This window comes from Bufo gargarizans, chromosome 6 (assembly GCF_014858855.1).
Source record: "Bufo gargarizans isolate SCDJY-AF-19 chromosome 6, ASM1485885v1, whole genome shotgun sequence".
In the NCBI taxonomy this organism is placed as follows: domain Eukaryota; kingdom Metazoa; phylum Chordata; class Amphibia; order Anura; family Bufonidae; genus Bufo; species Bufo gargarizans.
This window is the reverse complement of record NC_058085.1, coordinates 115,987,551-116,131,729: the sequence shown is the minus strand read 5'-3', so window position 1 is coordinate 116,131,729 and position 144,179 is coordinate 115,987,551. Positions and strand designations below refer to the sequence as shown.

Below are 144,179 nucleotides of genomic sequence, written 5' to 3'. Positions count from 1 at the left end.
CAGTGCGGCGTCCCGGCACAGGCGTGCGATGACATCATCACGCACGCCTGCGCCGGGATTTCACTACCGCATAGGCCTCAGGCCTACAAGGCCTGAAGCCTATGGCGGTGATCGGCAACGGGACAGGGAGCTATGCGCTCCCGTGCCCCGCCGCAGTATGTGGGCGTTCGGGTCAGCGTTGGGCCCCCCAGCTGGGCCCGGGGCTGCCGACCCGAACGTCCCTATTGTAATCCGCCACTAGCAAGGGGCGCAAGTCAAAGGGGGGAGCTGGTCACACTGGCGATGCAGGGGGGAGGCAATGGGTCAATTGACGCCCCCCCCCCCTGAGAATATAATAAAGGTCAGGGCGGAGAGCGGATCAGGGGAGAGCAGCGCTTCTATTGTGGAAGCGCTCATCTCCATAGTAATCTGTATCGCGTCCTCAGGACAGCGATACAGATGGCTGTGCTGCGGCGGGGCAGGGGAGGGAGAGGCGTCTCCCTTCCCTGTTCCTCTGACAGGCTGCCGGCCTTGTGCCGGCAGCCTATCAAAGGCTGGTGCAGGCGGCGCGATTACGTCATCACGCCACCTGAGCCGTACAGCGCGGGACACAGGCCAGAAGAGGCCTGCATCGCATTGCTGACATGGAGATAAGTATAAGTGTTTATTTTTTTTATACGGGACAATACTTGTGGCACATGATTGGGGGGGGGGGGGCATTGAGAGGCACTTCTTACTGGCACATTATTGGGGGGCATCTATGGGGGCACTTCCTACTGGCACATTATTGGGGGGCATCTATGAGGGCACTTCTTTCTGGCACATTATTGGGAGTATCCATGGGGCACTTACTGACACATTATTGGGGGGCACTATGGGAGCTTCTACTGACGCCACAAAGAAGGGGTATTTTATATGGGGGGCTCTGTGTGGTACTACTATTATCAGGGGGTTTATCGGTTTCTGCAGTATAATATTGGGGAGAACAGCGGCACAGTATTGGGGGTAGTAGGATGATTTGTCCAGAAGATGGGAGGATGATGGAAAAGTAGTAAACTAAGATTTTTATTTTGTCAAACTGCAGAGACGAAAAATGGCTGAAAAATGATGGTTTGGTCTCAAAGTCTGAAAGGAGAAGATAAGGAAGAGGGAAGGAACATCTACATCAAAGGAGACGTCACTGGATGTAAGAGGTATGTGTAAACTAACTGAAAAGGAAAGTGACCAAACTGAGATCTGTGGAGACTTTAAAGAGGACCTTTCATGGGTCCCAATATTGCAAGATGACCAGAACCAGAAGAACTTTCACTCGGTGAATCAAGAGATTGCAGCTGAATAATGCCTTCCACCCGAACATCTCCAAGTCTTTCTCCAGAGCATGAGATACAGTATTGGATTGTGGCACAGTTCTCTGTCTCTTGAAGACCTCTGAACAAGGGTCCAGTTGGATCCTCTAGAGCAGGCATGTCCAAACTGCGGCCCCCCAGCTGTTGCAAAACTACAACTCTCAGCATGCCATAATAGCTGTAAGCTATCCAGGCATGCTGGGAGTTGTAGTTTTGGAACAGCTGGAGGGCCGCAGTTTGGACATGCCTGCTCTAGAGCCTCACAAGAGTGTCAGGGCGGATATCTAGTCTCTTCTGTGGCGTCATCTGGGTTTTTCCTCTGCTCTATAGTGAACATACCTATGACAGAAGAAAATACCAGGCGCTCTTGGGGAATTTCTCCCCTCACAGTGCAGTTAATTGTCCTACACCAGCACCAATACCTTTGACCCATGAGTAGAGAAAGGTATTGGGCTGGCCTTCATATCACAGGACCCCTCGTTATCCTAACACTGGTGTTAGAACACCCTACCTTCAGAGGATTGCGTCCTCTGCTTCACATCCATCTGTACCAACAGATAAGGATGGCCACCCTAAGAAGTTAGGATATCTGAGGGGAGCTGTGGATGAAGCACCATCTTGTAATTGATGGCACTGTATCCCTGTCCACTCATGTGTGCTAAAGCTGATTTCCCCCTGTCATCCTATCTTGCGGAGGCCAGCAGAATCCATGGCATAAGTCATGCCCTGGCTCTTCAGGACTCCACAACACAAAAACACAGTCCACACTATGCTGCCAATCACTCTGTGTCCAATTCCAATCAGAGCTGTGTTACCTAATCGGACTAGAATTAAGTGTGCAGCACAACATTACACCAATGTTGTCTGTCAGCCCCAGTCCCCAGTATAACACAGCCCTACCGAAAACCTTGAACAAAACAGTGCTACCTGTATCGATCAGAAACCCTGGTTTGCAAATCGTGACATCCCACTAGACCGTGTTCCAATGTCACCCGTTCCGCAAGCCCACTATTTTCTCGATCCACACAGCTTTACTGCTGAGAGGTAACCCCTTTATGACCAAGCTGACTAGACCCCACTGCACAATTTGTTACCTGGCTACTACTGTACACATTGCAATTATTTGCACAAGGGCAATTCCTTGCAATGTGTCCCTTGTTCCCACACCTGAAGCACCTGACCTGGCTTCCTGTCCTTTGTGTTTTGCAGTGCTTCGCTATATGACCTAAGCCACCACATGCAAAACATCTAATGATTACCCTGTATGGCTTAGGTCCGTCTACACTGTCACCGTGCTCCCATCTCCTAAATTGTTCCATCCTCAGGGTTGCACTCTTCACAACAGTTCTTTTTCCCAAAGTCAGGGAAAAATCTATGTTAGTCTGGACAGGTTTGGTCTGATGATTTGACCGGACAGGGCAAAGTTTTGGGAGATTCCGACCCTGACTTTACGGAAATAGAAAGGGCCGGCACCAAATTGGTGATGACCTCTTGCATGCCAGTCATTAGCTGGGACCTTACAGCAACCTCAGCCTTCAATTTGGCTACTGTCACCTCAGTAGAGGCAGCCCGCTCCTTGAAGGCCTTGACCTCAGCATAAGAGTGAGTCAACTTAGCCTCAATTTCCTCCTTCTGCCTCTGCAGCTCTACTAACCATGACTTTATCCTAGCCACCTGCGCATTTCGGTCAACGGTAGACTGTACATTCTCCTCCAGCTGTGCCCTGGTTGGAATTACTGGCACACCTAAGTGTTGCAGTGTGGAGAAGTCTATACTCACTTTTTGCTGAGAGGCCATCTTCTTTTGGTGCTGTACTTTCTTGTCCTTAGTTGCTGCATGGAGAAGGTCCTCTAATATCAGCCTTCTCCCGACCAGCCGGACTTCTTCTGTTCAGCTCCAACGGTGATGGTCCTCTCTTCAGTGACGTATGTGACGGCTTCTCTCCAGTGTTCAGTGGGCATGCAAGGCAATCAGGGCCGGTGCAAGGATGTTTGCCAACACAAGCGAAGCTACATTTTGCCCCCCCCCCCCTTCGCAGCTCACCTGGCCCTGGCCCCGTCTGCAGCAGCTGGACCCGGCCCCGTCTGCAGCAGATCTCCTCTGTGTGGTCTTGGTATCTTCTCTCTGCTTCAGACAATCGCTGGTTTGAGGACTGTATGTTTCGCCCTATAAGACGCACTGGCCCATAAGACACACCTAGGTTTTAGAGGAGGATAATAAGAAAAAAAATATTTTCCAAAACACCTCAGGTCAGACCACCAATCAGACCCCCAATGTTAATCAGACCTCAGATCAGACCCCAAATGCCTCAGATCAGCACCCCATGTCAGCCATCATGCCCCCATGTCAGCCATTAGCCCCCCATTTCAGCCATCATGCCCCCATGTAAGCCATCATGCCCCTATGTCAGCCATTAGCATCCCAGGTCAGCCATCATGCCCCCATGTCAGCCATTAGCCCCCCATGTCAGCCATTCATGCCCCCATATGTCACGGACGGTGTACAGAAAACAAGACAAAGCAACATGCATATATGACTCACTGGATCCAAAGCTAAGGAACCAAAAGGGAGACCCCTGCAACAAGACCTGGCACTTTCCCTGGCTGCTCAGCCTATGCAAAGATCCCAAAGGTGGAAGGTTGCATATCCACGTACCTCGACTATATAACCCCTGAACACCCTACAATAGTGAGGGGACACGACCACCGGCTCCCTACCCCAGACACGGAGTGATTCAGGGTCACCTGGGATCCAGCAAACAGAAAATAACAGATAAATGTACAGCACTTAACTTTGTAGCAGACTGGGAAACAGGATCAGCATGCACACACACTCCAGGAAGAAGTATAAGCCGCCCAGTAATGCATTATAGGGCGGAATTTAAAGGGATGCAATCAGTCCAACTACATGACAGCTGAGAGAGGCTAACGAGATGAGGAACTGACCATCACAACAAAGAAAACTCAAGGAGGAGGTTCTGAAAGGCTTCTGTCAGAGCTTCTCAGCTGTCTGGTTGTGACAGTACCCCTCCCTCTACGAGTGGACTCCGGACACTCAGAGCCCACCTTCTCAGGATGGGACCTATGGAAAGCCCTGATGAGACGAGAGGCCTTAATGTCCGTCACTGGGACCCACATCCTCTCCTCAGGACCATAACCCTCCAAATGAACAAGGTACTGGAGAGAACCGCGGACAAGCCGAGAATCCACAATCCTAGAGACCTGAAATTCAAGATTCCCATCAACCATAATCGGAGGAGGAGGCAAAGGCGAGGGTACAATGGGTTGAACATAAGGTTTCAATAAGGACTTATGAAAAACATTATGGATCTTCCAAGTCTGAGGAAGATCAAGACGTAGGCAACAGGATTGATGACAGACAGGATTTTGTAAGGCCCAATAAACCTAGGACCCAACTTCCAGGAGGGAACCTTCAATTTGATATTCTTGGTAGACAACCACACCAGATCACCAACATTCAGGTCCGGACCAAGCACACGTCTCTTATCTGCCACACGCTTATATCTCTCACTCATGCTCTTTAGATTATCCTGAATCTTTTGCCAAATAGATGACAAAGACGAGGAGAATCTGTCCTCATCAGGTAAACCAGAAGACCCCTCTCCCGAGAAAGTCCCAAACTGCGGATGAAACCCATATGCACCAAAAAATGGTGACTTATCAGAGGACTCCTGACGACGGTTATTTAAAACAAACTCAGCAAGGGACAAAAAAGAACACCAATCCTCCTGATTCTCCGCCACAAAACAGCGCAGATATGTCTCCAGATTCTGATTGACGCGCTCCGTCTGGCCATTCGACTGCGGGTGGAAAGCAGAAGAGAATGACAACCGAACCCCCAAGCAAGAACAGAAAGCCTTCCAGAATCTGGAAACAAACTGCGTGCCCCTATCAGAGACTATGTCTGAAGGAATACCGTGCAATTTGACAATGTGATCAATAAATGCCTGCGCCAGCGTCTTAGCATTGGGCAAACCAGGAAAAGGGATGAAATGCACTATTTTGCTAAAACGGTCCACCACCACCAGAATCACAGTCTTCCCCAAGAAACGAGGCAGGTCCGTTATGAAGTCCATGGACAGATGTGTCCAAGGACGGGAAGGAATGGGTAAGGGAAGGAGAGGACCTGACGGCCGTGAATGAGGGACTTTGGCACGAGCGCAAGTCTCGCAGGCTGCCACAAAACCCTCAACCGACTTACGAAGCGCAGGCCACCAGAATCTCCGAGCGATGAGATCCAGTGTGGCTCTTGCCCCCGGGTGCCCAGCCAGGACCGTATCGTGGAGTTCCTTAAAAATCTTGTGTCTTAAAGCGAGAGGCAAAAACAACCTCCGAGGAGGACAAAGATCAGGAGCCTCTGACTGGGCTGCCTGCACCTCTGCCTCCAATTCAGAAAAAAGAGCAGAGACCACCACACCTTTGGCCAAAATGGGACGCGGGTCTTCAAAATTCCCGCCTCCCGGAAAACAACGTGACAGGGCATCTGCCTTCACATTCTTAACCCCAGGGCGGAACGTGACAACAAAATTAAATCTTGAAAAGAACAAAGACCATCTGGCCTGTCTCGGGTTCAGACGCTTGGCTGACTCCAAGTAGGCCAGATTTTTATGGTCAGTAAACACGGTAATAGGGTGTCTGGCTCCCTCTAGCCAATGGCGCCATTCCTTAAAAGCCAACTTGATGGCCAACAATTCCCTATCTCCCACATCGTAATTTCTCTCTGCGGAGGAGAGTTTTTTTGAGAAAAAGGCACACAGTCGCCATTTGGCAGGAGAGGAACCCTGAGACAAGACCGCACCCACACCCACCTCAGAAGCATCAACCTCAACTATGAAGGGTAAGGAAATATCAGGTTGCACCAAGATGGGAGCGGAAGCAAAACTCTCCTTGATATTAAAAAAAGCCTTACGCGCCTCTACCGACCAAGAAGAAAAATCTACCCCCTTTCTGGTCATATCAGTGAGTGGTTTAACAATAGAGGAATAATTCAAAATAAACTTCCTGTAATAATTGGCAAAGCCCAAAAAACGCATCAGCGCCTTCTGATTCTCAGGAAGCTCCCACTCAAGCACAGCGCGGACCTTCTCGGGGTCCATGCGAAAACCAGAAGCGGAGAGAAGAAACCCCAGAAATTGAATTTCTAGAACCGCAAACACACATTTTTCCAGTTTCGCATATAATTTATTCTCCCGCAGAATGAGCAAGACCTGACGTAAATGAGTTTTGAAATCAGGAGAAAAAATCTAAATGTCATCCAAATACACTAATACAAATTTTCCCATCAAATGATAAAAAATGCTGTTCACAAAATGCTGAAAAGCGGCTGGGGCATTCATCAAACCAAAAGGCATAACCAAATTTTCAAAATGGCCCTCAGGGGTATTGAAGGCCGTCTTCCATTCGTCTCCTTCTCTGACCCTGACCAGGTTGTATGCCCCTCTTAGATCTAATTTGGAAAATACTTTAGCCCCAACAACCTGGTTAAACAGGTCCGGGATCAGAGGAAGCGGATAAGGGTCACGAATAGTGATACTGTTCAGCTCCCTGAAATCCAGACAAGGTCTTAAAGAACCATCTTTTTTCTTAACAAAGAAAAAAACTGTGGCAACAGGTGACTTCGAGGGTCGTATGTGTCCTTTTCTCAGACTCTCAGGGATATAAGCACGCATAGCGATCCTTTCAGGTTGGGAAAGATTGTATAAACGAGATTTAGGCAGCTTGGCGCCTGGGATGAGATTAATAGGGCAATCATACTCCCTGTGCGGGGGAAAATCCTGAACTCCACTCTCAGAGAAGACATCCGAAAATCCAGAGAGAAAAGATGGTACAGTCTTAGTAGCAACCTCAGAAACAGATGTCGTGAGGCAATTCTCTCTGCAAAAGTCACTCCAACCATTTATTTGCCTCGCTTGCCAATCAATGGTGGGATTATGTTTAGTGAGCCAAGGTAGCCCCAACACTAGAGGAGTAAGCAAACCGCTAAGGACGAAACATGACACATCCTCAACATGAGCATCACTCACAATTAAACGGATATTGTGAACTATGCCCTTTAATGATTTCTGAGAAAGTGGAGCGGAATCAATAGCAAAAACAGGAATATCCTTTCCCAAAGTGCACACCTGGAAACCATGAGTTATTGCAAAAATAGATTATCAATGAGATTGACCGCTGCTCCACTATCCACAAAAATCTCACAAAAAATGCTCTTGCTCTCTAGCGCCACCCTAGCAGGCAGGACAAAACGGGAACTACAAGCAAACGGAAAACCTTCAATTTCCGCCTCAACCCTGCCAATAGTAACAGACGGAACATTTTTAAAGATTTTTTCCTCTTTGTTTCTTTATTACTCCCAGAGAACTGCCTGAATCTCCTAGAGGGACAAACATTTGCCAAATGATTTATACCTCCACAACAAAAACAAACCCTCCCATGCGGGCTGAATCTTCTATTGTCAGAAGCAATCAACCCCAGCTGCATGGGCTCCTGCTCAGAAGGGGCTGACAGCGACTGAGACCCCTGCGCACAGAATGGGACCGCTGCACTGTCCTGGGACTGAGTATGACAGGAAGGAGAGATCTCTCCTCTCTCTCTAAGACGCCTGTCAATACGAACGGCCTGAGACATAGCAGAGTCCAAGAAAATAGGCCTTTCATGAAAGGCAAATGCATCTTTCAATCCCTCTGAAAGACCATGGCAAAATTGACTTCGGAGTGCAGCATCATTCCAACCAGTATCAGCTGCCCATCTCCGAAATTCTGAGCAGTATATCTCTGCGGATTGTTTACCCTGGCATAATAGACGTAGTCTAGACTCAGCCAGAGCAATACGATCCGGATCATCATATATCTGACCCAGGGCTAAAAAGAATTCATCCACTGAACGGAGGGGCTGTGCCCCCTCCGGCAGCGAAAAGGCCCAGGACTGAGCGTTACCCCTGAGCAGCGATATAATGATCCCCACCCTCCGTTCCTCATCACCAGAGGAATGGGGAAGAAGGCGAAAATGGAGTTTGCAAGCCTCTCTAAAACGCACAAAATTCTCACTACCCCTGGAAAACGTATCCGGGAGCGAGATCTTAGGCTCAGAACAAACTCCATGAACGCCAGCTGAACCGGTCACTTGAAGCTGAGAAAAAATCCTGCGGAGATCAGCTACCTCCAATGAAAGACCCTGAAGGCGTTCAGCCAAAAGTGAAACCGGATCCATGCTTGAGACGGTTTTGGCGGCTTATAATGTCACGGACGGTGTACAGAAAACAAGACAAAGCAACATGCATATATGACTCACTGGATCCAAAGCTAAGGAACCAAAAGGGAGACCCCTGCAACAAGACCTGGCACTTTCCCTGGCTGCTCAGCCTATGCAAAGATCCCAAAGGTGGAAGGTTGCATATCCACGTACCTCGACTATATAACCCCTGAACACCCTACAATAGTGAAGGGACACGACCACCGGCTCCCTACACCAGACACGGAGGGAGTCAGGGTCACCTGGGATCCAGCAAACAGGATCAGCATGCACACACACTCCAGGAAGAAGTATAAGCCGCCCAGTAATGCATTATGGGGCGGAATTTAAAGGGATGCAATCAGTCCAACTACATGACAGCTGAGAGAGGCTAACGAGATGAGGAACTGACCATCACAACAAAGAAAACTCAAGGAGGAGGTTCTGAAAGGCTTCTGTCAGAGCTTCTCAGCTGTCTGGTTGTGATACCATATAAGCCATCATGCCCCCATGTCAGCCATCATGTCCCCATATCAGCTGTTAGCCCCTCATGTCAGCCATCATGCCCCCCATTTCAGCTATCATGCCCCCATGTCAGCCATTAGCCCCCCATGTCAGCCATCATGCCCCCATGTCAGCCATCATGCCCCCATGTAAGCCCTCATGCCCCCATGTCAGCTATCATGCCCCTATGTCAGCCATCATGCCCCCATATCAGCCGTTAGCCCCTCATGTCAGCCATCATGCCCCTATGTCAGCCATTAGCATCCCAGGTGAGCCATCAGCCCCCCATGTCAGCCATCATGCCCCCATGTCACTTTTCTCCCCCTCCATGTCAAATCACCCCCCTATGTCACATCAGCCCTCCATGTTACATTTCTCCCCCTCCATGTTACATTTCTCCCCCTCCATGTTACATTTCTCCCCCTCCATGTTACATTTCTCCCCCATGTCACATTTCTCCCCCTCCATGTCAAATCACCCCCCTATGTCACATCAGCCCTCCATGTTACATTTCTCCCCCTCCATGTTACATTTCTCCCCCTCAATGTCACATTTCTCCCCCCATGTCACATTTCTCCTCCTCCATGGCACATCACCCCCTCCTTTTTGCATCACCCCCATGACCCATATTGTGTCACACTTCTCCCCCCCATTCATGGCACACCATCCCCACCCCATGGCACATTTCTCCCCCTCCATGGCACTGCCACTGGCACTCACCTACCACTCCTGCTGTTTCCCGCTGCCGCGAGCCACACCAGTCACACCCCCTGACCGGCCGTGCTCACTCACGTGCTGCTCTGTGAGTGAGCTGCCGCCGGGGCCACACACGCACGTAGCGCAGCTGCGCAGGCTGGGGCAGGCGCCCACCGACACTGTGGTAAAGTGAATTGATTTATTTTTTTAAAAATTGACATTTTTTTTCCACCCACCCCTTCTCTGCGCTGGGTGCGCCCTAAGGCAGCCTCTTGGTCTGCCTTATGGTAGCACCGGGCCTGAAGGCAAACAGAAAATCGTTATAACACAAAAATCTGAAAGATTTTAGATTCTCTGCTGTAGATTTTGCCCTGTGTTTGGTTCGCCAATGTTAAAGGAAATATTAATTATTGATTTTTTGTGTCCATCTCAATCTAATATTTAAAGCTGAGTATATGTGTGTGTGTGTGTGTGTGTGTATGTCCGCTAAAGGAATCAGCACCGTTGCAATCACGAAATTTGGCACACAGGTACATCAGGTGTCCGGGAAGGTTTTAGAGCAGGTCTCAGCTCTCTAGGACGTACCGTTCCTGAGATATTCCCCAAAAAAGCATTAGCCAATAGAAGCATGGTCACATGACCCGTATCAGCCAATAGAGGCTCTCAGGTTCTTCAGCCTTCACATACAGTTTTACTCCAGGTTTCCATAAGAACCCAGCAATTTATCTTCACTGCTGTAGGAGAGCTTTAAAGGAAATCTGTCACCAGGATAATCGCTATTGCAGTAAAGCCATGGCCTAATAGCACTTGGTACCTTATTTCAAGATGTGCCTTTGTTCCAGCAATAGATGTTTTTATCCTCTGAAAATCCAGTTTATTTGATATGCAAATGAGCCAGTTAGGTGCCCAGAGGGGCGTCACTCTTGCAGGAAGGAGCCCAGACACGCCCCCTACCACAATGTGTCCACCCTCAAAAGACAAACGTAAAACCCTGCCCCCTGTCCCGCTAGGCCACGCCCCTGATTCAGTTAGGTCACACCCCCCCAACGTCTTAGCCGACAGGGATTAAAAAAATGAAGTTAAAGGAATTCTGTCACCAGGTTTGGGGCTATAGAGATACGGACATGCACGGCTAGATCGCCGCTAGCATGTCTGCAATATATGTGTCCTATAGGGCTGTGTGGTTTTAATTTCTTTATAAAAGGATTTTATAGATATGTAAATTAGTGTTGAATGTGTCCAAGGGGCTGTACGAATCTTACTTGTGCCCAGCCACGCCCGCCTGTGAAGGAGCCCAGCGCCGCCTAGGTCTCCTCCTTTCATCAACGATAGATAGCCGTAATCTCGCGATGCGCAAGCTTGCACATGGGCAGTGCCGGTATAGTGTTCCTTCCCTGTGCTGGCATCAGCCTCAGGGAAAGAACTGCGCATCGCGAGATTACGGCTATCTATTGTTGATGAAAGGAGGAGACATAGGCGGTGCTGGGCTCCTTCACAGGCGGGCGTGGCTGGGCACGGCTGGGCTCCAGGAAGGTTAGTACAGCCCCATGGACACATACAAGACTCATTTAAAACCACACAGCCCTATAGGACACATATATTGCGGACATGCTAGCGGCGATCTAGCAGCTCTATAGCCCCAAACCTGGTGACAGAATCCCTTTAAAAATCAACTTCTGTCAGCTGCAGGGGTGGGAGGGAGGGTGACTTTCTCCCTGCAGCTCATGCTCAGACAGCAGCACTGAGTGAGCTGTTCAAAAGGACATCTTTGTATCCATCCAGGCCCTACGCCAGATAGAGGACAGGGAGTCTAAAAGCCGGACTGTCCGGCCTAAACCTGTACCTATGGCCACCTTAGGGGCAGGCTGCTGTGGAGGTCACAGTTAAGGGGACGGTCTGCTATGAAGGTCAGTGTTAAGGGGCGGCGTGCTGTAAAGACCACTGTTAAAGGGGCAGTGTTAAGGGGTGGGGGGCTGTGGAGGTCACTGTTAAGGTGGCAGGTGCTGTAGATGTCACTGTTATAGTGAATACTGTCGATATCTTTTAACGACACACACAAAGATTAAATGAAATAGATGAAATATACGTGAGTGAAGCCGGGTCCTTCAGCTAGTAATTAATATTTATAAATAGGTGTGAGTCGTCTAGTGATGACTCCGCCTATTTATACCTTAACTAAAGTAACTCTGTTGCACTTACACTTTCCCTGAACTACATGCGTTTTGCTTCTGCTACTACGGCGGCGACTACTAAAAACACTATACACTGTATTATGAATAATAAAGTATTTATTACACAATAGCAGCATTAGTATACAGTCTAATGATACGCTATATGTATATATATTTATAATCATTGATCTCTAAATATATATACATATAGCGTATTATTAGACTGTATACTAATGCTGCTATTGTGTAATAAATACTTTATTATTCATAATACAGTGTATAGTGTTTTTAGTAGTCGCCGCCGTAGTAGCAGAAGCAAAATGCATGTAGTTCAGGGAAAGTGTAAGGCCTCTTTCACACGGGCGTCATGTTTTTTGCCCGGATAAGAGGCGGGTGCGTTGCGGGAAAATGCGAGATTTTTCCGCGCGAGTGCAAAACATTGTCATGCGTTTTGCACTCGCGTGAGAAAAATCGCGCATGTTTGGTACCCAGACCCGAACTTCTTCACAGAAGTTCGGGCTTGGGATTGATGTTCTGAAGATTGTATTATTTTCCCTTATAACATGGTTATAAGGGAAAATAATAGCATTCTGAATACAGAATGCTTAGTATAATAGTGCTGGAAGGGTTAAAAATAATAAAAAAAAGTTAACTCACCTTCTCCTCTTGTTCGCGTAGATGCCGGTCTGTTCTTTAGCTGTGGGCTGAATGACCTGAGGTGACGTCAGATCACATGCTCCAATCACATGGTCCATCACCATGGTGATGGAGCATGTGATCTGACATCACCACAGGTCCTTCAGCCCACAGCTAAAGAACAGACCGGCATCTACGCGAACAAGAGGAGAAGGTGAGTTAACTTTTTTATTATTTTTAACCCCTCCAGCACTATTATACTAAGCATTCTGTATTCAGAATGCTATTATTTTCCCTTATAACCATGTTATAAGGGAAAATAATACAGTGAATAGACTGTCACCTAGAACCCATGCGTGAAAATCGCACCGCATCCGCACCTGTTCGCCGATGCATGCGATTTTCACGCAACCCCATTCATTTCTATAGGGCCTGCGTTACGTGAAAAACGCACAAAGAGGAGCATGCTGCGATTTTCACGCAACGCACAAGTGATGCGTGAAAATCACCGCTCGTGTGCACAGTCCCATAGAAATGAATGGGTCAGGATTCAGTGCGGGTGCAATGCGTTCACCACACGCATCGCACCCGCACGGAAAACTCGCCCGTGTGAAAGGGGCCTAAGTGCAACAGAGTTACTTTAGTTAAGGTATAAATAGGCGGAGTCATCACTAGACAACTCACGCCTATTTATGAATATTAATTATTGAGATTAACACAAAATATCAAGAATTTATATTTCCTTTAACACCCCCATAATAATGTTCAGGAACCCTCGTGCAGCTATGTAAATGGTAAAACAACAACACAAAAACAGGTAATGAAATGGTTAAACATAACACATGTCAAACGTGTTTTTGATCTAATATCTAGAGAGTTAGCACAGCTTTAGGGCTCGTTCACACGACCGTTGGTGTCCCGTGCACGTGCTGTGAACCACAAATTGCGGTCTGAAATGAACGGGCACCGTCCATGGGGCAGACACGCGGGGATCGCAGACCCAGTCACTTGAATGGGTCCGCGATCCATCCGTTCCGCAAAAAGATAGAGCAAGTTCTATCTTTTTGCGGTGTGGAGACACAGAACGAAACCCCATAAAGCACTCCATAGTGCTTCCGTAGTGTTCCGTTCTGTGCTTCCATTCCGCATCTCCAGATTTGCAGACCCATTGAAATGAATAGCTCCGCATCCATGATGCGGAATGACAACGGAACGGTGCCCGTGTATTGCGGATCTGCAAATGCGGTCCGCAATACGGGAACGGGACACCAACGGTCATGTGAACGAGCCCTTAAACTGCACTAGAAACCCTCTAGCTGAACTATGTGTGAACGAGGCCTCGGGGCTGTTTGTGTTACGTAACATTCTCGTGGTCTGTGTAACACCAACAAAGAAGTCAATTCTGGGGCTATAACCTATTTTTCATATAGATCAGAAGAAAGTGTCTCTCCCAAACAAGTTTAATGAGATCTCTCTGCTGTCTGCCTCTTCTCACTCTCTCCGAGAATAACATGTAATTTACACAGCGAGATATCACCTCTGACTAAAATACTTACACCCCTGGGAGACAGCCAAGCCAGTGCTGAGCGCGACATACAACGTGCGGCTTCTCTGGAACAATGCCACGTACATACACTGTGAGCGGAGAGTGTATGGGCCACAGAACTGGATTCCCAGGGCATCATTTTATTACATTTTGAAAGTTAAAGTTGTGAGGCCACATGCACATGGTGCATATCACGTGTGGATTTTCCGTGCAGATTTTTGTGTGCAAAATCCGCAGTGTAATACAGTACCAGCTAAGTAGAGGAGACTCTCAGACCCTCATGTACACAGTGCAGACATTTCACACCCAGAAATTAACCTGCGGTGTGAATTTCGGAATCCTCTGCATGTTCATTGTTTGTACGGATTTTCAGTGCAGATTTCACCCCTTTCAATGCAGAGGGTAAGATCTGGGGTAAAACTGCATCAAAATGCGCAACACAATTCACAATGAACACATACGGATTTTGGCATTGAAACAGTGAAATCTGCTTGGAAATCTGCTGTGTTCATAGAACATGATGTGCATGAGGCTGCTGACTAGGGGTGAGCGGATCGCGCTTCGGATCCAAGATCTGAAGTCGATTTGTTCTCAAACTTTGTTTTAATGCTGTATGGAGACCTGTCTACGTACAGTATTAAAATGTATGTGCTTCGCGGAGGGAAAAACATTAAGTCTGAATTCACGCAAGACTTCGGTGATGACCTTCGGGCTTCGATTCTACAACTTTAAAACATTTTTAAAACAGGAATCCAAAGTCAGCTTTGGTACCGAGGTACCAGCTGGTACAGAAGCCGACTTCAGATTCGGATTTTGCCTCCATGGAGCATATACATTTTAATAGTGTACAGAGACAAGAAGTTAAGGAACAAATCAACTTTGGATCTTGGATCCGAAACTCGATTCGCTCACCCCTACTGCTGATCTGCGGTTAAAACTGTATAAAAAAAATACATCAGAACATGTTTTTTTCACGGTTAGTTTTTTCTTACATGGACATGTGCAAAGGACACCTCTCCCTAGGGCCCTCTATATAACGCGTCCCAGGTGTAGGAAATGCTGAGTGGTATGTTGCGGCCTAAAATGTCTCTTTATGTGTCACGGTGCTCCTACCTGAATACGGCTGGACCCCAGGCTTTGGCTCCGAAGCAATAAATAAAGGGAATAATTGAGGGATTAAGGAAGAACTTAAGTCCAGACCTTGAGATGAAGTTCAATTGCAGCTTTACTTGGGTAAACGTTTTTCCAAAATAGATTTCAGACTTTATCTTGGTTCCAGCAGGCTTTAGCATAAAACTGGCAGGCAAACTCCACTCTGCTATATCTGTTTCTCTCTGATTCTGCTGTACTGACAGGCTGGCTGTATAACTCAGCTTCTTCTGTATGCTGCACTTTACTTTGTAGTCTGACTCTAGGTTATGCCAGGAAACTTTCCTCCTGGCTCCTGAGGCTTCAAGCTTTGGCCTCCATGGCCAGCAGGGCTCAAGGTGCTCTGGCTGGAGTGGACATGTCCAGCAGAGACATGCCCCTGCACACCTTTCTCCTAGAGGGGGTAAACTAGACTGACTAACTGGTGCCCACCCTTCCTGCAGAAAGTAGGACTCGCCCACCTCTCCCCAGAGGGAGGGGGGGGGGCTTAGAATGGAATGGAAGGTTCCATTCTATCTAAGTATAGCTCTGCCGGGTTTGCTTCCACCTGCTGGTGAACCAGGTGTATTACATGAACAGTGACATAGGATAAGAAATGCACAGTGTAGAGGACTGGAATAAATGACATGAGGTTAGACCAATAAAGACAGTAGCAAGGTGTAGAAGTGGTAACACCACTCTGGGGTGTTACATATGTATTTCATTTACACGTTTTGCCTGTAAAAACCGCAACTGTATAGAAAACTGTGGCAAAAGTACATGTGTATCTTTTCTGATGTTATTTTTTTATGTCGTTTTATCTGAATGTTGATGTGCTGTTAAAACCACATCAAAAATGGTTTTTAGGTGCGAATCAGTGCTGAAAACTGGGTCGAATCTGTGCTGAAACTGCCTCCTATTGTTTTGAACGGCGGCCGTGCCGCAGTTCATGCAGCTGCGGGTTACTGACATGCGGTTTGTAAGACCGCAGCTAGAATGCACAGGTCCATTCTTGGGGCGGTTACCACATGGACCCCTCGCCTAGTGAGGGCCTGCTTGCGGTTTAGCTTTATTTAATGGAGCTAAACCTAGAGAGGCTACGCATGAAAACCCACAGCAGAAACCAAAATCCTCCGTGTGAGCCTAATCTTACAGGAGACGCAAATCTCATCCACATAATTCAACCTATGGTGCAGATATAAAATCCACAGCATGTCAATTTATAGTGCAGATTTCCCCTCTGCAGTGCAGCATGTATGCTGTCTCGTCAGATAAGGTACTGGACCCAACTACCGTGCAGCATTAGACCCTGGGTCCTGTGCTTTATATCAGCAACCTCCGGCACTCCAGCTGTTGTGAAGCTACAACTCCCAGCATGTGCAGAGACCTCTGCTGTTCACTAAGGGTGGGTACACTGCTCTGGTCCCTCTGGTCATTGCGTCTGCGTGTAAGGGATCAGCCCTTAGGCTGAGTTCACACGGGCGAGATTTCCGCGCGGGTGCAATGCAGTAGGTGAACGCATTGCACCTGCACTGAATCCTGACCCATTCATTTCAATGGGGCTGTGCACATGAGCATTTTTTTTCATGCATCACTTCTGCAATGCTTTAAAATCGCAGCATGTTCTATATTCTGCGTTTTTCACGCAGCCCTGGCTCCATAGAAGTGAATGGGGCTGCGTTAATAACGCATTGCATCTGCAAGCAAGTGCGGATGCAATGCGTTTTTCACTGATGGTTGCTAGGAGATGTTGTTTGTAAACCTTCAGTTTTTTATCACGCGCGTGAAAAACGCATCAAAACGCATTGCACCCGCGCGGAAAAAACTGAACAACTAAACGCAATTGCAGCCAAAACTGACTGAACTTGCATGCAAAATGGTGCGAGTTTAACTGAACGCACCCTGAACGCATCCGGACCTAATCTGTCACGCTCGTGTGAACTCAGCCTTACAGAAAGGAACATTTTAGCCCTGAGTAGTGTGTGTGGAGGGAATCAGGGGGACAAAGCTGCAACAATGTGGTCTTTACATGGCTCCAGTGCGGCAATAAGCGTTAGGGGATGTTCACACAACGCTGATCTTCTGCGCAGTTTTGGTGCCGTTTTCGGCCTGTTTTTTTTTCAGCTTCCTTTCAATTGGAGAATCTGTGCTGATTCAGATCATGCTGCTTCTTTTTTCTACGTGTTTTTTTTACGCCTCTGAATATAAATTTCACACCAGAACACATTGCAGGGATGAACAATCCTCAGCCCCATAGGATAACATGGGGCAAGTCTTGACGTTGCGAATTTTGTGGCGGAAAATTCCGGCGTGTGTGAAACCACCCTTATGGTTGCAACAATCTTTAAGAGTCACCAGGATTAGTGGTTACAGTCATTCTATGAGGGCACAGGCGTATGGTGGGTTTACAGTGCCAGATCGTCAGGCAGATTATCGGGAAGGAATGTTACTACGAACGCTCGCCCCCAATAATCTGGCCATGTTACGCTACCCGCACACGGGTGCAGGTTTACAAACAGAGAATCTGCACTGATTTACATGCGGATTTCTGTGCGTTTCTGCACCAACAAACACATGTGCTACTTGCCGTTATTTGTGTGGATTTGATACGGTTTTGCCACAGATCTCACCCTTGCATTTCAAAGGGTGGAACCTGCACACAGGGACCTGCACACACACAAAAAAAAAAATTGCACAAAGAATTGACACACTACGGATTTCAAAATCCACACGGCAGGTCAATTTCCGCATTGAAGATAAAAGTAAAGTGTACATGAGATTTGTCTAATTTCGGACACTTTGCTTGTACTGTATTATGCTGTGTTTTTTTCCAAACAAGAATGATCAGCGTACAAAAAACATGCATACGATCTTCTACCCAGAAACACTGGGGGAGATTTCTAAAAACTGGTGTGAGGTAAAACTGGCTTAGTTGCCCATAGCAACCAATCAGATTCCACCTTTCATTTTCCAAAGAAGCTCTGAAAAATGAAAGGTGGAATCTGATTGGTTGCTATGGGCAGCTAAGTCAGTTTTCCTTGGTGCACCTATCTCTAGAACCTTGGTGAACCTATCTCTCCGCAAAGTGAAGGAGAGTGTGCGGCCGCCCTTCATTAATTTCTAGGGGGCTGGCGAAAATTGCTAAGCACTGGCTATTTCCGCCAGCCCCATAGAAGTGAATAGAGCAGTGGCCATGCTTGCCCTGTGCGCTTCCTATTTGTTTCTAAGGGACTTCTGAAGCCGAGTGTGCTGCTCGGCTGTCTTCGGCGCTCCAAAAGAAATAAATGTCCGCTCTCCTCCACTTTGCAGGCCCTGTTCTAGAGTTAGGTGCCGACCCACACTTATCAGACACGGATGGCATGTCCTAGCGGTATGCCACCAATGTGTGAGATGGGCCAGCCTCTTTAATTGGTTCCGGAATGACCATTGTAAGTTGAAACCATTGGAACATGAGTCCATAACTCTATGGAAAGCTAGTAACTGGTTCCCAAACCCCAAATTATCATCTGAAGATAAAAGAAAATGAAGATTCAAGAAACATAAGCAGATAACTAAGACAGATAAAGCAAGTCCTTACATATACCAGCCAGAAATAGATGCTGATAGCCAGGGGCGTTGCTAGGTTAAAACATTCGGGGCTTGGGCCTCTGATGTTTTGTCCCAGGCCCCAAATGTACTGCCTGCCAGATAGATACAACTGTATTGCCATCCTCAGGACAGCGATACAATTGAATCTAATGCCCTGCAAGAGCTGAAGGACCTGTGATACCGGCAGCACCGACCCTTTGCCCTCACGAGTGTTGTGCTTGCGTATGCACAACACCAAAAGGTGGCACGTTTTGTTCCCAAAATACCTGTCAAATTCATACTACCCTATGAGCGCCTTTCCTTTTTTTGCCACACAAGCAGCCTTTAATCAGGTAATCTGTTGTGACATCATAACTAGTGTCAGTCAGGGATGCTGCTGTGATGTCACAACCAGTGTCAGGAAAGCTGCTGTGACATCATAACCAGTGTCAGTCAGGGAAGCTGTTGTGACATCACAACCAGTGTCAGTCAGAAAAGCTGCTGTGACATCATAACCAGTGTCAGAGAAGCTGCTGTGACATCATAACCAGTGTCAGGGAAGCTGCTGTTGTTCTGGTTCTGACAAAGCTGTCAGTTCAGTTGATGTACTGCTCCAAATCAATTAAGATACGTGCACGGAGAGATCAGACAGACAACTCACTACATGGAGTTAAAAAGGATCTCTGGTTTATTTCTAAGAAAACAGACAATACATAGTTTTCACGAGAGGAGGGAGTGAGGGGGGGTGAAAGATAAAGTATATATTTTCTATTGGCTATGAACTCTCTACTTTTCTGTAACCTTGACGGCCAGAGGAAATTCCTCCTCACTCCCCCCCCCTTGTTCCTGGGTGAAACTGTTACTTCTTTCTTTGTAACTGCTTGCTTGAGCTGAACGGAAACCACAAAGAAACACATGATAAAAACACAAAGTAAGATTCTAGTTTATAGGTGTTGGCAGAATGCCTGGCCGCCATCTTAGCTCAACAAGCAAGTATCCATTTTGTATCAATAGTCCATAACAGTCCCCCCTTGGAGACTTGATTGTAGACTTTCCCTTCGCCTAGCGAATCCCCTGGGCATACCATTCGTATCCTCTTCACCCGCAGTGGCGACAACCTACCCCTTATAGGTAGGCTCCCGGTTGCTCGGACTTGTGGTAATACCCTGGGATTCATCTCACCCTATCTCAGCCAGGCATCATTGTGAGGAGGGGGAGCTGTGTTGAACGATGTTTCCTTCTGTCCTTCCTCATCGTAGAGGAGCATAATAGGTCGTTCATCAGTTTTCTTCATTCTTTTTGAAAAGCGGGTCACACAAATAAGAACGAGCTTAATCACTACATATATCACCAATATTATTAGGGCTACCTGCAATATTACCTGGACAATTCCCATGAGCCAACCCCCAATACCTTTGAACCAGTTATTGGGGTTAAGGGAAGAGAAGGTATCAGACCACCATGTATCTTTATCAGCTTTATGTGCATCCAGCCATTTATCTCTTAAATCCGCCATTTTCTCTATACCCACCTTAACTTGCAAATTACCCTGCGGGTCTATGTAATGGCAACAAGAGGGTCCCACAACCTGGCACATACCTCCATCTTTAGCTGTAACATAGTCTAGAACTAATGTGTGTTGGTTGGTGACAATGATTAACTGGTTTTGCACAATGTTTGAGGTATTCATAAGTCTCATCTCTTCCCATATTTGGTCATCCAGGTAGTCTGTTGCTACTACCAGATGATCCCACATCTGCACTATCATGGGATATATGAAGATGGAACTAACAATTTTGTTGGTAATGCTCGTCTCTACTACATGTGGCTTGCCATTTGGTCTGGGTGTGTTATCTTTGGCCCTACGATACAAGGTGTGTTTAGGTACTGCATTTATGTCAATTTCAGAGTGTGGTCCTATAAAGGTGGCAGGAGTAAGCCTGGCGATGGTGCACAGTCCTGTGACATTCTGGGATAACCATTTGTACACTTTGTGTCCACAAACTAAGTATATGTCGTCTGGAACTGCTACTGCTGTGCCATTGAATAATCGGGTAATTAGTTTGGCTAATTGTGTCCCTTTCACCAACTCATATCCTTTTGACTGACTTTCGGTGTCGTTAGCTAATATACCTGTCCGGAGATCCTGTACAGTACGGTTGTTACAGGGCAGATCCTTTCCGTTCTCAGCATCTACACCAATACACTGCACGTGGCTGTCTGTTTTTGAATCATTGCAACCTGAGTGTATGTGTTGACTAAATGTCATACCTTTGGTTTGTACTTGGAGACAATAACAGTGTGTCCAGCTAGGAAAACATGTGACATTAGCCCAGTGTCCTATTCATTACCCAGTGGTGTGAACACTGCTGATATGCCCACTGTCAAAGTCATGATCAGTATGTGAATCCTCGTGGCTTATTGTTCCAGGGTCGTCGGGACAGCCTTTACTCTTTTACAATGTGAGGCATGGATCCAGGTAAGCCTCCCTTCGAGTTTCACAGAGGTCGGGGTAGTCAGCAACACCTGGTACGGCCCCTCGTATCGTGGTTCGAGGGTGTTTCTGACGTGTTTCTTTACCACCACCCACTCTCCAGGTTTGAGATTGTGAATTCCCTCTAGGGAGTCAGGATCTGGAATGGAAGAGAAAACTTGTGCACGTATGTTAGACAATTGTTTACTCAGGGCAATCACATATTTAGCAACAGATTCATAATGCATTTGCAATTGCTGTGGGAAGTACTGTCCCATCCTAAACAAAATTTGGTGTGGAGGCCTAGGGGTGTGTCTAACTGAAAATAGTGCTATTGGCAGGCATTGTACCCAACTGAGCCCTGTCTCCCCAGTCATTTTCAGCATCTTGGACTTCAGTAGCACGTTCAGTCGTTTGACTTTGTCGCTGCTTTGGGGTCTGTAGGGTGTGTGATAGGCTAAGTGTGACCCTACCATCTTCCAGACTTCTTGGGTTAATCTAGCAGTGAATGCTGGGCCCTGATCACTCTCAATGACCTCAGGTACTCCGAACCTACAGACAAGCTCCTGCATCAGTTTTTTTGCAGTAGTGGTTGCTGTCTGGTTTCGGACGGGGTAGGCTTCTGGCCACCCAGAGAACAAGTCTATCACTACTAGCACATATTGAAACCCTTGGTACATTGGCATCTGGATGTGGTCAATTTGAATCCGTTGGAACGGGTACTGGGCTTTGGGGAGACATTTGGTTGGTGTAGGCTCAGGTCTTCCCGGGTTGCACTGCGCACAGATGAGGCAAGACTGAGTATGCCTCACCAGGACAGGGGTTATACCTGGGGCCATTGTCTATTAGTTCTTTCATGATGGTCTTAGATTGATGGGTGGGCCCATGAGCTATTGAAGCTATCAGAGGATAGAGAGCTTTGGGCAGAGATGCTCTCCTTCCTTGGGTCCACAGTCCAGATTCTTTCTCTTCTTGGGCTGACTCTTTTAGCCAATCCAATTTTTCTTGTGGCGTGTACCTGTTTCTGTATTTGTTTCAGGAGGTCCCATGTGATTTCTTCTTGTTCCAGGTCTTCCTGTGTTATCATAATCTGGTCTGACTGGACTCTTTCCTCTTTCACTGCTGCTTCCTTCGCAGCTTGGTCAGCTAGGGCCTTTCCTCTGGCTTCAGAGGTGTCAGCTCGAGTGTGCCTGTAGATCAATAAAATCTTCAGATTCTCCAGTATACTCCCCCCTTGGAAGAGGAAGGAGTGCAGCAGGATTGAGGATGTGGCACCTCTGAATGGTGACATTATCTGGCAGAAGCAAACTACACTGAAGCCGGAGGTGGCGCTGTGCAGTGAGGTGTTCAGGTTGAGTCTGCTGGAGGATGGCAGAAATGTCATGGGGAGCCAGAATAGTGAGGGGATGACCCAGCACAACGTCAGATGTGACGTTTAGAAGAGAGCTGGCAGCATGGATAGCGCTGACACAGGAAGGGGCTTCTCTGGCTACTGGGTCCAGTCTCTTTGTATGGTAGGACTTTGGGGTCCTACAGGGTCACAGTGACTGGTGGGACATTGAGGTATCCAATATCCTGGGGTCCTCTGGCCCAGAGAGTATTGGGGATGAGGTGCAAAATGGTTTGCAGCGAATCCCCTTGCTCATATAAATCAGTGCAGAATTTTATTGTCAGACATCCGGCAGCCGTGGGTGTCACATAATTTGAGTGAAAACCACAAAGACCAAGAAGCGAGACAGTTTCTTATCAGAAAGAGGAGCTTAAACTAACACAGCAGAAACTAACATTTCTGTGAAAAAAAAAAAGGTGGGGGTCAACTGATCCCCCGCAGCTGTCCTGCAGTGTGGTGAAATGATCTGCTCATTTAGCTTTTGTCCATTTCTGTAGTTGTTCTAGAAAGAATTCTCCAGACTCATGATCCCGGGGGTCAAAGTTAGCACCTTTAAGTTCAGGGATGTGGATTTGATCCATTATCAGTGTGGAGTATTCACCTGTCTTGTTTTCCACTATACTTTGCAGGTCCGACCATGTGCACCCATAGGTTTGATGCACTTGGGACAGTGTCCTGAAAAAGGGCATGGGATGGGTCTCAGGGTCAGGCAGTAAATTCACTATGGTGAATAACTGTTGTGGGGTGAAAGACACATATTTTGGTGGTCCCTGAGGCCGGTTAAGTGCTAGGGCTTCTTTCAGTGTCTCAAGGTTTCCCTGCTCAATTTTCTGTAAGTTCTTTTGTAACTCTGTAATCTGACCCTGCAGTATTTGATCTTGTGAACGTCGTGATGGGCGCACGGTCATGGGTACAGTCCACTGTGGTGCCAGGGGTAAAGTTGGCGGATCCCCGTAGTCTGTCGGGGTACCCCGCGAAGGAGTCTGCATATTACCCGGTGCATTTTGTATGCCCATTGTGGATTCTGCAGCACCGTCTGCATCCCCCTGTTCTGCTTCATCAGGTTGCCCCCTACCATTATAGGAGTAAGGGTGGCAGGTGAGTGGGGTAGCATGAATGTACCGTCCGGGTTTATCATCGGGTACAAGGTAGTAGGAAGGGGCAAGGGTGACATAGGAGTGACGGGGGGGGTCTGGACCGAATGATATTAAAGGTCCGTTCATGGGCGTTGCCTGGGGACAAGATGGCGCTGTAGCTAACACGGGAAGTGATGGGACGTGCCGGGGAGTAGTTACCAAGGTGTGGTTTTGTGGGTGGGGAACCCCACAGGGAAGGCACGTATCACGGGAGGAGGGATTCTGTTGACCGCATGTTTTGCAGGTCCACCCACCTGCTTTCTTCCCGGCGCCATTATAGGGTGGTGGCTAGTCATGTATCAATGCAACACCAGGCTTACAGAAATATCTGTCTTTTCTCATCAAAATTTAGTTCCCCCCGGTCTGTTCAAATTCTTTACTACAGTCCAACCACACACGGACCATGTCTGTCAATTTATCATCTTCTAACTTCCCTCTCTTCTCGTTTAACAACACTTGCCAGGTGGCACTACATAGGATGCCTCCTTTACAGACACCTTTAACTCTTCTCCAACTTACTTAATCCTTTTATGAAACGTTTGCCTCTCCTGTCCGCCACGTACTGTTCAGGTGAACAGTAACCCTTCGGGACACTTTCCTCATTTCCCATTATCTCTCGTACCTACTGAAGCCGCCTAAAGACCTCTGCATAGAGTAATCACTGGACGTGAAGACCTTTGAGTCCCGGTCAGCACACTCTGGGCTACCGCGAACCGCTCTCCACCCATCTGTGATCGTCCCCTTTATGGAGATTCGAGTCAGACACCGGGCTGAACTCCGATACAGGAACACAGGAGAACTCCGTGTCTCAGTCAATGATACTTGTCAACAGGGTCTTCACAACTTATAGGCACAACACAGTACATCAAGACTTTAAGAAAACATATGGGGTTCTTACTTTCATGCCCTCGAGGACGTCCCAGACTGCTTCCGCACCCCTCCCTCAGACGAACACCAAGAGGCTACACCAGGGGACACTTTATAGGCAAGATGACTCAATTTTCCTACCTCATATCACGGGTTGCGACCCCGGTGTCCGTTAGTGCGCCTCTCCTCGTCTGGTCTCTGGGGGTACGGGAACAGAGGGTCCAATCCTCGAGCCCCACGATTGGCGCCAAAATTGTTCTGGTTCTGACAAAGCTGTCAGTTCAGTTGATGTACTGCTCCAAATCAATTAAGATACGTGCACGGAGAGATCAGACAGACAACTCACTACATGGAGTTAAAAAGGATCTCTGGTTTATTTCTAAGAAAACAGACAATACATAGTTTTCACGAGAGGAGGGAGTGAGGGGGGGTGAAAGATAAAGTATATATTTTCTATTGGCTATGAACTCTCTACTTTTCTGTAACCTTGACGGCCAGAGGAAATTCCTCCTCACTCCCCCCCCCTTGTTCCTGGGTGAAACTGTTACTTCTTTCTTTGTAACTGCTTGCTTGAGCTGAACGGAAACCACAAAGAAACACATGATAAAAACACAAAGTAAGATTCTAGTTTATAGGTGTTGGCAGAATGCCTGGCCGCCATCTTAGCTCAACAAGCAAGTATCCATTTTGTATCAATAGTCCATAACACTGTGACATCATAACCAGTGTCAGTCAGGGATGCTGCTGTGATGTCACAACCAGTGTCAGAAAAGCTGCTGTGACATCATAACCAGTGTCAGTCAGGGATGCTGCTGTGATGTCACAACCAGTGTCAGAAAAGCTGCTGTGACATCATAACCAGTGTCAGTCAGGGATGCTGCTGTGATGTCACAACCAGTGTCAGTCAGGGATGCTGCTGTGATGTCACAACCAGTGTCAGGAAAGCTGCTGTGACATCACAACCAGTGTCAGTCAGGGATGCTGCTGTGACATCACAACCAGTGTCAGGAAAGCTGCTGTGACATCACAACCAGTGTCAGGAAAGCTGCTGTGACACCACAACCAGTGTCAGTCAGGGAAGCTGCTGTGACATCACAGGTAAGTTGCAGTCAAGTAAACTATTATGACATCATAAGTTTTTTTAGTCAGAAAAGCTGCTGTGACATCACAACCAGTGTCAGTCAGAGATGCTGCAGTCTGTTAGGTAAGTAGCTATGATGTCACAAGTATAATTTCCATTATACTGCTGTGACATCACAACTGTTTCAGTCAGGAACACTCAAGGGTGGACATACCACATCACTAATTATACTAAATGTTTCCAATTTGGATATTTGTTCTTCCATAAAGCTCCCACTTCCACTTGGGTGCAGCTTTTCTCACATAAATGTGTACACTCCTATTTGTTGTTGTTTTGGAAGCAGTAATGCAGGTGTGTGGTAACAGGTGGCGGTGCTCCCTTATAGAGGCACAGTACGTCTGAATTTGTGGCATGTGATACTAGAGGGACCTGCAGTGTTCACATAGTGCACCAGTATGGTTAAAGGGGTTCTCCGGGCCTTTCTGCTGGCTCTTCGGGTCGGGTCCTGAGTTCTCCTGTACATCTGGTCAGGACCTGAGCGTAGAGCCTGCAGCCAGTCTATGTGCAGCACACACTGCGGAACCAGTGGCACAACACATGGTTAAGTGCAGAGGAAGCTACCTTTTGGCCAGGCCAAAAAAAAAAAAAAAGCCCAGAGAACCCCTTTAAATCTCCCCCAGTGGCTCGTCTCTTCAGGTACCACACACATAAACCCCATTCTCTCTGTAGGATAAATATTATTTGTATATTCTACACCCTCATCGCGGTGCCAACCACCTCTGCCCCTGAAGTGGGAATGTGTGAGCATGCGGCTCTGACATGTGACATAACGCAATGCAAGGGCGTGGCACACGGCAACCTAGACCCAGTGAGAGGCGTGGCCCAGTGGAACAGGCAGGGTGTGACTAGCGCAGTGGGCGGAGTTACATCCATAGCTCTCAAGTCGCTGCATGACCTTCTCTGGGCGGGGCTGGACTTCGCGGGGTGTGTCTCGCGCGGTGGGTGGGGCGCTCTGCGGTTGGAGCTGGGACAGTTGACGCGGTTACGTCGTGTGTTTGCGCGGCTCCGCCCCCCCTTCGTTCGTTCAGTCAGTCAGTCAGTCGGTGCTCGCTAGGAGGTTCGCCTGTGTCTGTTCGGTCCGTTACGTGGTCCGGTGAACAATTTTTCCCCCCCTCTCTGTTTCTGACAGGCCGCGGAGCTTCTGTTCCTATCATGCCGGACCGCAGACCTTTCGAGCGGCTCCCCACAGACGTGAGGCCCGTCAACTATGGGCTGTGTCTCAAGCCCGATCTCATAGACTTCACCTTCGAGGGGAAACTGGAGGCCGCTGTGGAGGTATATCTGCTGAAGACGGGAGTCTGGGGGCAGGTGGTAGGTGGGCTGCAGACAGGTCATAGATCTGCATGTATAGTCCACAGGGCTCTATGTATGGACAGCGGTATGTGTGCCCTGTGTGTAGGGGCGGATTGCACTCTAGTTCTCACTAGTGATCTGTAGTGGGGTTGTGATCCCTGCCCCATGATGTTTGCCTGATCTCCATCTGTATGATGGTAGGGGCCCCTCTTCTGACTGATCCCTTGGTGACTCTGGGAGGGGGATCATATCATCCTAGAGGGGTCCGTGTCATACATGTAGGTTGTGCACATGGGATCCTGTATACAGAAATGCTGGGGGGCGCACCTCCGGATGAATCGCTTCAGCACAAGTCATAGGATAGGGAGTCTACCTGTACTGGGATTGATGGATCCACTGTGGGGATCGATTGTAACTTTTGCACTCTGCTTTATAGCTGTTTTCTGCATTTTTTTTTTTTTTTTTTTTTGCTGGCTGTGAAGTTTGATCCCTGGTATGTCCCAATAATTAGCTCTCGGCACAATGGCAGAAGCGTTCCTTTCTAATGGCGGAGACACCGCTGCTTCTTCCCCCTACTTACCTGCGCTTCTAACCTGCTTTTATAAACCTTTTCCTATTTTGTGTCAGCCATGCGTGCCATAGGGAGAGGAGAACAGGAGACCCATAGGGGGGATTCTATATAGGGGGACTCTGGTCTGTTAACATCCTTCACGCCCCATCCCTGTTTTCCCAAATGGCAAAGGACAGTTTTAGGCCTCATGCACACGACCGTTGTGTGTTTTGCGGTCTGCAAATTGCGGATCCGCAAAACATGGATGGCGTCCGTGTGCGTTCTGCAATTTGCGTAAATGACACGGAAAACAATTAATATAACTGCCTATTGTCCGCAAAACAGACAAGAATAGGACAGGTTATATATATTTTTTTGCGGGCCACGTAACGGATGCGAACAGCACACGGAGTGCTGTCCGCATCTTTTGCATCCCCATTAAAGTGAATGGGTCCACATCTGAGCCGCAAAAACTGCGGACCAAAACAACGGTCGTGTGCATGAGGCCTAATGTCTCTATACATGTTGTGCTTCGTTCACATCACCATTCATCCTTTGCGGTTTCCTGCTCCGTTTAGGATGGATTTGTCACATAAGGCTACTTTCACACCTGCGTTCAGGTGTCCGCTCGGTAGCTCCGTTTGAAGGGGCTCACAAGCGGCCCTGAACGCAGCCGTCTGGCCCTAATGCATTCTCAGTGGAGGCGGATCCACTGAGAATGCATCCGCCTGCCAGCGCTCAGCCTCCGCTCCGCTCCGCTCAGTGAGTGGACTCCTGAACGCTGCAAGCAGCGTTCGGGTGTCCGCCTGGCCGTGCGGATCCGTCCAGACTTATAATGGAAGTCAATGGGGACGGATCGGCTTGAAGATGACACCATATGGCTCAATCTTCAAGCGGATCCGTCCCCCATTGACTTTCAATGTAAAGTCTGAACGGATCCGCTCAGGCTACTTTCACACTTAGAAAATTTTTCTAAGTTATAATGCAGATGGATCCGTTCTGAACGGAGCCACCGTCTGCATTAATATGATCGGATCCGTTCAGAACGGATCCGCTCGAACGCTAGTGTGAAAGTAGCCTAACTGAGCTGAACGGAACTTAAGGACCCTATAGACTATAATGGGGTCCGTTAGGTTTCCACTCTGCATGCACTACTTTTATCTCCGCTCAAAAAACTAACGGACCCCATTATAGTCTATAGGGCCCTTAAGTTCCGTTCGGCTCAGTTATGTGACAAATCTGTCCTTTCCGTTTTCCTGCCCCTAAACGGAGCAGGAGAAAGGAAAGTATGAACGCGGATGTGAACAAAGCCTTAGGCTGGGGCCACATCACAGTTTTATTTTACCGTCTTCTGATCCGCCTGCTGGGGCCACATTTCTGTTCTGACAGATCAGTAAAACGGAAATTAACGGTGATGTGAACTCGGCCTTGGGGCTCATGCAGATGAACATATTTTCTTTCTGTGTCCGTTCAGTTTTTTGTTTAGTTTTTTTGCGGACAGTATGTGGAAACATTCACTTCAATAGGTCCGCAAAAAAAGAAGGAAGTTACTCCGTGTGCATTCCGTTTCCGTATTTCCGTTCCGCTAAAAAATAGAACATGTACTATTACGGTCTGCATTACGGACAAGGATAGTACAGTTCTATGAAGGGCCAGCTGTTCCGCTCCGCAAAATACGGAATGCACACGGACGTCATCCATTTTTTGTGGACCGCAAAATACATGCGGTCGTGTACATGAGCCCTTAGATTGTTTTATCTGAAGTGTATGGCTGCAGCCGTAGCCTCTGGGGACCACTGTAAACAGGGACCATCGGGGAGGACCGCACTGGTGGGCGATGGAGCAGGGAGGTAATTTTGTCATGTTTCACCATCCTCTGCCAGTGCCCCTCTCTTTGCTAATCTGGGCCTTTTGCCTGTTGGCCATGCTAGAATATTCTGATTTCTTCACAGTCGTCTTCTAAGGCTGATGCATAAATATGGTGGAGGCGCAGGCGAGCGCTAGAGCGGTTTGTGCTCCTGGACTTCAGGTGTGAACAGTAGTAAGAAGGCTGATCTTGCAGAGGTGTGAGAATGGGGAAGTTTAGGATTGATTTCTACAGAGAAGGCTGATGAACTGAGGCTATGTTCACATGGTTAAAATCTGCGTATGCTTTCCATGGCGTAATCCGCGATCAGAAGCCATAGTCCAGCACAGTTGTGTAGAAGAGGGTGGCAGGTGATTTATGGGACGGCAGCGAGTGTAAGTAAAAACGTAGCATCATAACTCCAACTAATCTGCCAGTAATGTTCGTGTACATGCTGCAAGTCCGGCTCTTCCCTCACCCACCGCTCTTTCAATGACAGCAGCACAAACAGAAAAAAAAACAAAAAACACCTAGTCAACTGAGACCAGAGATGAGCGAATTTCCGCTTATGAAATTCGTTTGCTATTCGTTTACTGGTAAAAGCAGAATTGCGTTATGGATTACATTACCACGAACCATAGTGCAATTCTATGACGGAAGGCCTTTAGAGACATTCTGTTATTCATTCCCCTGCATAACGGAAACGGGACGGATGCGTTTTTGCAGCTCAAAGACTTCTATTATGACGGAATAAATAACGTAATGCCTCTAAAGGCGTTCCGTTGTGAATTCCGTCATAGAATTGCGTTATGGTCCGTGGTAATGGAATCCATAGCGCAATTTTACTTTTACCAGTAAACGAATCGCAAACGAATTTCAAACTATGAAGTTCGCTCATCTCTAATTGAGTCCTAGAGAGAGTGCTCGTCTGCTGAGATTACACTCCCTGAGAAGGCACTGTCCTCTCGGTGGTCCTGCTGCCGCCAGACGAGAGTAGTGGCATTACTAATTTCTCTTTTGAAAAAGCATGTATGCTCGGCAGAGCCCAGCATGCATGTGTGTAAAGAGATCAGGACCAATAGTGGCCAAATGAATGACTGTTCGGGAGAGTAAACCTGCGGTTGGGCTTGACTTTACAGCGTAATGGATCACTGGTCAGCTGATCAGCTGTGGCCATCACACAGCCATGTGAATGCAGCCCAAAATGTGTGGCCGCCTTAAAGGGGTTGAATTTTTTTTTTTCCCCATCAAAGTAAAAAAAGACAAAAAAAAAAAAATTCCTTCCTGAGCCCCCTCCGATCACAGTTGCAGCCAGTGACGTTCCGTATACAGATGCAGCCAATCGCCAGCCTCATTGGTGTATGGTGCGAGGATGCTGAGGAGAACGCGCCCGCTGCAGCCCGGGAAGGTGGATCAGAGCAGGCATAGAAAGGGAAAGTATGCCTTTTTAAATTCTTTAACCAGACCCTAAATTACTTTGGTGAAGGCTCCATGCACATGGCAGAAACTTCAGAGAGAATCCCTGTGGCTCGGTAGTTCAGAGCTGTATGGAGTCCAATAGAACATGCCACAATTTCTTTTTCTCAGGTCTGTATGAATTGTGCCAGAAAAAACACTTTATGAAATCGGAGGCATAAAGAGATATAGTATAACGCCGTAGAAGCCCGTGGGCGCCGCTTTCTGCTCTGATTGTATGGAGCCCTAGTACGGGCCCTAAAACGTGTTGGAGTCGTACAGCGCACAGAAGTGCATGTGTTGTCCGGGGGCCAGCATGAGCTGACGTACATTGCTGGGACACTTCACCTCCATTATTCCCTGTCCAAATTTCACACCCGTTTTTTTTTTTATGAATTGGAACAATTTTTTGTCTTTTTGCTTGTATGAGGAGATTGTTCTCTGAAATTCATCGATGTGTTCTGGAACAGGCTGCATGACGAGGTGGCTGCCCTTGCCCAAGTGTATAATTAGCGGTTTAGCATGTACCCGCCAGTCATAGGTATGTCTTAAAGGGATTGCCCTATCTTACGACATTCTTCCCAACACACAGACCAGAGGAATATAAGGCAATCACTAATAGCAGTGTATATGCTGATGTGCCTCCTGTGCTACCTCCCTGTTCTCTCTTCTTTGTGCAGGGAACACGTAGGCTGCCTGCGCACAATGCGAGTGATTGCACGTATGGTCCGCATGAATTTCCATGATCATTTATGTGCGTTTCTGCAACATATCCGCACCCAAATTCACAATTTCTGATTGCAGATTTTGGTCTGGATTAAATGGGTGAAATCTGCATCTAAAGCCGCAAACTTTATTGACATGCTGTGGATTTGGAAATCCGCACGACAGGTCAATTTCCACACTGTATACATGCAATTTCCTTAAAGGGAACCTGTCACCGGTATTTTGTGTATAGAGCTGAGAACATGGGTTGCTAGATGGCCGCTAGCACATCCACAATACCCAGTCCCCATAGCTCTGTGTGCTTTTATTGTGTCAAAAAAAGATTTGATACATATGCAAAATAACCTGAGATGAGTCCTGTCCCTGACTCATCTCACGCACAGGACTCATCTCAGGTTAATTTGCATATGTATCAAATCGGTTTTTTTACACAATAAAAGCACACAGAGCTATGGGGACTGGGTATTGCGGATGTGCTAGTGGCCATCTAGCAACCCATGTCCTCAGCTCTATACCCAAAATCCAGGTGACAGGTTCCCTTTAAAGGGCATCTGTCGGCAGATTTGTACCTATGACACTGGCTGACCTGTTGCATATGTACTTGGCAGCTGAAGACATCTGTGTTGGTCGCATGTTCATATGTGCTCACATTGCTGAGAAAAATGTTTTATTATATGCAAATGAGCCTCTAGGAGTATCTGATTGGTGGGAGTCTTGACACCCGGCACCCCCTTGATCAGCTGTTTTTAGAGGCCGTGGTGCTCTAGCCTCTTCCTAGGCCGGTGATGTAGTGTTTATCAGTCACATGACCTAGGTGCAGCTCAGCCATTCAAGTGAATAGACCTGGGCTGCAATACCAAGCACAGCCACTATGCAATGTACCACATAGTCTTCAAACTGCTGATCGGTGTCTGAGCCAAACGCCCCCCCCCCCCCCCAATTTGGTCGGATATTGATGACCTCTATTGAGGATAGGTCATTAATATTCTGCTCTTGAAAAACTTTTAGGGTACTTTCACACTTGCGCTGTTAGATTCCGGCATACAGTTCCGTCACCGGAACTGCCTCCCAGATCCGGCAATCTGTATGCAAATGGGTACCATTTGTAGACTGATCCGGATGTGGATCTGTCTCACAAATGCATTGCAATACCGGATCCGTCTCTCCGGTTGTCATCCGGAAAAATGGATCCGGTATTTATCTTTTTCACATTTTTAAATGTTTGCGCATACGCAGACCGCAAAACCAGATCTATTTTTCCAGAGCACTTGGGTTCGGCATTAATGCATTTCAATGGAAAATAATGCCGGATCCGGCATTATGGCAAGTGTTCCGGAGAAAATGCCCCAGCTGTATTTTCTCTGTCCAAAAACTGTACAGTGACTGAACTGAAGACATCCTGATGCACACAGAACGGATTGCTCTCCATTCAGAATGCATTAGGATAAAACTGATCAGTTCTTTTTCCGGTATTGAGCTCCTAGGACGGAACTTGATACCGGAAAAGTTTAATGCAAGTGTGAAAGTACCCTAAATCCATAAATTACTCTTTTTATAGAAACTTTTCAAACAAAAACGTAACCTCCAGCCTGCAAATAGAGGGCGCGTTCAGTGCGACAGAGCCGATCTTGTTAGAATCCATTAGATCCAAGGAACTATCAACCAGTCAGGCAGCTTAGCCCAGAGGATTGGAGCTAAAGAGGCCTGCGAGATCTTTGTCCCCCTGTCACGTGCAAGCTTTTCTCTTTTGTCTAATAAGCTTTTTCCTTCCTGACTTGTGCGAGTCCTTTGATCTTATTCCAGAGTGTAAAGTGCAAGGCTACGTGCATCTTATCTCCCATCTAGGAACTCTGCACATCTAGGTTCCTGCTGCGTGCACTCAGGACCATAGGAAGTACTTGCTGACAATGGGTGTGATATTTGGGCTCCTGCCCCGTGCAGCTGGTGCTCCCGGTCTTTCAGGTATCCCCTCTGTAATTAAGGAGATCTTTCACTGGTGGGAAGAAAACCTTTCCATTTACAGGGCTCTTTGGGGAGCTGCCAGGACCTTGTGGAAACCTATCTGGTGTGCTCCGAACCTTACCAGCATACTTAGGCCTCTTTCACACGAGCGTGACGGATTGGGTCCGGAAGCGTTCAGTGAAACTCGCACTATTTTGCAAGCAAGTTCAGTCAGTTCTGTCTGCGATTGCGTTCAGTTTTTTCCGCACGGGTGTAATGCGTTTTGATGCGTTTTTCACGAGCGTGATCAAAAACGAAAGGTTTGCAAACATCTCTTAGCAACCATCAGTGAAAAAAGTATTGCAACCGGACTTGTTTGTGCATGCAATGTGTTTCTCACTGAAGCATTATTCACTTCTATGGGGCCAGGGCTGCGTGAAAAATGCAGAATATAGAACATGCTGCGATTTTCACGGAGCACAGAAGTGATGCGTGAAAAAAAACTTGTACTTATACTCGTACTGGTACTTATCACTTCAGTATATAGAGGTCACTTCTGAGCCTCCAAATGCCAGGCCAGCACAGCTGCCTGTATACTTCCTTATCATTGTCTTCTACATAAAGGAGCTCTCTGAGACTGAGAACTCCTTGTTATAGGTGCAAGGGTTAAAACTAATCGCTAACCTAGCACCCCAGTTCCAGCACCAAGCTCCTTTCTCCTCTGCTTCTGCTCCCTGATGGACCCAAAGTGTGGTGAGCCGTCACTCTTTTCTCAATAACCTCGCCTGCACATCACATATGAAAAGGGGTTCCTGGTCTCAGAGAACCCCTTTAAGAAAATTATATATTATATGCCCATAATTATTCATACCCCAGGCAAATTTTGACTTAGTTACATTTATTCAACCAGCAAGTAATTTTTTGCCGAGAAATTACATAGGTGTCTCCCAAAAGATAATGAGACGATGTACAAGAGGCATTATTGTGGGAAAAAAAGAATTTCTCAGCTTTTATTTACATTTGAGCAAAAAATACAAGATGTTCCGCACTGTGGAAAATCTAAGTGGCCGGAAGCCAAAAGTGACACCTGTGTTTGCCAGGAGGATAGTTAGAGAGTTAAAGAAGAATCCAAGGATCACCACCAAGGCCATCCTGGTGAATCTGGGCTCTGCTGGTGGCAATGTCTCAAGGCAGACAATCTAATGGACACTGCACAATGCAGACCAAGGAGGAAGCCACTTCTCCAGATAAGGCACAAGCTCGCTTGGCCTTTGCAAAAGATCACCTGGACAAAGAAGAAGACTTCTGGTCTTCTGTGTTATGGTCAGATCAAACAAAAATGTAACTGTTTGGTCACAATGATGTTTCCTTCATTTGGCGTAAAAAAGGAGAAGCCTTCAACCCAAAGAACACCATCCCCACTGTCAAACATGGTGGTGGGAACCTAATGCTTTGGGGGTGTTTATCAGCCAATGGACCAGGGAACCTAATCACAGTAAATGGCTCAAATGTAAATAAAAGCTGAGAAATGTTTTTTTTCCACAATAATGCCTCTTGTATATGTGTGTGTATATATATATATATATATATATATATATATATATATATATATATATATATATATATATATATAGGATCGACCGATATTGATTTTTTAGGACCGATACTGATAATTTGTGAACTTTCAGGCCGATAGCCGATAATTTATACCGATATTCTGGGAATTTTCATTTTTGAAAAAAAAATAAAAATTCCCACAAATCTGCTGAAAATTAATGTTTATTGCCAATGTGTATTTTTTTTTTTGTAAATCTTTCTTTTTCATTTATATTTAATATTTTGGTGTTTTTATTATTTTTTTTGTAACTTTTTTTTTTTTAACTAACTTTTAGCCCCCTTAGGGACTAAAACCCTTGTCCTATTCACCCTGATAGAGATCTATCAGGGTGAATAGAAGCTCACACTGTCCCTGCTGCTGTGTGCTTTGTGCACACAGCAGCATGGAGGTTATCATGGCAGCCAGGGCTTCAATAGCGTCCTGGCTGCCATGGTAACCGATCGGAGCCCCAGCATTACACTGCTGGGGCTCCGATCGGAGGAGCAAGGGAGAGGGGATCCTGTGGAGGGGCGCACTGCGACTGTGGTGGGGGGGCCCTATGCGCCACCACTGCCTAATACTGGGGGGGAGGGGGGGCGCACTGCGCCACCAATGCTTAATACTGGGGGGGCTTGGGGGGGAGGCGCACTGCGCCACCAATGCTTAATACTGGGGGGGGGGCGCACTGCGCCACCAATGTCTGATACTGGGGGGCTTGGGGGGGGGCGCACTGCGCCACCAATGAAGCTTAATCTCGCATTTATTCATATACAGGAGGCGGGAGCTGGCTGCAGGATCACATAGCCGGCTCCCGACCTCTATCAGCTGTAGCTGCGATCCGCGGCACCTGAGGAGTTAACTACCGCAGATCGCAGCTAACGCTCATAGAGGTTGGGAGCCGGCAATGTGATCCTGCAGCTCCCGCCTCCTGTATATGAATGAATGATAGATTAAACTTCATTGGTGGCGCAGTGACCATAGCTCCTCCCCTCCTCCTGTCCCCTGTCCTTACATTGGTGGCAGCGGCAGGAGCAGCACAGAGGGAGGAGACACTGCTCCTTCTCCCCTGTGCTGCTAAGGGGAACACGGAGAGCGCTGTCAGCAGCGCGATCTGTGTTCCCCATACACTATCGGAATATCGGCAAAATAGATGCCGATACCGATAGTGTTCAAAATCCTGAATATCGGCCGATAATATCGGTAAATCCGATAATCGGTCGATTCAGAAATCTCGTTACTAGTGGGGGTTTTGTTCGACCACTAATGGAAGCATGATGCAGGGGAAAAAACCTTGACGTGATGCCAGTGTGAACAGTGCCATAGACATTAGTATTTTTTATGTTTTAAAAATAAATAAAAACGCAAAACCTTTTCTGCTCTACCTTAGCAAGATGGTATTTGATGGAGAGCGCGTTGTCTTTGTTCCTGTAAGAGTTTCTTGCCAAGTGAGGAGCTGGATCTACCGATTGTACCCGAGATCATATTACCATCAGTAACTGAGTTGGCACCATCTCTTGGGATGCCTTAGCATTGCCCACGGATGCCAATGAGCAAATTTTGTTCCCTCAATTTAGGGAAAGATATTGGAAATACCCTGGTTTTATGCACAGCATGAAGCCTCGGTGCCCGCAGCCTGTGATATCTGTGCTGATAGACTGCCCACCGCCTCGTCCGACAGTTTTATCTCACATCTCTTCCTAAAAGCAGGTCTTGTGGGACCTTTCCTCTTGCGTCTAGGGCCAAACAGGGAACCTCCACTCCATGTTAGGGTGCAGGTTGACTAATGCTGTTAGGGTGCGGCTGAATGCACATAAGATCCACACAAATTTCTGTGTGTTTCTATACCATATCTGCGCCAAAGTCCAAGCTTTCTAATTTCAGATTAGATGCAGTTTTGCTGCAATTCTCGCCCCCTAATTGGAAAATCCACAGCTAAAACCACAAACATAATTGACGTGGATTTGGAAATCCGCACGGAAACAATCCGCGAAGCATACAGGAGATTTGTGTAATCTTATACACTTTGCTAGTACTGCCCTACACTGCGGTTTTTACTCACGTGTGTAGCTGCCCTTATAGTGTAACGTTAGACATACTGCGCAAAATGTATGACAGTGCCTGATGCTGGATGATAAATCTTTAGACTAAGTTTCCACCACTCATATTGTTGGCATTATTTACTTTAAAAAAAAATAATAATAATAATTTGCCAAAATTATGGTGAATGGTTTACCCTTTCTTGTGAAGCCACACAACATTTTCCCACTAAGTCACGCACGCTTTGCCGAATGCACCGGAAAAAGTGTCTAAAGCGGTTAATAAATGTGGTGCCAGTTTTTTTTCCTGCAGATGGAGCTAAAAATTGTCATTTTTTTCAATATTAAATCCTCCCCATAGTGTCGGGAAATGTTCTCGTTCGCAGTGTTAGCATACTGCACAAAAGAAAAAAATAATTACTTTTTGGCCGAAAATGTGTGACTGGAGCATGGATGGAAATTGCGGCCTTGTAAATGCACCCTTGGCTATACTGAGTGAACGTTTTCCTGGATACATACAGATCCTGCAGCTTGTGCCTGGAAATTTCTGTAATGACACAGCCTAGTCCTCATCGCCGAATCAAATTAATGGCAGACATGCCGGGCCGGTCTGCTCTCAGCTGCTAGATCAATTGGTTGTCTCCTTTGAACTCTGCTTCCTAGTTAGACTGGGTGCTTCATCATGGAGATGGTCCTTTGACGGTCACCCAGCCTGGTAGAGAAGGCACAGCCAGTGATGGCTCACCTCCAGCACTCCAGCTGTGGTGAAACTACGACTCCCAGCATGCTCCATTCATTTCTATGGAGTTCTGAGAACAGCCAAGCAAGTGTGCATCTTGGGAGTCGTAGTTTTACCGCAGCTGGAGTGCCGGAGGTTAGCCATCACAGGCCTAGGGTCAAGAAGCTCTGGTGGTACATTTTAACTTTTTTATGTTAAGACTGGGTGGTGTTTGAGTAGCTGTTACGTTACAAGTACAAGACTAGGTAGCTTGCTGAAGGTTTACTCGTGTATGTGACATAAGTGGGGACACCTTCAGCCTTGGCCTGTTTGACATACGTGTTTTCTCTGTGCAGGTGAAGAATGCCACAAATCAGATTGTCATGAACTGCGCAGACATTGACATCATCACTGCTTCGTATGCTCCAGAAGGAGATGAAGGTGAGATATGAACATACCCTAAAGTTATGTAGTGTTAAACGATTAGTTATCTCCGAAAAAGTGTCAGCGCACGTAGGGCCTGTTCACACCTGCGTTGAGGCTCCACAGATTCCAACAAAAACAGCGGAGGACTTTTTTTTTTTTCCCTCTGCTAAAAAAAAAGCAGGCTCTCAAAGGGAAACCTAATGGACCCCATTATACTAAATGGGATCTGTCTGACTCCGTTCGGGTCAATTATTTTGCCCAATCGGGCACTTCTGTTTGTTCCTTGTTTTGGAGCAGAACAATGGAAGCAACGACACTGGTGTGAACTCAGCCTAGGATAGAACATGTCCTATACTTGGCCACAAAATGCGGTCAATGGGTCTGCAAAAAAAATGATGCAACATGGACGTCATCCCTTTTTTTGTGGACCGCAAAATACATTACGGTCGTGTGAATGCCCCTTAAAACTGCAAGGGCTCATGTTACTTGCCTTAATGAAGACAATATTTTTGGGAAAATGGAGAAAGTGACTTGTGTAATACAAGGTGCACAACTAAGTAGGACCTGCAATGGTCCGGTCGGAGCATCTTTACTCTGCAAATGGGGGGGGGGGTCAAGCAGTGCGCGTAAGAGTTTTGAGGATGGTGAAAAAGAAAGCATGTGCTTCACTAATCCTAGATCTAAAAGTAGATTTAAAATGTCTAAAAAGGAAAGGCCTGCGTGGGTTTTTACATATACATGCATGTTGCATTGGGGGAAGTCCACCGAGCCATGTCATATAGTTTCAGAAGGAAGTGCAGGACTGATCGTGACATACTCGGCGTTGACTACAGCAAATGACAAATGAGATTGCAGAGTGTCGAGCAGGGGAAGAAGTGAAGAGGAAGCAAATCAAGTGACTACGGCTTGTGATTTAAGCTTTGAAATGTTCGGAAGGAAAGTGGGCGACTTAAGAATGGGTGTGACAACTCATGTTCCTGTGTTTAAGAAGAAAGTGCATGCGGCCTAATAATCCTTTTGGAATTAAGCCTATAAGTCATTAATAGCACAACGTGTGAAAGCATATGGCCTGAAGAAGATTCCCACGGTCAGGTGTCATAGTGGTTGTGTAAATGGACCGGAAGTGGACAATATGGCCAAGGGCAGTGGAGGAAGCTATAGGGAAGCAGCTTTCATGTCAGCAGCATTCCTGAATGGATGTCTATTACCCTATCTGGCCTAGCTCACTGCTGTCTGTGAATATTGGGGGGATATATTAACCTACTTAAAGGGGTTGCCTGGGAATAAATAATTTTTCAGCCTGCCTCCGCTATGGAAGGACCCATACTTACCCACTCCCTGCCACTCTGATCCTGCACGCTGACTCCCACGTGTCCATCTTTCAGTCCGCAGCTTGTTTCCTTCCAGGCATGGTCACCTGCTCCACTGCAGGCAGTGACTGGCTTCAGCAGTGACTTTATCCACAAGGCATACATGGCCGCTGAAGCCAGTGGAAGAAAACAAGCTGCGGACTGGAAGATGAATATGCGGCAGCCAGCACACGGGACTGGAGCGGCGGAGAGCAGTTAAGTATGATCGTTTCTATAGCGGAGTCAGATTGAGAAGTTATTTATTCAGGGACAACCCCCTTTAGGACCACTTTCTGGTGTACAAAAACTTAGTTTTTGCTGAAGCCACATTTTGCACAAAATGGTAAGACTTTTTGTAATCTTAAGCTGCTCTTAAAGAGTTCTAAAAAAAAAAATTTGGGTGGAGCCTCCCGGAAGTTATGCCGCCAATCTACATCAGCTCATTGCTGGGGTGGATTTGCATTTCTGGGTTACACACACATTCCGCCTCGGCTTCTTAATAGCTTTGGCGCACTAGTATGCCAGTGTTAAAAAAAAAAAAAAAAGTCACCTGAAGTATTATGGAGAAAAGGTGGCACATTCACTGTAATATAGAGAAAAGTGCTAATGATTGCAAAATTTTTCCCTAAAAGTCTACTTTAAGACCAAAAATACCAGTTTTACTTGAAGCCGAGTCCCTACCTCCGGCATGGTGTGCATACTGATTTATTTTTTTTAACCCACAAGCAATAACTTGTTTAAATCACGTTTTAAACATCACTATTAGGCCACATGCAAGCCTTATAGTGGCACACAAGGTATAGAACTACAGTTACTCTATGTGCCGCCACATGGTGCATCCTTACCTGGTTCCGTCGTAACATGGCAGTTGTTTTGTATGATCTAAATACCTCCCTCTCTCTTCCTTGGATGAGCTTGTGTGTGTTCTGGATAGGAAGAGGAGACTACTCCATTGTGAGACACCTGTCAGTGGCTTATCCCCCCTAGGTCATCAGGACCCCCGATGGTCAGCTGAGAACACAGCGGCACTCCTGTGAGCATTGCGGCCCTCTTGCAGATCACCAAGCATAGTGGCGTACATTGTATAGTGATTGTGCTTGGTATCACACTTGGCCCCATTTACTTCTATGGAGCTGAGCTGCACCTGGGCCACGTCACCATTGAACATGTCATCACTTAGCCCAGTGAAAGCTGACAAGGCCGCGGCGCTCACAGGAGTGGTGCTGCCTTCTCAAACAGCTAATCGGCAGGGTTCGTGGGTTAAGGACCCCCCAACGATCAGATTAAAATCTCAGGAAAAACCCTTTAATCTGTGTATGACCAGCTACACACAGTGGCAACCCTGTTAATTTTCACTAGCAGTTTACACCTTCCCTGTAAGACTCAAAAAGCTAAAGAAATGGCAGACCTTTTACGAATATGTCTTCATGATGCTGTTCAGAGCCAAGTACACTTTACCCGTTGACTCCAACATTTGTCCTTTGCCCTGTGTGTAGCTGAGGTCAGGAGATGTTCAGATTTGAGTGGATTCAACTCCTTTGTGATACTTAGGGATATGCGCATGGGTCATGTTCTGTGTGATTGGGGGAAGGGGGAATGATAACATGTACTCAAAAGATCAGAAGGATATTAGATTAACCTCTGCCTTTGGGTCCATTCACACATCCGTGTGTGTTTTGCGGACTGCACATCACCGGCAATTTATAGAAAATGCCTATTCTTGTCTGCAATTGCGGACAGGAATAGGACATGTTCTATTTTTTGGTGGGATGGGCATTGCGGACCCGGAAGCGCGGGTCCGGATCCGTGCCGCACATCGTGCGGCCCTATAGAAATGAATGGGTCCGCAATTCCGTTCTGCAAAATGCTGAATGGAATTGCGGACGTGTGAACGGAGCCTTAAACTGTATAAATCACCGGAGAGTGTTTGCTATGTAGAGTTCAGTAGGCTAGAATAGAATAAGGGCTAGTTTACATGACAGATTCTGCAAAGGCAAAATCTACCAGGTATTCCACAGCAGAAAATCTTCTTTTGAACGGAGCCACGGAACGTGATTTGCGGCCAAATATAGGACATGTTCTATCTTTCAATGGAACGGAAAGTACGGAAACGGAATGCATACGGAGTACATTCCATTTTTTTTTTTTGCAGAACCATTGAAATAAATGGTACTGTATACGGAACACAAAAAAACGGCTCGTACACTCGCAAAAAAAAAAATGTTCGTGTGAACTAGCCCTAAGACTACTTTCACATTACCATTTTTTGCGGAGCCGTCATGGATCTGTAAAAATGCTTCCGTTACAATAATGCAACCGCATGCATCCGTCATGAACGGATCCGGTTGTATTATGTCTACGTTTGGCTCAGTTTCGTCAAGCGGACAGTAAAACGCTGCAAGCAGCATTTTGGTGTCCGCCTCCAGAGTGGAATGGAGACAGAACGGAGGCAAACTGATACATTCTGAGCGGATCCTTTTCCATTCAGAATACATTAGGGCAAAACTGATCCGTTTTGGACCGCTTGTGAGAGCCCTGAACGGATCTCAGAAACGGAAACCAAAACGCCAGTGTGAAAGTAGCCTTAGGCTAGGTCTACACGACGACATTTGTCCCGCAACAATTTTTATAACGGCAGTCTATGATGTCGCACTGCAACATGCTACGACTGCTACGAAAAAGTCGCCGAAAATCCATTCGAGATGGATTTTTCTGCGACTGTTGCGTCGCAGTCACAGCATGTCGCATGTTGCAGTGCAACACCTCAGACTGCCATTATAAAAATTGTCGCGCAACATTAGTGCAACAAAATGTTGCGCCCTATCTGTCGCGCGGCTAATCTCGTCGTGTAGACCTAGCCTTAGACTGCAAGCGGACACAGCACTGAGAAAGGACATGTTCATTCTTGACATGGCTGTAAACCATGGCTGCATGTACTTCGGCACAGCCTCCTGTTTAATCTGCACCAAATTTTGCAGGCAAAGGACTCCATGTGAACATGACCTAATTGTGTATTATGTACAAACACCTTCATTGTAGGAAATGTAAAAAAATAAAATCACATTCTGCCCCTGTCCTGTATAGGGGTGTAACGCTCCACAGAGTTTTCTCCAGCTTCAGAATGTATGGAAACGCTGAATGTCAGCCAAATGCTGCAGGCATGGGAAGTATGACATGTTCTACCAGGGAGTTGAATGACTTTGAGAGGAACAGGTCACCGAATGCAAAATTCTTTCTGTGGTTCATCATGGAAGTTCATACGAAGACCAGAGGAATAATGGAGGAGTAAAACTGCCCATAGATACAACGGCTATAAGTAGGAATGGGCATGCAGTGCTGCATCATTCTGTCCTACTGCAATACCGGACCATTGAACACTTAAAGGGGTTGTCTGGCTGGATGACTTAAGCAGAATGGATTAAGAATAAATTAGGTGCTGGTGTAGGCCTGTAAGTAGTGCTGCAGGAAAAAATTATTTCAGTAATCGAGTATTCTATCGATTTATTTATTTTCCGATTAATCAAGTAATCTAATAAGAAAAAATGAATTAATAGACTGTTTTCCTTTTATAAAAAGTCATCAGACCCCCTGCCATCAATCCCCAACACCCTTCATTCCCCAAGGGTTAGCCCAAGTGCATCTGTTCCCCCAGTGCCTTCAGCTCCACTCCCCCAGTGTCATCAGCCCCTTCATGCCATCGATTGTCATGTCCCCCAGTGCCATCAGATCAGCCCCTCCATGCCATCTATTGCCGGCTGTCCCCCTTCAGTGCCATGTCCCCAGCGCCAGTGAAATAAAATACTTATCTTTCCTGTAGGGGCGCCACTCCACAGCTCCTTCCTCTTTTTCTCCGCGCACTGCACTGGATCCTGACGTCACACAGCATCATAGTCATACAGGGTCATAGTGCGCGCTTATGTGCACTATGACCTGACGATGTGTCAGGATCCAGTGCATAGTGGTGCGGGCCAGCGGGTGACCGCGGAGCTGTAAGTAATAGCAAGCGCTTCACTCCCGCTCCGTGGTCACATGACACAAATGATTCCTCGATTCAATTGAGTAATCGTTTCAGCCCTACTGGTAAGCATTGACGGGAGGGATGTGTTTGTTTTTTTTTTTTTTGTTTGTTTTTTCCCCTTTTTCTTTCTTTTTTTAAGAAGACACATTTAGGCTCCAATTTTTTATATTTTTTTTTACTTCTTGTATTTTGGTCAGAGCTCATCTGGCAGCTCGGTCGCAACAACCGGCTGATCCAACCCCCAACCTGATTTATGACCAAATCAAAGTTGAACTTGAGGCCACAAATTGGCATTGTGGGCCTCATGTTAGCAACTGGGCCACAGGTTGTGCACCTCTGATGTTAATAATAAATATGTGGCCTGGAGCTCAGGTATATAGCAGCGTGGGCTTTCCCTTATTGAAACCATCAAAGATCTTACCTGTCTTTGGTACCAGTACCCATGATGGAGAGGTGACCACTCCGTGTTTGATTATTTTGGTCTGAGAGATGCTGCCTTTTTGCAAGCCATTAGTGCATCAGGCTATTAAGGAGACAAATGCACTAATGGAGCTTTCTGGCCATGCCAGAGAGCAGAGCTAAGCTGGATTTATATCGTTAGTGCTGGGGGGGAGGAGAGATCAGCGCTGTGTGCCTGCAATCTGCAGCGGGCATGTCCTACACAGCACCACTAGTAGGTGAGGACGCAGGGCATACTTCTACATCCGCCAGTGTCGTTCTGTAAATAAGCAATCATTGCAGATAATAAGCATCGCTTAAAAATGACTCATCACCCCCAGTCCGCTGCTCCTCTCCCTTCAGCACATGACAAGTTTGGTCTTGCCACGGACATTCTTTGATTGGCTGCCAAATGGCTTGTCCGTGTGAAATTTCCTGCATACTACACTGAATGTGCTAACCCTTGTCATACCGTAATCTGCATCGCAGCGCACACCCCTGCATGGATCCCTTGCACTTGAGGCATGGGCCACAGGTTATAGTGCCCCAGCAGGTGCCCTGTAACGTCACACTGATCTTGCCGTCGAGGAGCGGTTTCCGTGCCGCTACCTGCTGTGTATGTCCACCTGTGGAGCAGAGCAATACTCGGTGTGCACTTTCTTGGCGCTGTCTGAGAATACAATCCTCATACTGTATGACACTAATGGCGTGCAAATTCCCCCCATCAGGGGCCTGTTCAGTGTCATGAGGATTAAAGCGTTGCTGCATCTGCCTAGTGGGAACAGACTGGCACCATGTGAAGGTGAGCAGAGAAGCTTCCGTAAACGAGGGCAGCCTGCCGAGGACATCATATACATTGCTTCCCGCTGTGCACTGCTTGCATCGCTATCTGACTGTGTGTCAAAACGCCACCTGTAGTCACCTACAGCCAGGAGCACGCATTGAGGAAGGAAAATGGATATTGCATTGCGATAGCTGGCTGTATGCGTGAAAAAAAAAAATATATATAAAATTATCTATTTAGAAAATTTGAAGCGGTCTAGCAGCCGGCAGTGATGAAATCTTAAATTAACGAGTTCTGACATCTCAAACACGATAGTGGATTTCATCTTCTGAAAGGAAGGCGAGGCGCCTATTGAAGTAAGAGCTTGCCCACACATATTAAATCACAAGCGGAGGAAGCATGTCCGTTTGCGAAAAAATAGAACGTAGGAATGTGAATAACCAAATAAAACATAGAATAATTTGGGTAATAGGGGCTTGATAATTTTGTATAACTGCACCCTAGCCATCAAAATCAAGACATCACCTAATCTGACGTAGATCCTTCCCCTGTACAATGCGGATAGGGCACATGGAGGGATCAAGAATCAATGGGTGGGATGTAGTTGTGGATGCAGACAACTGACTCTTGTAGAGGGAGAAGTAATTAAAGGGGCTTTCCACTCTTCAGTTATTGAAGATCTAGCCTCAGGATAGGTCATCCGTACCAGTTCGGTGGGCGTCCGACACCCAGCACCCCACCCTACTGATCAGCTGTTTTAGGTAGCCGCTGGTGCTGGGAAATAAAAATGGAGCCAGAAGTAGAAGGCTCCGTCCACTGTGCTGTGACCATGACCATGGCATACTGCAGCATGTATAGTGGAGGCATGTGGCCACTTATAGCCCAACAGATCTACTGTAATTTATGCCAGGCTTGCACATGGATTGCCAGGAGAGGCATAAATCACCTTCTTAAGAGGTGCAGGTCTCTTATAAATTTGTTCCTGTTTACTCCACTGCACTTTTTGACCTATAAAGCATCTCCATGAATTCTCCTATACTGTCTAGAATGTCTGTGCCACTCTCTAGCGCTGTGAAGCTCTACCCACTAGTCATTAAAAGGATCCTGTCGCACTGAACATGGTGTCTGAGCTGCAGGCAGCATGTTATAGAGCAGGAGGAGCTGAGCAGAGTGATGTATAGTTCTGTGGGAAAAGAGTCAGAAAAACTGCTCATTCTGGGCATTGGAGTCCAGGAGGCGGTCCTATTAGCGATTGACAGCTATCTGTATATACAGTCATACAGGGAAGGCTGTCAATCACAGATAGGACCGCCTCCTTGTCTTCAAAGCTCAGAATGAACAGGCATTTAAATAAAGTACAAGTTTTACAGAATTTTCTTCTCACAAAACTATATATGTCTGCTCAGTTCCTTCAGCTCTATAACCTGCTGCCTGCCATTCAGACTCCATGTTCGATGTGACAGGTTCCATTTAACTGCCTCATCCTGAAAATGGCCAATGATGGACGTGGTGTGACCCTGTCCATAGGCGATCCCAGTTGCACAGACCCAAGAGACTCTGATGGTCTGAGTTGCAGCACTTTTTCATCCCTCAGCAGCCATATTCAGGATGGGAGTGACGGGGCTGGAGAAGACCTGGATGACAGGTAGGTGGCCACGCAGAAATTCTAAACATTGACTCACATTTACTAATGGAAGTGCACCTAGAATTTAGCGTAAATTGCCCCAAAATGTTAAAGAAGTTATCTGCGCCTAGCCTGAAAAGGGTTATGGCTTCACAGGAAAGGGGGCCTAACTTAAGATGTGCCGTTTCGCGCCACAATTCTGGAGTAAAATTCTGTCTCTGCATAATCTGACCAATAGTTGGTATGGGCTCAGAGAAAAGTCCCTATGCCTGCACCAGATTTATCATCCGTCCTGAACCCCTGTGATAAATCTGGTGCAGGTCTAGACAGCTGGTCTATGCTTACGCTGGCTGGACCTGCGGAGTGATTCATCCTTACCTACTTCACGCTGCTATGCTCCCCTGCCCCAGCCCTCTGGTATGACGCGGGTCACATGGTCGCTGCAATCAATGACTTGTCCCCCGTGCGTTAAGTCACTGGGTCATGTGATGCATGGGGGACACGTCAGTCATCGCTGCAGCGGCCATGTGACACCGATGCGGTGTCTGTAGAGCTCAGCAGCAGCAGGGGAGCAAAGGGACAGCAAACCAGTCACTCCCTCCGCAGTTCTGACCACACTGATGGAGAGAATGTCTGCCCGAATGGCCCTCAGAGATGAACAACCCCTTTAAGATAATTGCACCCTAGTATTTGTAGCTTGTTTCCTCTGTCTCTAAATTCCTCATTCTTTCTGCATGAAGATGTGGCAGCCATGTAGCGGCACCGACTTGGCCACAAAGAGCGCCTGGATTACAGTGTCAGCAGTGAGGGGAACTGTCTCGCTCAGGATGTCTGTCGCATTGTGCTGACATGAGTCTGAATGTGCCAGGTATGACCTCAGTGTTGCTCTTGATGCCAGCGTAGTCTGCAATCGCCCGCAGGCTTGGTGCCAGCCTTCTCAGCAGGTTATGCTGCCAATACTGACAATGTCCCTATTGCAGAGATTCAGCACAGACTGGGAATGGTCTGCAGTAAAACTGGGAGCACACGGGTGCAGTGATTTACTGGCATTGTCTTCCTTCTCGGGGCGGAGTTGCTGTCTGGGGACTTGTGGGCTGGGGAGATTGCCATAGAGCCCGGTGGGAAGAGACGCTCTTGGCTCTGTGATAAATTCATGTTTTATTTCACACTTTTCACTTATATTGGTGGTAAATCTGTGTTTAGAATAAATCTTCGTGCTTTGGTCAAAGCTTAATTTATAATGGCGCAAAGTGCTGAATCTAAAGGGGCCACGAGTATCCAATAAATACTAGCGACACTGATAGCAGATTAATCTTGCAAGCCAGCGGGTGTAAAAGAACTGTCCAAGGGGGCGCCCATTTTACCCCCCCCTCCCTTTCACAGGCCACACATCATAACAGCCTGTGTCCGGGAAGCAACCTGCCGCTGCTTGATTACCCCCCCCCCCTTCCCCCCCCTTTAGATTGAAAGATCAAGCAATCCAAGCCCCCTCCTCTTTACAGATGCTGGCAGAAATGTTTGCAGACGGCTTTACCTGCTTTATGAGCACATTCACCTGCACACATGCCACACAGACGGAAGGGTGCTCTCAACTCTCCGTACTTTGGGCATTGATTCTTTTTATATAGCTGTTTGCATGGCAGAGGAAAAGGGGAGACTAACAAAGGGATGCAGATTAGGAGGTATTCTCTCCTTAGAGTGGTGGCATACGGCTGGGGTATGCCATCACTTTACGAACTGTGGGACCCCCGCTAATACTGAGAATAATGGGGTTTCAGTCAGTTTTTAGTTTTCCGCCACCTAGCTTTTTAGGGAACGGCAGCACTGAATGTGGGTTTCTAAAGGTGGCACAAGATGTGTGGCTTTTTTTATTTATTTTTATTTTTTAACAAAATGCGGTCAAGGTTGGAGCAGCCAATAGCAGGCCGCAACGGGAATGAGCCTCGTTCCCGTTGCGACCTGCTATTCGCTAAAACATGTCCTACTCTTGTCTGTTTTGTGGACAAGTATAGGCAGCTCTGTGAGGTTAATGCGGCATGCACGCGGCCCGTATCTGGATTTTGTGGGTCCTCTGTTTGCTGTCATGTGCGTTGAATAGCATTGGGTCGATTCGTAATGTCCGTTCATGATTTTATGATCAGTTCCCTTTCTCTGTTGCAGAAGTCCATGCCACAGGTTTTAACTATCAGAATGAAGATGAGAAAGTGACTCTGTCCTTCCCCAGTACTTTGCAAAAGGGTAAGTTAAAATAAATGGATGTCTCGAAGATGAAGGAAATTTGCAGACCCCTGTCTAGAAGATGACCTTTATAAAGTGATGCAGCCTGTGCTATTGCGGTGGAGCCGAGCGGCACTGCGTGGCCCGCTTATGACGCTTGTGTGATGAATGGAGGCACAGCAGTGGGGCCTCTCGGCTAAGGCACCAGAATTAGTGTGCAGCGCTTGCTTTTCAGTGCTACCTTTAGTGACCCTCTAGCTTTTTACCTATAGTTCTCAGCTACTATATAAAGAGGACCTGTCACCTCTCCTGACATGTTTGTTTTAGTAACTACTTGCATTCCCCAAATAATAATTCTGTTGCATCTATTCTTATGTTTTCCCGTTCCTCTATTATTCCTATTTGAAGTTTATGAATTACTAGGAGTCTGCAATTAAAGTCCAACTGGGTGTTACCAGGTGTGGGTGTAACCATGCCTAGTCTGGCATTATACAATCAGTGCTGCCAGTGTACAGGGATACCTCCCAACAGATAACACTCAGATATACCTTTATTGCATACTGCTAGCAATTCATTCATAAACGTCTAGTAGGAATAACAGAAGAATGGCGCAACATACATGCTCCAGAATTGTTATAACATGGAGAATGCAAGTAGTTACTAAACGGACATGCCAGGAGAGGTGTCAGGTCCTCTTTAAAGGGCCTGTCCGTTTTCCTATATTGATGACCTTTTTCTCAGGATAGGTCATCAATATCCTATTGCCAGGGCTCTGACTCCCAGCACTCCTGCCGATCAGCTGTATGATGAGAACGCAGTGCTCGTATTAGCGCTGCCTTCTCTTCACGGTTTACCTGCTCACCGTCGGAGGATACCAGAGAATGGGGCAGGAAACCGGACAACCCCTTCAAGCTTACTCGTAGACCTTAAGTGGTACAAGGCAGACAGTCTGGCATACATATTGCCCTATTACCGAGGCCCCTAATTACAATAAGTATTTTATAGTCTTCTGGGGCTGCACGCCTTTGGTCAGGTAGCAGAATTAATTGCTGTTGTAGAGATGTTATATTTTCATAGTCCCAAGGCTCTGATTCACGGCTCTGACCGCTTATGTGCTTGTTTTTGGCAGCAGCTATATCCCCTGCTTATTGTACATCCCACCATTCCCCATCCAATAATGTGAGACTGTGTGTAGTTTTTATCTTGATGATTGTGTATATGTGTAGGTACTGGGATGCTGAAGATTGATTTTGTTGGGGAGCTGAATGATAAAATGAAAGGATTCTATCGCAGTAAATATTCCACGGCTGCTGGAGAAGTGCGCTATGCTGCAGTCACGCAGTTTGAGGTAAGGAAATGTGGATCCTGGGTATGGTTCGTTCAGACTGCTCACAAAAGAGAATTAAGAAAATAAAATTGCTGAAGATACTTAAATATTACTTTTATTTTGGACCCAAATAACCAACACAACCATTTAGCTTCCCAATACCATTTACCTAAAACAGATTTCTTTAAATATTTAAGAATCAGACATTCTTTTTCCCAAATCTCTATTAATGATCCAATATTTCCCAAATCTGCATTTACATTCTTTTCTATCCAAAATCCTATAACGAAAGGTATTTCTAATTTCTATGCTAATATTAACAACAACGAAAATAACCTAAAGAATAAATATTTACTACAATGGGAAAAAGACCTAGGAACAACCTACTCCAAGAGTAACCAAATATCTAAAGGAATGCACCACTGTGAACAAGTCCGTTCCACAATTTTTCGGAACGGGTGCTGACCCATTAATTTCACTATAGAGATTCAGCTGAAGAGCTTATCGTATTCAGGATCATAATCCCTGTCCATTAGGGCAGGGAGGAGGATGAGGCAGCTCTTTAGCTCAGTGTTGTGAAGTAACTTGTCCTCCTGTGTGATAGGACAGGTTTTGTGTGTACTAATAGAACAGCGGCCATTTTATTTCTTCTAACGATCGTTCCCTAGACAAAACGAGCCGTTATAACTAATGAAAGGTATTTGGGAATATATTTATAATAATATTTAACTTTTTTCATTTTTTTTATTTCTGCAGTCTGCAGAACCCCTTTTAATGTCGATTTTGTATGTAACATAGTATATAAAGCCAAAAAAAGACATTTGTCCATCCAGTTTGGCCTGTTATCCTGCAAGTTCATCCAGAGAAAGGCAAAAAAAAAAAATCTGAGGTAGAAGCCAATTTTCCCCACTTAAAATGGGGGGGGGGAATTCCTTCCCGCCTCCAATGAGGCAATCAGAATAATTCCCTGGATCATCGACCCCTCTCTACTAGCTATAGCCCAGGGCTTGACAAATTTCCTTGGAATCTAGGAGCCAGCTAAAAAAGTTAAAAGCCAGGCGGAGCCGTGTCATAAAGCCCCCATAGTGCTCCCCCCCCCCCCCCACTTCTCCATAGAGCCCCCCCAATAATGCATGCCAGTACATAGGGCCCCCAGTAGATTTCCCCATAGTGCTCCTTCCCCTCTTCATAGTGCCCCCGTAATGTGCCAGTATATAGGGCCCCCATAGTGCTTCCCCTCTTCTCCATAGTGCCCCCCCATGTTGTGCCAGTATATAGGGGCCCCACCCCCTTCTTGCCACAGTATACTATAAATAATAAAAACAATAAGCACATATACTTACCTTATGCTGCTGTCAGTGATGCGATGCAGGCCTCTTCCGGTCTGTGTCCCGCTCTCTACGGCTCAGGCGGCGCAATGAGCTCAGGCAGCGGCGCCGGGACCAAATTCCTGATCGCCATGGTGACCTGGCGCCTGGGATTTGTCGAGCCCTGCTTGTAATATTACACTCCAGAAATACATCCAGGCCCCTTATGAACTCTTTTAGTGAACTGACCATGACCACCTCCTCAGGCAGAGAGTTCCATAGTCTCACTGCTCTTACCGTAAAGAATCCTCTTCTATGTTTGTGTACAAACCTTCTTTCCTCCAGACGCAGAGGATGTCCCCTCGTCACAGTCACAGTCCTGGGGATAAATAGATGATGGGATAGATCTCTGTACTGACCCCTGATATATTTATACATAGTAAATAGATCTCCCCCCAGTCGTCTTTTTTCTAAAATGAATAAGCCTAATGTTGATAATCTTTCAGGGTACTGTAGTCCCCCCCCCCCCCCCCCCATTCCAGTTATTACTTTAGTTGCCCTCCTCTGGACCCTCTCCAGCTCTGCTATGTCTGCCTTGTTCACAGGAGCCCAGAACTGTGCACAGTACTCCATGTGTGGTCTGACTAGCGATTTGTAAAGTAGCCGGACTATGTTCTCTTCACGGGCATCTGTCTCTTTTGATGCAACCCATGGATCATAGAATATATGAATCGTCAATTTAGACCATGTAACCTTTGTAATAGGGTTGAATGAACACTTAGTCTAGAGAGTCGGTGTTCACATGGTAAAACTGTTCACACTGCGTTTTATGAACATGTCGAACATGGCTCTAGGACCCTTATTCACCAAACTGAGGCCAAAAGAGTGTCCTGTTGGGCTCTGTCAGGACATTTTATTACAGCCGACTGCACATTCTATACAGCAGGCCAGTGTAAAAAAAAGAAAAAACCGGTGTTCTTGCTGGAAAAGCAGTATTGTGGCTAAGGCTGACCACATACATTAGATAGATGTCATCTCAACGCTCAGTGGCCAGCAGTTCTCGCCCAACCCCTCATATACACCTTCAGGTGGCTGGGTGAAAGTCGCTGCCAGGCTGCACTATATATGTTTGGTGTGTAATATTATGTTTTCCTTGGAACTGACTCTTTGTATGACTGAAGGAATTTTCACAGTGTGATTGGCTCTTGGGACCCCTGAGAAGCTGCGGTCTTCAGAGGAGAACCAACTAGTTGACTAGGAACCTTCATGTGTAGTACTGCCTCTGTAGTTGTATTCATCTGATGTCATTATAATTGTCACACTCCTTTTCTCTATGACATTGTTATATTTGCAGGCCACAGACGCACGCAGAGCTTTCCCCTGCTGGGATGAACCGGCTATCAAGGCAACCTTTGACATTATTCTGATTGTCCCCAAAGATCGAGTAGCTTTGTCAAACATGGTAAATTTATTTGTTGACTCCCAGTGCTTGTTGCCAGCCCAAATGTCTTTTTTTTTTTTGTTAGAGTATGCCCTTTTAAAGGGGTTTTCTAAGATTGGTCGGACCCCCGCCAATCAGCAGTTTGAGAAGGCACCGGTGCTCGCAGTAGCGCCACGTTCTTCACACATCTTTCCCTAGGCCATGTGACGGTTCATTCATCGGTCACATGTCCTAGGTGCAGCTTAGACCCATTGAAGTCAATGGGGCTGAGCTGCGATACCAAGCACAGCCGCTATACAATGTTCAGCGCTGTGCTTGGTAAGCTAAGAGAAGGCTGCGGCGCTACTGCAAGTGCTGGTGCCTTCTCAAACAGCTGATCAGCCGGGCTCCTGTGTCAGACTTCCAGCGATTAAGATACTGTCATTAGTAAAAATATCTCTGAAAACCCCTTTAATTGTATTCTGTGCTATTAATTGGTGACCTGGCTTATAACCGATGGCTGAGAGACTTGTAAAACAAAAGATTATGTAACACTACTCCCCAGATGCTTTGTCTTCATGACAACATCTCTCATCATAGACTATTCGCAGTGTAAAGGCGCTCTCAATATAAAGTGTGTAGCAGTGAAGTATAGAGCGAAGGCAGGGTTCAAAACCTGTAAGTTAAATATATATATATATATATATATATATATATATATATATATATATATATATTTATTTATTTTGCCAGACTCTACAGGTTGGAAAAGCGTAGTGTATTACGTTTTTGCTGTTTTGAGGCTCTTCAAGCAACATTTTCTAGCGATGTATGTTTTTCTAGATAACGTTGTGTGCCATATGTTACATTATCTACCCACTCATTTAAAGGTGTTTCCTGGGCTCAGATTAATCCTAAGGATAGGTCATGCATATCAAGTAGTCACCCCCCCGACAACAACCGTGCTCAGTCCGGGAAACATGGCCAGTGTGTCTCGGCCGCGGCTCCCCTGCCCCAAACTGACTGCATTGTACTGTTTGTGTCTATTGTACTCACATCATGCCGTCCTCTTTGTCTTCATCTGTGTTACGTTATTTTAGAACCTAGTTGAACGGAAGCCATATCCAGATGATGAGAACCTGGTGGAAGTGAAATTTGCACGCACCCCTGTAATGTCTACCTATCTCGTGGCCTTTGTGGTGGGAGAGTACGACTTTGTAGAGACGCGATCTGCTGACGGAGTGCTGGTCCGAGTTTATACACCAGTCGGAAAAGCAGAGCAAGGGAAATTCGCCTTGGAGGTAGATTTGAAGTCTATATATGTATGTGTTTATATTGTCTATTCTGCCGCTAACCATTTTTATCTGTCACCCCTTTTAGGTTGCTGCTAAAACTCTGCCTTTCTATAAGGATTACTTCAATGTTCCCTACCCCCTTCCCAAGATTGACCTCATCGCAATTGCAGACTTTGCAGCTGGTAACGTTTCCTCTAACTGGACTGCCGTACGGGTGATGCTGTCTTTGATGTTTTTCCATTCCTCACATTCTGTTTTATTTTTTCCACAGGAGCCATGGAAAACTGGGGCCTGGTCACCTACAGGTGTGTGTTATGGGAAACATTAAGGGTGGGGTCACATCACGTTTTTCCCATCCTTTTTAACGTATACAAAAAAAGTATACATTAAACGGATGCCTCAGACTGATGCCATACAGTGACATCCCTTCACCATAGAGTTCCATTGTGAAAAAAACTAAAATGTATACTGTTATTACTACTAGACTGTAGGATACAAGAGCGTGGTGAACTGCGTTTTTGTATCCATTTTCTTTATAATTTATACGTCAAACAGGGGCATAAAACGTGATGTGAACCCCCCTAAGAGTAAAAAAAAAACAAATATCTGAAATTGTGATTATCTCCCTTAGAAACCGCTATTTTGTAAATTTAATGAATCCTGTATTCTTAGTCTGACATGTCAGGTATATGGTATTGAGACCCTCATGTATTCATGCCAAGAAATTAGTGTCTTTTCTGTCTAAAAGCTACGTTAATGACGTCCCGGTGTCATTCTATGGAGACATATTGGTTCTTGTTATAACAGTTGGCATAATATGATTGAAACCCCTGCTGTAAAGGATAACACACCCAGGGCTTTTTCCCATAAATGAAAGAACCTCCTGGAGGAAGGACCAGAAGAGAGATCCCACATGCTTCATGTGTGAATCTTTTAATTACCAATCATATATTCACACCCCTGGAGAGAACCTAAAATGTGGAGCATCAGACGATCTGTTGGATTCCTTGTTCAGGATCATAACAACCTGTGTACGTCAACTTGTGTACCAGTCATTGCTTACAGTGGTGACCCGCCTCATATAGTGATTGCCTTGAGCAGTCATATCTTATGTTTGGGGTACTGGGAAGTAGGGACCAGCGAGGACCTGGGAAAAGGCAGAAATAAAGTGACAGAGGATTGGTAAGTTGTGCATCACTTCTTTTTAAAGGGGTTGTCTGCTTTTGTTATATTGATCCTCAGGTTAGATCAGCAAGGGGGGGGGGGGGGGGGGTGACTCCTATCACCCCCACCGATCTGCTGTTTGAAGAGAACGTAGACATTGCTGCAGTGTGATTACAAGTTCACCATCCCATTCACTTCAATGGGATGTCTTCTTCCTGTTCAATTTCATAGAAAGGAGCAGTCCCATTGACTGGGATGGAGAAGCTCTAATTATACTGGCTTGCTGCTGCAATATCCATGGCGAGCAGTGAAGAGAACAGCTGATCTCGTGGTGCCAGCATTTGGGCCCCTGCCAATCTGATATTGATAATCTATCCCGAGGATAGGTTATCAATATAAAGAAAGCGGACAGCTCCTTTAATGCCATTCTCACTTTCAGAAAATAAGAGGGTGAAAAACTGCTCATGATCTAAGCCACATTAAGCTCTTTTTATTAAAGATCCCCATACAACTTGGAGGAAGTTTTTTTGTTTTTTTTTTATATACGAGTTTTATTATTGGCCTAGGGCTGGACGTTCACATAATTCTGTGGATTTGATGTTGCACAATGCCGCAGGGTACAGTCAGTGGTCTCCCTGTACAAGAGTGTTATAATAGGACATAAAAACCGCACTGTCTGTCATACTGCATTGCCTCCCACAGTGAGCTGCTGTACGAGGTTCTTTGTATGCACCGTTTTTGTTCTGTCATGATCCTTACAGTTTACTGTAATAGAAGGCCTTCGATATACAGGTCCTTCTCAAAAAATTAGCATATTGTGATAAAGTTCATTATTTTCTGTAATGTACTGATAAACATTAGACTTTCATATATTTTAGATTCATTACACACCAATTGAAGTAGTTCAAGCCTTTTATTGTTTTAATATTGATGATTTTGGCATACAGCTCATGACAACCCAAATTTCCTATCTCCAAAAATTAGCATATTTCATCCGACCAATAAAAGAAAAGTGTTTTTAATACAAAAAAAGTCAACCTTCAAATAATTATGTTCAGTTATGCACTCAATACTTGGTCGGGAATCCTTTTGCAGAAATGACTGCTTCAATGCGGCGTGGCATGGAGGCAATCAGCCTGTGGCACTGCTGAGGTCTTATGGAGGCCCAGGATGCTTCGATAGCGGCCTTAAGCTCATCCAGAGTGTTGGGTCTTGCGTCTCTCAACTTTCTCTTCCCAATATCCCACAGATTCTCTATGGGGTTCAGGTCAGGAGAGTTGGCAGGCCAATTGAGCACAGTAATACCATGGTCAGTAAACCATTTACCAGTGGTTTTGGCACTGTGAGCAGGTGCCAGGTCGTGCTGAAAAATGAAATCTTCATCTCCATAAAGCTTTTCAGCAGATGGAAGCATGAAGTGCTCCAAAATCTCCTGATAGCTAGCTGCATTGACCCTGCCCTTGATAAAACACAGTGGACCAACACCAGCAGCTGACATGGCACCCCAGACCATCACTGACTGTGGGTACTTGACACTGGACTTCAGACATTTTGGCATTTCCCTCTCCCTAGTCTTCCTCCAGACTCTGGCACCTTGATTTCCGAATGACATGCAACAGTCCAGTGCTGCTTCTCTGTAGCCCAGGTCAGGCGCTTCTGCCGCTGTTTCTGGTTCAAAAGTGGCTTGACCTGGGGAATGCGGCACCTGTAGCCCATTTCCTGCACACGCCTGTACACGGTGGCTCTGGATGTTTCTACTCCAGACTCAGTCCACTGCTTCCGCAGGTCCCCCAAGGTCTGGAATCGGTCCTTCTCCACAATCTTCCTCAGGGTCCGGTCACCTCTTCTCGTTGTGCAGTGTTTTCTGACACACTTTTTCCTTCCCACAGACTTCCCACTGAGGTGCCTTGATACAGCACTCTGGGAACAGCCTATTCGTTCAGAAATTTATTTCTGTGTCTTACCCTCTTGCTTGAGGGTGTCAATGATGGCCTTCTGGACAGCAGTCAGGTCGGCAGTCTTACCCATGATTGGGGTTTTGAGTAATGAACCAGGCTGGGAGTTTTTAAAAGCCTCAGGAATCTTTTGCAGGTGTTTAGAGTTAATTAGTTGATTTGGATGATTAGGTTAATAGCTCGTTTAGAGAACCTTTTTATGATATGCTAATTTTTTGAGATAGGAATTTTGGGTTTTCATGAGCTGTATGCCAAAATCATCAATATTAAAACAATAAAAGGCTTGAACTACTTCAGTTGGTGTGTAATGAATCTAAAATATATGAAAGTCTAATGTTTATCAGTACATTACAGAAAATAATGAACTTTATCACAATATGCTAATTTTTTGAGAAGGACCTGTATGTATAGATAACCTGTATAGGTGAACCTAGACTGAAATTAGGAAGTTGCTTATCTCTTCATATATTGCATTTGATGGACTATCTGTTCACCAAGGTCAGGTTACTCAGACACTGGTTCTACTAGTGATTTGATACGACATTTAAGATATTTTCTTTTCTTTCCTTTCTTAGGGAAACTGCTCTGCTTATTGATCCCAAGAACTCCTGCTCTTCCTCTCGCCAGTGGGTGGCACTAGTGGTGGGACATGAACTGGCTCACCAGTGGTTTGGGAACCTAGTTACTATGGTAGGTGCTGTGAAATGGGTTATTTAGGATTGGGAATGGGGCTGATTTCTTCAGTAAACAGGTCCACACCTGTCCCTGGGTTGAGTCTGCTATTGCAGCTCCACTCCATTGAAGTAAATAGGGCTGTGCTGTGATACCGCACACAACTTGTGAAAGGTGTGGCACAGTTTTTTAAGAAATTGTCCATGTTTTTCGTAATCATCGAAATCCTCGAATCCTCTAGTTAGCACAAAACAAAAGGTGACGGCAGCATCTCCAGTGTATTCCTTTTATTAGACAAACCTTACAGAAGGCCTGCAGTAAAAACCAGACCGCTACGTTTCGGCTACATCTTGGCCTTTTATCGAGGCTTGCCATCACCTTTTTGTTTTGTGCTATTCGGTGGACCGCTGAGGATCTGTGGTCGTGGTTTGGCTGGTGCATTCCGGTGGGGTCGTGGCGGTCTGAGTGTGCTGCTCTACAATACTATTTGTACTATCCTCTGGTTAGGTTATCAGTAACTGATTGGTGGGGGTCCGACACCCTGGACCCAAGGTGATCAGCTGTTTGAGAAGGCACTGGCATTCACGGTAGCTCAGTGCCCTACTGGAAGCTTAGCCTAGGCCATGTGATGTCACGTTCATCAGTCACATGGGTTAAGTGAAGCTCATCTCCCTTGAAGTGAATGGGGCTGAGCTGCAATACCCAGCACAGCCGCTATACAACGTGCTGTGCTTGGTGAGCTGAGAGAAACCTGCAGTGCTACTGCCAGCGCTGGGAGTGTCAGACCCCCACCGATCAAATACTGATGACCTTCAAGTCTTTTTATGTACCAAGCACTATTTAATGAGAATACTTATCTATTGATAGCTTATCTATTGATTATAATTTTATATCTATTAAAGGGGAGCTGTCACCCTGAAATCCACTTTTAAGCCAGGCACATTGCCTTTTAGGGCTAGCTCAGCTGAATGTAATGATACCTTCCACTTAGTGATCTGTTGCTTCATTCTGGAGAAAAGGTACTTTTAATCCATATACAAATGAGTGGTTAAGTGCACTGAGGGCAGGCCTAAGCCACTCTGCACCTGTGCTTCTCCTGCTTTCTGTGCCAGCTCCTCCATGTTCTTCCTGATGGATAGGGCTAGGTTGTCATCACGCTTGGTCCTGTCAATCAAGGAGATGGAGGGGCTGGCCAAGGAAGTGTGCACAGAGTGGCTTAAGCCTGCCCTCAGTGCACTTAAAGGGGGCTTATCGCTAGGATATGCCCCCATTGTCTGATAGGTGCAGGGACCCGCACCTACAACACGAATGGAGCAGGGAAGGTGAGAGGGTTCACTGCGAATGCTCAGCCGTCCTCCAGTTCTATGAGTCTGCCGAAAATAGCAGAGCTTTGGCCCGTAGAAATGAATGGGAGTGGGTCTCAGAGGTGGGACCCGCACCTATCAGACAGTGGGGGCATATCCTAGCGATATGCCCCCATTTTCTTTGATGGGAATACCCTTTTAACTGCTCATTTGCAAATGGATTAAAAGTATTTTTGCCGAGAAAGAAGTAACGAATCTTTAAGTGCCAGGTATCATTACATTCAGCTGAGCTAGCCCTACAAGATATTGTGTCTGGTCTAACATTGAATTTCCTGTTGAAAGATTTATTTTTAGTAATGTTGATTAGAAAGAGTTTCTGTCTGCAGTAGTTTATTTTATTTTTTTCTTATAATAGATATACAGTAAATCTTACATGACTATCTATTCTCCCTGGCAGGAATGGTGGACCCACTTGTGGCTAAATGAAGGATTTGCCTCCTGGATTGAATATCTGTGTGTGGACCATTGCTTCCCAGAGTATGATATATGGACGCAGTTTGTTTCTGCTGATTACACTCGTGCTCAAGAACTGGATGCACTGGAAAATAGCCACCCAATCGAGGTACTAGCATTCTCTTTGCTTTGCAAAGAAATTGATGAGCTAGCCTCAGGCAGACATCCCCGCTGATCGGATGTTTGAAGAGGCAGCAACGCTTCCGCTTCAAACTTTACCTGCGCGTTATCTCGCCATAGTGTTGTTAAAACTGCTCTGTCCCGTTCAGGGGAATAGGATGAGCAGTTGTAATTAAGCATCTCATCAGCAGGAATCGGACCCCTGCTGACCTGATATTGAATTCCTTCTAACCTCTTAAAAGGAACCGGTCACCGGGATTTTGTGTATAGAGCTGAGGACATGGGTTGCTAGATCGCCGTTGGCACATCCACAATACCCAGTCCCCATAGCTCTGTGTGCTTTTATTGTGTTAAAAAACAATTTGATACAAATGCAAATTAACCTGAGAGGGTTTCCTGTCCCTGAGAGGGGTCCTGGACTCATCACAGGTTAATTTGCATATGTATTGTTTTTTGACACAATAAAAGCACACAGAGCTATGGGGACTGGGTATTGCGGATGTGCTAGCGGCCATCTAGCAACCCATGTCCTCAGCTCTATACAAAAAATCCCGGTGACAAGTTCCCTTTAACACATAAATGCCGTAAATGTACGGCATTATGAATAGGGAGTTGCATGGAGTGGGCTACTGTGAAGTATAGAAAAAAAAGTTTGGCTGTCAAAAGATGGCGATGCAAAGAAAATTTAGATTTTTATCGAAGGTTTTCATTTTTTATTTTTTTTAAGTAATAAAATGAAATAAGCTATACAGATTTGGTATTGCCGTAATCGCATTGAGCCACATAATACGGATGTCATTAGCGCACATTGAACCCTGTAATGTCAAAACCTTAAAAACCTTGGCAGAATTTTGGGCCCAAAATGGCAGCTTATCCACAGGATAAGTCTTAAGTGTCTGAATGATGGGGGAGCGATCTTTGCTATCTCAAATTGCGGATCCGCAAAGCACGAATACCGGCTGTGTGCATTCCGCATCTTGCAGAACAGTATGCTGTCTCCTCTGTCAGAATTACCTATTCTTGTCTGAAAAATGGACAAGAATAGGACATTTTCTATCTTTTTTTTTTTTTTTTTTTTTTTTTTTTAACGTGGCTGTGGAACGGATATACAGATGCGGACAGCACATGGTATGCTGTCTGCGTCTTTTGCAGCTCCATTGAAATGAATGGGTCCGCTTCCAATCTGCAAAAAATGTGCATCGTGCGGACCAAAACTGTGGTTGTGTGCATGAGGTTTTAAAGGGGTTATCCCTTGATTAATGTATAAAATGACACGCATCACATAGTACATGACAGACTCTTTCCTACAAAGCTAGAACCAGCCCTGTGCCTCACATGGATACAGATATCTCCCCATTCATTGCTCTGCTAGATTTGTATCAAGTTCACAGTTCAAGCGGAGTGTCTGTTCTGCTGCTGCTCAGGAGGCGTGTCCATCCTCTCCCTATCACAGCTCATGAGACAGCTGAAGGATAAAACTGAGCATGTGCGGCCATCTCAGTAAGCCGGACAAAGAAATGAGAAAAGAAATCAAACAGCAGGTGGCGCTATACAGATGCATTTTATTGAATAACTTGGTGGCTATGCTACGTTTTTGATCACATGCAATTACAAAAGTATTCAGATCCAGATGCTGGTTTGATAACTGTAGATTATATTTAATGATACTTCCCCTTTTAAGGGAGTTTGTCAGCAGTTTTGACAATGATCAAATGCGAACTGTGCTAGGTAAGGGCTGGGCATAGGAGGACCAACATAAATTTAATGGAGCTTTTCTCATCATTAGTGTGAATACGACTTTGGCTCAAAAACTGCCTCAGAACTGTGGCTTTGTTTTGGGGGCTCTCACCCTGAAAAGTGCAAACCCAACAGGAACCTGTTCCTTACTGTCCCTGTTGTGCCCTTTACCCCTATGCGTTTCTTCTGGTCATAGCACAAGATTCATCAGGGAAGATGCGAAAATAAGCTGACCTTGTTACAATTATGCTCAGCTATAGTTTAAAGGGGTTGTCTGAGATTTTGATATTGATGGCCCATCATCATGCTCTGATGCTCTCCCTTGCCTTGCGCTGTATTGCGCAGAGCAAGGGCTTTTTTGTTTCGTAATTAAACTACTAGGCGAAGGCTTCTGCCAAGCAGTGTTCCAGATTATATAATCGGCACTAATGGGTGAGCTTTAACACCGCACTAGCTGTTTTACAGGCTAGGGCAGCACTAAAACCAGCCCATTAGTGCCGTTGACATCACCAGGAACACTTCTTGGCAGAAGCCTTCACCTAGTAGAGACCCAGTACTTTATCGGATCTGTTGGGGAAAAAAAACCTTGCCCTGCACAATACATCGCGGAGCAAGGGAGAGCATCGGAGCATGAAATACTCAGATGCTCATCTCAGAAGGGGGCTGCCTGGGTGAACAAGGGGTTGTGTCCGGTTTCAGCTCTGACCCCTGTAACGACAAAGCATTGTAGCCCTTACTATAGTCATTTATGACGCAACCATATTTTATATGCATTAATGTTTCTAAGGTTAGCATTAGCCTGTTATATACTCAAGGATCAAGTATTTGCTTCAATCCAGTAAGATGATTCCTATTTTAGTTATCCAGAATAAACTGTAGCCTCTATTACTGTAAATACCATGTGATATACTGTATGCACTATGTTAATTCATACAATAAATTAGCTTCCCATCGGGTACAATATAATCTTCCTAAGAGTCCATTCACACGTCCGCAAAATGTATCTGGATCTGTTGCGCAACGGATCTGGACCCATTCATTTTCAATGGGGCCGGAAAAGACGCGGACAGCACACAGTGTGCTGTAAATAGAACATGTCCTATTCTTGTCCGCAGACGCGGACAAGAAAAGGCGTTTCTATTAAAGTGCGGAAAGCACATAGCAGGACCACAAAACACTTGCGGACGTGTGAATGGATCCTAAGTGAAAGTAAAAAAGCCTTGTTGAGCTCTTATATACCTTTCGGGGTTATCACCGTCTGATTGGCGGGGGGCTGAACCCTACACCCCCTTCAGGTGTTTTGCATTAGCTCCAGCACTACACAGCTCCATCCATTGAGTAGTGGACAGAACTGGTAACTGCAACACTGCTCCCTTTGAAACGGATGGGAGCAATGCAGCAGTAACCAGCTACATCCACTACACAATCCTGTGTAGTTTTGGCGCCGACTTTCATCGCCAAAGCTACGAACAGCTAATCAATGGAGGTGCAGGGTGTCCGACCCCCGCCGATAAGATATTCAGGCAAGGCCATGAATAGTAAAATGCTGGGCAACCCCTTTTAAAGGGGGTCATCCTGGAGAAGATATAAGAATAACTATGGCAGGATGAAATTACTACACCCTAGCGATTGAATGTGACACAAGTACTGCTTTATGTACGGTAACTGCCTGTATTATGTTTTTGCTCATTTTAATGGCACAATAACATGTTTTACATTTTTCTGTGTAGGTCAGTGTGGGCCATCCTTCTGAAGTGGATGAAATATTCGATGCCATATCCTACAGCAAAGGAGCATCTGTTATCCGCATGCTACACGATTATATTGGGGATGAGGTAAATGTGGAGTATTCCCTGCAGGAACAAAGGATTAGGCAAATCTGTCAGTGGGGGAGAGTTGAGATGCACCCGTCCTCCATAGAAATCAGCCAGATCTTGGAGAGACACAACTATGCATTGGACTGTCGGTCCACCATCCGAAGCCCAGCGAGTATTGTGTAGAGTTCCCATTAATTAGCACAGGACTCGATACTTGCGGAAAGTGTGAAAGCCATGAATATTAATTCTGCTTACACCACATATACACATATCTGGATCTGAAGAAAACAAAGGCTGAATAGTATATGGTTCCTTTGAAACTGTGGTCCCCAACTATGACTCTCCAGCTGTGATGAAACTACAACTCTCAACATGCTTTAATAGCCGCAGGCTAAAAACCACTTCTCTAAAAAGTTGTGAGCAATGTTAAAGGAAATCTGTCACCAGAATAATCGCTACTGAAGTAAAGCCATAGCCTAATAGTACTTGGTACCTTATTTCTAGATTTGTTTCAGCAGTAGATGTTTTTTATCTTCTGAAAAAAACAAGTTTATTTGGTATACAAATGGGCCAGTAAGGTGCCCAGAGGGGCGTCACTTTTGCAGGAAGGAGCCCAGGCATGCCTCCTGCCACAATGTGTCCACCCATCCCTCCTACATCACATTCAAGCCATAACTCTGCCCCCCTTATCCCTGCCCCCAGCATGAGGGTGGGCTTGGGCACCAGCAGAGGGCGTGCCTGGGCGCCTTCCTGCAAGAATCCAAGATCTGAGCTGCATCACAGTCTGTTCTGGCATCTAGAGCATCCAAGCAGGACACCAGTACAACTGTCACTCGGATCTGTGAAGCTGCTCAGCGCACACAGCACTTCACAGTGAATCTCCAACTCGCATGCACTTGCAGGAGCAGGCTCTGGCGGAATAAAGGTTCATATTCTTGCTAATCCCGTCAATATTTCCTTTGCATGCATGGCACTAAATGGTAAAGGTGATTATTATAAACCGCATATTTCTGTATACGACTATAAGGCAGAATGTCCCCCCAACTGTGTACTTCCTCTGATACAGATAGTGACTCTTTGCAGGAGCCAGCGCACCTGTACATTACAAGTTCGGCCCAGTCATTTCAATGGCTTTCATTTAAAGTTTTATTTCTCCTGTCTAGTTGGGGACTTCCCTTTCTGATCTTGGTTTCACATAGTGAGCATCAGCTTTTTAATTTTGCTTTTACTCTAACAGGTATAATTTACTAGAATATGTATTTGTTTTCCTCATGTAGGACTTCCGTAAAGGCATGAACCAATACCTTACCAAATTCCAGGAGAAGAATGCTGCCACAGGTATTCCATGGCCCTGTCATGCTGCTAACCATTATAACATAGTGATGCCTCCACCCAAACCTACCTTCCCTTTTCCACTCAGCTCCCCTCGCACAGCTGTAAAATGAGTGCTCTTTTCTGCAGAGGACCTATGGGAGTCTCTTGAGCAAGCCAGTGGGAAGCCAATCGCTGATGTAATGAGTACGTGGACCAAGCAGATGGGTTTCCCATTACTCTATGTGGAATCGGAGCAGGTAAATAGACATTCTGGATTGACTGGTTCAGTCTGGTGTGTGATATATATCTACACAATACTGTGCAAAGTTTTAGTCAGGTGTGGGGGAAAATGCTGTAAGAATGCTTTCAAAAATAGAAATGCTAATAGTTTTTTATTTATTAACAAAATGCAAAGTGAATGAACAAAAGAGAAATCTAAATTGGATCAATATTGGGTGTGATCACCCTTCAGGTGAGTCAGTTCTTCTAGGTACACTTGCACACAGTTTTTGAAGGAACTTGGCAGGGAGGTTGTTCCAATCATGTTGGAGAACTAACCACAGATCTTCTGTGGATGTAGGCTTACTCAAATCCTTCTGTCTCTTCATGTAATACCAGACAGACTTGATAGTAAGATCAGGGCCTGTGGGGGCCATATCATCACATCTCTGTTCTTCACGCTCACGACAGTTGTTAATGGCATGGGCTGTATGTTTGAAGTTGTTTGGCTGCAGAATAAATTTGCAGCCAATCAGATGCCTCCCTGTTGGTATTGCATGATGGATAAGTATCTGCCTGTATTTCTCAGAATTGAGGACACCATTAAAGTGTAATTGTTTTTTTATTTTTTATTTTATAAAATGTGTTGCTCAAGTGATATTGATGATTTTTGCACTTTCATAAGAAAAATGCCTCTGAAGTTTTACATACTCCGTCTTGATAGTGCAGTGAAAATTTTGCCCTCACTACCTCCCTAATATAGAACTAAGGCTACTTTTAAATTAGCGTTTTTGCTGTACGGTTTTGAGATCCGCTTCCGTTCTAATAATGCAGCCGGCTACATCCATTCAGAACAGATCTGGTTGTATTATATCGAAAATGAAGACACCGGATCCGCAACTAAAACCATTCTAACCATTAAAGGGGTTGTCCGAGTTTTTTTTAAAGTTTTTTTTTATTTATATTCTTTCTATATTCCTAACTAGGCAAATGTAACAGCTTTCCAATTAATTCACTTAATCTCCAGTGGCTGGTTTCTCAGATTTCACTGACGGTCACATGACCTGTGATGTCAGCTTCTCTCCCCTTCACTGCTGGGTTGTCTGCTCTCTCCTAGGATTCTTAACCCCATAAGCTGCACAGACTGGGTAGCTGCAGCAGTAACAATTCTGGGCACAGGAGCTGACAGACTAGAGAGAGCATTGCACAAGAAGGTAGGGGGGAGATCCTGTGTGTATTAGCAGTGTCATTATACAGGTGGGACTTGTAGTTCTACACAAAACATGCTGCAGAGTCTCCTAGCAGGCAGATATGTCACTCAGGGAATCTCTCCACTCTCTAGCAGAGCAGGGGGGAGAGGCAGAGATTGTGTGTTTTTATTTTTATTTTATATTGCATGTAAACAAAGGGCCAGAAAAGAACCAGGGGAATGAGGAAATATATTTTTTTGCATAAAACTTGCTTAGCTTAGTTATATATTGCTGCCCATCAGATTTTCAGTGCTATATATATTTTTTTCATAACTCTGACAACCCCTGTTGTCCCAAAAAAAAAACAACTGCCTGCACTATTTTGTGTCCGGCATGGGAACTTAACAAACCGGAACGGAATGCATTCTGGTAACTCTGTTCTGGTGTGTTCAGTTTTGTCCCCATTGTCAATGAATGGGGACAAAACAAGCGTTGTGCTGCGGTTTTGAGAGCCTGTGCCAGATCTCAAAACCAGACAGCACAACGCAGATGTGAAAGTAGCCTAACACTGACCATAAATATATACACACACTCTGCTCTGCCTGGCTGACAGTGAGCACTGACAATGTACATGCAATCTGTATGCCTGGCACACTAGTCGAAGGGAGATGCAAGATATCATTGCCGGCTCTCTGGTATATACCGGCAGCTCGTTAGTCAGTCTGCGCGCCCGGCATACAGATTGCACAAACTGTTGTAGCAAAACATTAGGGAGGCAATGAGGGCAGTAGCTGTAGCATTGAGCAAGGAATGCCTTCACTGCTCAGTACTGCCCTGCGCTGAACAGTGAAGACTGCCAAAAGAATAACTTCGGGGCAGTTTTGTCATGAGAAAAAAAAAGAAGCTAAATCAATAGTGTAATGCAAAAATGTATCAGTATCACTTACCCTATTCATTTACCAAAAAGAAAATCCTGCCCTATTCCCCAACTCTGTTTGCCGAAATACAGCCCAACACTTGCAAGGACCCTCCCTATGCTTCAGTGTAGCCCACAGTCCCCCGGCGAACAAACGGTCTTCTGGTACAACCAAATATTTCAAATTTTGACTCCTGCACATGCTGCCATATTTCTGGACCCAGTTGCTATGTTTTTGTGCATAGTTAAGGCTACTTTTACACTGGCGTTGTGGCTTTCCGTTTGTGAGATCCGTTCAGGGCTCTCACAAGAGGTCCAAAACGGATCAGTTTTGCCCTAATGCATTCTGAATGGAAAAGGATCTGCTCAGAATGCATCATTTTGCCTCCGTTCCATCTCCATTCCACTTTGGAGGCGGACACCAAAACGCGGCGTGCAGTGTTTTGGTGTCCGTCTGACGAAACAGAGCCAAAAGGATCCGTCCTGGCACACAATGTAAGCCAATGGGGACGGATTTCTATGACACATTCTGGCACTATAGAAAATCGATCCCTCCTCTATTGACTTTTAAAGGTGTTCAATAAGGATCCGTCTTGGCTATAATACAAACGGATCCATTCTGAATGGATGCAGACGGTTGTATTATCTGAACGAATCCGTCTGTGCAGATCCATGATGGATCCGCACCAAATGCGAGTGTGAAAGTAGCCTAAATCGTTTGGCTTTATTTCGATATCGAAGGTATGGGATTTTAGCTGCAATTCTTCCATGAAGGCCGCTTCTAGCCAGGCTTCTCTGACTGGCTCCACGACCCCAAACATACAGCCAATGTCATAAAGAGCTATCTTTGCGTAAAGAAGAAAGGGGTCCTGAAAGTGATTATATGGCTCCCACAGAGCATCAACATTATCAAGTCTGTCTGGGATTATATAAAGAGACAGAAAGATATGAGCAAGCCTACATCCACAACCATCTGTGGTTAGTTATCTGAGATGTCTAAAACAACCTCCCTACTAAGTTCTATCAAAAACTGTGTATAGGTGTACCGAGAAGACCTAAATATTGTGTGTATGTGTGTGTGTATATATGCGTGTATGTGTGTGTGTATGTGTGTGTGTGTGTGTGTGTGTGTGTGTATGTATATATGTGTATATATATATATATATATTAGTTAGTACAGACCAAAAGTTTGGACACCTTCTCATTCAAAGAGTTTTCTTTATTTTCATGACTATGAAAATTGCAGATTCACACTGAAGGCATCAAAACTATGAATTAACACATGTGGAATTATATACATAACAAAAAAGTGTGAAACAACTGAAAATATGTCATATTCTAGGTTCTTCAAAGTAGCCACCTTTTGCTTTGATTACTGCTTTGCACACTCTTGGCATTCTCTTGATGAGCTTCAAGAGGTAGTCACCTGAAATGGTCTTCCAACAGTCTTGAAGGAGTTCCCAGAGATGCTTAGCACTTGTTGGCCCTTTTGCCTTCACTGTGCGGTCCAGCTCACCGCAAACCATCTCGATTGGGTTCAGGTCCGGTGACTGTGGATGCCAGGTCACCTGGCGCAGCCCCCATCACTCTCCTTCATGGTCAAATAGCCCTTACACAGCCTGGAGGTGTGTTTGGGGTCATTGTCCTGTTGAAAAATAAATGATGGTCCAACTAAACGGAAACCGGATGGAATAGCATGCCGCTGCAAGATGCTGTGGTAGCCATGCTGGTTCAGTATGCCTTCAATTTTGAATAAATCCCCAACAGTGTCACCAGCAAAGCACCATCACACCTCCTCCTCCATGCTTCACGGTGGGAACCAGGCATGTAGAGTCCATCCGTTCACCTTTTCTGCGTCGCACAAAGACACGGGGGTTGGAACCAAAGATCTCAAATTTGGACTTGTCAGACCAAAGCACAGATTTCCATTGGTCTAATGTCCATTCCTTGTGTTTAGCCCAAACAAGTCTCTTCTGCTTGTTGCCCGTCCTTAGCAGTGGTTTCCTAGCAGATATTCTACCATGAAGGCCTGATTCACACAGTCTCCTCTTAACAGTTGCTCAAGAGATGTGTCTGCTGCTAGAACTCTGTGTGGCATTGACCTTGTCTCTAATCTGAGCTGCTGTTAACCTGCGATTTCTGAGGCTGGTGACTCGGATGAACTTATCCTCCGCAGCAGAGGTGACTCTTGGTCTTCCTTTCCTGGGGCGGTCCGCATGTGAGCCAGTTTCTTTGTAGCGCTTGATGGTTTTTGTGCCTGCACTTGGGGACACTTTAAAAGTTTTCCCAATTTTTTCGGACTGACTGACCTTCATTTCTTAAAGTAATGATGGCCACTCGTTTTTCTTTACTTAGCTGCTTTTTTCTTGCCATAATACAAATTCTAACAGTCTATTCAGTAGGACTATCAGCTGTGTATCCACCTAACTTCTCTACAACGCAACTGATGGTCCCAACCCCATTTATAAGGCAAGAAATCCTACTTATTAAACCTGACAGGGCACACCTGTGAAGTGAAAACCATTTCAGGTGACTACCTCTTGAAGCTCATCAAGAGAATGCCAAGAGTGTGCAAAGCAGTAATCAAAGCAAAAGGTGGCTACTTTGAACAACCTAGAATATGACATATTTTCAGTTGTTTCACACTTTTTTGTTATGTATATAATTCCACATGTGTTAATTCATAGTTTTGATGCCTTCAGTGTGAATCTACAATTTTCATAGCCATGAAAATAAAAAAAACAAATGAGAATGAGGTGTGTCCAAACTTTTGGTCTGTACTGTGTGTGTATATAATATATGTATGGACATTGACACAATTCTGACATTTTTGTCTCTATACACCACCACAATGGATTTTATATATATATATATATATATATATATATATATATATATATATATATATATATATATATATATAGTAGGGCAGATAGGAGACAGTCATGATTATGATTGTATTTTTCAGAAAGAAGACACGCATATATTAAAGTTGTCTCAAAAGAAGTTCTGTGCCAGTGGGCCACATAATGGTAAGACTTACCTGGCTGCCTTTTATGCTCCCTTCTAATCTATGAGCGATCCTAAACATGGCTACCGTAGCAGTCTCACCTGATGACATTTTGCAGACAATGCTGCGCACGTTGTCATTGTAGTCTCACTTGTGCTTTTCTGGAGCTGCTCAAAGCTATCCTACCTTTCTTTCTTCCTATTTCTCTTATCTCCTTTATTCTCCCGATGATAGGTTGGCTGGTAAGCCTCCAGCCCCTCTCTCCATATAACATCCTCCTATTGCCCTCGCTCAGGTGAGGAGAGCCCCCTTTGGATGGTACCGATCAGCATCTGCACCAGTGAATCCCCGGCATCCGCTAAATTGAGATTACTAATGGACAAGCCAGAGATGACTGTTGCTCTAGAAGGTGTGACCTCAGACCAGTGGGTTAAGGTGAGCCTAAATGTCTTGTATGACTGGAACAATGTCTGTCTTGGCCACAGGTTGTGAAAGCCGCCTCCTACCAGTGATGTCACCACAGCATGGAGGGGGCAATACTGCCCTCTAATGGTACGACTTAGAGATGACACTTTACCAGCTGTTAATTTTCTCATAATATTTCACTGCCACCTAAAAAAAGCAAGATATATGCAGCTTGGAATTGTGATAGGTCCTGTTTATCTACTTCATCATATCTCAAGTCCCTGCAGAATTTCTCCGGTCTCCATTACATGCTTCATTCTGCTCTCATCCAACGTAGTTAAATCCGGGGACAGTTGGTTTCTACCGCACCCAGTACAGCCCTTCTATGCTGGAAAGTTTGTTGCCTGGTATTAGAGATCTCTCCCTTCAGCCAGTGGACCGGCTAGGCCTGCAGAATGATCTGTTCTCCATGGTGAGTATGAAAAAAAAAATTAGAATATCATCTGTGCAATATTTGCCTTCAGTCTTTGTGTTTCTACAAATGGTGAAAGTCGTCAAACTTTCCCAGTATCATTAATGTGTGTCCCTCCTTCAGGCGCGAGCAGGCATCATCAGCACGGTTGAAGTCCTTAAAGTCATGGAGGCCTTTGTGAATGAACCTAATTACACTGTATGGAGCGACTTGAGCTGTAATCTAGGGATCCTGTCCACACTCTTATCTCACACAGAGTTCCACGAGGAGATTCAGGGTTTCATCAGAGATGTCTTCTCACCGATTGGACAACGCTTAGGCTGGGACCCCAAACCTGGGGAGGGTAGGTTCTAAATATTTGTGGATAAGTGTTTGTAATAGGGCAAACTTTACATTTCTGGCGAAGCTGTCCCAGTGTTACCTAGTTGCTGTATTCCTTCATAGGACACTTGGATGCACTTCTGAGGGGCCTAGTTTTGGGGAAGCTGGGAAAGGCTGGTCATAAAGCGACTCTGGAAGAAGCACGTCGTAGATTTAAGGACCATGTAGAAGGAAAGAACTTGTTAAGTGCTGACCTTAGGAGCCCGGTAAGTTATATTTTTTATTGCTGTACTCTCTCCCCCCCCCAACAATATCAAAACATCCACTTGAGTCAGGATCTGTGTTTGCAGGTTTATGTGACTGTTCTGAAACATGGAGATGCCACAACTTTGGATACCATGCTGAAGGTTAGTTTGCCATTGCATGTAATGTAAGTTTACCGCACCATATTTTTGGCAGACATATAGGGGTCATTTTGGGCCTCTATCTGTGACTTTGCCCTGCTTACGCCAGGTCTAAAATTGTGGGTAGGGAAGAGGATGTGCCACTAGGAAGCTGTCTTACACATAGAACTGGCACTAGATCCGCCGAAGTTATGGAGAGGCTAGGGCCTCTTCATATCTTCGGCGCCTCCTCCACCAGCTATGGGCCTTTATCAAGAAAGACGTTCTGTTGTGCAGACATGAAAAAAAGTTTTTTTTATTTTTTGCATGATGTGAACATGGCACAAGGGAAAACAAAATGTGTTATACCCTCTGTTTATTGATTTACTGTTGCTTATAGACTTCCAACATATTCCATAGCCAACTGAGCATGACACAAAGGGGGGCCAGATTTCTCAGAACACTTTTTCTCATTTGATGACTCACTATTGACTTGGGCAGTAAATTATTTTAGCATAATTCCCACTTTACTAAAGGCAGTCCTGTCTAGCGCATGGCTTGGCACTGCCAAAACAAATCCAATTCGAGTTCTGTATGAAAGGGCAGAAACTAGTAGCTACTAAATTTCCGGTTTAAAGAGAAATCATTTAAAGCGGTTCTCCAGTTTATATTTTTATTTATTTATAGATTAGTAACTCATACACTTTCCTAATATACATGTATTTAAAATTCTTCTCCCTTATCGTTCTTATATCAGTGAAGTAAACCCCGTCTAGAAAGAAATGGTTTAGCCCACAGATGCAGTAGGTTCATAGTAATGCTAACCATGGGTTAACCAAATGGACTAAACATAGTCATGTCATATGATCCTTGGTGTTCAGTTACCACTGTCTAGGTATCTTATCCCCTTAGTGACCACCCATATGCATTTTTACGACAGTCACTAAGGGGCCTTAGGCTGGGCCGCAGCCTTTTCACGGCGGCCCAGTCTAAGCGCTGCACGGGTGCCGCGAGGAGTGCCTATCCGGGCTGTTTAGCGCTTTACATGCCGGGCGCAATGGCGCATGTAAGCAGTGACTGAGGCAGTGGACTCCCTCCGTCTCCTATTGGTACCCTGCAAATGTGATCCGCAGGGTGTAGATGTGTGTAAAGGCTAGCTGGGCTCTGCTAAAAGCCCCAAGCCAGCCTTGAGTGTTTTCCAGCAGGCTGTGCCTCTCTTGAATTTCTCGCTCGTGTCATTGGGGGACACAGGAGACCATGGTATAGCTGCTGCTGCGACTAGGAGGCGACAATGAGATAATCAGTTTTAGCTTAGTGTCTGTAGGGCGTCGTCTTTTGGTTTTTCTTTCTCTTTTAGGTACGGGAAACAGACGCCCAGCCTCTTTGTTTACTCCGGGAGGAAGACCGGTGTCTGTTCCCCTCACCGCCTGACCTCCCCAAAGAAGGCAAAAGTGGACCAGGGTGGCTCAGCTCCCCTGCATCCCGCCAGCCATGTGATCACCTGCATTTTGGCAGCGCCCCCCCCCCCCCCCCCAAGCCTCACTACCACCTCTGTGCTAGTTGCTTAAGAGGTGACCCTGCTGGAACAAAAGAGGATGAAGATGGCGTGAGTATTGTTAACACACCTATTCGGGGCACATACTGTGCATCAACTGCTTTTCCCCTCTCACTGGACGGAGCTATGGTGCTGTCGCATGTTAGTGCTAATAGAGGTTTCCAGGACGTCCCCATGACAGCAATATAGCCTTCCCAGCTTGCCTCTCTCCCACATGGCCGCGGTATTTGGGAGCCGAAGCCACTTCCCTTCCGGGGCCTCTGGGCTCAGCGGTGCACATCCTAGTCGCGCAGGTGCATAGTGGTCACGTCACGTACGGGGAACACTGCGTGTACAGGAAGTGATACCGCTCTGCCAGGATCCAAGATGGCGGCGCCCAGCGTTCTATGCTGGAGGCCTGGTGGGGGCCTCACATGAGGAGTTGACTCTCCCCTAGGGGATAGAGTCCCCAAGAAGGAAAGAGGAGCGCAGCGGCAGCAGGGGGCGGACCCTTAAAGGGGTTGTCCAGGTTCAGAGCTGAACCTGGACAGCCCTCCATTTCCCCCCCGGCAGCCCCCCTGACATGAGCATCGGAGCAGTTCATGCTCCGATGCTCTCCTTTGCCCTGCGCTAAATCGCGCAGGGCAAAGGCATTTTTCTGAGTTCCGGTGACGTACCGGGGCTCTCTATGGGGCTGACAGGAACCCCGGTGACGTCACCGGCACTGATGGGCGGGATTTGGCTCTGCCCTAGCCAGTAAAACGGCTAGGGCAGAGCTAAAGCCCGCCCCTCAGAGCCGGTGACGTCACCGAACACACTGCTGGGCGGAAGTTACCGCCCGGCAGTGTGTTATTGTAAACACAAGAGCCTGTGCCCTGCGCGATCTAGCGCAGGGCACAGGAGCGCATCGGAGCATGAGATGCTCCGATGCCAGGCTCAGGAGGGCTGCCGGGGTGAAAATAAGGGTATGTCCGTGTTCAGCTCTGAACCCGGACAACCCCTTTAAGGTAAGATTGGATAAAAGGAATCGGCAAGCAGTTGGGCTTGTCTGCTGTTCCAAATGGAGTCCCAGATGTCTACCAAACCTGAGATGGCTGGCAATACCCCTGCTCAGGGCTATGCAAGTTTTTACCAAGCCCTGCTTGATTCTGTTTATATATGTACATTAATACTAAGGGAGAGTTCCTTTGTTTCTTTCTTGGTGAAAAGGATCCGGGGCATATATTCCAGACAGAACCTAAGAAGAAAACAAAAATGTATTTCCTGTGCTAGAAAGTTACAGGAATCATACAAAAAACTGCTGTGCCCTGATTGTATTTCAAAACTTCTGAAGATAGAACAGCTGTCCTTCCTCTCTGATCTAGGGTCTATGATAAGAGAGGAAGTACAGGCTACAGTTTCTAGCTTGATTCCTCCTCCACCAGTTTCTCTTCCAGTTTCAAAGAAACCTAGAATCCAGCTGGAATCGGATTCAGACGAAAAGGGCGATAATACTTGATCTGTCCCTCAGGTTCTTCTGAAGACCAGAAAAAATACCTCTTTTCTTTGGAAGATTTCGATTCATTACTATCGGCGGTAAGGGACACTATGGAGGTGGAGAAGGTTCAGCAACCCAGAACAACTCAAGACTAGATGTTTGGAGGATTTAAGGGCAAGGAAAATGAAGCTGTTTCCGGATAATTCCAATCTGAGATGATACTGGAGGGAATGAGAAGATGCAGAAAATAAACTTTCTATTCCTCGAATTCAGAAGTCGCCTTCTATTTAATCCTGAGGACACTAAATTATGGGAAGAAGTTCCAAAAATAGATGTTCAGGTAGCAAAAGTTGCAAAAAAGACTACCATTCCATTTGAAGACTCGTCCTAATTGAAAGATCCCATGGACCGAAAATCTGATGGTCTCTTAAAAAGAGTCTGGGAATTTTCAGCGGCAACAATCAATACGAATAATGCCACCACATCTGTAGCCATAGCTATGGGATTAAGGCTCAATCAGTTTGGAAAACCATTTTAAAGCTCAAGACACCTAGAGAAGTAATTCTAGATTCTCTGCCTTTGCGAAAAATGGCCACAGCCTTCATGGGTGACGCTTCTGCAGAATCTATCCGTTTTGTAGCACAAAGTGGAACACTATAAAATACCGCTAAAAGGGCCTTGTGGCTGAAGACCTGGACGGGCAACGTAGCTTCTAAAAATAAGTTATGTGCAATAGCATTTTCCGGTTCTTACTTATTCGGACCAGTATTGGATACCATTTTAGAAAGCGCGGCTGACAAGAAAAAAGGATTTCCAGAAAAGAAGCCTAAGAAAAGTCAGCCTTTTTGGAGAACAGACAGACAGTCCCAGTACTCATCGATTAGAGGGAAAGGAAAATTAGGTAGATGGAGCTACTCGAAAAGAGGAAGAGTGTTTTCATTAACCCGAACACCACAAATAATCCCGGGAAACAATGATGCCATCCAGGTGCGGGGAAGACTGTTTGGTTTTTTTCAGCCAGGAATGGGTTTCCATTACAAAAAATCCCTGGGTACTCTGAACCATTCAGGAGGGTTACAAACTAGAATTCAAATCTCCTCCCCCACAGCGTTTTCAGATGACCAATCCTCATTCAGAAACGATACAGAATCAACTTCTACTTGATATTCAGTCTTTGTGCAAGATGAAGGCTATTGTTCCAGTACCCTTGCATCAACATTTCAAGGGTCATTATTCCAAACTGTTCCTGGTTAAGAAAAAACAAATGGATCGTTCAGGACAATTCTAAACCTCAAATTCCTGAACAAGTGGATCTCCTATCGAAAGTTTAAGATAAAATCTATTTGGTCAGCCATTCCACTCATCACCCCAGCAGCATTCATGTGCACAATAGTCTTGAAGGATGCATATTACCATAACCCTACTCATCATCATCACCAAAAACATCTGAGATTTTCAATAGAAGTGAACAGCCATTCGGAATCTCGTCCGCTCCGAGGATTTTTACAAAACTGATGGTAGAAGTGATGGCTCACCTAAGACACTACAAAATAATTGGAATTCCATACCTGGACGACTTCTTAACAGCCCAATCTCTGAAGATATTAAAAGATCATCGTCAATTAACACTGGACGTGCTGACAAAATTGGGATGGATTATCAACTTCAACAAATCAGATCTGCGGTTGGAAACCAGGAAGATTTTCTTGGGTACACTTCTAGATTCAGTGAAATAAAGATCCTTTCTACCGATTACCCAACAAAATGCCATGGTAATAAAATTCCAACACTTCAAAAAGAAGAAAAGTTGCACAATCAGAGAGGCAATGAGGATTCTGGGCATCATGACATCTTGCATACCCATGATTCCCTAGGCCCATTTTAATTCAAGACCAATACAGAATCTACAGAGTCAAAAATCTTTAGACAAAAGGATTTTCTTTACCACAGGGGTAAAGAACTCCCTGAACTGGTAGTTAATTCCAGACAACCAAGTGAAGAGAATTCCCTGGAAGCTGGATCCAATGGTGACTAACCACAGATGCCAGCAAGTTAGGCTGGGGAGCCCAGGTGCAACATCTATATTTTCAAGGAGAAAGGTCTCCTCTAGAGAGCCTGGGATCATCAAACTTAAAGAACTAATAGCAGTTCTGAAGACTCTAAAACAGGCTGAAAATAGAAGAGAAGCATCTAAGGATCTACTCGGACAACATCACCATTGTATGTTACCTCAAACACCAAGGGGGAACCAGGAACCCCTTGCTACAGAGGGTTTTTCACTGGGCCCAATCAAACGTGTTATCAATCTCAGCCTTACATCTGAGGGGCAATGAAAACATGACTGCAGATTTCCTGAGCAGGTAAAGAGTCGATCCTGAAGAGTGGATGCTAAACAAAGAAGTATTCCAGGAGTTATGTCACAAATGGGGTCAGCCTCAGATAGACCTATTTGCGACCAGAGTAAAAACACAAACTGTTTTTACTCTCTAAATCTAAGAGACAATCCTCTAGCAGTGGACGGAATGTCACAAACCTGGAACATGGATTTCCCATATGCTTTCCCACCAATTCCTCTTATTCCAGCAGTATTGAGAAAGATTGGTGAGGGCACAACAAAGGTGCTATTGATTACTTCGGCCTGTCCCAAAAGGAGCTGGTACTTGCTCCTCAGAGCAATGTGCATAGAAGAGCCATTAGTTCTCCCAAGGAGACAGGATCTTCTGTTTCAGGGTCCTCTAAAACATCCAGATCTGAAAACCTTGCATTTGACGGCCTGGATCCTGAAAGGGAAATGCTGAAAAGGCAAGGTCTTTTGGAAAAAGTAATTGCAATGTTACAAAATAGTCAGTTACTTCAGCCCTATACAGGAAAATCTGGAAAAAATTTGGTTCCTGGTTGTCTTCAGAACACCCAAACGATTCCTCACCTACCATTTCACGCATCTTTAGACTTTCTTCAGAAAGGGTTTGAGACAGAGTACCTTAAAAGTACAAGTATCGGCTATTTTGGATTTCCTATTAGCTGAACATAGGTGGGTAAAGAGTGTTGTTTTTTTTTTGTTGTTTTTTTTAAAGCCGTTTCCAGATTAAGACCCACAATAAGACAAAATGGCCCAACATGGGACTTAACCTTAGTCCTAAACTCCCTTTGTGAACTTCTGTTTCAGCCATTAAATGATATCTCTTCAAAATATTTGACCATGAAAGCTGCCTTCCTGGTAGCCATTACCTCTGTCCGTAGGATAGGGGAAATTCAAGCTCCCTCTCTCTATGAAAGAACCTTATCTAAAAATTCTTAATGACAGAGTAATCTTAAAGTTAGACCCAGCCTTTTTACCAAAAGTTAGTCTCCTTCCATAAAGAACAGGAAATAACTCTTCCGTCCTTTTTGTGGTTCTCCTTGTAATGCCAAGAGAAGGGGGGGGGGTAGCTGAGAGGAGGAGCTAGCCCTTTTTTTTAGCCTAGTGTCGCCTCCTAGTGGCAGCAGCAGTTATACCATGGTCTCCTGTTTCCCTCAATGAACTCAGTGAGAAAAGGATTTTACAGGTAAGCACAAAAAAAATCCTGTTTTTAAAAGCAATCAATATTGTCTGTTATAGTCCCCTTGTGGGATTATTAAGGGTCTATACACCCGGCCGGAACCCCCATAGAACTGCCTATTCTTGTCCGCAATTGCGGAAATGCGGACAGCACACTGTCGGTTTGAAAAAGGCTCATCATTAGAGCCGAAATGTGTCACATTTGTACCCTATGTGACTAATAAAGAAGAATAATTGCTATTCAGTTAGTGCTGGTCTTTTCTCTTAGCACACTGTGTGCTGTCCGCATCCATTCCTGCCCCATAGAGAATGAATGGGTCCGCACCTGTTCCGCAATTTGGAGAATTCTACGGACGTGTGAATGGACCCCAAGTGGTAAATATTGCAGTATCTCAGTCTAGATACTACAGCATCGCATCACGTCTGTCAGTCTAGATACTACAGCATCTCATCACGTCTGTCAGTCTAGATACTACAGCATCTCATCACGTCTGTCAGTCTAGATACTACAGCATCTCATCACGTCTGTCAGTCTAGATACTACAGCATCTCATCACGTCTGTCAGTCTAGATACTACAGCATCTCATCACGTCTGTCAGTCTAGATACTACAGCATCTCATCACGTCTGTCAGTCTAGATACTACAGCATGTGTTTAGTCCTATTCACTTAGCCATTGATGCATTACACATGACTGATCCATGGACAGTACCATTGTACTGTAGAACCATATTTTTACTAATTAAACCCAGATATATAAATAGAAATATTCCTTTTTTTCCCTGATCTTTTTATTTTATTTATGTGGGGATGACCATATCGTCAGAGTTGCTGTTAACAGTATTTAGAGTATTTTATGTCCTGCGACCTGTGCACGGAAGCAAGTAGATGAGCTGTGACCATCACCTCTTGTAAATGATTGGTCCTGTGTTATCTATACAGAAGTGTTATCTTTCACTGTGATGATAATGAGACGACTGCTGAAGTGTTTTTCACTGAACTGGAAGTCTCAATTAGTGTGAAAACTTCACGATTTTAGGGTGAAAAATAATATAGATGGTGACATGGAAAATAAAACCCACTTTTTTTTATATCATTAGCATAGAAACTTTAAATAGTTGGTCATTTTCTGATGACACATCCCTTTAAAACACGTATATTATAAAAACTGTATTATTTCCTAATTTGTAAACAAATATGCTAAATATATAAGCTGAACAACCCCATTAATTCCCATGTGGTAAATGTGTCATAACTAGAATGGTCACTTCTCCTTTTGATCTCAAACATGTTTAGGTTCACTAAACCCTTGCATGACTGCGCAGTGCCAGGTCTCACACTTGTCACCACTGTCTTCCATTTTACAATTCTTAGCTCCACAAGCAAGCTGACATGCAGGAGGAAAGGAACCGAATCGAACGGGTTCTAGGAGCCATTTCTTCCCCGGAGTTAATCCAGAAGGTGTTAAGCTTTTCACTTTCGGTAAGTCTCTCGTTTCTTACACCCGTGTTTACCACAGTGGCTGCTTCTCTAATGGTTTTGGTTTTTTACAGTACATCAGATTTAAAGGTAGTGTGAACGAAATGGAGCAGATTAGGAACTTAACCTCCTAACATTCACGTTAAAATTGGAAAAAAACATCTGAAAAGTTGGGGGGTGTACCTGCACAGACTCACTCTATCCAATCGGTGCTGCCATTTTCAGACTGTGCAGGGACACCCCCCCCAACTAGTTACCACTCCTCTGTACCCTTACTGCAGACTGCTAGCAATTCATAACTTCTAGTAGAAATAATAAAGGAATGGCACAACATAGGGACATAAGAATAGATGCTGCAGGATTCGTATTACATGGGGAATGCATGAAGCTATTAAAATAGGCATGTCAGGAGTTGTGAAAGGTCCTTTTTAAGGCCCCTTTCACACGAGTGAGTTTTCCGCGCGGGTGCAATGTGTGACGTGAACGCATAGCACCCGCACTGAATCCTGACCCATTCATTTCAATGGGATTGTGTGGGTCTGAGTTATTTTTTTTTTTTTTTTTTTTTTTTTCACGCATCAGTTCTGCGTTGTGTGAAAAACACAGCATGTTCTATATTCTGCATTTTTCACACAGCCCTGGCCCCATAGAAGTGAATGGGACTTCAGTGAAAAACGCATTGCATCCGCAAGCAGGTGCAGATGCAATGCGTTTTTCACTGATGGTTGCTAAGAGATGTTGTTTGTAAACCTTCAGTTTTTTATCACGTGTGTGAAAAGCGCATCAAAACGCATTGCACCCGCGTGGAAAAAACTGAACGCAATCGCAGACAAAACTGACTGAACTTGCTTTCAAAATGGTGCGAGTTTCACTGAACGCATCGGGACCTAATCAGTCACGCTCATGTGAAAGAGGCCTAACCCCTTTGCGACTAGCGCCGTACATGTACAGCGGGAGTCATGGCCGGCGGGTAGGGCTGCAGTAAACGATTATTTTAGTAATCGAGTATTCTATCGATTATTTTTTACGAGTAATCTAATAAGAAACAAATAATAGACTGTTTTCCTTTATAAAAACTTATCGGACCCCCTGCCATCAGTCCCCAACACCCTTTGTTCCCCACTGTGCGATCAGCCCAAGTGCCATCAGCTCCACTATCCCCCACACAGTGCCATCAGCTCCGCCCCCACTATCCCCCACACAGTGCCATCAGCTCCGCCCCCACTATCCCCCACACAGTGCCATCAGCTCCGCCCCCACTATCCCCCACACAGTGCCATCAGCTCCGCCCCCACTATCCCCCACACAGTGCCATCAGCTCCGCCCCCACTATCCCCCACACAGTGCCATCAGCTCCGCCCCCACTATCCCCCACACAGTGCCATCAGCTCCGCCCCCACTATCCCCCACACAGTGCCATCAGCTCCGCCCCCACTATCCCCCACACAGTGCCATCAGCTCCGCCCCCACTATCCCCCACACAGTGCCATCAGCTCTGCCCCCACTATCCCCCACACAGTGCCATCTGCTCCGCCCCCACTATCCCCCACACAGTGCCATCAGCTCCGCCCCCACTATCCCCCACACAGTGCCATCAGCTCTGCCCCCACTATCCCCCACACAGTGCCATCAGCTCCGCCCCCACACAGTGCCATCAGCTCCGCCCCCACTATCCCCCACACAGTGCCATCAGCTCCGCCCCCACTATCCCCCACACAGTGCCATCAGCTCCGCCCCCACGCTCCCCCACACAGTGCCATCAGCTCCGCCCCCACGCTCCCCCCGACACCCGGATTGCACAGCGTCACTGGTTTCTATGACGCTGTGCACTCCAGGCGCCTGGCCTTAGTTGCGCCCCACCCCCTCGGTTTCCCCAACTTACCTTTCCAGCAGGGGTGCTGCCGACACTCCATCGTTCCGCGCTGCTCTGCTCCTGACGTCACACAGTGCGTCAGGTCATGGCGTGAGGAGGTCAGAGCAGCGCAGGACCAAGGACGTACTGTGGAGTGTCCGGAGGCCGCCTGCTGGAAAGGTGAGTATTCCAAGCGCAGCGGGAGACCACGGAGCGGGAGTAATAGCAAGCGCTTCACTCCCGCTCCGTGGTCACATGACACAAACGAATCTTCGGCGGGTGTCTGCTGTTTCTAATTACCGCAACCAGCAATAATGCTAATCGCGGTAATTAAAGGGTTTCTGTCACCACAATCTTTGTTATTAAACAGGCTGACATTATACATGTGCAAATGTCACTTGCTGGCCCTGTCTGCTGGGGAAATCTCGCGCCCATGCCATCCGGTTCAGTATTTGGCACAGACAGTGAGGGAAGGATGCTTGCTGGCTGCCTGCCGGCTTCCTGCCTGCGCCAAATACTGAACGGGGTGGCGCATGCGCACGATTTTCCCGGCAGGAGGAGACTAACGTTGGCCTGGCCCTGTAAATATGAGCTTCAAAATCATCATAAAAAAAAAAGTAAAACAACTTCAAAAATATTAATAAACTGTAACCATATAATAAAATACATAAATAACAAATTATAAACATTATGGGCATCACAGTGACTGAAAACGCCCATACTATTAAAATATAAAAATATTTTTCCAATACGGCGAATGGCGTAGCCAATTTTCCATTCTTTCATTGCTTCTCTTACCCAATAAAATTCACACACACTCCAAAATGGATTCAATGAAAACTACAGCTCAGTACATAGAACTATAAAAAAAAGTTATGGTGGTCAGAATATGTCAATGTAAAAAAAATATTTTTTTTTCAAAGTTTACATTTATTTTTACACTATTTAGACATAAAAAATAAAAAAAAATATACATATGTGGTATCGATGTAATCGTTTAGTTTTGCCGCAAACGGAACGCCATGGGAACAAAACCCGTAAAACAGTGGAGAAATTGCGTTTTTTTCCTAATTCCACCACATTTGGAATTTTTTTAGCTGCTCATATCTTTTGGTTTGGTACCAGCGAGTTGGGCTATGTATTGTTTGAAAGCCAGAATGACAGCAATAGTACATAGGAAGATATCACTGTTAGAAATCGGGATGCACAAGTTGCATGGTTCTAGCTGCTACCATTCAGGAGATAGCAGCATCTAAAGCAGCCTTCCCCCCCTCCCCTTTCTGTCCGAGCTCGGCTCGGGCAGAACAGTTAAGTACTGCTCCCACAGCCCGAGCTGAGCTTTGGCAAAACAATTAGAGGGTTAGAGGGGTTTTCCGAGATTCTTTTTCTGAGTGTCTATCCTCTGGATAGGTCATCAGTATCTGATCAGTGGGGGTCCAACACCCGGGATTGCCGCCGATCAGCTGTTTGAGAAGGCACTGGCGTTCCTGTGAGCGGCCTTCTCTTAGATTTTCCTAGGCCGATCACATTCAAGTGAATGGGGCTGAGCTGCAATACCAAGCACATCCACTATACAATGTACGGAGCTGTGCTTTGTAAGCTGCGAGAAGCCAGTGGTGCTCACAGGAGTGCTGCTGCCTTCTCAAAACAGCTGATCGGTGGGGGTCAAGAGGATAGGTTATCAGTAAATATATCTCAGAAAATCCTTTTTTTCCCCCCAACTTTGTATTTATTAAAGTTTTTGATACATATGAGCAACTGTCTGCATTACAAGGTCTCCAAGATGGATATGGATTACATAGAAAAACAGGCAAAAATGATACCGCACCAGTTTATATAACAAAATCTGGTATACATCTAAGACTTATAAAGCTTTAATTATGGAAGCGCTCGCTAGTATACATTAGGTGCCGGGAGCTGGAAAGAAGCACAGCAAGCGCTTCCGGCACTTGCCCTCCTTGTTCTTTTTATATGGGGTCGGCGCTGCACTGTCCTGGCCCCCGTACAGCTTCAGAACATAGTGCACGCACTATGACCTGACGCTGCAAGCTGTCGGGCGACAGTGCAGCGCGGGCTGGAGAAGACAGGGGAGTGAGACGCTGGACCTGAGCCGCGGCGCAGGATAGGTAAGAGGAGATTTTTTTATTTTATTCTGATCTGAGGTCTGATAGTGGTTAATAATAAGGGGCTGATTTGAGGTCTGATGGGGTTCTGACATGGAGGGCTGATATGGGGGTCTGATATGGGTATCTTATCATTGGGTGCGTCTTATAAAGCGAAAAATACGATAATAAGAAAAAGGGGAGGGGGGTTTACTGTTCTCTCCTTCGCTCTATAAATAATGATCAGTATGGTAAAGATCCCAAAGGGTCCAGATGTTCAAAAACCTATCTACATTCCCTTGTGACAGAGCTGTGTAGTATTCCAAAGAGCGTATGTCTTTAATACGGGATTAATAATCTGCCTTGGATGGAGGAGCAGTCCAAAAAAGCGCTATAAGGCATTTTGCCTCTGTAAGTAAATGGAGGGGCAGCCTGGAGACATGACGCTCCAAACCCATAGGGGGAACATTTAGTAGGTACGTGAGCGGCTCCAATGCCACCGAGCATCCCAGGACTTCCTGTACTACAGAAGGCACCATAGACCAGAAGGGCAATATGAAAGGACATTCCCAAAAAATGTAATAGATTGAGACCCAACTAGCTGAACATCTCCAGCAAACATTGGGGATATTCCCGTTAAGGGTAGAAAATCCTTTAAGTGGCCCTCATTCTAAATTTGCAGACTGCTGGACAACACAACTAGGCAGGGTCGGCAGTACCATAGTATAGCACAAAGTACCTCTCCAGAAGCTGTCCATTCTGTGATCACCATCAATAACTGCCATGTTCTTCATCCAGTTGTCTTTAAGATATAGAGCAGGGAGCTTTGGAGGTGAGAAGTGGGACACAGCACCAAGCCAGCCCTCCTTTCAGCATGCTGACTAGACATCCCCTAGTAATGACCCCTCTAGTGCCCCCAGTAGTATGCTCCCCAAGTAGATAAGGAAAGATAAATAAAATAAAGATAAATTACCCGAGTACCGTTCCAAGTCACCATCTTTGGTGCAGGGCACAGTCCTTTTCTAGCCTGCGGCTTGAGATGCCTGTATCTCTGCGCCAATTGTACACTGCCTCATCTAGTGACCTGTGGCCTATGAGCGTTATCCGCAGGGAGCCATGGGCTCCCACGCCCCGCCTCAGTATTCAGCTGTATCACCCTCCTGAGGACAGCGATACAATTAAATTCAGGCCAGCTGCTTAAGTACCTGAAACTGCCAGCGTTTCTTAATGCTGAGAACATCAGTTCATTATGTACCTGGCTGGCGGCAGTGAGGAGGGCTTGAGGAGCCTCTAGACCATGGATGTCAAACTCATGGCCCTCCAGATGTTGAAAATCCACAACTCCCATCATTCCCTGATAGCTGTAGTATGCCCAGGCATGATGGGAGTTGTAGTTTTGCAACAGCTGGAGGGCCACGAGTTTGACATCCCTGCTCTAGACCATCGTCCCACCGGGAAATTTCCCTGTAGGATCAATGGCCAGTCCAGCCCTGATTTCCATTCAGGTTTCCTGTCGAGATACTGTATCTTGAGCAACCTACAGTAATGGTGGTCAGCGAGTCCTTTAAATTATGTTTTTCTTCTCTTTGCTGTCTAGGAAGAGGTACGTCCTCAGGACACAGTGTCTGTAATTGGAGGTGTTGCTGGAGCCAGCAAGCTTGGCAGAAAATCTGCATGGACCTTTGTGAAGGAAAATTGGGAGGAACTACATAACCGGTACCAAGGTGGCTTCCTTATCGCACGACTCATAAAAGTATGAAGAGTTTTGCTTTTATTGTGACATTGTTTTGTTACACGCAGGTGGCCTTTTTGTGGCTTACACATTCTTGTTTCTGTCCTTTTAGCTTTCTGTCGATGGCTTTGCTAGTGAGAAAATGGCTGCCGAGGTTAAGGTAAGCAGTTGGTATAATTTAGTGATTTTACATGAGCTCATCACATCTTCCTTGTGTTCTACAATGTAGTGGCACAGCAAGACCCAAAGGTCGAGAGCAGCATAAACTTCACTATATTTTTCGGTTTGACTACTTCTTTCACTAGCTGTTTATTTGTAAATAGTGAAGTGATCTATTGCCAGATACATGATTTAAAGGGGTTATCCCATGAGTAACGTAAAATTAAAATCAGACATCACAATCCCTTGACATGACAATCTCCTTCCAACAAAGCTAGAACCAGCCCTGTACCTCACATGGGTCCAGAGATATCACCATAGCAAGCTGACAGCTCAATGGGAGTGTCCTTTCTGCTGCAGCTCAGGGGGCGTGTCAATGGTCTCCCTATCACAGCTCAGGAGGCAGTTGAAGGATGAAACTGAGCATGTGCGGTCATCTCAGTGAGCAGGACAAAGAAATAAGAAAAAAAACAAACAGCAGGTGGTGCTATACAGATACATTTTATTGAATAACTCAGTGGCTATACAAAAATTTTAATTACATGAAATTAGAAAAGCCCCTTTAATAGTTATTTGGCTATACTGTACACTAAATTGGACACTACCATTCAGCTATTGAATCCCCAGATATTTCTCTAATGTCTTTGTATTTTTTTTTCTTCCCCTTTTTGTCTCCTTACCAGGCATTCTTTGATTCTCATCCAGCGCCCTCTGCTGAGCGTACAGTGCAACAGTGCTGTGAAAATATCCTACTGAATGCTGCCTGGCTGAAGAGAGATGCAGATGCTATGCATCAGTATCTATTGCTGCGCAAGTCACCCTCCTCGACAGTGTGATTGTTCGCAGTGATTCCCATCCGCCTGCTCTCTCACCGCCCCAACAGGCTAAACCCTAGGTCCCCTGCTATGGGAGGCTATGTACCTGTCCTCCCTATCCCTCAACACCCTTTCCACACTCTGGGAAGCTGGTGCAAAAAAATAAATAAATAATGAAAGCTCCCATTTGATCCTCGTTCAGTCCTCAATCGACTCCTTAGGGATTTTATTAAATTGCTCAGTCAAATTTGTACATATAATAGAAGTAGCGCCAAGCTGCTAACTGTGAATCTCCCAGATGTCCTTTCCGTGGAAATTCTGCCTGAGAATAGAAGAGAGTTTTTGTAGTGGTAGAGGTACCAAAACCAGTGTAGAGGGTTATCCTTAAGTAAGGGGCCGCAACTTGACGAGTTATCACAGAGAGTGCATTAGCCAGGGCCATTAACGGAAGGTGGCTGGGTTTAGATGGAACTTTTTTTTTTTTTTTCCTTTATTTTCTGGTGAGGGCTTTTCGCTTCATGTTCGGTCCTATATACCTCTTGTATTCTCCCACATCAGAAAATTGTATTTGTTGGCTGCCTGTATGTTCTGATGTTATACCCCTTGTTCTGAAAGGAATATTTAATCAGGGGTTGTCTGCCCTCACACTAATCTCCTGCCCACCACTCTGTACTTCTGTGGCCTGGGCCAGTACCGGAGAGGCTTGCATTGTGGAGGCCTATCTAGTACTGTACTGATAAGCATATCTATACTGTAGACTTCTTTTCTCACCTGTGCCGGAAGGAATAAGGTGCAGGCACTGTACTCATGTTCTTGATGTTTTCTCCCCTCTTTCCTTCCCAATTTCTAGGTTATTCCCACATCCTGGGTCTGTGCAGTCTAATGGCATAGTGGCAGGGCCGTGGGCCTTGGTTCTGAGACTTGCTTACCTGAGTCCTCTTTTGTGCTATTGTTTTAAAACTTTAAAAAAATTGAATTAAAAATTTGAAAAAAATAGTAATAATAAAAAAATGTTGGCGTTAATAAAGACAAAATGTGAGTGTGTAATGAATGTGTGGTTGTGACTCTGTGATATTCAGATTTTTTTTAATCCATGTTCCCAATATATATACAATGCTTTTGGAAAGTATTCAGATTCAAAAATCCCTTTTGCTTTTTTCACATTTTGTGTTGTGGCCTTGTTTTAAAATAAAAATTCAAGAACCCTCCAAACCGCTTATGTATTAAAAATAAAATTTAGCATGGACATAACTATTCACACCCCTTACTCAGGAGCTTTGTCAGCAATTACAGCCTCCAGTTTTCTTGGGTTTGATGCCACAAGATTTTCACACCTGGATTTGGGGATTTTCTTCTCTGCAGATCCTCTCAAGTTGGATGGGGACTGTCGGTGGCCAGCCATTTTCAGGACTCTCCAGAGATGTCAGGACTCTGGCTGGGCCACTCAACATTTACAGAGTTGTCCCTAAGCCACTCCAGTATTGTCTTGGCTATGTGCTTAGGGTCATTGTCTTGTTGGAAGGTGAACCTTTGGCCCAGTCTGAGGTTCAGAGCTCTCTGGATCAGGTTTTCATTAAGAATATCTCTGTACTTTGCTCCATTTAATTTTCCCTTTACTGTGACCAACCTGCCTGTCCCAGCACCCCCACAGCATTATACTGCCATCACCATGTTCTGCTGTAGGGAAGGTATTGGACAGTACCTGATATCCTCCAAACATTATGCTGAGAATTGAGGCCAAAAAGTTCAATTTTGGTTTCATCAGACAAGAGAATCTTGTTTTTCACAGTCTGGGAGTCCTTTAGGTGCATTTTTACTAGGCAGGCTTTCATGCGTTTTTTTTTTTTTTAACTGAGGTGAGCATACTTTTTGCCACTCTGCCATGAAGCCCAGATTGATGGAGTGCTGCAATGATGGCTGACTGACCTTCTGGACGTTTCTCACATCTGCACACAGGATCTTTGGAGCTCAGCTATTGGGTTTTTTCTTACCTCTCTTACCAAGGCCCTTTCCCCCCTGATTACTTAGTTTAGTGGGGCAGCCAGCTCTAGGAAGAGTCAGTTTTCCATTTAAGAATTATGGACGCCACTGTGCTCTTGGGAACTTTCACTGCAGAAGAAATTTGTTGTACCCTTCTCCAGATCTGTGCCTCCACAGAATCCTGTCTGAGCTCAACAGGCAGTATCAGCTGTGAGATCTTGTAAAATCAGAGATGTGGCTTTTCAAATCATGTCCAATCAACTGCATTTACCCGAGGTCTACTCCAGTCAAAGTGTAGAAACATCCCAAACATGATCAAGAGAAATGGGAGGCCCCCAGACCTAAATTTCCAGTGTCATAGCAAAGGGTCTGAATATTTATGTCCATGTGAAATTTAGTTTTTCCTTTTTCATAAATTAGCAAAAATTGTTTTCGCTTTCTCATTATGAGGTACTGAGCGCAGAATGATGGGGAAAAACTCAGAGGCCAGTGATTGGCTGCAGTGGGCATATGTTGTTGATATGTCACTGCTGTGGCAGCGCAGGATCTGCCAGGTGGATTATCTGGTTTATGTCTGATGCGTTAAATAGATTACACCTTTACTATATTGATTCTTACAGCCTGACCAAAATACCTGCTTGTGACTAGTCCTGTCTATCAGCAGACTCCATTTATTATACTCTTATATAGCACTGACATATTCTGCAGCGCTTTACAGACATTAGCATGAAGCTGTCCCCAATGGGGCCCACAATCTAAGGTCCATTCACCTTTGTATGATTCTAGAAGCTAGCACTCGTGCAATGCTGGCTGCAGTGTTGGTAAATGAAGGCTGCTGATAGATTGGACTTGTCACATGATCCTCCATCAGCGGGCATTTTGGGACTGGAGCGCTGGGCTGTAAGAAAAAGTAACTGCTGTAAGTGCAAACGTCTTCATGCTTGGCCCTGTCCATCAAAGTGCAGAGGGAGCAGCAGTTGAGAGCTGAGCCCCTAGCTGTAAAGGCAATGCCCCCGTTGCTCCTAGAGGTTCATTTGCATATATTAAAATATGGGACCAACACAGATGCCTTCAGCTGCCAAGCACGCGTGTTACAGGTCTGCCAGTGTCATAGGTACAAATCTGCTGACAGATGCCCTTTGGAAGGAACAGCAGTCATGACACCCAGTCCTCTCTGGTGCATACAGTTCACTGCAAGCACAAGAACAGTCATCAAATCTACTTCACGCATGTAAACACGAACAAAGGATAAACTGAGACTAGATGGGTATAGTAGCAAAATATACATATACATTCTTTTAGACAATACATAAAAAGGTCAATTTATATGTGATGTATCACATCAGATAAAAAGATGGACTACACCTGAGGGGACATAACATAATTGATTACAATTAGAAAAAGAGGGCAGTGAGGCTAACACCCAGCTAAAATTCACACATGTCCAGAAAAAGTGCAAATGCATATCTCCAAACTTGTACACATATATACACGCACATAGGACCTATTTTACATGTAAAAAGTTTTTTATATCACAAGTAACCACAATTTTACTGGTGTACACATATGTATCTCCGGAAAAAAGGCTGCCAGTGCATCAAGTTGGGACATACACGTGTATGGCAGCCGGACAAACAAAGTCCCATCCACTTGTAAAAAAAAAAGACTAATGCCTCAATCACAGCAAAAAAGTGTGTGTGCGCATATTATCATCCATTATAAAATAGAGATACAAAACCAGGTCCCATAGAGATGCGTGAACATATATGTTATTACTGCCAGTGCCCTAAGAATAGAGCCATGTATGGGTATGCATATACAGATACACATGAATCGATCACCTAAATAACTATCTAAATAGATGGAATCAAAAAATCACAGAGATCGATCCCTACAACCAATCCAAGAGTAACTAAATTATATTACAAAGGCCTCACTGCCCTCTTTTTCTAATTGTATTCAATTATGTTATGTCGCCTCAGGTGTAGTCCTTTTTATCTGATGTGATACATCACATATAAATAAACTTTTTTTTTTATGTATTGTCTAATAAAGTATATGTATATTTTGCTACTATACCCGTCTAGTCTCAGTTTATCCTTTGTTCGTGTATGCTTATGTACACTGAGTGGGTACGTCACTATAGGGATCATCACATGGGATCATTAAATGTGAACGCAAATCTGTGTGCATTCTGTGACTGTTGTATTCTAATCTCTTCACGCATGTAAAGTAGATCTTAGAAAAAAGTTAATGAAATAACAGATTTTATATAAAGTACTAGTAAATTATTGCACATACACAATACATACCAATGGAAAACCATCCCTGGTCAGGGATCACACATGCAAGGGTCCACAACGCAATGCCTTCCTTGGGCATCTGCGCTGCCTTCCGGTGACGAGCCTGTGAGATCCAGCCCCCTGGATCTCACAGGCCTGAAGCTGTAGAAGTAAAACAGTATTACTCATACAGCCAATGCATCCTAATACAGAAGTATTGGAATGCATTGTAAAAGGGATTAGACCCCCAAAAGTTGAAGTCCCAAAGTGGGACAAAAAAAACAAACAAAAAAAAAAGTTAATAAACAAAAACATCATTTTCCCCAAATAAAGTTAAAAATAAAATAGGGAAAAAAAAACAAAGTTTACATATTGGGTATCGCTGCGCCCGTATCGACCGGCTCTATAAACATATCACATGAACTAACCCCTCAGATGAACACCGTAAAAAATCAAAACTGTGCTAAATAAACCATTTTTTGTCAACAGCAACAGCAAGCGATCAAAAAGTCATATGCACCCCAAAATAGTGCCAAACAGTCATCTCATCCCGCAAAAAATCCTACCTAAGATAATCCACCAAAAACTGAAAAAACTATGGCTCAGAATATGGAGACTGTAAAGGGGGAATATTAATCACCAATATTATGCAAATATCGATAATTAATATTCCTAAATAGGAGGAGCCGTCTAGTGCTGACTCCGCCTATTTATGCCTTTATATAATAAATACACAATACTTTCGCTATGCTTTACACTAATCACTATACTAGCTGCATGCGCCTTACTCACTACCGCTAACAAGTACACACTACACAAAGGGTACAAGTAACACAGTATTTATTAATACCTGACACTACGCACACAATACAGCACTAAATATACAGTACTCAACTACACTACACGTTCCCAATTCCACCCATAAACTAACTATACAGTTCACACATACAAGTAATATTAACAATAACCCACCCGTCTGTCTACTCACTGTCCCTACGGGGTTACCAGAGGGTTAATTACAACAGTGGCTCTGCAGGGGTAATGCCTGCAGGCCAAGGAACACAGGGTATTTGCAGGGCAGAGTAGGGGAAGGGGTTAACAGGGGACTGGCAATGCTGCTGCAGGGCAGTTCAGGGGAACCAGGGGTTGTGGCAAGGGTTTTAACCAGGGGACTTGCAGGGCAGAGTAGGAGAAGGGGGTTAACGGGACTGGCGCAGCAGGGGTTAAGGGATATATATATATATATATATATATAGATAGGGAAAGGGGTTAGGGGTTAAGTGGGGGTGATACTTAGGGCTCGTTCGTCCAGGGACCTGGTCCGGTCAGGCTCTCCTCCTGAGCGCTCCTCCAGGTGGGGGGGGGGGGGGGTCCCGATCCTGCTGTATTAGCGCAGCGCAGCCCGGGTGGCTGCCTGCGCTCTCTTCTCTGTAGGTGGCTATCAGGGAGGGGGGAGGCCGGCCGGCCGGCCGCCCGCCTTTTTCCTGAGCGCAGGACGCGCTCTCCTCCACGTGGGGGGGGCCCTGACCCTCACTGCCTTGAGTGCCGGGCCGCCGGATATTTAAACCCGGCCTCCCACGCCGCATCATCCACGTGGGCCGGCGCAGTGATATGACGTCACTGCGCCGGCCAGCACATCGGGGACGCCCTGCAGACAGGCGGGAGATGCCTTTGATCTCCCGCCTGCTGCACCTAGCATTCCGGACAGTGCGATAGTAATCGCACTGTCGGAATGCGCATAATAGGAGGAGAGGAGTCTTCTCCCCTTCTTCTATCATGCGTAATTATCTCCAGCGGCGCTGGAGATAATTACAACAAAGGGCTCAGATTCTGTTAAATCTGAGCTCTTTGTATCCATCAGGATGACCGGACCCTTGTCTGGTCATTCTGATGCAATTAGCCAGATTGCATCGGTGCGAATGCTTGGGGCACATTCACACTGATGCACCTGGTTTCAGGTGTAGGACGGGGGGGATATATAATATACATGCGTATGGATGCTTGGGGCACATCCATAAACATGTATACATTAATATTAGGGACATAGAAAGGGGGCACATGATTATATAAGGGGGCACAAGGCCCCTACTATACAAGGGGGCACATATTTCCCACAGGGGCCACCATGAGCCCCTGGGGATCACCGTGGGCAGACGTGCGCAGATGCTGGGCACATCTGCGCACATCATCCCACGGTGCATTGGTTAATGTATGCACATATACCATACGTGCCCGCACGTGTTTGCGGGCATGAATGGATATATATGCATACGTCTCAACCCTTCCTCAACAGAGACACTAAAACATTTCTTTCAAAAATGCTATTATTGTGTAAAACTTGCATAAAAAAAAGTGTATACATATTAGGTATCGCAGCATCCGTAATAACGTGCTCTATAAAAATATCACATGACCTAACCCCTCAGGTGAATACCGTAAAAAAAAAAAAAAAACGGTGTAAAAAAAAGCCATTTTACATTACAAAAAGTGTAATAGCAAGCGATCAAAAAGTCACACCCCCCCCAAAATAGTGCCAATAAAACCGACATCTCATCCCGCAAAAATCAAACCCTACCCAAGGAAATCGCCCAAAAACTGAAAAAATTATGTCTCTCAGACTATGGAAACACTAAAACATGATTTAAATAAAAAAAAAGTAAACATATTAGGTATCGCCGCATCCGTGACAACCTGGTCTATAAAAATATCACATGATCTAACCTGTCAGATGAATGTTGTAAATAACAAAAAATTTAAACGGTGTCAAAACAGCTATTTCTTGTTACCTTGCCTCACAAAAAGTGTAATATAGAGCAACCAAAAATCATATGTACCCTAAACTAGTACCAACAATACTGCCACCCTATCCTGTAGTTTCTAAAATGGGGTTTCTACTCTAGGGGTGCATCAGGGGGTCTTCAAATGGAACATGGTGTAAAAAAAAAAACAGTCCAGCAAAACCTGCCTTCCAAAAACCGTATGGCATTCCTTTCCTTCTGTGCCCTGCCGTGTGCCCGTACAGCGGTTTACGACCACATATGGGGTGTTTCTGTAAACTACAGAATCGGGGCCATAAATATGGAGTTTGGTTTGGCTGTTAACCCTTGCTTTGTAACTTTAAAAAAAATTATTAAAATGGAAAATCTGCCAAAAAAGTGAAATATTGAAATTGTATCTCTATTTTCCATTAATTCTTGTGGAACACCTAAAGGGTTAACGACGTTTGTAAAATCAGTTTTGAATACCTTGAGGGGTGTAGTTTTTAGAATGGGGTCATTTTTGGGTGGTTTCTATTATGTAAGCCTCGCAAAGTGACTTCAGACCTGAACTGGTCCCTAAAAATTGGGTTTTTGAAAATTTCAAGATTTGCTTCTAAACTTCTAAGCCTTGTAACTTCCCAAAAAATAAAATATTATTCCCATAATGATCCAAATATGAAGTAGACATATGGGGAATGTAAAGTAATAACTATTTTTGGAGGTATTACTATGTATTATAGAAGTAGAGAAATTGAAACTTGGAAATTTTTACGCATTCTTGGTAAATTTGGTATTTTTGTTATAAATAAAATGAATTTTTTTAACTTCATTTTACCAGTGTCATGAAGTACAATATGTGACGAAAAAACTATCTCAGAATGGCCTGGATAAGGCAAAGCGTTTTAAAGTTATCATCACATAAATTGACACTGGTCAGATTTGCAAAAATATGTGGTCTCTTTCAGGAAATCAGGCTTGATTTCACTGACCTAAAATAAGGATCCCAATGGCTATAAACTCCATTTTTGTTAACCCAGTTATGGCCAAAAGCTCATTACTGTGTTACTAATCTCCCCAAGATCACATGTACAAGTTTGAGTAATGGCTCCTGCACAAGACAATATTACGTGCTGTGTTCTCTGGAGGTCGATGAGGCCTCTAGCTTATCTCCATACAGAAAGACGGGGATTTCCTTTATGTCCTTTCAGCAGCACAATAATGAGTTATCACTGCCGCTGCATACTGGTAGGACAGACGGAAAGTATTAAACCACACTACCGGAAAATAAAAAAGAACACCGAGCAGGAGTTAGGGTCCATTTACACGTCCGCAATTCTGTTCCGCATTTTGCAGAACGGAATTGCGGACCCATTCATTTCTATGGGGCCAAAATATGTGCTGTCTGAATTCACACTTCCGGATCCGCACTTCCAGGTCCGCAATTCCGTTCCCGAAAAAAAAATAGAACATGTCCTATTCTTGTCCACAAGATTAGGCTTTCTCTAATATCGTGACGTGGATCTGCAAAACACTTATGGATGTGTGAATGGACCCTTAGGCTACTTTCACACTAGCGTTATTGAGAACCATCATAGGGTCTTAATACCAGAAAAAAACCTCTTCCGTTTTGTCCCTATTCATTGTCAATGGGGACAAAACTGAACTGAACTGAATTCCGTTCCGTTCTCATACCGGAGAGCAAACCGGAGCATTCTGTCCTGGGATGCGGAGCAAGTCCGTCATGACCCTCAATGCAAGTCAATGGGGACGGATCCGTTTTCTCGGACACAATAGAAAACTGATTTGTTCCCCATTGACTTTAAATGGAGTTCATGACGGATCAGTCTTGGCAATGTTACAGATAATACAACCTAATCAGTTCATAACAGATAGAGGAGGTTGTATTATCAGTAACGGAAGCATTTTTGCTGAACCCTGCCGGATCCAGCAAAAACGGGCCTTAGGCTACGTTCACACTCGCGTTTGGTGTGGATCCGTCATGGATCTGCACAGACGGATCTGTTCAAATAATACAAACGTCTGCATCCGTTCAGAACGAATCCGTTTGTATTATCTTTAACATTGCCAACATTGTGTCATAGAAAACGGATCTGTCCCCATTGACTTACATTGTGTGTCAGAACGGATCCCTTTTGGTGTCCGCCTCCAAAGCGGAATGGAGACGGAACGGAGGCAAACTGATGTATTCTGAGCGGGTCCTTTTCCATTCAGAATGCCTTAGCGCAAAACTGATCCGTTTTGGACCGTTTGTGAGAGCCCTGAACGGTTCTCACAAACGGAAAGCCAAAACGCCAGTGTGAAAGTAGCCTTAGGTGCTGCAAGAGAGCTCGTTGAAGGCATTAATGACAAACAGTAAGGCAGTGATGAAAGCAGGTTCTGTCTTGGTTCTAATGATGGCCGCATCAAAGTTTGCAGGAGGGCTGGAGAGTGCCTACTGCCGTCACACATAGTGAGGAGAGACAGAGGACCAGCACCCAGTGTCATGGTGTGGGGCACCATTAGTTACCATGCCAGTTCCTGTGTTGTATTCGTAGAGGGTACTGTCATGGTGGGGAGTGGGGGAAACCCCCTACCGTGTGGTGTCAAAGGGTAAAGGGGATCAGCCTGGACAAAAAATAATAAGGGAGCAGGTCACCTCCTACATCATCCCTAATCCTCTCCTTGACTCCTCATCGTATGAGCGGACCCCGATAGTAGGACGACTCATACTCAGGATACCTAGAAACCCTAAGTCGCCCTGGTAATCCCTCACCAAGGAGCAGGGAAGAGACGACCTGTTCATCTCAGTAATGGAGGAACAGGAGTCTCTATCTGAGGCCAGGCTGCAAGGAGAGGGGAACACATACAGCATAAGGAGATGGCAGGTAAGTGAAACCAATAACACTTACCTGCCACAGACACAACAACTGGAACCCGTGCACCAGTGCTGCTGTTCACACCAACATTAAAGGACACAGCACACACTACAAACCACACAGGAACCCAGGACACCCATAGCTGCAATAAACATGAGACAGAGGAATGTCTAGTAAACATGCTGGACACCAAACACCACCAGACAAGTAACACCAAACTAGACATACAAACACCCTGAACATAACCCACTCCATACAAATAGGGACAGGAAGGGAAGAAGACACCGGGATAACATTGATGACCACAAGGGTGGACCTCACTGGACAGATGAAACACCCTGGACTGGAGCAGAGCTCCAGCACCAACCACAGCTGAAGTACAACTGACTCCAGCCAGGAAACCACAGAAGATATAAGCCAGGTGATCACACCCAGTCAGGGAGTAAACCCTTAAGGCCTATTCCACACGGGTGTTGCGGGAAAAGGTGCAGGTGCGTTGCGGGAACATGCATGATTTTTCCGCGCGAGTGCAAAACATTGTAATGCGTTTTGCACTCGCGTCAGAAAAATCGGCATGTTTGGTACCCGAACTTCTTCACAGAAGTTCGTGTTTGGGTTAGGTACTGGGTAGATTGTATTATTTTCCCTTATAACATGGTTATAAGGGAAAATAATAGCATTCTTAATACAGAATGCAAAGTACAATAGCGCTGGAGGGGTTCCATTTTTTTTTTTTTTAACTCACCTTAATCTACTTGCTCGCGCAGCCCGGCTTGTCTTCTGTCTTCTTTTTTTGCTGTGTGCTGGAAAAGGACCTGTGGTGACGTCACTCCGGTCATCACATGGTCAATCACCATAGTAAAAGATCATGTGACTGACCATGTGATGACCGGAGTGACGTCACCACAGGTCCTTTTCCTGCACACAGCAAAAGAGAAGACAGAAGAGAATTGTACCCTCCATGTTATAAGGGAAAATAATAATGATCGGGTCTCCATCCCAATCATCTCCTAGCAACCGTGCGTGAAAATTGCACCGCATCCGCACTTGCGATTTTCACGCAACACCATACATTTCTATGGGGCCTGCGTTACGTGAAAAACGCACAAAGAGGAGCATGCTGCGATTTTCACGTAACGCACAAGTGATGCGTGAAAATCACTGCTCGTGTGCACAGCCCCATAGAAATTAATAGGTCCGGATTCAGTGCGGGTGCAATGCGTTCAACTCACGCATCGCATCCGCGCGGAATACTCGCCCGTGTGAAAGGGACCTTACAGCACCAGACAAAAGGCAGGCTACAACTTAAAGGGAAAGTGAACACACAAGCATACCAAACACATAACCATCGGCAACAGCATGCGTGGCAATCACCCAGAAGGCCGAGATACTGCCACCCCATGCTCTCACAGCAACACGTTGCCATGGGCAACCGCAAGTGTGGCAATAGTGTCACAGCGTACACCATAGGCCGTGACAGGTACATGGAGAAACCTTTGTTACTTCCAGGACATTGTGGAACTAGATCTACTGCCTTTCATGACTGAGGAAATGTGGTGTTCCAACAAGATAATGGCCTTGAATACACTGTCCACGCTACACAATATGCTCTTCATCAGAGGTCACCATAATGCCTGTATAAGTGTCATAGGCGCCTGTTCATGCAATTTTACACCTTACGCCAATACGCCTTAGACTTTTCCCTGCCATTCATCAGCGCAGAGCGGTGCTGCCTTAAATAACAGATAAAGCTCCTTATACTAAGGAGTTCTGTTATTAGTTGGTTTAGGCAGGCTGCTGGACCGTTCAGATGTGGAAGGAGAAACTCCTGCAGCGGCGCTTGATCTTCAGCGGGAGGTACCAGGCAGGGTAAGCAGCCTTGCTTGCTGGGCAGTGGGCTTTAGCAGGGGCCCCAGCTCTGAGACCCTCGCTGATCTCTATAAAGAGGAGTCTGAAGTGCTCAGTGGAGAGCTGCTTCTCCTCACTGCTGAGCGTGATACTGAAGCAGCCTCAATAGAAAGTCTATGGGACGTCTTCAGTATCGCGCTCAGCAGCGAGGAGAAGCAGCACTCGGTCTGAGCACTACAGACTGCTCATGATAGAGATCTGCGGGGTCTCAAAGCTGGAACCACCGCTATCAACACTTTTGATATGTCCCATGGTTACTTCTTCATTTTGGACAGGGGTCCTGTCTGGGGTAATAGCTTGCAGTGCTTTCACTTCAGACCCCCCAGGGGCTTATTAACCCTATGCTGAAGGGCTGAAGGGATTAGAGCAATGTTTTTTTTTACCTAGGACTGTATGTCAGAGAAGCTCACGGGAGGACATGTTCACACCACCATTGTTTATTTCTATTGTTTTGCTCAGTTAGATGAGCTGAAAAAAATAAAATAACAGAAGTTCCAGATCGGGCACATAACTGACCCAAACAGAGCTGAGCAGTCTCCACTGACTAGGATGGGGTCCATTCAGGATCCTGTCTTTTTACCAGACACAAAAGTTTCACATACAAGGCTTTTTTTCTCCAGTCTTTTTGAGAGTCTGCAGCAGAGGCCCCAGATGGAGCCTCCAACGCAGTTGTAAACAAATGGAGGCCGACATATTATGTGTTTGAATTACAACTTTCATACTTCTCCTCGAGTAAAAATACTGGTAAGAGGAGTATTTTTACTGTTCTGGAAAAAATTTAGTGCGACCTCTACTTTTCAAGTTATCCAGCAGCTCCCCTGGCCAACTTGATTGCCAGATATCCAATGTTTAGGACTGAATGGTGAAATGGATTTCCCTTGACAGCAACCAAAAACCACTTTGGCTGAACTACGAGTTCAGGTTGAAAGAGCTTGGAATGACCACAGCATCTGTATGACCATTACCATGCCAGAGTAGCAGCGTGTCACAGCAAGGGGAGATGCCACCTAGTACTAATGTGACTGTGCCTCAACATATACCCTGCTGTAGTAGAACCCAAAATAGAATGAGGGAGAATGTTCTCCCTTGGTTCTGCAACCACTGCTGGGGGGTCCTTTGTCACTTACAGTCAGAGGCAAACCTGCCTTTATTCACCTTAAGGACCAGGCCATTTTTTTGTGTCACTTTATGTGGTGATAACTTTAAAATGCTTTTACTTATCCAGGCCATTCTGAGACTGTTTTCTCGTCACGTAATTTTCATGACAGTGGTAAAATTGAGTTTAAAAAAAATGTATTTTTATTTATAAAAAAATTCAAAATTTACAAAAAATGTGGAAAAATTGGCAAATTTCCAAATTTCAATTTCTCTACTTTTATAATACATAGTAATACCTCCAAAAATAGTTATTACTTTACTACTTCATGTTTGGATCATTCTGTGAATGCCATTTTATTTTTGGGGGACGTTAGAAGAAAATTTTGAAATTTTTCAGAAACTTTCTAAAACCCACTTTTTCAGGACCAGTTCAGGTCTGAAGTCACTGTGAGGCTTACATAATAGAAACCACCCAAAAATTACCCCATTTTACAAACTACACCCCTCGATGTATACAAAACTGATTTTACAAACTTTGTTACCCTTTAGGTGTTCCACAAAAATTTATGGAAAATAAAGATGAAATTTCACTTTTGTTTGCAGATTTTCCATTTTAATCAATTTTTCCAGTTACAAAGCAAGGGTTAACAGCCAAACAAAACTCAATATTTATGGCCCTGATTTTGTAGATTACAGAAGAAAAGGAACGCCATACGGTTTTTGGAAGGCAGATTTTGCTGGACTGGTTTTTTGACACCATGTCCCATTTGAAGCCCCCCTAGAGTAGAAACTCTATTTTAGGGTACTTATGATTTTTGGTTGCTCTATATTACACTTTTTGTGAGGCAAGGTAACAAGAAAAAGCTGTTTTGGCACAGTTTTTATTTACAACATTCATCTGACAGGTTAGATCATGTGGTATTTTTATAGAGCAGATTGTTACGGACGCGACAATACAAAAAAAGATTTTTTAGTGTCTCCACATTCTGAAAGCCGTAGTTTTTTTTTTTTTTTTTTGGGCGACTGTCTTGTGTAGGGGCTCATTTTTTTCGATATGAGATGACGGTTTGATTGGTACTATTATAGGGTGCATATGACTTTTTGATCGCTTGCTATTACACTTTTTGTGATGTAAGGGGACAAAAAATGGCTTTTTTCACACTTTTTTTATTACGGTATTCACCTGAAGGGGTTAGGTCATGTGATATTTTTATAGAGCAGGTTATTACGGAAGCAGCGATACCTAATATGTCAACTTTTTTATATAACTTTTACACAATGATTTCATTTTTGAAACAAAAATAAATAAATCATGTTTTAGTGTCTCCATAGTCTGATGGCCATAGTTTTGTCAGTTTTTGGGCGATTATCTTAGGTAGGGTATGATTTTGGCAGGATGAGATGACGGTTTGATTGGCACTATTTGAGGGTGCGTATGACTTTTTGATTGCTTGCTATTACACTTTTTGTGATGTAAGGTGAATGTAAGGTGAACTAGATGATGAGGAGAACGAGGATGACAACAGGAAAGTGGGGTCATCCTCGTCCTCACTGGGGCTCTCGGAGTTGGAGAGCAGCTGGGCGTATGTCTCCTCGGCCGAGAACATCCGGCGGGCCATCTTCTAACGCTAAAGGGGTGTGTGTGTGTGTGTAAAACTTTATTTAGTGTGTATGTGTGTGTGTGGGGGGGGGGGGGGAAGAGACTGTGTGTTTTTACATATACCGTACCCTAACCTAACAGAAAAATGTGGAGGGGGGCGCAAGCTGCAGCACCCCTGGGAGGGGGGGGGGTCACACAGCTGAGGGTGTTGTGGACCCCATACACCCTCAGATCCGGGTGCTGCACACACAAAAAAAAAACACGATGGCGGCGGATCGCGTGGGAGGTAGAGGGACCGACACGGGGCTCCTCTCTCCTCGCTCACACGGAAGTCTGTGGGCTGGGAGAGCGGAGCTTCAGGACGTTCTCCCCCTGTCCGTCCAGCTAATCACAGGCGATCCTGAGAGGTGGCGTTACTGCCACCTCACAGGATCTACGGAGGGTGATTGGTGGTGTATATTACATGTATAGATCACCCCCCTATTCCGGGTCATCAGAGACCCGAATAACCCGGAAATACTGCAAACTGCAGGTCTGAATTGACCTGCGGTTTGTAGCAATCGCCGAAATGGGGGGTCACAGGACCCCCCTCAGCGTTGTCACAGGGTGGCAGTGATCGGAAATACACAGGGCGTACATGTACGTCCGGTGTCCTTAAGGACTTGGACATCAGGGCGTACATGTACGCCTTGTGTCCGTAAGAGGTTAAAGTGGACCTGGAAAAAATACTAAAAGTGGCCCCGTTTTGTAGTTGGTTCCAAATTGATGGAAAGAAAGGCCAGCAATACCATATTGTGGCACATTATACCACCCCAACAGAGCCTAATACCACAGTCCATCACAAAATACTTCAGCCAACAGCAGAAAATACATCCCCAAAAACTTCCACTGGCCGGCCTTGAGGAAGGCCCAGGCGGTCCCCTGGAAAATTTCCCTGTAAGGTCTATGTCTAATCTGCCCCTGCTTACAGTACCGGGCCGGTCAGGCCTTTGCTTACCTCTGTCCTTACTCTCTTATACCTGATTTGGATGGAAGTGATGTTTTTAACCTCCTTTACTTACTCTGTGGAGTTGTATTTGTGTTTTGCAGACAAGTCGTTTTTTTCCTATGGAGACATTGATTTATGTTAATAAACTGTGTTTTATTTTGGGTTTATAAATATGGGGTCTGATTAGCTTCCTGGTTCTGTTGCCATTTTTGGTGGGTGAAGCTTAGGATGGGAGCCAAATTCCTCTCTGCCTTCTAGAGTGCCATTTTGTTTGCATTGGCATTTACTATTTTGTGATAGTACTTAGTATTTAATATATATATATATATTGTGACAACTTATGTTCACTTAGCTCTCTAGGATCGCCATCTTTTCAGCTTAGATTGTTGGCACTGTTCAAGAAGCCACTCCAACACTGCAGATTTGGGTGCAAACTGGCAACAACCAGCTTTATTGTCACTTTTACATCAGTAGTCCTAGGCCATCTGGCCACTAACTACACGGTAGTTTTCCTTCTCTATCGGGATCTGGGTCTACCACCCAGCGCCCCAAAAACACAACTCAGTGCCTACCCTACACGGGATCATAGGGTCCTGGCTCCCACAGGCCTTGGCGCAGCCTGCTTCTTCTCCAGACTAAGAGCCCTAATTGAGGAGCTCAGCACATTCTTCACCCAGCTCCTCGGCTGGCTGCTAATTACCTTCATTACCAGCCTGGCTGATACACAGAGGGGAAACCCTATTTTCCCAGCCGTTCTTCTCAACCAGCTTCCTCTGTGTGAGATACATCATTTTAATGGTCCTCATATGGCCCTCTGGCAGCTCTTTTGCCATAATATATATGCTTTGTCCTTTGTTTTTTTTCGGTCTGCGCAGGACAGATCCAGAATTCTGGTATTTTGAATGCCAGATCTGGCACTAATACATTCCTACAGGGAGTGCAGAATTATTAGGCAAGTTGTATTTTTGAGGATTAATTTTATTATTGAACAACAACCATGTTCTCAATGAACCCAAAAAACTCATTAATATCAAAGCTGAATATTTTTGGAAGTAGTTTTTAGTTTTAGCTATTTTAGGGGGATATCTGTGTGTGCAGGTGACTATTACTGTACATAATTATTAGGCAACTTAACAAAAAACAAATATATACCCATTTCAATTATTTATTTTTACCAGTGAAACCAATATAACATCTCAACATTCACAAATATACATTTCTGACATTCAAAAACAAATCAGTGACCAATATAGCCACCTTTCTTTGCAAGGACACTCAAAAGCCTGCCATCCATGGATTCTGTCAGTGTTTTGATCTGTTCACCATCAACATTGCGTGCAGCAGCAACCACAGCCTCCCAGACACTGTTCAGAGAGGTGTACTGTTTTCCCTCCTTGTAAATCTTACATTTGATGATGGACCACAGGTTCTCAATGGGGTTCAGATCAGGTGAACAAGGAGGCCATGTCATTAGATTTTCTTCTTTTATACCCTTTCTTGCCAGCCACGCTGTGGAGTACTTGGACGCGTGTGATGGAGCATTGTCCTGCATGAAAATCATGTTTTTCTTGAAGGATGCAGACTTCTTCCTGTACCACTGCTTGAAGAAGGTGTCTTCCAGAAACTGGCAGTAGGACTGGGAGTTGAGCTTGACTCCATCCTCAACCCGAAAAGGCCCCACAAGCTCATCTTTGATGATACCAGCCCAAACCAGTACTCCACCTCCACCTTGCTGGCATCTGAGTCGGACTGGAGCTCCCTGCCCTTTACCAATCCAGCCACGGGCCCATCCATCTGGCCCATCAAGACTCACTCTCATTTCATCAGTCCATAAAACCTTAGAAAAATCAGTCTTCCGAGATATTTCTTGGCCCAGTCTTGACGTTTCAGCTTGTGTGTCTTGTTCAGTGGTGGTCGTCTTTCAGCCTTTCTTACCTTGGCCATGTCTCTGAGTATTGCACACCTTGTGCTTTTGGGCACTCCAGTGATGTTGCAGCTCTGAAATATGGCCAAACTGGTGGCAAGTGGCATCTTGGCAGCTGCACGCTTGACTTTTCTCAGTTCATGGGCAGTTATTTTGCGCCTTGGTTTTTCCACACGCTTCTTGCGACCCTGTTGACTATTTTGAATGAAACGCTTGATTGTTCGATGATCACGCTTCAGAAGCTTTGCAATTTTAAGAGTGCTGCCTCCCTCTGCAAGATATCTCACTATTTTTGACTTTTCTGAGCCTGTCAAGTCCTTCTTTTGACCCATTTTGCCAAAGGAAAGGAAGTTGCCTAATAATTATGCACACCTGATATAGGGTGTTGATGTCATTAGACCACACCCCTTCTCATTACAGAGATGCACATCACCTAATATGCTTAATTGGTAGTAGGCTTTCGAGCCTATACAGCTTGGAGTAAGACAACATGCATAAAGAGGATGATGTGGTCAAAATACTCATTTGCCTAATAATTCTGCACTCCCTGTATAGAAAAATAATGCTGCTTGCATTCAGGCAGGTGTTCAGTTTTTTTGTCCAGAGATAAAATCGTAGTATGCTGCGGTATTATCTCCGTCCTGATCAATCAAAAAGACTGAACTGAAGAAATCCTGATGCATCCTTAACGGATTGCTCTCCATTCAGAATGCATGGGGATAAAATGACAATGAATCCATATCTTTGCACAGATTTGGCCTTTTAAAAGGCATGTGGTCCTAAAATTTGGATCAGCTGAAAAACAGCCTGTTTCAGTTTAATTGTTATTTTCAATTAATTGAATGCTCAAAAAATGTTTTGTCTCACTCCCATTTCTTCTTGTTGCATGTTGAAGCTCTACTTGGACCCTTGTTAAGATCCAACAATGTAAAATAAGATTTTTTGCCATTTTTCAAGTGGTCTTAAACTTTTGATCAGGACTGTATGAATGAATGAAGGAAAAACCCAGTTTCAAATAAAGACAGCATGTTTGTTATAATCCTGTGGAATGTACACCATGACAATGGGGGTGGGGGGAGACAGGTGCATGTTTGGCATGAAGTGCTAGTATTATTGGAGCTGCCCCTATTTCTAACAACCAGAGCTCTGACCCCTATAAAGGTTTCTTAAGAAATTACAGTGAACATTAAAGCTCATCTGTCAGCAGATTTGTCCCTATGACACTGGCTGACCTGTTACATGTACGGTGGCAGCTGAAGGCATCTGTGTTGGTCCCATGTTCATATGTGCTCACATTGCTGAGAAAAATGCTGTTTTAATATATGCAAATGAGCCTCTAGGGGCAACGGGGGTGTCACCATTACACCTAAAGGTTCTGCTCTCTCTGCAACTGCCACGCCCTCTGCACTTTGCATTAACCTCCTCAGTTGTTTAAATGGGAACATGTCACAAAATGCAGTGCAGTCTGCCGGCAGCAGAGTAGGAGGAACTGAGTAGATTGATGTATAGGGGGTCATTTATCAAAACTGGCGGAAAGGAAAACTGGCTTAGTTACTCACAGCAACCAATCAGATTCCACCTTATATTTTTCACAGCTCCTCAGGAAAATGAAAGGTGGAATTTGATTGGTTGCTATAGGCAACTAAGCCAGTTCTACTTTCCACCAGTTTGATAAATCTCCCCCATAGTTTGTGGGAATTTTATTGAAGTAAACCTCTGGAGGCGTATGCATCCAGTGGGCGGGCCTACTCAATGATTGACAGCTATCTGTCCCGCACATCTAGGGGGTGCTGTCAATCACTGATGGGACCGCCCACTGGACTACTAAGCCTCTGAGCAGAGCTTTACCTCTAGAAGTAAAGGACAGCTTCTCCCACAAAACTATATATCCCTCTGCTCAGCTCCTCCTGCTCGTTGACCTGCTGCCTGCACTGCATTTTCATGGCAGGCTCACTTTACATAATGGAACACACAAAAAATAGATAAAAACCTGGCCTATAAAAATGCTATCAAATAAATAAAACACGGGACATAGGGTTAAAACGGACCCTGCTCTGCTCCTCAGCCTGTCCTATACCTCACACCGCAGCCGCCTATAGAGAGCGGTGACAGGCGCGCAGCACTTACTGTCACATGGCCACGCTTAGCCCCGCCTCCGCCATCCCACAATCCTTAGCTGCAATGACTGGCGCCGCGGCGTGCTCGCCGCCAATCAGGAAGCTGTGCGTACAGTGAGGTCCGGCAGATATCAGTGCGCGATCGTGCTCCACCCCTCTTGCACTGCGCGCCTGAATCCCTCCGCGCCACGCTCCCTCCCTCCGGCAGACCGCCCGGCACCGCCCGAGCAGTGACCCGGTATCGCCCGCATGGAGCTCATCACTATCCTCGAGAAGACCGTATCTCCCGGTGAGTGAGCGGGCGCCGTCCGCGTCGGACAGCAGCGGGTTTGGGTGTAATGGGCATCTGCGGGCTGGCCGGGTGTGACAGCAGCTGGGTCTGGCTTATGGAGTAGGGGCTAATTCTGTTCCGCTCTCTGTCTCCCGTAGACCGCAATGAGTTGGAGGCGGCGCAGAAGTTCCTGGAGCAGGCGGCCATCGAGAACCAGGTAATAAAAGCAGAAAGCCGGGGGAGATTGCACATGTGGCGGAGCTTCGGGACAGTGCTGCCGGGGGTCTGGCGGGATGCTTGGCGGTGCTCGGTCCTGCTGAGAGGTTGCCGGTTACAGTGTGCCAGGAAAGGGCCGTGCTCGGGCCTCCTCTAACCGCCAATACACGCGCAGCCTAACCTGCCCGCCATAAGCGATCAGCCAATGGGCATGATGGGAGAGCCGGAGCCGGGTGGCGGCTGTCCAATCGGAAGGCGGCGTTGAGGGAGCGGCGCAGGGGGCGGAGGCGCAGCACGTTTGGTTGACGAGCGGCCTAGTGCTCTTTGCCGGGAACCAAAGCCCATGTGGGGCTACTCTCATGTGGTGCAGCGGCGCGCTCCTGTCCGGCCATGCTGGGAGGAGTAGTCCCTGAGTGCTGATAAGCAGCCATGTCCAGGCGGTCCTGTGGACACTTAATGCCTGCTGCAGAAGCCTTGTATATCCCTCAGTGTCGGGCTGATTTACAACTTGGGTAAAGGAAAACTGGCTTTGTAGCAACCAATCAGATTCCACCTTTCATTTTTCTGTGCTCCTTTGGAGTATGAAAGGTGGAATCCGATTGGTTACTATGGGCAACTATACCAGTTTTTCTTCACACCAGTTTTGATCAATCTTCCTCCATAAGCATTACTACAAGGTTCCCCCCAAACCCCACATTGTACCCCCTAGCAGTGACCAGGGTGCTGCTGGCCATCAGCGATTCCCAATTTGGCTTGTAAATGGTGTTGAGCGAACTTGTGTCTTAAGTTCAGCGTCTAAAGTTCGGGTTATCGAAGTATCCCATTATGGATTCCGCTACCGTAGACCATAACGGAATTTAGAATCCATAACGGGATTCTTCGATAACCCGAACATTAGACGCCGAACTTAACACAAGTTCGCTCAACACTACTTGTAAATAGACAGATGGGAGTAAGCCTCTGGTAGCCGCCTGTCTCTCGACAGTAAAGGATTGGACATATTCAGCTCCACCTGCTTTATCCTTCCCTCCTCTGACATCTGCTATTGTGGAGTCGTGAGGTGCCTATCCACTTGGCGTACTCGGGTATTCCATCTCAGACATTAATTTTTTTAATGTCATTTTTTATTTATTTTTTTCTCTCTGAGATCTATCGCAGTGGATGCACAGTGTGCTATCCGTCAATTTGGGGGGGGGGGCCTTCTGGTCTAGGAGCTGGTCCCACCTCTGACATTGTAGAGAAATGCCATCAATGTCAGAGATTCGAAAACCTCTTTAATATAATGTACATGACCAGTTTAAAGGGGGTTTCCAGCTTGTGTTTTTTTTTTTTTTTTTTTTTTTTTTCAAAAAAAAAGCCACCCAGTGGGTTCTGTCAGAGGGAGAATACTTACCTGGTCCCCGATGCTCATTTTAGTCGGTCCACCACTGTCTTCACTGCATTTTGGTCCCAGCATGTAAGCTTTCATCATTCACAAAGGGGGCACGTGCACCGCTGCAGCCAATGACTGGCTGCAGCAGTGATGTGTCCCCTAAGCAGCGCTTCACTGAGGTCACATGTTGCTGCTCTGGCCAGTCATTGGCTGCAGAGGTGCATGTGACCCTCAGCGGCAGTAGACCCACAGAACCGAACAGGGTGTTAGGGAGCAGGTAAGGGTCCTTCTTTTGATAGGTCCGGCAGGGTTGGAGGGTAATTTAAGACTCCTCCATGTTGGAAACTCCCTTTAAGATGTTTAACATAGAGACTTCTTTAAAGGAAAGAAATCTTTTGGTAAATGGGTATTTCCAGGCATGCGCTCCACTTTCCATTTACTGTTAAAGGGGTTATCCGATGTCTCCCAACAGCACCCCCCCCCCCCATTGGGCCGGGCCCCTCAGAGGGGCAGCTCCTGGTTCCTGCTACTGCTTCTCCCTGCACATAGATGAAAACATCTGGTGTGGGTGGGGGGGGGGAGCAGCCAATGGCAGGCGGGGATAAACCTTCCCAGAAAAAGTGGTGAAGGGTGCATGCGCAGCCGCCCTCCGTTCATTTCTATGGAGCCGCCGAAAATAGAAATGAATGGGAGCGTTGGCCGCGCATGCGAGGTATGCTTCCATTCACTTCAATGGGAGAGGCGGGGAGCTGTGCCTGGTGGTGGACGGACCCTGAGAAACCCGGGGTCCTCCAGCCACAACTCTCCCCGGCTCCGTTCTCGTTGTAGGTGTGGGTCCCACCTAGCGATATGCCCCCATTTTCTAAGATGGGATTACCCCTTTAACATAGGAAGTGGTCTTAAATGTCCTGTCCTGCTCATGGGGCATACGGGGGGGCCCTAGTGAGTCCTGTTCACTGCAGGAATGGTGGTGCTTTGGGCTGCCAGACAGATTTCAAGAGGCCTTGCACTTTCCTAGTAGTCCTGCAACTTAGTGATGGGTTACAGCGCCCTGTTTAAGAAATGGAGTCTCCTGACCAGTAGATCACCAGCTTGACTTTGCAGGACCTGCATACCTTAGCAGTTGTATCTTCAGCCGTTATCGTTCAGCCACTATTGGCGTGGTTAGTTTTGGCTTCCAATAACTGTGGGTGATACCCAGCACTCAGTGCCATTGGTTGAGCGCAGGGCACCACCAACCTGACAATGCTGCTTTCAGGCGCCAATAGCGTCCAAATGGGGGGAGGCTAAGAGAAAACACACTGGCCCTGGTTTATCATGCCTTCACTCCAGAATTCTGGCATCAAAAAGGGCTTTTGCGATCTTTCTGCACTAGCGCAAAATTGTCTTTCAGTTTTCTCTCCGGCTAAGAATACTGATCGCTTTCCGGATCCGTTATTCATTTACATCAAAGTGTATCAGTGCCATATCCGTTCTGCGCATGCGCAGACCTTTAAAAATGCAAAAAATACCGGATCAGTTTTTCCGGATGACAGACTGATCCGGTGTTTCAATGCATTTGTCAGACTGATCCGGATCCGTCTGACAAATGCCATCTGTTTGCGTCCGGATCAGACGGGCAGTTCCGACGATGGAACTGCCTGCCACAATCCCCTGCTAGTTATACAGACCTCTGCTTCTCTCCATTTTGACATTTCTACCACCTTCCTTGTCCAGGACACAGAGATAAAGCGTGTGCTGGCCAGGACAACTGAGCAGCGCTGGTATCGGCCACTTGGCAGGCGGCACAGGAAATACTACAGCTGCCAGCTACAATGTTTGGCAGTTGTAGTAATTCTTTAGATGCTTGCCAGGTGGCTCGTTCTACCCCACAATGGGTCTCGGTTGCTTCCTGTTGGAGGACATTGGTAGATCACATAAGGGCAGCTTTCCCTAAGAAAAGTTGAATGGGGCAATGGACAGCTCGCAGAGATGAACTACCTCTTCAAACAGCTGATTGATGAGTCTGACTCCTAATCTAATGACCTATCCAGAGGGGTTTTCCTATCTTGGGCATTGGTGGCATATTGCTAGGCTATGCCACCAATGTAAAGTGCTCCTGTCTCCAGAACAGGCCCTCGAAAGTATAGGAGGGCGTAAGTATGCTCGATTGATCTTCATTCACTTTTATGGTAGTTCTGAAAATGGCTTGCTCGGCTATTTCTGGCAGTCCCGTAGAAGTGAGCTGTGAGCGCACCACGCATGCACTGTCATCTCTCCATTCGCCGCTATAGAAAGTCCAGAAATGGCTTAGCTGGCGCTCTATTTGTCAGAGCTCCCATAGCAGTGAATGATAGGTGGCCATGCTTGAGTGGTGTGTGCTCCTTCACTTCCAGGGGCACACTCTGGAAATAGGACTGGGTCCCACTCTGACATGCCACCAATGTCCTAAATGGGAATACCCCTTTAAGATGTCTAACTTGTGTTAAAGGGGGCCATAATGAAGACCAGGATTTACACTACTAAAGCAGATCTGTTTGGGTAGAACAAGGGCCCCTATTCAAGTGGCAGAACTGCTGTTGGGCCCTAGAGAAGTAACTTTCTTCAACCCCAATGGACTTCATTATCTCACCTCACTGCGGACTGTGGTTTCCATATATTCAGATATGTCCAAATGTATCCCTCCATGTTTCTCTGCCAGTGCCTATATGCCAAGGACATATTAGGACAGTCTTATCTTTACAAAATGTTCAGGCTGTATTTTGCTAGAGCCAGACGCCTTGACTTCTCTACATGTGTAGAAACTGAGGAACATTGAGAAATTCTTTTTCCCATTCATCTCCTTTAGTGGGTGTTTGTGGCTTTTAATCCATGTTGGCTTCGCAGGAAGGTAGTAGTTTCTCTAGCTGTGGCATCTTCCAGGGGTCACTGTGGGAACATGAGTCTTAGTACAGCGAGGGTAAAACTATTTGGTAAATAACTGACCTAAACTGTGCCAAACATTGACTTGGGGTCCATTCAACGTCCGCAGTATTTTGCACTGGGCAGGCACCCCAATAGAAATGCCTATTCTTGTCTGCAGCTGCTGATGTTCTATTTAATTTTTTTTGCAGGCCGGAAATGCGGATAGCACACTGTGTGCTGTCCGCATCTTCTCCGTCCCCGTTGAAAATGAATGGGTCCACACCTGATCTGCATAATTGCAGAACGTATCTGGACCCAAAGTACGGACGTCTGAATGGAGCCTAATGGTGTCCGTTTGGTTTCTGTTCTGGGGTCACAGATGTGAACATGCCCTTAGTAGTATCACAAGTAAATGTTGCCTGGAATAAAGGCCCTAGGCCAGTGATGGCGAACCTTTTAAAGGCCGAGTGCCCAAACTGCAACCCAAAATCCACTTATTTATTGCAAAGTGCCAACAAAGCAATTTAACCTGAATACTATAGTCCAATATAGTATATGCTCTATGTACTTTATCATTTAGCTATAATAGCCTGCCTACATTCAGTGTGCTGCCTGTGCTGTTCATAGTGCGCCTGTGCTGAAAAGTCTAAGGCATATTGTACACTATTGACTTTTTCCAGAGTGCGGATGCCCACAGAGAGGGCTCTGAGTGCCGCCTCTGGCACCCATGCCATAGGTTCGCCATCACTGCCCTAGGCCATTACGTCTTGAGAATGGGGTGCTATTTATGGTGGCCTGTATGCTTTGAACAGTCTTGAGGCCACTGTAAGTTGCTGATAGCCACTGCAGGCAGCCATTACACTTAACAGATTGGCATAAACTGCCTCTGTCAGGGATTGAGGGCAGGTTTAGTCTTCTATTGCTGTAATTATTTCTGCTTGCTAAGAAATAATTAAGTAGCTGTAAACTAGCGCTATGCCCACAAGTAATGCTGCCGTGTAGACTCTTAAAGGAGGTATTCTGGCTTTGACACGTTATTCCCCTGTCCACAGGGGGCTCTGTGGTATGTAAAGTGTAGGTAGCAGGTCAATGTGGTGGTTGGTGTGTGTGCTTTATTGTGACTTTCCCATCTTTTATTAATGCTCTTATTAATTTCATAGGCAACTTTCTTGTTGGAGCTCTCAAAGGTCCTTGCAAATCCTGGGAACAGTCAGGTGGCTAGAGTTGCTTCTGGTTTACAAATTAAAAACTCCTTGACCTCAAAAGATCCAGATGTGAAGACCCAGTACCAACAGCGCTGGTTGGCAATTGACGCTAACATCCGTAGGGAAATAAAAGCTTTGGTAAGTTCTGATCTAGTGTCCTAGTGTTTGTCTTTTCTTCAGGCAGTAGAACTAGAGATACCAAATTCTTGTCTCGTTTCTCTTCTCAGGTGCTGAGAACACTAGGTACAGAGAGCTACAGGCCTAGTTCAGCATCGCAGTGCGTGGCCGGGATAGCATGTGCGGAGATAACAGTCAATCAATGGCCTCAGCTAATTCCACAGCTTGTTGCCAACGTCACAGACCCAAACAGTACAGAACACATGAAAGAATCTACGCTGGAAGCCATTGGGTACATCTGCCAGGACATTGTAAGTAATCTAGAACCTTAGAAGGCTTTATCTTACAGTACAGGTTTATCCTTGTATAGAGTGTTTGAGTTTATATAGATATGCTTTGTGGAAAGAGATAGAGATATATAATTTCATGTACTCATTCTGAGTTAATGTTCAGAGCTGTATTCACTGTTCTTCTGGTTCTCATTGGAACCAGTTGACAAGCCCATTGTCAGACCTATACTTAACAGCTTAGGTGAGCCACTAGAGAGCAGAGAAAATTTCTGTATGGCGCCTGGTCTAAAGACCTACCTTTCTGAATGCATGTTCTATGCAGACATTGAGCTGGGAGGCTGAACACTTTGAGCTCTTAGATGGTCAGTCTAAGGCACACCTGTGCAATATTCATGCTGTCTAATCAGCACCCTGATATGCCACACCTGTGAGGTGGGATGGATTATCTCCGCAAAGGAGAAGTGCTCACTAACACAGATTTAGGCCCCATGCACACGGCCGTGTTTCACAGCCGTGTGCGGGCCGTGGAACCGCGGCCTGGATCCCTCCTGAGAGCAGGAGCGCACGGCGTCACTGGTTGCTATGACGCCGTGCGCTCCCTGCTGCCGGCACAGTACAGTAATACACTGGTATAGATCATACCAGTGTATTACTGTATTGCGGCAGCAGGGAGCGCACGGCGTCATAGCAACCAATGACGCCGTGCGCTCCTGCTCAGGAGGGATCCAGGCCGCGGTTCCACGGCCCGCACACGGCTGTGAAACACGGCCGTGTGCATAGGGCCTTAGACAGATTTGTGAACAATATTTGAGTAATGGGCCTTTTGTGTATGTAGAAAATGTTTCAGATCTTTGAGTTCAGCTCATGCAAAATGGGAGCAAAACTGAAAGTGTTGCATGTGTATAAGTAAACTTTATGGGACTTTAATATATATTTTCCTAGAGAAATTACTTTTTGCTTATGAGCTACTTCTCTCCTTTTATCTACCCCCAATTTGCCTGCATAAGGCCTCATGCACATGGCGGGCACCGGCCGTGTGCTCCCAGCATCACGGATTCACTTGAATGGGTCCGCAATTTGGAGCTGCGGTACGGAGGCACTACTGAGTGCTTCCGTGGTGTTTCTGTCTGTACTGCAAAAAAAAATAGAACATGTTCTATTTCTCTGTGCGGACGGATCAGGAACCCATTCAAGTTGAATGGGTCTCGATCTATCCTGGCTGCTGCACGGATGTTGCTCGTGCATTGGGGGCGGCAAATTGTAGTCCCAAATGCACAGAACAGCCGTGTGCATGAGGCCTAAATCATTCAGCCTCAAGTCACGGTTAAAATCTTGAGAGATGAGATGGATTACTAGCTCACTGAGGTATCTGGCTGTATGTTGCCTGTAGAAGCTTATCGAGGAGGAGTTGGTCAGACACAAAAAGGCCCTAGAAAATGTTCACTTCAAGTGCTGGACTCACAGCTACACCTCCCAGTGGTATTGTGTAATGCCATCTATGCTGCAGTAGGAGAGCAGGATCTCCTCTTGTGTGCTGTGTATGGGAAACATCATAGCAGCTACTCTGGTCTGCACATACTAGCTCAGGTAAAACTTAAACTTGGTAATTTAGACTGTAGAGGTGAAAACTTGTGATAAGTGCCATTTACACAGCATAGAACAACCAGTTAGTGTTATGCTCGTGTACACACACGTCTGCTTATTCTGAAAAGTGATCTGAAATAACAGGTACAGTTGTACTGTGTGTAGGTTAGCTACTGCAAATAATTTATTGGCTTGTGTATATTTACACCAGTTCATTTAATATGTGAAATATCTCACACGTAATGCCTTGCTTTGAAAAGTGCTAGGCTGATTGCAACAATTATGCCAGCATATCAGCCCATTAAGGGTACGTTCACACGTCCATATGTGTTTTGCAGACCGCACATCACTGGCACTCTCATAGAAAATGCCTTTTCTTGTCCGCAATTGCGGACAAGAATAGAACATGTTCTATTTTTATTTATTTTTTTGCGGATCCGCAAATGCGGATAGCACATTCTGGCCCCACTGAAAATGAATGGGTGTGCACCTGTTCTGCAAAATTGCGGACCCGTTTTGCGGATGTTTGAATGGACCCTTTATAGTAGCAGTGCTGTCAACAGCATCCAGATTTCTATGTAGCAACAGAATCTCAGCTGAATATTGGCTCAGTACGCCAGCTGTATGGCTAAGGGTTTTTTATTTATATTTTTGTGCCCTCTTAGGGTCCATTCACATGTCCGTATGTGTTTTACGGATCCGCAAAATATTGACACCGGCAATGTGCGTTCCGCATTTTGCGGACTGCACATCGCCGGCACGCTAATAGAAAATGCTTTTTCATGTCCGCAATTGCGGCCAAGAATAGGATATGTTCTTTTTTTTTTTTTTAACATTGCGGAACGGATGCGGACCCATTTTGCAGATGTGTGAATGGACCATTAGAGACTTGTACGACAGTCCAAATTGATTTTCTCCCTCATTTTGTTTCCACCTTTAGGACCCTGAACAACTGCAACACAAATCCAATGAAATCCTGACCGCTATCATCCAGGGTATGAGGAAAGAAGAGCCAAGCAACAATGTTAGGCTTGCAGCCACAAACGCCCTGCTCAACTCTCTGGAGTTCACTAAATCTAACTTTGATAAAGAGGTTAGTTGGTAGTTCTGTATATTCTACCTGTGATGTCAGTGCAGTACCCTTCACCCGCTGTCAGCTGGCCTATACCCAGCTGGATGCAGTGCAATGGTATCAAAGGACCATGCTAAATATGTGGAATTGCTGAACTAGCAGCCTCTGGTCTGTGCTTGGACCAGCTATTGCTGAATTGGGATGTGACTTCAGCAGTCAGGGGCACAAAATATACAGCACTTTTTCTAAGGTGAAAGACACTGAACAGTCAAATACTCTTTTGGAGTTTGCAATAAAAGGGACAGCAATACATTTTGTATATCGAACTACAGCAAAGTAACATAGTTTGTAAGGCAGGAAAAAGACATCTGTCCATGTAGTTCGGCCTGTTATCCTGCAAAGTTGATCTAGAGCAGGCATGCATAGCCTGTGGCCCTCCAGCTGTTGTAAAACTACAACTTCCACAATGCTCTGCTGTTTGGGCATGCTGGGAGTTGTAGCTTTGCAACAGCTGGAGGGCCGCAGGTTGAGCATGCCTGATCCTAGAGGAAGGCAAAAAAACAACTCGCGAGGAAGAAGCCAATTTTCCTAATTTTATGGGTAGAAAAAATTATTTCCTGACTCCACTCGGGCAATCGGAATAACTCCTTGGATCAACGACCCTAGAATTTTAGTAACTATAACCTGTAATATGGTTGCATCCAGGCCCCTCTTGATCACTTTCAGTGAGTCCACCATTACAACCTCTGGCAGGGCTGCATAGTCTCACTGCTCAAATCCCTTTTATGTTGGTGTAGAAGCCTCCAGCGGTTACAAAACTACAACTCGCAGCATGCCGGAACAGCTTACAGCTATTAACCTACAGCAAGGCATGGTGGGAGGGCCGCAGGTTGAGCATCCCTGCTCTAGACGAAGAGGATGTCCCCTTGCCAAGCTAGAGGACAATAGCATGTTTCAGTTGTAACCCCCAGCCTTTTCACAAATTGCATGTAGTTCATTCATTTTGGTCGTCTGTTTCCAGGCCTCTGTCTGCTGTGGTTTTGTTTATTGCAAGTTAATGTCCTTTCTTTTCTCCCTGCTAGTCTGAAAGGCATTATATTATGCAAGTGGTCTGTGAAGCAACACAGTGTCCTGATACTAGGGTGAGTTATTAAAAAATAATGGTCATATTGTCAGTGACATCACCACTTTTGGTTTACCACGTGGCCTCTATCTTGTAGGTGCGAGTAGCTGCTCTTCAGAACCTGGTGAAGATTATGTCCCTCTACTACCAGTATATGGAGACCTACATGGGACCTGCACTTTTTGCTGTGAGTTATGTGACTAGGAGACTAATTTGTTCTCGTAAAAGACTTTTTGTAACCTATATCCTGTTTTTCAGATCACCGTGGAGGCTATGAAGAATGAAATAGATGAGGTGGCTCTGCAGGGAATAGAATTCTGGTCCAATGTCTGTGACGAGGAGATGGACCTGGCAATTGAAGCAACCGAGGTAATAAAATCATACTAAAGTATTGGTTAAGGGTAGGTTCACATGTGGTAGATCTGTCGCAGACATTTGTATCTGAAGAATCTTTTTTCCTGCTGCATCTGCATTGGGTTCTTCCTGTAGAAGGTGCATAATTCAGACAAATGGGCCAAAATCTGCAATGTGGATATACCTGCAGTTTTCCTACTAGTCCTGAACTGGGCTTACTCGTAATATATGTAACTGACTGCAGTACAGAGCTCCTCTAATGAGACAGAAGCTGTCCTGAGGAATGCAAGGTGTACAAGATGAGCATGCAGTTCTTCAGGGAAGGTTCACAAGAGAAGATGACACATGGGCTAAGAATTGCCCATTAAACATGATCCTTAATGGATAAAACTGCGGTTGACATGAGGTCATGGTGGTTCTAATCTCTTAATCAAAAGAAGTGTACAAGGGAAGTATTGACTAAGGAATAGGGTCTTTGCCTGTTTATGCTTTGGTCATACCCGTTCTGTGTCTGAGGATGACAAGTTCATGCACCACACATAAAAAATCGTGTTGATTATGACTTTCTGAAGATTGAGAAGGGTTTTGGCCAAATTGTGTGTATTGTATTTTCCTATAAAGTTTTTGACCTTTTTTTTTTATATGCAGTCATGTAAATATACTGCTCCCACAGGATCTCTATCCTTAAAGGGGTTGTCTCATCTCGGACAATGGGGGCATATCGCAAGGATATGCCCCTATTGTCTTATGGGTATGGGTCCCACTGCTATGTCTGAAACTGAGCCCCGCACAGTGGTGACTGGAGGACTACGGTCCGGCCACCACTAAACGCTCCCCCGTTAGAAGTGAATGGGATTGCACCGTGCATGACCGGCCACCCCTCCCATTCACTTCTGTAAACCTCACAGAAATGGCCGAGCCAGTGCTTGGCTATTTTCGTTGGCCCCATAGAATTTATTGGAGGGTAGCTGCGCATGTGTAGTCTGCCCTCCACAACCTTACGGGGCTCTGTTCTCACCTATCAGACAATGGGGGCATATCCTAGCTATATGCCCCCATTGTCTGAGATGAGACAACCCCTTTTAATACTATGGGTAGGTTCATATGTACGCTAAGGTAATCCAATAGTCTGTTCTGACTGGGTAACAGACCTCCAGAGTTGCCATATCTGGCGTAGCCAGGCACCATCAGATCTTGTTGGTCAATAGAAAGGTATTTACTATGAATTTACCAGACACATAGCACTGCATGCAGCAGTATTTGTCAGGCAGAAAGACGGCAGTTATGCCAGAAAGTGTTGGATCCCTTCATAGCCAATGGAGATCTGATCGTGCCCAGTTATGCCAGGTACAGTAATTCCAGTAGTCTAGTTCTCTTCCGGAACAGACTACTGGATTACCTTAATAATATGACCAAAGCCTGAGTCAATACATACCTTTTTAAGGTTAATGTCTGCTGAGTAAAGTTGCGATATGGCAGGCATAAAATGCAAAATGTTAACATAACTGTTTAAACCTTGTTGTCAGGCTGCGGAACAGGGGAGACCACCAGAACACACCAGCAAGTTCTATGCGAAGGGAGCGCTGCAGTACCTTGTTCCTATACTAACGCAAACCCTGACAAAACAGGTGAATATTTATCATTGCCATAAGAAGGTGGTATGTTATAGAGCAGGACGAGCTGAGCAGATCGATATACTATATTATTGCATAAAATTTTTTTTTTTTGGGAGGAAGGGGGGGGGGGGGGGAGATTAAAACTGTAATTTATAGCTTTAAATCTCTGCACAATCCCTTGTAGAGCAAAGGCCCTGAGATATCATGCCTTCTCTCCAGAATTCTGTCTTCAAAAAGTTGCAAAATTAGTTTTATGTGACTTTGTATTCGCTCAAAAATGTTACAACTTTTTTTTACACTACTCTTCAGTTTTAAAATATGGTTGGGAAAGTGGGTGTGGTTAGCTATGGTAAATCTGGAGTGAAACTCCTTATCGGAGACTTTGATCAGTTGCAATCTCACTCCAGTTGGAGGGTGTAGTAGAAAAACTGGAGTAGTTTTTCTAGACAGGAGTTAGGCTTAGGAAAAGTCGCATGTTTGATAAATTTGGCATTTGATAAATGTGGTATAAAGTACCCCAGCTCAGACTTGAGTAAAATAAACTTCAAATATTCCCCTTGTGATAAATTCCCCCCCAAATGTTTAGGTATTTGGCATTGTGACAGAATTTGTCACTCAATGCTAATTTTTCAAGGGGATGTCCGGCCTTCTATAAGCGGTCGCACACGTGGACACTGACCTTGTTGGAAGTTTTACATACAGGTACCGAAGGCGCTGTAACTGAGCGGTGGGGATTAAGTAAGCATGCAGGTCTCCACAGCTCAATGAGACGGGTGAGAATCTAAAGGCTTATAAGAAGCATGACAACACTGTAGTAGCTGCAGTTCTGATTTGGCCTTACATGTGTATTAAACTCTCGGTTAAAGGGGTATTCCATCTTTGCCTGGTGTCAAACTATCACTTATCTGATATTGATGGCCTGTCTCGAGACAAGCCTATTTTAATGCATCCTAATAAGTCTTTGGTTATTTGTACATCACCCTTAAAGCATTTTTTGTTTTCATACCACCACCTGATCAACTAGGATGAGAATGATGACGACGATGACTGGGATCCCTGTAAGGCTGCTGGGGTTTGCCTCATGCTCCTTGCTACTTGCTGTGAAGATGACATTGTCCCCCATGTGCTGCCATTCATCAAAGAACACATTAAGAACCCAGACTGGCGCTATAGGGATGCAGCAGTCATGGCATTTGGCAGTATACTTGAGGGTCCAGAAGCCTGCCAACTGAAGCCGTTGGTCATCCAGGTTAGTAAATGATTTGTAAGTAAACCTAAAGGATTTTCTATGTCTAAGGATGACTAGTTCATGCACCACACAGAACATACTGTGTTGATTATGACTCTCTGAAGACATTTTAGTAGCTGAATGACTAGGTGTGAACCTCTCCAGTAGTTGAAAACTATACATCATGCCCTGGTCTGATGAAATAGTGTTTATAGGCTGTGTGCACATGGTATTCAAGCCTTTCATCAGAGGTATCTCAGGAAGGTTTCCTGATGCATACTTCTGACTGTTAAAACGTTTGCTGCAGGATAACCATATGGTTGCATACATGCCCACTGACTCAAATTGTGGAGGAAAGTATGTAGTGCAACACGTCTTTTGCAGTGGACCACTGTAAGAAAAAGCAGTGTTCTGCTCTTTCCTATACTGTAAGGGAAAAGGTGTGCTGCCCTTGGGTACATTTGACATGTATGGCTCCGACAGGAGGCTGAGCTATATTTTATAACAGCTTTTTAACATGTTCCGATTAAACTTAATTTAGCAAAGGAGGATTTGAGATATAGATAGATATATATATATATATATATATATATATATATATATATATATATATATATATATATATATATATATATATTTAATTTTAACTTAACCCATTCGCTACCAGCGCCATACATGTACAGCGATGGGCAAACATTGCTCCCATTTGCACGAGCATCATGGCTGGCGGTTCTCTGCTGTTTAAAACAGCAGAGACCCACGGCTAATTACCGGCTGGCAGCAATGCCAATCGCGGTCATTAAAGCCTTTAGATGCCATGATAGTCAGATCACAGCATCTTAAAGGGTGAAAAACCCAGAAGCTTGCTCCTCCGGGCTTCTTACGGCATCCTCTGCAGCCAATGAGTATGCCGGTAATTTAATTCAATACCCTAGGTCTTACTGAAGAGACCAAGGGTAGTGAAGCTGCAATTCTTATTTTGGACAGCAGGTGGCAGGCCAACATAAGAAATTAGCAATTCGGAACAGTTAATAGATGTAAAAAAAAATAAATCCATTAAAATCATTTTAAAAGTAAAAAATAAAATGACAAATATAAACATCTTGAGGATCACATGGCCGTAAACGCCTGTACTATTACAATATAAAAAAAATTCCAAGATGCAAATGGCATAATGGGGGAGGGGGGGGGGGAGATCAAAATGGCTTCTCTTACCCAAAAAATTTGATCAAACAGTCACACAGACTCCAAGATGTTGTTGATAAAAACTGCAGATCGTCCCGCAAAAAATAATCCTCATTCTATCTGCTTTACACCAGGCAATGCCCACACTCATTGAGCTGATGAAGGATCCCAGTGTGGTTGTCAGGGACACTACTGCTTGGACTGTAGGAAGAATATGTGAGCTTCTGCCAGAGGCAGCCATCAATGATGTCTACCTCGTTCCACTGCTGCAGTGCCTCATAGAGGGCCTAGGGGCTGAACCAAGAGTGGCTACAAATGTCTGCTGGGTAAGTAATTTGTCCTATACATAACTAATACAGTTACAGTGCGTTGTCCGTGATTGGGAAGATTGGAGTATGTGTACAACATTGCCCTAAATGTTACAATCGCGCGCCTCAGCCGGGAGTGCTGTGTTTCAAGACTCAGTGACGTACCTGGTCCCTTTCTGCTGAGCGAAGCCTCTTCCGCTTTGCAGGGAAGCCCGGTGACGTCACCCTCAGCCATGTGAATTATTCAAAGTGCCTGGATGGGCGGTAACAAGGCGGCAACCAACCGCGCTAAGCCATGCCTCTTTTGTCCAGTGATTATCACCGGGTAGGGCGCTTTATTATGAATAAAGGAGGCAGAGCATAGAATATTAATGAGGGGGCGGAGTCACTACAGATGAGTCATTTGAAACCACGTGATGCTGCGCTGGGAACCGCAGTGCAGCAGGAAGGTAGGAGAAAATAAACCATAGTTGTAAACAATGTGTGGGGGACTGTCTGAGCAATGTAGAAATGGTGAAAATACCTAAAAACATATGGGGGGACCTTGATTCAGCTGTTTATAGGGAGCACACTTTAAAAAATAAATCCCGGACAACCCCTTTTAATGGTTTGCGTGCTTTTAGGCTTTCTCTAGCTTGGCTGAGGCTGCGTATGAAGCCGCTGATGTAACGGACGACCAAGAGGAGCCAGCTTCCTACTGCTTGTCTAGCTCATTTGAAGTGATTGTACAAAAGCTGCTTGAGACGACTGACAGGTAAGCATCGCTTTAATCAATTGCCATTCAACAGAGCTGCAATAAATCGAGGATGACTGTACAACCTTCTTTATAAGGGTGCCTGTACACATGGCTGAGACATGTGAACACAGACTACTGCCAACTGTGCTTTACTTGTACTTTCCTGTATAGTGGTAATATGCAGCTCATTTGCGATGTGTGCAGGCACCCTTAACAAGAGAACTAGTAATATCCAATTACACTGACAAAAAAATAACATGCAGATGGAAATGTTGGCTTGCTGCAAAACTCAAGAGAACTCGCAGTTCAGACAGGAACCAGTCTGTGGGTATAATATTACGACGGGTGGTATATAGAGGGAACAGCAGTCAGACTACCACCCCTAAAACATGGCCTTTATTTTAGATAATAAAAAACAAAAACAAATGATAACATAAAGAGAAAAAAATGAATGTTAATGTTTTCATAAAAATGAGTCAATCCTCTGCAAGTAGAGACACGGATAGGCTTGTGCAGGCCAAACGTATCATGCTATGGGCTCTGGCCCTAAATCTGTAGTGCCCTGCCTAAAAACTGAATGGCCGCCCGATAGGGGATCGCACCTATCAGGCTACCAGCTAATATGTGCTGACTGAAAGATCATTACTACCATGATGAGTAGCACAAAATACTCTCAAAAGAAAAAAACTCAAATATGCACAGAAAATAATAAAGTAAAAAGAGTCCAGCTTTGTAGATCACTATTGTAAACCAATCCTGATTTTATAGGTAGCTGTAAAATTGAGATTATAGCAAAATGATGACATGATCAACACGGCATCATCATCCCGACACGTTTCACCCATACATAGTTGGGCTCATCAGGGGACCTGTTGGGTAAATACCTGACCAGGATCAGGTCAAGACTTAGATCTGGAAACATTTAAAACAAACCAGTAGGATTTTCCAGCTTGGAGAACAAAACTGGAGATGGTAGATGTCAAAGGAATGGATATAACTGATATCAATAACAGCTCATTAAGCTAGTATACTATTAAAAATAAACCAATTGGCTACTTGCACAGTAGGTAAAGATCAGATGATACTGTTGTACAGGAGCCAAGTACCCTGATATATCAATCAAAAGGTGGACAGCAGTAGACTAATATCAGTCACCTATAGATGAATTAGGTGCTGTGTACAGTAGTATACAGGAGCTGGTGGACAGATAACGTTTTGCTGCAGGAGCCCAGTATAAGAATACATGGCAATAGATGTGACAGTTACCTGTGTGTGTGGATAGGGCACTGTATGTAGTGGTCCTGTGTCACCATTAGGATGGCAGAGGGTCTCCTGGCACCCGTGCTGCAAAATTCGCCATGCAGTTATGTCTCGGGCAGATATGTGAATGATTAGACACTGAGTCTAGCCACAAGGGGGTGTAAAATGCATCCTCTGATTCCCCATAAAAAGGCTGAGGCTACTTTTGGGCGGTAGCTTGTCTGCTACACATGCTGGTATGAGGCACTCGGACATTTGGCCCAGTTGACATTATTGAACTGAGAAGCAGGATGGTTGTTTTGACTAATTGCCCACCATGTAGATCAGGGATGCTCAACCAGCGGCCCTCTGGCTGTTGCAAAACTACAACTCCCAGGATACCTGGACAGTCTACAGCTATCCTCCTACAGCAGGGAGAAAAAACTGCTCACCTTCTTCTTGGCTGTGATGTGCTCTGCTGTGATTGGACCGCGACACAGCCAGGGGGGAGGAGGAGGAGTAACCCTGGCGTCTCCTTCCTGTACCACCCCACATCCCTGTCGGTCAGGGATTGCAGTCCTGCTCATGTTCAGTGCTGCAGTCATCCAACTACACAATGGACAGCGCTGTGTAATTCCAAGAGGTGTCAGACCTCTGCCAGTCTGATATTTTGAAGGCTTATACTGAGAATAGGCCATCAGAATTCTTGACAAACTAAGTCAGCAGCCCTCTTGTGGGTAGATGTTTGATATTGGAACTGTCAATTTAGTAGACTTGTTACCCTCCTTCTAATCAGACCTGATGGACACCAGAACAACCTACGGAGCTCTGCCTACGAAGCCCTAATGGAGATAGTAAAGAACAGTGCCAAGGACTGCTACCCTGCTGTGCAGAAAACTACTTTAGTGATAATGGAGCGGCTGCAGCAAGTGCTTCAGATGGAGGTAGGAGTGGGAGCATCTGCTGCGTAAGATGTGACTATTTTCAGCCAACATTGTGTTCTTATGCATTCCACCTCTCATTTCTCTTCACAGTCCCACATACAGAGCACATCAGATAGGATACAGTTTAATGATCTGCAGTCCCTTCTCTGTGCTACACTCCAGGTAAGTGTCCTTGATTACACTTGTAGTCACTTCAGCTCCAAGGCAAACCGCAGTCTAAGGATGACAAGTTCATGCACCACGCAGATATTGCTGTGTTGATTATGACATTCTGAAGACTCATTTATATATTTATAATTAAAAAATAAAATTCCGGGCGAATTAGTAAATTGAAGTGTTAATTTACTTGTAAATTGAGTAACTCTTTCTGAAGAGTGCTTTCTGTCTTGCCTAGCATTAAACAAAATGACCTATACATGATGCACTAGGCTGCAGTTCTTCAGGTTCTGTGTATAAGAGCAGCTCGCAGCCCCTCCCGTCTGCTGAGTGACGACTAAATGGACTCCTGGTTGGATGCTACAGCTTTTAATCACAGCGATGGGGAGGGGCTGCGGAGCTGCTTATACACTGAGCCTGAGGCACTTGCGGTCCCATCGAGTATGTGTTCTATATAGGTGGAGGACATGTTTATTTTATGGACTAGATGTTACGCTTTACATACTTAATAGCCTGGTACATGAGAAAAATGAGATTTATCTTCCCGATATGCCAGAAAAATGGCAAACTCCAGGGTTGTGACTTTTTAAATGGCCACAGGTGGCTTTTTTTTATTTTATTTTTTTAAATGCTTCTGTGGTTTCTTTCTGAAAACTGAAGTGTTGTGGGTGGGACCACCAGCCCTGGCAGTTTTTACATTTGTCAGCTACGAGCTGACAGTTTTTCTTTCTAGGCGCAGACTGGTGTGTTCCTCATCATAAACCTAGCGGAAGCGTTTCCTCTATAGTATAAGCTAGTGTGGCATATAGGAAAAACCCGATTGGCTAGTTAGAAGGCTAAATGTGATTGCATCAAACTACTTTCAATTGAATGGTGAGCCTGGTGGCACTAAGTGTTCAGTTTTGTAGGGCACATACACTGCCTGTCCATAAGGTCTCGCACTCAAATATTTCGTTGGGCCGCCTTTAGCTTTGATTACGGCACGCATTCGCTGTGGCATTGTTTCGATAAGCTTCTGCAATGTCACAAGATTTATTTTCATCCAGTGTTGCATTAATTATTCACCAATATTTTGCATTGATGATGGTAGAGTCTGACTGCTGCACAAAGCCTTCTCCAGCACATCCCAAAGATTCTCAATGGGGTTAAGGTCTGGACTCTGTGGTGGCCAATCCATGTGTGAAAATGATGTCTCCTGCTCCCTGAACCGCTCTTTCACAATTTGAGCCCAATGAATCCTGGCATTGTCATCTTGGAATATGCCCGTGCCATCAGGGAAGAAAAAATCCATTGATGGAATAACCTGGTCATTCAGTATGTTCAGGTAGTCAGCTGACCTCATTCTTGGAGCACATACTGTTGCTGAACCTAGACCTGACCAACTGCAGCAACCCCAGATCATAGCACTGCCCCCACAGGCTTGTACAGTAGGCACTAAGCATGATGGGTGCATCACTTCTTCTGCCTCTCTTCTTACCCTGATGTGCCCATCACTCTGGAACAGAGAAAATCTGGACTCATCAGACCACATGACCTTCTTCCATGGCTCCAGAGTCCAATCTTTATGCTCCCTAGCAAACTGAAGACTTTTTTTCTGGTTTGCCTCACTGATTAGTGGTTCTCTTACGGCTGCGCAGCTGTTCAGTGCCAATCCCTTGAGTTCCCTTCGCATTGTGCGTGTGGAAATGCTCTTACTTTCACTATTAAACATAGCCCTGAGTTCAACTGTTTTTCTTCAATTTGATTTCACAAAACGTTTACGTTTCCCACCACATTTCTTCCTCTTATACGATGGGTCCCCACTATCCTTCCAGTTTTTAATAATGCGTTGGACAGTTATTAACCCAATTTTAGTCGTTTCTGCAATCTCCTTAGATGTTTTTTCTGCTTCATGCATGCCAATAATTTGAGCCTGCTCAAACAGATTAACATCTTTTCCATGACCATGAGATGTGTCTTTCGACATGGTTGTTTAAGAAATGAGAAGGAACTCATTGCACCAGTTGGGGTTCAATAACTTGTTGCCAGCTGAAAGATAATCGCCCATGCAGTGATTATCCAATAGGAGGCTTATGACTACTTTGCTTAGTTAAATCCAGGTGGCGACTTTTTTTTTGCCAGGCAGTGTATTTTCACTACATTTAGTGTTTCATTTTATTTTTTTGGGGGTAGTTGCTTTGTATGAACTGCCCGCCAAATAAATGTTAAAAGGGGGGGAGGAGCTTGGCCATGCGATAGTATGGCCGCTTGACCTGTCAGCACCGTAGATCAGCGCCGCTACAGCGGTACAAAACAGAGGGACATAAATAAGTATTTTATTATACTTACCAACTCCCGGTCTCCTGCGATGTCTAAGGGTAAGAGGAACGAGCGGGCACCGCGTCATATTACTGAGCTCGTCACAGCGACGAAAGCTCCACAAGATGGCGCCGGTCCCTCACAAAACAGCCTAACAACGGCTGTCGCTGCTAAAGAAAGCAAAGGGGCAGCAATATTAGTAAAATGCTGACATTAACCCCTAACAAACCGGCTATTAATACTAAAAACTATCCTACTACCCCAAATAACATGAAAAAACTAAAGGATGCTCACCTTTTCTCCACAAAATCCCACAAATTCTACTGAACCTGCAAAAAAAAGCAATATTCCTTCTCAAAATTCCTCAAAACAATCTACAAGAAATGTCGCCAGAAGAACAACCTATTACAGAAAATATACTGAAAGAAATGCTAACCTTACTACAAACCAATATATGCGACGACATTGGTCAGATAATGCAAACTATCCATATAGACAGAAAATCTATGTTCACGTACCTCAGAAAACAAAATGAAAGAAATAATTATTACAGCACATAATGACCTAACAGACGCATACAAAAATGCTAACTCTGAGATAAAAGGGTTGAAAATAAAAATTACGGATCTGGAAGACAGATCTCGCAGAAATAACATAAAAATAAGAGGAATACCTGAAGACGTTGAACCCTCCAATTTAGAAAATTACATACAACAACTTATCAAATCAATCCTTCAACACGTGACAATATGCTGCTCATAATAGACAAAGCACATCGGATACCAAAATCCAAATCTGCGCCTCCAAACACTCCACTAACCAGAATACACTTTTACCACCTAAAAGACCAACTTCTACAAAACTGAAGAAGGAAAAACCCTACCTGAGCCCTATTAAAATATCCACATTTTCCCAGATCTTTCAGCAACTACTACAGGCAAGAAAAAAAATCTAACATCCCCAGCGCTTTCAGGGAAAACTAAATCAGATACAAATGGGGCTTCCCTACGAAAATCATCAAAAAAGAATATACCACATATATAATGCGGAATCGAGAAGAGGGGGGGGGGGGGGGGGGAACTACTACAACAATGGAACCTAATGCAAGCATCCAGATAAACACCAGCCCAAAACATTACTCAGAAAAAAATCACTCAAGAATGGAAGACCGTTGGGGAAAGAGGAAATCTTAAAACATTACAACGAACCAACACCACTACTACATGGCGCTAATCCGCCCAATTGGATTTCTCTGCCACACAGATTTATGCCTATTTTAGGCAATATAGACTATAACCGTTTATATATGTTATGTAATACTTCTTACTAAATTTGTTGGGATAAGAATTTTCTGTGGTTGGACATGCTGATACTTAAAGGGGTTATCCGAGTTATTTTTTTTTAATTCTTTCTATGTTCCTAACTAAGCAAATGTAACAGCTTTCCAATTCACTCACTTTATCTCCAGAGGCTGGTTTCTCAGATTTCACTGAGGGTCACATGACCTGTGATGTCAGCTTCTCTCCTTGCTCTGATAATCGTTTACAAGCCTGTAAACGAGATGTCACTGTGCTGGCCACGCCCCCCCTTTTCACTGCCGTCTGCTCTTTGCTAGGATACTTAACCCCTTCAGCTGCACAGCTCTGCAGCAGGGACAATTCTGGGCACTGGAGCTGATCTACTAGAGAGAGCATTACACAAGAAGGTAGGGGGAAGATCCTGTGTATTAGCAGTGTCATTATACAGCTGGGACTTGTAGTCCTACATATACAACATGCTGCAGAGTCTCCCAGCACTCAGGGCAGCTCTTGTATCCACTCCCTTAGCAGTGTCATTATACAGCTGGGACTTGTAGTCCTACACATACAACATGCTGCAGAGTCTTCCAGCAGGCAGACATGTCACTCAGGGCAGCACTTGTATTCACTCCCTTAGCAGTGCAGGGGGAGGGGCAGAGATTGTTATTGCATGTAAACAAAGGGCCAGAAAAGAACCAGGGAAATTAGGAGATATATATATATATATATATTATATTTTTTGCATAAAACTTGCTTAGCTCAGTTATAGATGGGATTTTCAGTGCTATATTTTTTTTCATAACTCTGACAACCCCTTTAACACCACTCAACTTACTGTCCTGTAAGATAAGTAAATATACACCACTACACACACTAGCTGCACATACATTTTACTTTTTCATTTAATATATTTGTTTTGTAGCAAAAAAAACTATAAAAATTACCTCTAACGCTAAACATTTCTTACTGTGGATTGAGGAAATATCTTTAAAATGTGATTTCTTTTCTCACACATTTACATAAAGATAAAACCCCTAAATGCCAACATCCTAATTTTCCACACATATTCCTAGCCTCAATGAATAAAATAGTTCATTGCAATAAAAAAAATACCATAAATTTTAAAATGATACACTTTAAGTGATCAACAAGGAAGACATTTAATACTGATATGCGAATTAAACAATATTAAATACACCTTAGTAAATATTTACTCCCCCAACACAAAACAATGAATTATCGCCAAAATATTCTCAAATTAAGAAAATGGCACAAGGCCCAATAATTGTCGGCGATTTCAACGATATTATGTTCCCAGACTTGGACTCCACTGCCCCATCTAGACGAAACTCCAATATACATAACCTCATTGTAAAAGGATACCTAGATGTCTGGAGATGCCATCACGGAACCGAAATAGACTACACCTTCTACTCTATACCGAACAACTCCTACTCCAGATTAGATATGTTCCTTATAAGTAGACCAGACCTACCCAAAACCCATCAACTGGGAATATTTCATGGTCGGACCATTCATCAACATCAATAGAAATTAAAGAACAATTTCTAGGCCCATCTACACCTCTCTGGTATCTATAAGACTACACTATAAATCACCCAGAATATATATAGATAGACATAAATCCTCCCTGAAAGAATATTTCACCATTAACAGCAAATCAAATTGCAGCCCCTTTTCAATATAGAACGCACATAAAGCAGTAATGCGTGGATTATTCATTCAAGCAGCACACATAAATAAACGTAGGGCTCTTTCACACTTGCGTTGTTCTTTTCCGGCATAGAGTCCCGTCGTCGGGGCTCTATGCCGGAAGAATCCTGATCAGGATTATCCCCATGCATTCTGAAGGGAGAGAAATCTGTTCAGGGTGTCTTCAGTTCAGGACCGGAAAGTTTTTTGGCCGGAGAAAATACTGCAGCATGCTGCGCTTTTTGCTCCGGCCCAAAATCCTGAACACTTGCCGCAAGGCCGGATCCAGAATTAATGCCCATTGAAAGGCATTAATCCATATCCGGCCTTAAGCTAAACGTCGTTTCGGTGAATTACCGGATCTGACGTTTAGCTTTTTCTGAATGGTTACCATGGCTGCCAGGACGCTAAAGTCCTGTTTGCCATGGTAAAGTGTAGTGGGGAGCAGTATACTTACCGTCCGTGCGGCTCCCGGGGCGCTTCAGGGTGCATGGATCACGTCATCCATGCGCATGGGGCGCTCTATCATTCTGGAGCGCCCCGGGAGCCGCACGGGCGGTAAGTATACTGCTCCCCACTACTACTATGGCAACCAGGACTTTAATAGAGTCCTGGCTGCCATAGTAACACTGAACGCATTTTGAAGACTGATCAGTCTTCAAATGCTTTCAGTTCACTTGTGGTGTTACGGATCCGGCGGGCACTTCCAGCAAATGGAGTACACAACGGATCCAGGCAACGAAAGTGTGAAAGAGCCCTTAGACAAGAAATTACACGCATTACCCAAGATTTAACTAATGTGCAAAATAAAAATAAACAAAACAAATTGATTCCGAAAATATAAAAAAAAAAAATCAGACTAGAACTGCAACAAACCTGCCAATTTAATATGGAAAAAATATTACTAAAATGCAAAATAAACTTCTATGCTAATAATAAACCTGAAAATTCCTTGCAAGGCAAGCTAAAACCTAAAGAAGCAAAACATAGGATAGCCTATCTACTGACAGAAAACAAAGTAATAAATCCACAACAAATAGTTGAAAAATTCAGAGAATATTATTCCTCATTACACAACCTTAAAAATTACCCAAATATCATTCAACCAACTCACTGATATTACAAACTTTATGAAATCTATCAAAAATAAATGATGGATAACAACTCTTAATACGCCATACAATAAATCCTAAATGTTAAACAATTAAAACTAAGCAAATCGAGGGAAGAACTAACACCCAATTTAGAAACCATATTCAATCTAGCTGCTAAAATGCAATCCTTCCCAAAAGAAATGTTTAACAGCCACAATCATAACCTTACCCAAAACAGGAAAAGAACCTACTACACCACCTAATTTTTGCCCAATTTCTCTACTGAACATTGACCTCAAAATATATGCAAAAATTATAGCAAATAGATTAATATTCTTTCCTTGATGATCAACCAAGACCAAGTAGGCTTTATTAAAGAAACACAAACTTTTGACTCTACACGCAGAATAATTAATCTCGTACAACATTGTAAATCCCTAAATATCCCTTTTTTCCTAAAAAGCATTTGACAGGATACACTGGGGATATCTAGAGTCTGTACTACACAAATTTGGATTAACGGACCATATAAATTCTGGCATTATATTTCAATCCTTCAGGAAGAGTCTATTCCTCTGGCTACCTTTCAGAACCCTTTTACTATTAGGAATGGTAGAATACAAGGATGCCCACTCTCTCCTTTAATTTTTGCATTACTAATTGAACCCCTAGCAGAAACAATTCGTATAAACTCCCAAATAGGTATTAAAATGGGCACAACAGAACATAAAATTACATTATACGCTGACGATATAATGACACAAAAATGCTATTTCACTTAATACACTAAAAACTACTTTATCCCATTTCAAGAAGATTTCGTACTATAAAATGAAAATAAATCCCAAATTTTTAACATAAACATTCCTCATAAAATACAATTAGAATTAACCGCATCATTCCCATATCAATGGAACAACAACACATTTTAAATATCTAAGGATATATATCACAGCCACCAGTCAAAATCTATATAAAGAAAATATAAACCCTTACTACCATCTATACCTCAAATACAACCATCTTGGGCTGACAGAATAGCCTTAGTCAAAATGTTCATCCTTCCTTCAATTCTATATACATTCCGCACAATTGCCATTCCAATCAACATTTAATTTTTTATTAAACTACAAAATCAAATTTCCAAATTTAGATGAAAAAGAAAAAAACTGAATTAACTTAGAAACTATGACACAACATTGGAAAATGGGAGGCATGAGACTACCGAATATAAAGAACTACGATAAAGCAACGCTACTAGATCAAACCAAACACTGGTGGACAAATGCTGAAACTGAAAAGACATTGGGTTCAAATAGAAGAAAATTATTTAAAAGCACACCCTATTATACTCAATACAATTATACCACAAAAAAAACATAAATCTAAGTATTAAAGCCACACAAACTACTTGGGGAAAATTATATATATAAAAAAATACCCCATGTTTAATAAAATTAACATACAACAATTACCAATTAAATATATCAAAACAATTTGTCCAGATATCAACCTTTCTAACTGGGGGGGGGGAAAATTTAATAAAAATTAGACTTGCCCGACCCAAATAACCAGCACAAGTTACTCATTCACCTATTTAGCTTCCCAATATCTGTTACCTAAAACAGACTGCTACAAATATTTAAGAATCAGACACTCCTTTTCACAAATCCAGATCAACCACCCAATTTTTCCTGCATTTACATTTTTTTTTTTCCTATTCAAAATCTTATAACGTAAGGCATTCCTAACTTTTATGTTGATATTAACAATAGTGAAGAGAAGTTAAAAATAAACTATATGGATCCCAACTACTCTGATCTGTGCTGGAAAAATTGTGGAGCCCAAGAAACCGCTCTACATCTATGGTGGACATGTCCAAAAATTCAAACCTTTTGAAAAACTAAACAAGATGCTCCATGTAAATATCCAACCATCTGCAGACTTTGCTTTTGTTTCTTGCAAAATCAACCTATTCCACAACATGCCAAAACGGTGGGATCCCATATAATACTAGCCGCAAGAAGCCTCGTAGCACAAAAATGGAAAAGCTTAGAAATCCCCACCATCTCAGAAGTATGGACATCGGTCTCGTAAGCACACAGTATGGAAATTGAATATGCATTGTATTCACTATCTTTAGGAAAAACAAAAAAAAAATTGGTCTCTATGGGACCCTAAACACCATACCAAACTGATTTTCCCTTTAACTATAGATGATTTTCTAGACTGACGTTGATATTATTTACCTGTCATATATTTATTTTCTAAAAAATATAACAAATTCATTAATACTTGGGATAAATGCTTGTGTGTGTATATATGTTGTAGGAACAGTAGTGTACATAGATACAAATATATTGTGTGCTTGTAACATAGGTACATACACATGTAGATGGTCCAAGATGGATGGATATGTGTGTATAAAATGTATACATACTCAATATATATCTCATTTAAAAGACACGCGCACATATCTGATATATCAACAACTGCAAATTATCATTAACGTGATATTAAAGTTAATAAAAAATAGGGGTAGGTTGGACATGTCGATATGAGTTAATATTAGACTTTAAATATAGAAATAAACATCTGCACAGGCATTAAATAATGTAGCTAAACATTAATAAATATAAATAACATTTTGAATATGTGCGCGTGTGTAGAAACAAGTTTACAATTGTACACACAGGCATTACACACATTAGATATATAGTTTTTTGTTAACTATATATCACAACGATGAACTATTTTACTCTTACTAACATTGTATAATTCAATCGCTCTATTTAACAAATGAAAATAGTACGAAGAAACTGATAATTGTTCTGTTTATCAAATATTATACAAACATATGAAATCTAACCTTATAAAATATAAACTATTTTTTTGAAAGTGTTAAAAAAAAAAAAAAATTGTAGTTTCTACTAGGCTTTCAGTAGACTTCAAAATGTTTAATTAAAATATATATTTTTTTTCCTTTCCAGAACGTACTCCGCAAAGTGCAGCCCCAGGATGCCCTACAGATATCTGATGTTGTAATGGCCTCACTGCTGCGCATGTTCCAGAGCACGGCAGGTTCAGGGGGTGTACAGGAAGATGCCCTTATGGCTGTGAGCACTTTAGTTGAAGGTAAGTGGCCGATGAGACTTAAGTTTTGTGTGTTCATGGGGGTAATTCATATAACTCCAGTGAGCCCTGGACCAGAGACCACCATAGTTGCATTGAAAAGTGGTCTTTTCAAATCTGGTCTGCATAAGGGGGTAGTCTTTTTTTTTTTTTTGTGAGCGGTCTCATATGTCTGAGGATGACAAGTTCATGCACCACTCTGAATTTGCTGTGTTGATTATGACTTTCTGAAGGACTTTGATTTTTAAGTGACCCTCTAGTTCACAATACAAATTTCTGAATAAATACATAATTAAAATGCCTTTTGTGGCGCTTTTTTTTTTTTTTTTTTTTTTTTTATAAACTGGTTCTTCCAAAAATCTGTAAAATGGCTAACTGCTTCTGTGACTACATCATGCACACTGTGCTTTGGTAGTTGACGCTCGCTCTGCTTTTGGACTGACCAGCTAAGAGCAGGGGTAACCAGATGGTTGCTTAATGTGATATTTGCCCTCTAGTTTTGTAATTACCAGATTAAGCATGTCACAATACCTCTGTCATATATTTTTTTCATTGTAGTACTTGGACCAGAGTTTTTGAAATACATGGATGCATTTAAACCTTTCCTTGGCATTGGCCTCAAGAACTATGCAGAGTATCAGGTGAGATCATGGAGACCTTCAGGCTGTTTTGGATCCTAATATATTGGTCTTACCCAGTGAAATCTGAGGAAGAAATGTTGTGACTGTAGCTGTATGTTCCTTGTATTGTGAGGCTGAACATGGGCTAATGTCCGTTTCAGACACTTGTAATGGCCACTCTTTCTGGACAAACTGGCTCCCCCAGTGGGGTTTTATAATGCAGTGGGTTCCATCTCTACTGCGGACTTATTATCCTGTACTCCAGATGCTGTGAGTACAGTAATTTGTGGTCGGGCTGGAGCTCGCGGCATCAGAAGTGCGGCCGTCACATGAACAGTGAACTGCAACATTAGTGCATGTAAAAAGCTATTTTAGTTTTTGTTTCCAGTAAATGCTGATTGTGGTATGACATGTTTTAATAAACAAACAAAAAAATCACAGATAAAAACATCCTGCACGGTATGATAAATATGCCAATGTCCCTGGCCACATTCACAGATAAAAAACGTAATGCAACAAAATAGATGCAAGCATTATATATGGGCCAAGTCCTCACTCTGATGTATTAAAATCTGAATCTTGGCCAATATATTTTGATCAAAACCCATCTGTGCCCGCCTACCAAGCGCCAAGGTGGTCTCGGGTCAGGCGGGTCCTACGCTAAACCTAAGTGCACAGGAATGCTACTCCCAAGACAAAATAGGAGCACATTCACACTTGAAATGTTCTAACATCCAGTGTGTCGTAGTCTTGTTGAAAAGATTCTTAGCTACTCGCCTCTCCTTTCATGTACACTGTACTGTGTTTTGTCCGGTCACTAATTTTTCCGAAGCTCATAGCTTGTTATCCTCCTGATTTTAGGTGTGCCTGGCTGCCGTTGGAATCGTAGGGGATCTTTGCCGAGCTCTGCAGTCTAATATTTTGCAGTTCTGTGATGAGATCATGCAGCTCTTGTTGGAGAATCTTGGGGTAAAAAAACGCTTCTACATTAACCCTTTCAAGCCCAGAGATTTTGGTTTTGTTTTGCACTCCCTGAATTCCCAGAGCCATAACTATTTCTTTTTATTTGTCTGTTCATATAGCCATATAAGGGCTTGTTTTTTGTGGGACAAGTTGTACTTTCCAACACCACCATTTAATATTAAATAGGATGTAGTTTAAAGTGGGAAATAATTCCAAATGGGGTGAAATTGCATAAACAAAAGCGATTCCACCACAGTTTTACGTGTTTTTTTTTTTTTTTTTTTTTATATATATTTTATTACTACGACATTCGATGTACGATAAAACTGACCGGTTACTTTTATTCTACAGGTCAGTACGAATCCGGCTATCTTTTTATATGTATAGTTTCTCTTGCCTTTTGATGGTGATAAAAAAATTTAAGTGGGGAAAAAAAATCTTTTTATTTTTTTTTACCATATTTTGACCCCTATAACTTTAATTATGTGTACGGGGCCTCATTTTTTGCAGGGCAATTTGAACTTTTCATTGATACCATTCTGGGGGTGTGAGACTTTTTGATCACTTTTTATTACTTCGATTTCTAAAAAAAAAAGTGACCAAAAACGGCAAATCGGCCATTTGGGCGCTTTTTTTTATTTTTTTCCGTTTTGCTGTTTGCTGTATGGGGAATATATTTTCATACTATGGGCATTTTCACACATTGCGACACCCATGATGTGTATTTTAGTTGGTTGATCACGGCGTCTGAGGGGTTAAATGTCCGTGATCGGCATTGCTGCCGGTTGCGGACATGAACTGCGGGTGTCCAAGTACGGCGCTGCGCGTGAAGGGGTTAAGCTATGTCGTAGGTTAAAGAAAACTTGTATGCTGTTTTTGAAATGGTCCCTAAGGTCTTTGACTTGTTTTCCAGAATGAGAATGTTCATCGCTCGGTAAAACCACAAATCCTTTCGGTATTTGGAGATATTGCTCTGGCAATTGGAGGAGAGTTCAAGAAATACCTGGAGGTAGTGCTGAATACTCTGCAGCAAGCCTCTCAAGCTCAGGTGGACAAGGTTAGAGGCAGATTTATCGCTTTTTTTTATTAGACAGTTACCCCCATAAACATGCATTCTGTGTTCAGCCGAGCATGGATGTGTTTTCTGTAGCAACAGAGGAGATGGCCATTGCCAGACACCTTGAAAAGATTGTGCCAGAAAAACTGCTTTATAATTTACCTGCGTCTACTTTCCCCCCTACTTCATCTCTTGGAGAGTCTGGGATCCCCCATACACATTATATAGTTCTCTAGCCTTGTCGTGATTGACTGCTGTAAATTAAGCATACCACCATGTAGGGTATGTGCCCGGAAAATTAAGAATCTTGTGAAAATCCGGTCCTCCAGTCCTGAGGAATACTACTCCTTTATGCCACCTCCTTGTATGTTTGACAGTCCCAAAGATTTCAGAGCCAGTAGCAATGACACAGGGCACGGGGGCTGCACCAAAGACTGTGCGCCGAGAACTTTATTTGCATAAAAATTGCAATTCTCTGGTTAGAGAACCAGATTTTTACAAGAAAGGTATGGTTGATTTTGGAGGCTCCTACCCTACGCAGTGGTATGCTTACTGTGAAACACCTTTTGTAGGTGACACAATCCCTTTAAGATGCAGATGGTTTAATTGCTTTCTGTTGTAGTTACACCATTTGTTTAATCTTTTATTTTAGACAGACTATGATATGGTGGATTACCTCAATGACCTCCGTGAAGGCTGCTTGGAGGCATACACAGGCATTATCCAGGGTCTCAAAGGAGACCAGGAGAACGTTCACCGTGAGTAGAACCAGGGAGACTATCATTTTGGCTTTATTGCTTTGGCCTTTCCATATAGTCATGTCATGTGCCCTCTGTTCTTGGCAATGTGCTCTTATGAGAGCAGATCAAATAATGGGATGTATGTTTGGGCTCTGCATCATATTCCTATTGCCCCTGATTGTGCTATTCAACCCTGTCTTGACCCCAGTCAAAGGGATCTTTTACAAATTATTCATAAAAGGGGCATTATTCTGTGGTTGCTACTGTAACACCAGCCCGCTCAGTTATAGCAGTTAGGAGCTCAAGGGGGGTAGCTCATCTGCATGCACTTGCTACCGTGTGTTGCAAGGCTTCGCATGTGGTAGTCTACTCCTTTAGCATGTAGGAAAGGAGCATTTCCTTGCTTCAATGCTCCCCTTGCCCTGCCCGGCATCGGGAAGGGCAAGACCTGTTAGCCTTTGACGTATCGGACTTCACAACAATATGCTAGTCGGATACGTCTGCCTGTCATGGAGCCTGGTGTGACTGGCTCAAGTGGGTGGTGTATAGTGCTGTTCTGGGCACTTTGAGATGGGTACTAGTGATACCTGCCTCTAAAATGGCCCAGAACGGCGCAATGCACCACCCACTTGAGCTGGTGACCTCACCAGGCTCCCTTCTAGACTGAAGTCTCTGCCTAGCATAGTGTAAAGCCCAGTACATCACCGGCTCACAACAAACAGACCTTGTCCTGCGCAGGGCAAGGGGAATATCGGAACAAGTAAATGCTTCTATCCTATATGCTAAGAGTTTCTCTGGATTCAGTACTGAACCCAGACAATCCCTTTTAAAGGGTTGTCCAGTTTCTGATATTGATTACCTATTCTCAGTATAGGTCATTAATACCAGATTGGCAGGGTTCCAACTCCTGGCTCCCATGATGATCAGCTGCTTGAGGTGAACGCAGGGCTCCTGCAGGCGCTGTGTTCTCCATGGTTTACCTGCTTACCGTCGGCATTGCAGCAGCAAACGGGTGTAATAACCGTTCCGACATCCCATTCACTTAAATGAGATGGCTTGTAACTACAACTGCTCCTTCCCACTCAGTGAATGGGACGGATGAGCTGTAATTACACTGCTCGCTGCTGCCATGTCCACGGTAAACGGTGAAGAGAATGCAGAGCTCACAGAAGCACTGCGTTCTCTTCAAACTGCTGATATTAATAACCTATGCTGAGGATAGGTAATCAATATTGGAAACTGGACAACTCCTTTGAACATGGTGACTGCTTTATGCAATAAGTGTCAGTCTCTAAGGAGCTGCACTACTTCTAGCCATTGCGATGACTATGCTGAATTTGCTTTGATGCATATTGACTGCAATTGTACCTTTCTCTAAAACATGTCGGGTGTGTATTGACAGCAATGTTTACACTGTGATCTGGGTTGAGCATTTACCACAGCAATCCACTTGTCCTTTTTAGCTGATGTGTTGCTGGTGCAGCCACGTGTAGAGTTCATTCTGTCATTTATTGATCATATTGCTGGAGATGAAGATCATACAGACAATGTGGTGGCCTGTGGTGCAGGACTTGTCGGGTGAGTTTGGTTTCTGACTTATAGATGTATTGTCCACAATTGCGGACAAGAATATGACATGCAGTTTTTAGTTTTTTTTTTTTTTTTTGTTTTTTTTTTGGTGGTGCCGCGGAATGTAAGAACGGCTGCAGACATTGAAATTAATCGGTCCAAATCTGTTCTGCAAAATTGCAGGACTGATGCGTACACATACAGTTGTCTGAGCCCTAATTGAGGAAACTAACAGAGCACTTACATGGTGCCTTCCTTTTCAGCTGCAGATCTGCCAATTCCCAGGATCCTATCGTACTATCCATTATGGCCATACTGCTTCTCAGACACTTCCCGCTTGTCTAACCCTGCTCTTGGATTGACCAGTGCTCTCCAATCCAGGGGCAGCAGGATGTGCCTTGGACTACCAAAGGCACAGTATGCCCTGGGTAGTCTGAGAAGCAGTGCTGCCATAATGGATAGTAGAAGAGGAGCCTGGGAATTTTTTCTTCAACTGGACAGCCACTTTTAAGGGACATTAAACCAAACTGTACTTTCTATATTCTGTGTTCCTTTAACGTGTGGAGATGTACAGTAAATGTCCTAGTTTGATGTAACCAAGCAGCCTGTAAAATATTTTGGCCTGTAGTAATCTGCCCCCTCCCAGTGTGTTTCTCATTTTTGACATACACTAAGGGCTTCATGGGACTTACTAGAAGGTGTAATTATTCCAACAGAGATTTGTGCACAGCATTTGGGAAGGATGTTGTCAAATTGGTGGAGACTCGGCCGATGATCCATGAGTTACTGACAGAGGGCAGGCGATCAAAGACGAACAAGACAAAAACTCTTGCCACCTGGGCAACCAAGGAGCTGAGAAAGCTAAAAAACCAAGCTTGGTATGTATGCTCAAGATTTAATCTGAAACCTAAATGAGGCTTTTTTACATTCTTATTCTGACCTCCTTATTTTTTTTTTCTTCTTTAGACCACAGCGCCTGGGTGCAGCTGATAACCCACTGGAAATCTAACCTTTTCGAAAACAAAAAAAATTATATCCCGGAAGCGAGACGTATGAGCGGGGTACTGAATGTTTGAGAGTGAAAGAGTGATTGAGTGAGGCTTCAAACATACCACATGGATAATGCGACCACAGCAGTGCTGTGAGAAGAGCAGACTTCCTGGGAGAGAGGAGTGAGAGCTGTAACATCATCCACCTACCTGCTGAGAGGAGCAAGGGCCTCTGGGCCTCCACAAATTGGGTGTCTGCTTTCACTGCCTTGCGGTCAGGGCAGAGGAGGAGTGACTGGTGTAAAAAAATTTTCTTTCTTTCTTTTCTTTTTCTTTATTTTTTTTTTTTATTGTCCAAACCCCCCTGACAAATGCAGCCTACACCATTAATAGCTGCGCATAACATCTCTCTTTAGGGAAGGGGTTCTGTATGGAAATATTCTCAGAGCAAGTGTGTGTGAGTGCGGCGGTATAACAGTCTGCAGTCTGAACTTCATTTACTGTTTATTCTGAGGAGAAGGTGTTAATGGTGAACTTGCGTCTGGATTCACCTGAAGGAGTAATGATGATGTTACCAGATGCACAACACAAGCATTTCTAGATTACAAAATTAAGGTCTGTTTCTCTAGGTTGTTCAAATTAATTAATTATTATTTTTTTTAACTGTTTTCCTTTCCAGGGGTGTGTTCTGTACAGCAGGTGCCCCCCCCGGCAGGGAAGTAGTTAAGGGAAACACTGGCTTGGCTACTCTAGTCCTGTAGGAAGCAAGCGGCATCCTGCGCCGTTAACTTGCTTGTGTCAGTCTGTGAATGGGGCAAGGAGGAGCAGGGACGTGTAAGATAAAGAATAGTAGGAAAACTGCTTAACAAGGAAAGTGCCCCCCACCCTTTTATATAAAACCTGGCCGAAGGGTGCAAGGCTTTTTGAGGGATCTATCTACCCCTCACAGTGTCGTCCTTTGTAAAGAAAAGGTAGCCCTCAAATGTGCCAAAGAATCAAATCCTTAAATGTTCAGAATGTGAAATGACCTTTTGCTGCAGCCAGGGGGGGAGGGTTGTGGTGCACCAGTTCTACACGTTGCATTCGCCCTGTGCTTTCTTTGCTACCATCTAGCAGTGAAATGGTTAAATCTAAACAATTTAATGAGGCCTATTGCTTGCACGGTAGATGCAGTGCTTTTTGTAAGCTGAAGCTACCTTGGTGAGAACAGATTAATTTAACCGAGCAATAGAGCCTCTTTGGGGGTCACTATTTCCTAATGAATTAATTTGCATTCTCAAATTCTTCAGCTCACAGAATAGCTGCCTCCTTAGGCAATGGGTACTTCTAAGATGAACTAAAGTCATGCTATGCTATAGAGCGTGCAATGCTAACTTTTATTTCAGAGTCTAATGTGATATTCAATTTCCTGCACTTAAAATGAAAACATTGAAAAAGTAGTTAAAAGAAAAACAAACAAAAAAAAAACTATATTATAGATACGGACTGGATGTACGTTGGACCATGGCACTTGTACAAGGTTCTATTTTTTCACTGCAGTTAAATATTAATAAAATGGTGTCAAACATCCCCTGCCCTCCATCTTGTGGTATGTTTTTTGTTTAATTTTGGGCTCACCAAGTCCTCCCCCCACCACCACACACACCAATTATGTCCTGTGTCAATGTACCTTCCCAAATATCCATTTATGGTGTGCACACATGGAACGTGGCATTATGCTTTGCCAGTAGTTGCCTGCACCATGCTAGAAATTCTTCAATGCATACGTTGGTAGCATGTAGATTACCCGGATGCTACTTTCCTCATCTGAAGATGGAAGCATAGTGGTATTTGCAAGGCCTTCAGAGGTTCCTGGACTTGAAAATGTGGCTGTGCTTGTGTCTTATGCAATGCATTCCTCAAGGAAAGCAGACGGTGCAGATGATTGTGATGTGCTGTTATGGACATTGGGTACACCTGTGGATACTGATCCGATGGCAATAAACCTATATCTGAATTGGTATACTGTACAAAAGGAAAGCTTAGCTGCAGTTAAGCTTTTCCTAGAGGGATCTGGGGAAATTAAACCATTTGAGGTTTCCATCCTGATTCCTTTCTAGGCTGTGCCATTTGTAGATTTGCAAGAAGAATAAACAGTGACGCAGTGGCAGAAATGCAACCCGTGTGTGTCTCTGAATTACATTGTTTCAAACATGAAGTTTGGATGTCTTCCTATAACTGGAAATGCCTAAGGGCTGTGAACCTTAAAGGGGTTGCTCAATCAACATTTCATGGCAGAGTTGGGAATAACCCACAATAACCATCGATCTGACGTTACAGAAACTGCATAGCTCGCTTTGCTATGCTTCATGCGTTGCTCTCATTCACTGCCACCTTGACTTGATGCTTGCTGTGGGTTATTCACATCTTGGCCATGGAAGGATGAGTCCTGTGCCAGTCCAAAGCAGGTTCTATGAGATCAGGATGGCGGTCCTTTCTCTAGAAATGCCATTGTCCCTGGAAAAGCTCTTATTGCAGCTGAGTCTCATTCACACCATGAAATTGGGGTTTGAGTTATGGTTTCTACATCCTACAATTTGTAAGGAGGGGGGAGTTTAGATGTACCGATAATCTGGCCATCTAAGGCTACTTTCACACTTGCGGCAGAGAGATCCGGCAAGCAGTTCCGTCGCTGGAACTGCCTGCTGGATCAGGCAAAATGTATGCTAACTGATGGCATTAGTAAGACTGATCAGGATCCTGATCAGTCGAAAAATGCATTGAAATGCTGGATCAGTCTTTCCGGTGTCATTCGGTAAAACTGATCCGGCATTTATTTTTTATTTTTTTCATGGACAGGAAGGACTGATCTGGTATTCTGAATGCTGGATCCGGCACTAATACATTCCTATGGGAAAAATGCCTCCATCAAGTCTTCAGTTTTTTTCGCCAGAGATAAAACCGTAGCATGCTGCGGTTTTCTCTTTTGCCTGATCAGTCAAAATGACTGAACTGAAGACGTCCTGATGCTAACTGAACGGATTACTCTCCATTCAGAATGCATGAGGATAAAACTGATCAGTTCTTTTCCGGTATAGAGCCCCTGTGACGCAACTCTATGCCGGAAAAGAAAAATGCAAGTGTGAAAGTACCCTAAATGTGCTGCTGATCATCTGATGAACGAGCAAAACACTTGTTTGTCAGGTGTGCCTGTCCATGCATGCACCACCACTCATCGTTTCGGGGCAGCAGATCATGCTGTCTATTCAGCGATCTGCTTACCAGAAACCATGGTTCTGTATGGGGATGAGGGATTGCAACAGCAGTACCTTGTCCTCATACTGTGAAGGAGATTGCTGCATGTAAGTGCAGTGGTCTCCACTGAGCGAGCTGCTGATTGTCACCTGCTTTTACACTACATAGTTTTAAAGGCATTATCCAGTTTACGCAGATATTTTTTTTTTATTTCTTCCCCCCCCCCCCCCCCCACATCCGTGTGAGTAGACAACAACCAATCCTGGATAAGAAATCGGAGAAGAGAAGGTTTACACCTCAGTTAAAAGGTTTCCAATCCATATAGAATGAATTGTGGGCGCTCTGGCTCCCTAAGAAGCTGTTATACTAAAGTTTGTACATGTGGGACTTGGGAAGGTCCAGGTCTACCATACAATAAGGAACCTATGCTATGGCAGTGCAAGTCTAGCTAAGACAGGGTTTCTTTAGCCCTCACAGAGCCTTGGCTTCTGCGTGGTAGCCGCTGTAGCTATGCCAGGCAGCGTGGGTTTAGTTTGGGGGTTTGGGCATTTGTAGGACTGCAAGTGATGTAACTGCCAGCATCTTTCCATTAAAGTGTGGTGGGGTGAGGCAGTCGGCCTATCCTTCACAGCATTGTTAGATCATCGGTCTGGTGCTCTTCAGAAAGAAGTCACAGCAGGGAGGTTCTGGTTGCACTGACTTTTGGTTACCTGAAGACCTATCAGTCTGGTACTTGTCTTGAGCATGATGGACTTCATCTATGTGAGGTAATTCAGTATTAATTATGGGAGTTCTGTTCTGCTTGCACCTAGGAAAGCCACTTCTAAGTGTTAGGGCTCATGCACATGACTGTTGGGTGTTTTACGGTAATATTACATGCTATAGCTACTAGAGATGGGTTATTGATTCATGGAGTTTATTCTGATTGGAGTTGAAGGGATTTTTTTTTTTTTCATCTAAAGTGAGAAAAACTAGCTTCTACCTCACAGGGTTGTTTTTTTTTTTGCCTTCCTCTGGATCAACTTTCAGGCTAACGGGCTGAACTGGATGGACAAATGTCTGTGTCCCCCCCACCCCCCCCCCACCAAAAAGACACATGGAACAAAAACACATTTGTGTGCCTGAGCCCTTAAGAATAGAGTATGTGTGGTGTTACAGTAGTCCTATACTAGGCCTGTTTGTCAGTCATGTGGGAATAGCCTGGTTGCTGAAGAGTCCACTACTCTGGCTAAGGACACAAAATCTATAGTGACATGAAGTGAAAGCTTTTAGTCCTGGAATGTCTTCCCCAGACTGATGTTGGAAGTTCTAAGGAATCTGATGAGGAGGAATACAAGATGGACTTTGGTGAGAGCTTTCAGATGACGCTGTCTCCTCTGATCATTCAGCAGGGAATGCTTTGTTTCCAGTAGAGGATACAGAGCTTTTGTTAAAGGGAACTTGTCACCGGTATATTGTGTATAGAGCTGAGGGCATGGGTTGTTAGCACATCTGCAATACCCAGTCCCCATAGCTCTGTGTGCTTTTGTGTAAAAAAATATAATAATAATTTTATACATATGCAAGTTAACCTGAGATGAGTCATGCAAGTCAACGCAGTTGCAAAGTCTTTTGCAGGCCAGATGTGGTCTACAAAATATGTAA

General features: G+C 44.8%; 2 protein-coding genes across 2 annotated transcripts; both read left to right on the top strand.

The window, feature by feature from the left end:
- Positions 1 to 26,830: 26,830 nt before the first annotated feature.
- NPEPPS (aminopeptidase puromycin sensitive) lies at positions 26,831 to 87,444 on the top strand. Its single transcript, XM_044296858.1, has 23 exons — positions 26,831 to 27,105; positions 38,349 to 38,433; positions 48,792 to 48,869; positions 50,075 to 50,196; positions 52,837 to 52,944; positions 54,003 to 54,203; positions 54,283 to 54,379; positions 54,469 to 54,502; positions 57,892 to 58,006; positions 59,750 to 59,914; positions 63,393 to 63,497; positions 64,757 to 64,817; positions 64,941 to 65,050; positions 70,087 to 70,150; positions 70,424 to 70,563; positions 70,871 to 71,005; positions 71,129 to 71,348; positions 71,450 to 71,592; positions 71,677 to 71,733; positions 79,633 to 79,740; positions 85,289 to 85,444; positions 85,536 to 85,583; positions 86,266 to 87,444. The coding sequence occupies exons 1-23, from the start codon at positions 26,983 to 26,985 to the stop codon at positions 86,416 to 86,418; spliced, it is 2,628 nt and encodes an 875-aa protein (XP_044152793.1). The 5' UTR covers positions 26,831 to 26,982; the 3' UTR covers positions 86,419 to 87,444.
- An 18,613-nt stretch (positions 87,445 to 106,057) lies between these two features.
- KPNB1 (karyopherin subunit beta 1) lies at positions 106,058 to 140,870 on the top strand. The gene is made up of 22 exons (XM_044297129.1): positions 106,058 to 106,218; positions 106,359 to 106,417; positions 111,832 to 112,014; positions 112,104 to 112,304; positions 114,808 to 114,960; positions 116,022 to 116,081; positions 116,160 to 116,249; positions 116,321 to 116,431; positions 117,943 to 118,044; positions 119,057 to 119,281; positions 120,580 to 120,771; positions 121,377 to 121,507; positions 123,525 to 123,672; positions 123,763 to 123,834; positions 133,222 to 133,366; positions 133,922 to 134,004; positions 134,845 to 134,952; positions 135,860 to 136,003; positions 136,656 to 136,761; positions 138,207 to 138,321; positions 139,029 to 139,190; positions 139,279 to 140,870. Coding segments are annotated over exons 1-22 (2,631 nt in total). The 5' UTR covers positions 106,058 to 106,178; the 3' UTR covers positions 139,280 to 140,870.
- The last annotated feature ends 3,309 nt before the right edge of the window (positions 140,871 to 144,179 follow it).

What these genes read in the sequence shown, in the direction of transcription:
- NPEPPS (XM_044296858.1), top strand. Translation starts at nt 26,983, where the DNA reads ATGCCGGACCGCAGACCTTTCGAGCGGCTCCCCACAGACGTGAGGCCC. An exon ending in AATTGCAGACTTTGCAGCTG is followed by an intron (nt 54,380 to 54,468) that starts GTAACGTTTCCT and finishes TTTTTTCCACAG; the next exon opens with GAGCCATGGAAAACTGGGGC. An exon ending in AAATGGCTGCCGAGGTTAAG is followed by an intron (nt 85,584 to 86,265) that starts GTAAGCAGTTGG and finishes TCTCCTTACCAG; the next exon opens with GCATTCTTTGATTCTCATCC.
- KPNB1 (XM_044297129.1), top strand. Translation starts at nt 106,179, where the DNA reads ATGGAGCTCATCACTATCCTCGAGAAGACCGTATCTCCCG. An exon ending in CACAGTGTCCTGATACTAGG is followed by an intron (nt 116,082 to 116,159) that starts GTGAGTTATTAA and finishes TCTATCTTGTAG; the next exon opens with GTGCGAGTAGCTGCTCTTCA. An exon ending in CGCAAACCCTGACAAAACAG is followed by an intron (nt 118,045 to 119,056) that starts GTGAATATTTAT and finishes CTGATCAACTAG; the next exon opens with GATGAGAATGATGACGACGA.